Source organism: Durio zibethinus, chromosome 8, assembly GCF_047325235.1.
Source record: "Durio zibethinus cultivar Kanyao isolate XHJ-2024 chromosome 8, ASM4732523v1, whole genome shotgun sequence".
In the NCBI taxonomy this organism is placed as follows: domain Eukaryota; kingdom Viridiplantae; phylum Streptophyta; class Magnoliopsida; order Malvales; family Malvaceae; genus Durio; species Durio zibethinus.
This window is the reverse complement of record NC_143169.1, coordinates 378,176-498,555: the sequence shown is the minus strand read 5'-3', so window position 1 is coordinate 498,555 and position 120,380 is coordinate 378,176. Positions and strand designations below refer to the sequence as shown.

The 120,380-nt window shown below is 31.1% G+C and overlaps 7 protein-coding genes, 1 non-coding gene and 5 pseudogenes across 26 annotated transcripts; 6 read left to right on the top strand and 7 right to left on the bottom strand.

Annotated features, from left to right (window-relative positions):
* Positions 1–2,442: 2,442 nt before the first annotated feature.
* LOC111278852 (uncharacterized) lies at positions 2,443–14,634 on the top strand. 13 transcript variants are annotated; one of them, XM_022865538.2, is made up of 16 exons: positions 2,443–2,517; positions 2,841–3,111; positions 3,560–3,734; positions 4,020–4,103; positions 4,835–5,076; positions 5,485–5,722; positions 6,523–6,602; positions 6,676–6,760; positions 8,656–8,706; positions 8,794–8,925; positions 9,026–9,139; positions 11,946–11,993; positions 12,960–13,044; positions 13,946–14,002; positions 14,106–14,173; positions 14,256–14,634. In XM_022865538.2, the coding sequence occupies exons 2-16, from the start codon at positions 2,882–2,884 to the stop codon at positions 14,268–14,270; spliced, it is 1,704 nt and encodes a 567-aa protein (XP_022721273.2). In that variant the 5' UTR covers positions 2,443–2,517; positions 2,841–2,881; the 3' UTR covers positions 14,271–14,634. The 13 variants fall into 13 exon arrangements, with proteins under 13 accessions (XP_022721273.2, XP_022721272.2, XP_089620573.1 ...); XM_022865537.2 differs by having other exon boundaries at positions 2,853–3,111; positions 14,106–14,634; XM_089764447.1 differs by lacking the exon at positions 8,656–8,706.
* A 4,306-nt stretch (positions 14,635–18,940) lies between these two features.
* On the top strand, positions 18,941–19,692 carry LOC111278850 (non-specific lipid-transfer protein D, cotyledon-specific isoform-like). The gene is made up of 2 exons (XM_022865532.2): positions 18,941–19,403; positions 19,495–19,692. Exons 1-2 carry the CDS (start codon positions 19,072–19,074, stop codon positions 19,502–19,504), a joined length of 342 nt encoding a protein of 113 aa, XP_022721267.2. The 5' UTR covers positions 18,941–19,071; the 3' UTR covers positions 19,505–19,692.
* Positions 19,693–22,962: 3,270 nt separating this feature from the next.
* On the bottom strand, positions 22,963–25,652 carry LOC111278531 (uncharacterized). The gene has a single exon (XM_022865126.2). It carries the CDS (start codon positions 25,318–25,320, stop codon positions 23,947–23,949), a length of 1,374 nt encoding a protein of 457 aa, XP_022720861.1. The 5' UTR covers positions 25,321–25,652; the 3' UTR covers positions 22,963–23,946.
* Positions 25,653–40,357: 14,705 nt separating this feature from the next.
* Positions 40,358–42,212, bottom strand: LOC111278398 (Leucine-rich repeat protein kinase family protein). The gene is made up of 2 exons (XM_022865043.2): positions 40,821–42,212; positions 40,358–40,704 (listed from the first exon to the last, which is right to left on the bottom strand). The coding sequence occupies exons 1-2, from the start codon at positions 42,061–42,063 to the stop codon at positions 40,358–40,360; spliced, it is 1,590 nt and encodes a 529-aa protein (XP_022720778.2). The 5' UTR covers positions 42,064–42,212.
* Positions 42,213–48,389: 6,177 nt separating this feature from the next.
* Positions 48,390–54,670, top strand: LOC111278848 (nucleic acid binding protein). 6 transcript variants are annotated; one of them, XM_022865529.2, is made up of 12 exons: positions 48,390–48,781; positions 48,859–48,914; positions 49,021–49,072; positions 49,201–49,263; positions 50,116–50,196; positions 50,733–50,813; positions 52,174–52,239; positions 52,357–52,473; positions 52,994–53,041; positions 53,200–53,285; positions 53,673–53,733; positions 54,281–54,670. In XM_022865529.2, the coding sequence occupies exons 1-12, from the start codon at positions 48,554–48,556 to the stop codon at positions 54,353–54,355; spliced, it is 1,014 nt and encodes a 337-aa protein (XP_022721264.2). In that variant the 5' UTR covers positions 48,390–48,553; the 3' UTR covers positions 54,356–54,670. The 6 variants fall into 6 exon arrangements, with proteins under 6 accessions (XP_022721264.2, XP_022721263.2, XP_022721266.2 ...); XM_022865528.2 differs by having other exon boundaries at positions 52,351–52,473; XM_089764444.1 differs by having other exon boundaries at positions 48,419–48,781; positions 48,854–48,914.
* A 2,065-nt stretch (positions 54,671–56,735) lies between these two features.
* On the top strand, positions 56,736–58,352 carry LOC111278847 (berberine bridge enzyme-like 3 pseudogene; annotated as a pseudogene).
* Positions 58,353–59,009: 657 nt separating this feature from the next.
* Positions 59,010–61,359, bottom strand: LOC111278397 (berberine bridge enzyme-like 8 pseudogene; annotated as a pseudogene).
* A 5,209-nt stretch (positions 61,360–66,568) lies between these two features.
* LOC111278755 (berberine bridge enzyme-like 4 pseudogene) lies at positions 66,569–68,167 on the bottom strand (annotated as a pseudogene).
* An 11,796-nt stretch (positions 68,168–79,963) lies between these two features.
* On the top strand, positions 79,964–81,836 carry LOC111278846 (berberine bridge enzyme-like 14). The gene has a single exon (XM_022865526.2). The coding sequence runs from the start codon at positions 80,111–80,113 to the stop codon at positions 81,695–81,697; it is 1,587 nt and encodes a 528-aa protein (XP_022721261.2). The 5' UTR covers positions 79,964–80,110; the 3' UTR covers positions 81,698–81,836.
* A 656-nt stretch (positions 81,837–82,492) lies between these two features.
* On the top strand, positions 82,493–84,337 carry LOC111278565 (berberine bridge enzyme-like 8 pseudogene; annotated as a pseudogene). The gene has a single exon (XR_016343901.1). The product of XR_016343901.1 is annotated as a berberine bridge enzyme-like 8 pseudogene (transcript).
* A 311-nt stretch (positions 84,338–84,648) lies between these two features.
* Positions 84,649–87,363, bottom strand: LOC111278845 (putative pre-mRNA-splicing factor ATP-dependent RNA helicase DEAH5). Its single transcript, XM_089764442.1, has 2 exons — positions 85,872–87,363; positions 84,649–85,279 (listed from the first exon to the last, which is right to left on the bottom strand). Exons 1-2 carry the CDS (start codon positions 85,877–85,879, stop codon positions 84,880–84,882), a joined length of 408 nt encoding a protein of 135 aa, XP_089620568.1. The 5' UTR covers positions 85,880–87,363; the 3' UTR covers positions 84,649–84,879.
* LOC149516946 (putative pre-mRNA-splicing factor ATP-dependent RNA helicase DEAH5 pseudogene) lies at positions 86,023–89,050 on the bottom strand (annotated as a pseudogene).
* A 10,474-nt stretch (positions 89,051–99,524) lies between these two features.
* On the bottom strand, positions 99,525–99,631 carry LOC149516945 (small nucleolar RNA R71). The gene has a single exon (XR_016344356.1). It is a non-coding gene; the product is annotated as a small nucleolar RNA R71 (small nucleolar RNA).
* Between the last annotated feature and the right edge of the window lie 20,749 nt (positions 99,632–120,380).

Sequence of the window (120,380 nt, the reverse complement as noted above, 5' to 3'; positions counted from 1 at the left end):
GTTTGTGTGTTTGAATTTTATCAGTACATTTTACCCTAATGTAATAAGGTGGATTTATAAATTTAGAATGAAAATAAAAGCTAAAAATGGAATATTTGATTGTAATAAGTCAACACAGTGTAATTCAAGAATTTGGTGCATTCAAATAACAATCGTATAGAACTGATTTTTAAGGAAAATTGCATTAATAAATCAATCAAGGATGGCATTGAAATCATGTAAAAAATTATCTTAATTAAAGTAAATTAAAGATAGATATGCATTCTATCTTTCCATGTAATTTAGATCTTTTAGTTTATCAGATCAACAGACAAAGACATAAAAGAATTAGAGTCTTTAAATAGACAAACACAATAGGAACATGATGGACAAACCCTAAACACAATACTAACAGGAAATGAGATGGACAATCCTATTTTTAATTTCAACTTCATCTTGAGGCCTTCCATGGTGCCCAATTAACAAATTCCATCAAAACAATAAAGTGAAGATATAGTCACTAAGACATAACAGTATAACACATGAAGATTGCAGGATATAAGCCACTTGCCTTCCTCTTTCACTTTTCTTTTCTCTTCAAATCTCTCCTTATTTCCCCTTATCTGTTGCTGCCTGTTTCGACTTCCATAATCTTTAACATAGCTTGTTTGAGCTATGAAGTTTATCCTTTTCTTTAAATCTTTTTTTATTAAAAGATAATTAAAGTGTGTTCCATGTAGGATTACATCTTCGAATTGGTGGTGGCAAGTTCCATTAGGATTGTTAATGATTACGGCGTGTGTCGTTCACCAATTCATTTTTGTTAAAAAATCCTTATATGTCAAATTTCGAAATATTAAAATACTTATTTGAAGTAAATAATAGATTCGGTATTGATGCGAGTAACAAATCAAAGATTTAATTCCAAATTAAGCATTTAGTCATTTTATAATATAAAGATATGATAAAAAAGACAAAAATGTGAAGGAAACAAACCTAATCTATCCAATTCATTAATCATGTATGATTTTTATAATATTTCATTTAATCCATTACTTTTAAAAAACGAATTTTTTAAAACCTTCTAAATTTATTTATTTTATTCATTAAAAATTTAATAAAAAATATCACATGAAAAATTTAATTAAAAAATAAAATACGACCTATTTTTTTGATCACGTGAGCATTTTTATGGGCGTTCAATTGATGTTAAAATAACAAATTTTGTCAATTTTAATGACATTGAAAGGAGTTGATGATTTCATTAATCATCTATATTGTTTACGATGTTTGATTTAATCCATGACTTTTAAAACTTACATTTTAAATCATGAATTTTTTCGTATTCCAAATTCATTTATTTTATTCATTAAAAATTAAATAAAGTATATCACATGACATAAATTTTAATTAAAAAATCAAATAAAATCTATTTTTTTGTCACATGAGCATTTATATAAGACTAAGATTAATATTTATATTATATTTATATTATTTATATAAAAAATAATTTTTTAATAATTAACAAATGAATATCATAATTAAATGTTTAAAATAAATTTTATATCATATTAAATAGCTAATTAAGTATCATAATTAAAAAATTAAAGATTAAAATAATTTTTATATGTTTATATTAAATTAAAATAAATATAAAAAATATGTTAAATGTATTAAATATATATTAGTATGATAAGATTAAATTAAATATATTATTCATGTTATGTCACATGTTTAAACATATCAACACGAATTTTAACATGATATAAGTGTGTTAAATTTATGTTAACACAAATAAATATAAAATATATTTTTTAAAAATATATATTATTTTTTAATATTATTTTTATATCACATTATCATATTATATATGAAATTATCAAGTCTAAAATTGATTTTGCTTTAAAGATATGTATTTATGATAATATGTTATATTATCGAATTATGTTCTAGATTATGATATCGAATATTTTAGTAGGCTGTAGCTGAAATTCTTTAAAGCATGGTCAAATTTCCAACACGGTTTCTAACCCTTAAAACCGAACCGTGGTTATCCTGAAGCTCGCAATACGTGTACCGTCAAGATTGTTTGGCACTTAAAAACGCGTTAATTCCATTTTGCGCGCCTTTATGTCAACCCGACGTGGCAAATCATTTAATCGTGCTTTCACGTTAGCCGGCTAAGGCCCGTAATCGACTGCCACGTGCCGGTTAATTTCCCCTCTCTGACCTCTTACTGTTTGTCTCGTTGCTTTCAATACCGGTAGTATCACCGGTTTGTGGTCCGCCGTTAAAGCGGCCGCAACTCCATCGTAACCTGCACGATCTTTAAGGGACAATTAAATCTCCTATTGACAATAATGCCCTCCTTGATCCGCTGTTAACACTATTATAGATGGAGACTCTGGTAATTTCAATACATCCAATTAAATAAAATGATTTAATTAGATTTTTACACATCCTGTTTGCAAGGGGGATTTTGACTCCAGTTGAAGTGAAACAGAGAGACGACTCTGTTTTCGTCGTTATACTTCAGAGGTGAGTGGAAAATCTTCTCTTACTTTCTGAGGTAAAATTTTCAATCTAATTGAATTTTTTTTCTCAAAATTTTTTATTGGAATTTTTGAGATATAATTCCGTTATGGGGAAGGCTTTATAGGGAATTCAATAGAGTAATCAATATGTCATTATATGAATCTGAAATATTTATTTTATTTATTTCCGTTTATTGGTTAACCTTTGAAGTATGTAACTGAAAAATGCTAGTATGATTCAAATTTAGAAAATAATTCAATCGTAAAATAAATATTTATTGGGTTTGAAGTTATAGATTTTTTTACTTTTAGTTTATAATTTTTTAGATTTCTGGATAGAGTTGATGTTGTGATTGGGTTTGCTGATAATGGATTCTGCAAGGAGTTGGTTTAAGAAATTTCAACAAAAGAATGACAAAGTACAAAATTCACCAAAGAAAAAGAAAGATATAGAAAATGCAAAGTATGCACATAAGCCTCCCATCGACGGGGCTGGGGCTCCTTCAACTGCCACCAATCAGAAGGTTGCCGCTGCCAAGCAGTATATCGAGAACCACTATAAAGCTCAGATGAAGAATTTGCAAGACAGAAAGGAGAGGTAATTTGCTAAATGCTATCATTAACTTATCACATCTTGTTTGATCAGACTGCCTTGCATATTGATAGTTCATGGCATAACTTGAATTACTTTTGCAAAAGATATGTTGTGCTCTGATATCTGTACTAGTTGCATTGTTTAGATATTTTATGTTTTGATGCAAATGAATTATGGTGGGTTAATCTCATATCATATGTATCTTAAAGGGTTTTAAGCAAGTGGACTTTGTAAGATGTTTCAGTCTCCTTGTGTGTTTCATTTGTTTAAATAATTTCTTTCTATTTATTACTGAAACTAGATTGTTTTTGCACTGTAATACGATAGTGTTATATCGATTTCTATTTTATAAAGAATAACATTTATATTTCATTATTGTTTCTCTTCATATTTTATCATTTATGTTGAACTTCTCATTTTCTTTTCTAACAATTATCTCTATGGAATATAGACGTTGGATGTTAGAGAGGAAACTTGCTGATGCTGACTTTACTGCAGAGGAGCAAATGAATATGCTTAAGTTCTTAGAGAAAAAGGAAACAGAATACATGCGACTTCAAAGACACAAGATGGGTGTTGATGACTTTGAACTTCTGACTATTATAGGGAGGGGTGCATTTGGGGAGGTCTTGCTCTTCTTTTTTTGTTGTTTTTTTATTTGAATTTTACTTTTATTTTGTCAGAAATATTGTTTCTTATAGTAGTTAGTGATTTATTTATGCTTTGCAATGCAATCCATATAATATTCAAATTTCTCCGATATGCATCTCCACCTAGTGGTAAGTATTGTTAGCTCTAGAATCCTTGCATCCACCATTTTCTTCTTTCTTGTTTAATGGCAAAGTACATGATACTTCTTTAAATTATTTTTTCATTTCTGGTTATGGTAGATGTCTTCTGTCATCATGCAGGTAAGACTTTGCAAAGAAAAAGCTACTGGCAATGTGTATGCCATGAAAAAGCTCCAGAAATCAGAGATGCTTCGCAGAGGCCAGGTATTGTTTGGTTCATGATGGTTTTCCTGATTCCTTTACATTTCCTTTGAAGGAGAGAAGTAGAGAGGAGTAAAAGGTTTTACTTTATTCTGTTTGAGAGTTTTCTATTAGTGGAGGGGAGAAACAAAAAACTGCCAGATCCTCTCTCAAATTCACATTTTTAAATTCCGTCAAATTGGGAGGATCAGTTCAGAGTATTTTACTTCAATGATTTCAACTTGTGATCTTCCCCGTACTCTGCAATATTTTTATTTTAGTAATTTCGTCAAATTGGGATACAGTGGTAATAGCACAAAATTGCTGCTAATGTTTTTTGCTCTCATTTTCCAAACAAGATGAGGGATGATTATTTCCTTTGCTGTACTGTTAATATATGAAACTGGCTGCATTGGTAATAAGAAATATTAGCTCAGTAAGGCCAGATAATTTTATGGTTGCCAGTTGGTTACACAAATTGCTATTTATTCTACCTTTCTAAGGATCAATGCGTCCCAGAACCTATTACAAAGTTTTACTAAGATAGAAAAAATTGCTGCATACTTTATCCAACCTTCTTTATTCTGATATTGGAATGTGCTGTAAAATATGCATTTAAAGGTGTCAGAAACTGGTTTAGATTGAGAAGAGAAGGAATATAAAAGCGAGTCTAAAAGATTGGATATTCAGTTAAGTATTGCTTTGAATTATGAAGGCACTTTCTCCTTACATTTGTACTTTTTGCCCCTGTCCAGGTTGAGCATGTTAAAGCAGAAAGGAATCTCCTTGCTGAAGTTGACAGTGAATGCATTGTCAAGCTCTATTGCTCGTTTCAAGATGATGAATATTTGTATCTTGTAATGGAATATCTCCCTGGGGGTGACATGATGACGTTACTGATGCGGAAGGATATCTTAACTGAGGATGAGGCGAGGTTTTATGTTGGCCAAACAGTTCTTGCAATTGAATCCATCCACAAGCACAATTATGTCCACAGGTTTACTATCTTTCTTGAGCATTTTCCCTTGTGATATGTTTCAGCTGTGGGTTAGACAATCTACAGTTCTCCCATGCTTCATGTGTGGTATTTTCCTCATTGTTAGTTTTCTCTGACATTTTTTTTTGACCTTTCATACAGTCGACCCCAGAGTTATGGGATATAAGGCTTAGATTGTTGTTGTATTACTTATAGCATACATAAAAGAAGTAGTTTACTGCACTGTAGACCAATTTTTGCATTTTACTGGTATACCATATGATATTCAAGCATGATAATTATGTATTTCTGGAATGAATATTCTTCATGTCTTCCCTCCTCTCCTGCTGAAGAAATACAAATAAAGAAAAAAGAAGAAAAAGATATGTATTTCATAACATTTTTATATTCTTTGTCTTTTCTTTGTAGGGATATCAAGCCTGATAATTTATTGCTTGACTGTAATGGCCATATGAAGCTCTTGGATTTTGGATTGTGTAAACCCCTTGATAGTAGTAGCTTTCCAGACCTTAGAGAGGATGACCATGGAGGGGTGAGAACCTTTAAACCGTCAATGGAGAGTGGTAAACGGTCTAATCTTCCTTCTGCACCAAGGCGGACACAACAGGAGCAGTTGTTACATTGGCAAAAGAATAGGCGAACATTGGTATGCTTTCTACATCCACAAATGGTGTCTATAGGTTGTAAAGAAGCTTTGGTTGATTGCTAAGATTGGACACTGTTTTGTTCCTTGTTTTCCGATTGAAATACGGAGGTGCAGGACTTGTATTTCCTGCTTTTAGCAGACTGTTGTTGGCATCTTAAGCTAGCAAAATGTGCTTTTATTGGTATAGGAAAATCTTAAATCTGCTTCAATTTGACCTCTGTTTGTGGGCCCCTTTAACCACTCAAAGGCATGCTAGTTATTTTTGGTGTATTGGATCTATGCTCGTGGGTTTCCAAAGAATGAAACCCATGCAGTAAAGGGGCCCTTTGGTTTGTTTCTTTCTCTCTCCCCCTTACAGGATAGCAAACAAGTCCCATGCATAAGATAATTAGGATCCACAATATGTTTTGATTCTATCTATTCTGCAGACTCATAATAGATACTACTCATCCTGGTTCTTTCATTTAATCGTGATCCATGAAGCAATAGAAAACTAGCACGAATAAAAATATTTCTGTTGCATGTGTGTGCTTTGTATTTTTTTTTATTTATTACAACTTGCAGGCATATTTTTCTTTAATAGACTAACACAACTTGTTTGCTGGAAAAAGCTGAACTATTTCGTTTTTACTGAAACTGAAAAAAATACTGCTTAACAGTGCTTCATGGATTAAATGTTTTCTTTCCTAAAAATTAAAGTTCTATATTCCATTTTTGTTATCATATTCATCTTCTTAAGACACTTTTCATGTTTTGACTTTTTTTTTTTTTTTAATAATGGTTTTGCATGTTCCATATAGGCTTATTCAACAGTTGGTACACCTGACTACATTGCCCCAGAAGTGTTGTTGAAGAGAGGATATGGGATGGAGTGTGATTGGTTAGTCAATTGTCTTACCTATTACATTTTTTTAATATTCTTTGTGCTTATATTCTGAAAGATTCTCTCTTAGGTGGTCTCTTGGGGCAATTATGTTTGAGATGCTTGTAGGATATCCACCTTTCTATTCTGAAGAACCTTTGTCGACATGTAGAAAGGTAAGTGAAGTTGTTCACTTCGTGAATATCATTCTGTATGCTTAGATATGCATATTATAAAGTTTTTAGAACAAATGAAAATCAGATATTCTTTAAGATTCAGCTATTACCTCTCTGTTGATGCATAGTGAGCAAGTAAATGAAGTGATGGGCATAATGAATGTATCTGTCAAAACTTTGCTATGTTCTGCATTCAGAGGCACCAAAGATTGTTAAGTACATAACTGATTAGCCTGGAAAAGAACAAGGGAAATATTCTTGCCTTTTTTTCACTAAATATTTATTCTAAGCCTCTTCTGCTTATGACTTTGATGGCATTAAGATGATCTTAAAAGTGACCACCTGGAAAAGACTGACTAGCAAAATGTGTCTGCATTTCTGATAAGTGAACCACATGATGCAATAAATAGAACCATGCATCTGAAAAGGATGAATCGTAATATCCATGTTCTGGCATGAATTATTTCAAACTGAAAGGAATATGATTTTTTTTGTCAATTTCATTTATGAACTTCCAGTCTGGAAGAGTCATGTGATTTATTTTCTCTAAACATAGCTTACTCAGATATATTTTGTTTATTTGCTACATATGAGGAAGTCTATGGAAGGAAATGTAATTTCAACCTTAAGCCTCAACTCTCTTAAATAGAGCCAAGCTTGGCTATTCATTGGGAAAAAGAATTGATGGTAGATTTATATCATTTCATTGAAATTTATCTATAACTGTTTGAGATAGTGTGCTTAAAGTCAGAGATGCTTCTTTTGAACTTAATCACAGAAGATCTACTCTCTTCTCAAGGTCTGTAACATTTGTATGATGAACCTAAATAACTACAATTGTCAAAAGATTAGGCTTTTTAACTCCTGAATGGACGAAGAAACCTTATTGTACTGCATGGGAAATGTGTTAATTTTTATAATGCTAAATTTATTTTGGAAAACTTGTCTCTATGTTTATTACCGCTTAGGAAAGAACCTTGGTCGGGAAGATTTCCTTGAAATTGTGTTAGACATGGTTGATGAATGATGTGCTTCTAGTTCTTGGATGCTATTTGAACCTTGTTCTCTCTTTCTCTCTCTCTCCTTTTTTTCCTTGTTGGGCAGGCTTATTATGTTAATATTTAGTTTTTTTTAATTAATTGTGCTTGTAAGGTTAATTTAGTGTTATGTCCAGACATGAAATTAAAGTTAGTAGTAACACTTGGAACTCAAACATTAAATCTGCCACTATGATCTCGTTCTTGATAATATAGGATTAGAGTTAATTTTGATTTTGGAGATATCTCTGCAAATCTAAGCTCAGTGAACCTGAGTGCAAATTAAAGCGGAGCTGATTGAAAATGTATTGACCCTCTGTACTTTCTTTATGGACTTGAATATTGTCTTTAGAGCAAAGCACTCAAATCCAAAGGTACATTTTCTTTCTGATAATGATGATGTTAAGATGCATCAGGAATTATGACCTTTATTGGTGACAGAATGAAAATTTATGCTCCCGTGTCTTTAAGAAGGGAAGGTTGACACGCTCTAGGCAACAAAGGATGAAAGCTGCTCTGAACACAAGCAATGATTATTCATGGATTTGTTTGCTAAACTAACACTTGAAGCATGTAAAGAGCCTAAAATCTTGTGGTTACTGGAAACTGCTGTCAGCATTTTGATTTGATTCCTAGTGCCCTAGATTTTGTAAGAATATATACAATCACCAAATTTTTTTGATTTGTAATCCTTTGGCAAATACAAGACTACTACAGTTGCCTTTTGCATCAATATAACTGCTCAAAACTTTGTTTTCAATCTAGTGATCTACTCTTTGGTTTTCTGTTTTCTTATATGTGTTTAAAACTTTCCAGTAAACTTGTTGGTTAACCTGTCTCAGTGGTTTTATTGTTTAGATTGACAATGGTGAACAAACTCATGATTTTCCTCTTCTGCTACTTATAATTGTGTGTATGCCTTTCTCAACAGTTTCAAAACTAGTGTTTGATCTTTATATATTATAAATTATACAAAGGGTCAGTTTATCAATGCAGATTGTAAACTGGAGAACCCATTTGAAATTCCCTGAAGAAGCCAAGTTATCTGCTGAAGCTAAAGATCTCATTTGTAAACTCCTTTGCAATGTTGAGCAGAGGCTTGGAACCAAAGGAGCGCATGAAATAAAGGTCAGAATAATTGATTGATCATTTCCCCCCTTTATTATTGAGTGCAAAGGTGATATATGTTTTATTATCGTATATCCTAATCTGGAGTTCATCATTTCAGGCACACCCATGGTTCAAAGACATTGAATGGGACAGGTTATATCACATGGAAGCTGCTTTTATACCAGAGGTTAATAGTGAACTAGATACTCGGAACTTTGAAAAGTTTGAGGAGGTTAGTAGTAAAGGTTTATCTTACTAGGTTACTCTGGTATAATTCAATCCATGCATCTGATCACATGTAGTAGGAAAATGCTTTGGTTATGTTGAAATTGTTCTATGTTAAACCTTTTTTTGAGTGGTTTAGTCTTCACATCTCCTTATGCACTTGAAATTCTATTTATCTTTCAACATGTAGTCAATAATTTGGGTGATATTAAGCTAGAAATTCTTAGTTTTGATTCATTATCAGCATATATGGATTATACTTGAATTGGACTGGCAAACTAGTCTCATGAATCTTATTATTGTTGAGAAATTTTGCTTCACGTTGAGAATTATAGCTTGATGTCTATGCATATAATGTTTTTCCCATTTAGATACTCAAATTAGGATTTAAAGTTTGTGAAAATTTTAAATCAAGGTTCTAACATTTTATTATGATAAATTTATAATTCATTTTGATTAATTAAGGCAAATTGCTAACAGAAATTTGAATGTGCTGTTAATCTAATGAACTGCTGCCATTTAACAAAAAATTACACATGTCATGCATACGTGGTAAGATTTTGATATGTGACAGCTTAGTTGTTTTATCTTCTCGTTTTCCTTCATTTTTTTCTTTCCTTTTCCATTCCACCAGCAGTGTTGCCAGCTGGACATTGGTGATGTTTCTGTGTAGGAGGCTAGTGCCTTCTTGATGAATTAGGGCTAGGTTTAGCCTCTGCTTGCTTCAGCCTGGTGTGACGAGGCCAGATTGGGCACCTGCCAGTGCCATGTGGCACACTAGGGCCCAATCTTACCTCAACTAGTATCTCTTGGCACAGTAACTGGTCCTTGAATTGCTGGTCTGATGCCCTGGGTTCAGATCTAGCCCCAGACACTTTTTAGCCTGGTGCTATGGGTCAGATTCTGCTGGGCCAAATCAGGCCCCCCCCAACACCTATCTGAATCTATTCCTTTAGTGCTAGTAAGCCATGACTGGCATGGTATTCCAATGACCACCATTGGTGGCCGAGAAAAGGGAAAATGAATGAAAGAAAAAGCAAAGGAAAAGCAAAATCTGGCTTAGTTGCGTCATATAAACTTTTAGCCATGTAAATATGCCACATGGCTGCCATTTTTGATATTGACTAAAAAGTTAAATTTCTGTTGTCAATTTCCTAAAATAATCAAAATTGGTAAGTTGAGCTGCTTAATTGATCAAATAATATGATTTATCATCGATCAAAAGATTTGCAAATGTTTGATCCTAATTGGGCATTGAGCCTATTTTTCTATGTGGTGGACAAAATGTACAATACTTTGTGATTTAAATTAGGGTAGACTATAAGAAGCATAATTTAGAGGCAAAAAAAAAAAAAAAAAAAGAAGAAAAATGGTGCATATGATCAGATTTCAACTAGTGTGTGATATCAAATCTTTGACCAAACAATTTTGTTGTAAGAACATTATTACCTTTGCAATTTGAAACATATGACTCTTCTTTCCATGAAGTTATAAATTATAACTACCATTTGAGGTTTTAGAAGTTCTTGTTATTGGGACTCAATGGTTAAGTCTTTCTGCATTACGACTCTGAATGCTTGAAGCCATTGAAGGCATTGCTGTCTGATAATTTCTTTAAAGCAACAATAGCTGTCATTTATGAACAATGATCAACATTTTGATGCCCGATGAGGGATTTGTTATTATAGTTTCTTATGAGTGTAATGATCTGTCCTCTCCAACTTGGATAGTTGGTGAAGGACTGCAGCCTCTTGCACTCTTAAGAATGTTCATTAATTCTTTTATTAACTTCATGGCGTCTGTATCAAAGTTGTTAATTTTGTTTTGTTACTGGCTGTACCGGCCAGTGTATTTTAGTTATGCCTAAATACGGTATTCTTAAGGGTGGCTTTTCGTACAGGACTTGATACCTAGTAATATCGGTTGTTTTTGTTGGTTTCGATTGGTTTCGTTGAATTTCAGTGGAATAGCTTGTTTTGGCTGTTATATAAATCTGAAACATGTTTTATAAATTTTAAATTGTATTTTGTTGTTTAACTATTTTTAACCTAATAAAAATAAAACTGATGAACAAAATAAGCATTGAAAGTTGGGTTTCTCTATTTTTTATGCAATTTATTTTCTTTTACACTTTATTTTTCCAAATAAAAGTTCATAAATATTTCAATCTCTTTCAAGAAAGTAATTGTGCTCTCTTTCTAAAATTTAAAAACGTTAAAGTTAAAATTAATTTCTTTTTCATCTCGTTGTTTCTATCTTAATATCTTAATATCATATGATCAGATTAAGTGTTTAAAAATATCATGATAAATTGATGATATTATTTGTTATATCTATAAACTTATTTATTTGGTTTTGAACAATATTGTATATTTAGTTTGCATCTTATTAGTAGTATTATTATGTACAAATTCATGTATATTTATAAATATATTTGTATTAAACCGAAAATCCAAAATAATATGCTAAAATAATCGGTATCGGTATATATAATTTTTTTAAAGGAAAATAGAAATGTTTTGTGGTACGATATTAACCTTGGTCTATACAAAAAAGACATGAAGCAAATTTTCCATTAAATTTTTGTAAATTGATCATGTTATTTCTGTCTAAAGGTGTGTGAAACTTTGTCAGAGATGCATGACTTGTGTGTTTGTACCCAATTGCTAGCTTCATCAAAGCTGATCGTTCTCTGCTTGATGCATGCCTTAATAGTCCTTTCACGTTTCGTTAATTTCTCTTGCTGTTTCCTTTTTTCGTTTTCCGCCCATTTTTTTTTATAACAATATGTTCATTTATTTTTGCATATACAGTTGGGGGCTCAAGTACAAACTTCGACAAAATCAGGTCCCTGGAGAAAGGTAGCTTAATAATTTTTGCATCAATCTCCCTGTTGACTAGTTTTACTTTGGACTTAATTTTCATTTCACTTATGTACATATTTTTGGTATTTTTCACAATGTCAAAGCTACGTATACTACCATGTTGGTGCTTTTAGAGTACAATTATGAGTAATTCTTTACTGAAAAGATGTTGAGGTGAATGAAAACTGCTGATAAGTGGTAAGCATATGACCAAAATTTAGGCCTTTTATGGTCATTATGCCTACATGCCCTTGTCATTAATTTCTTGAAATTGTTTTGCATTATGAAAATTGCTGCTATGTTTATTTTCGCTCTCCATTTTTTGATCCATTGTATATATCATATTCCGTTTACATTTAGTACATAGAGCTGGATAGGATAAAGATAAAAGAGTGAATAGGAGTAGGTGATCTTATAGTATCTTGTATTTTAGTATAGAAGATTAAAAGATAGGATAATTTCTTAACCAATGCCATTATCTGATGTAGATACAATTGATTGTATAATAAGATGACAATTTTATCATTGGTCAAATTTATCCCACCTATACGTTGCAGGCTAAAAAAATTTGAAGGAAAATGCTGCTTTTGAAGAAAAAATAGGAAATATTGAAATAATATTTAATGATTGGGTATCCATCCTATAATTTTATCCCATAGGATTCAGTAATCTTGTCCATTTTGTTCTAAAAGAATGAGTAATCCTCATACCATCAGATCCTCTTTTCAAGTAAATACCAAATTTTGTATATTACAGTTTTTATCTTATTGTCTCTGTCATCTTTTGTATCAAACTCATCCTATAAGATTTATATTGTGCACCCCTTCCTTTACTTAACATGCATTTGTACTTGATATTTCCTTTTTTAGCAGCAATTGGGCTGTGCACAGCTCAACTTTTCCACCAGTTTATTTATATGTAACAGTTGATGGATCTTTCACTTTTCTTTTCTGTAAACCGCAGATGCTTTCATCGAAGGATGCAAATTTTGTCGGCTATACATACAAGAATGTTGAGATTGTCAATGAGCATCATCTTCCAGGCATTGGTTAGTATCAACAAGAAAATTGACCTTTTTTTTGGTTCATTGCTTGATATGATTCAAAATTATACTAAGGGAGTTAGTATTTGATACACTGTTACTGTAATTTTTTAATTCCATAGGCAGGGTTAGGAGATTGGCAATTGTCTCATTTCTTTTTTTAATGAGTTTTTTAATTTTTTTAATATAGCCAAAGGGGTAAATGACATCCTATTAATTTCGCTTGTGAAATCTAAAAACTCTACTAACAGTGGATAAAATAATTTTTTTAGGATTCAAAATTGTTAATAATATTATTTATTAATAGGTTTAGTATAAATGCAAATTCTATGTGGTATGTACTCTTTTATTTTGCTTTTTATTTATTTATTTTTTTGCACTTTTTGTATGTGTGTTTTAGAAGATCACAGTGTAGTAAATCCAATAGTATTTATTGACTGAAAGATCATATCATATATTGTAACTTAGCGACTGTAGGCTATGTAAATGTGCTTTTCTTATATGCACATGATCTTTATCTCTTTACCAATGTTTTCACAGCAAGATGTATTTAAATAAGGCAAAACAAACCAAAATATAATAATAGTATTATGATGATGATAATGCAGTAATAATGGAGACAAGATGCAAGAAAAAGAAACATTTTTACAACCTTTTTGGGTCATTAAAAGTTATTCCTCCTCCTTTTTGGTCCAGTGAAAAACTTGTTACTATTATTATTAATTTTTGCATTAGCAGTTATAGTAGTTCTATTAGTGGCAATGTTAGTAGTAATATCATGGTTGTAATAACCATGCAATAAAAAATTGCAGAAAGCAGTTGCCACAACCTGCTTTTTAGGTGCCATGTTTTAATACCATCTTTTCTCCGTTGAAAACTGCTGACAGTTGTATGTGTATGATTGCAGTTGAGTTGAAGAAGAAAAGCAATGCACCTAAGAGACCTTCTGTGAAGTCATTGTTTGGTAATTGTGTTCACTTTTACTGTTAACTAATTGTAGTTAGTTTCTCATTTGGAGTCTCTTCTTGAATGCTTGCCTGCCTGCTTGTGTTGTTCCCATTTTGCAGACACACCAGGACCTCCTGATCCCCCGACAAAGGGGAGCTTTCTCAACCTCTTGCCAACTCAATTAGAGGTATCTGAAGATCAATCTACTAGAACCGCACAATATTTTCGGAAACCTTTGCAAAGGTAGCTGAAAATGATGCTTTCTGCAGGTAAATTATTCATAGCAAATTGGAAATGGAAATGCAAATCCTTTCCAATGTTGGAAATTGGCAATAAAACAGGTTGAGTCATCATATAGTTTAAAAGGATTCCTCTTTGTCAAGTATTAATCGCTTTTGAAAATAGCATATATGATCATTCCTAGTGCATCATATATAGATGGAGTTGGCCTTGTTCTTGTAAATCCTTTGAAGCTGTGCTTTTGGGGTAGATTCACTATATTGCACTATTGAAGAAAGACGAAGGCAGAAGTTGAACTGGTTAGTTTAGCCTAGGTTGTTCATTATTAACCTTTTCACATCAGTAGCTGTAGAAACAAATCATAAAAAAAAATATCGTATAAATGTTTCTCTTTTCTTGATTTGATTATTCAACATCTTAATACTAATTGTAGTTGATTCGTGGTGATATATATATGTGACAACAATGGTAGAGTTTGATAGAAATCCCAGATGGTATGATAAGGCGACAAGACAGTTGATGTGAATATGTATCTTTAAACAGATATATGAAGATATAGAATGTCAAATGAAAATTATATTTACCGTTTGAGTAGCTGAATCACTAATACTTTTATAAAGATGGGTGACAACAATTTTATTTTTCAATCTTTTGAATTAATTTACTAATCTTAAAATGTTGGTACGTCAAAAGTATAAAATGCAGAGAGGCAAGTTTTCCATTTCTTTCTTTTCAAAATCATGAGTACAGTATCAGCCCATTGTGATTATCATCATCTGATCGGTGTGTTAAGATGATAGAACTTTGGACTATTCTTTTCCTCTATTAAAGTGATTTCAGTTTAAAGGATATGCGGTTTTCTGAGAGAAAAAAAGCCAGAGCTCCCATAACTACAAAAATTAAGATTTGAGGATTAAGTACATAATTTTAATTTGGAAAATGAAGATAAAAAGATCAAGAAAGAAATTCTTGAAGAACGAAGATACGAAGAATCAAAGTCTCCAAAGCATCTACGAATTCAAGATCAAATATCTTAAAACAAAGTCTCTTGAATTTTAACAAATAAATCCAAGAAGGAAGATATAAAGATCAAAGCTTCAAGATCCCGGAATCCTTAGATAGGAATCAAGTCCTTAAAGGAGAACCAAGATCAAATCATCTCTAAATATGATTCAAGTCCCTCGATGTCAGTCAAGATCAAAGAATCGAACCATAATCCAAGAATTTTTAAATTGAGAGTACATTTCAAAATCTCAAGGAAACCTCAAAATTAGGTTCAAACTTTTCAATTCTAAAACAAGTCATCAAAGACCTTCCAAACATATTATGTATTTAATTTAAAATTAATTGACAATAAATAGAGAATTTAATTTAAATATAAAATTATAAAAAATTTAAATATTTATTATATATAAGATAATAATATTTTAACAGACATCACGTGTAGGTAGAAATAAAAAAATAATATTATATGATAGATTAGAAAAAAATAATAATAAAAAATTATTATTTTAATATCATATTAAATATTTAATTTAAAATTAATTAATAATAAGTGAAAATGTCAAACTTAGAATCTGATCTAGCAGTCACCTTATTTTATTATAGGCTAAATGATCCAGGCTATAACATCAAGCAAAAACTAAAAAGAAGAGTCTCGTCTCTTTTTCTCTGGTTTCTTTCTTCTCAAAATTCTCCGATATCAAGGTCCTGTGTTAAAAATTTCGTATTTTCTTTCCAGCTTGGGTTGATCAGTAGAATGATCATGGCTCTTGGAAATTTGGTGACACCTGTATGACAGAGATGCTTGCCTTAAGTATTGTTTGCCATCACCCTCGTCTTCCTTGGTAAACTTTCAGTTAATGCATGTGCACCTGGTCCTTCCTCAAGGATTTGAGTGTGTTTTCTTCATGGTCGTTTATCTATTGTTTTCTATGCTCTGTTTTTTACTCCACTGTCTTGTTTGGTGAGAGATTCAGGAAGTTAATTTATTTACTAATTGGTTTCTCCTTGTGCTTGTTTTTGGAGGGTGGTTGGTGCTGCCCCTTTCTATGAAACAAAATAATAATAAAAAGAAAAAAAACGAACCCACTATCAAACCTTTCTTTTTGCATTGCTATTAAAAGTGTTCTCAATTTTCCATGTCTCTCTCCCAACAATCCAGTTTGTGCTAGATTTTTACTAATTGAGTTTTTTGTTATATGGATTAAAAGATTTAAGATGGACTTGCTATATATATATATATGTATGTATGTATGTATGTATATATTACTTTTGGATTACTGGACAAAGAAGTTGTTGCGGTCCCAAAAATTCAAGGCTTCAAGTTTTTAATTTTGATAAGAATCTGTATTTTTTTCCTTTACAGAGAAGAGAGAATAAGCATGAGTCTAGAGATAGAAAGGGGAAGCTGAAGTTAGGAGAATCAAAGAATATAGAGAGAAGGAAGGGTGGGTTTTAGATAGATAAAAGGAGCGCAGGAGGCAGACAAGAACTGCCTCCAGGCAAAAAAATTGATTGTTTGCTTATTGTACATGTCAGAATGTTTTGGTCCAGAAAGCAGTTTGTGGGTATATCCAGTTTTCTCATTTCTGTCAAATTCTTTTACAAATGCTAACTGAATGTTCATATTGATTTATATTGCAAATTTAAGCATGTACAAAGTTTTACAGGTTGAAGTTCAGTTATTTAAATGAAATTTAAAGTTCGGTAGGCAGGGGTGGAATTAATCATATTTTGAGCAAAATGGGGATAGAAGCTTTACATGATTTCATGGTGGATAGACTGTTAGCTGCTAACATGAGGAGAGTTATGTGCATCACTTTTTCTGTTAAATATAACTTGGATGTTTTCCTTTGACGCAAGTGGCTCCTTGCACAAGTGTTTTCAAATGCAACGTGCATTATGTTGCAATTGATGCATTATTGGAATATTTTTTGGATGTTATGCTTGAATTGGAGTTATTCATTTTCCTTTGATCTTAATGGGAGTTGATTGACAATATATTGGACATTCCCGTTTGTTATATTGCTGACAGCATATGTGGCCTCTTCTGAAACCTGAAGGAGGTTTTGGCACTGAAAGGGATGTTGCAGTTGTGGCCAACCTAAGTCCAGAGTCGGTTCCATCGGAGACAATCGTGTAGGGGCCTGGCACTCCTATCGTTCATCAAAGGCTACACTTAATCAATGTATGATTTTCTTTCCTCTCAAGTCTCTGTAGGATGACATTTCTTTCTGCCAGGCTTCAACAATGAATATAAACAAACCATCGGAAAAATGGTCATTGTATCTGTTGCTTTCACCATGGAAATCATACACTTGTATACCCTTTCTCCTCTCGTTTCCCACCCTCTTTTTCTTTTTTTTTAATGCAAACTGATAATGTAATGAACAAAGGTTTGAGTCAACTTCCATCATAGTGTAGATCTGAATAGACAAATAAGTTTTGTTGAATTTATGTCTTGCTTCATTGCCAGATAATGCTGTTTGACTTGACGCATGCCGTGACGGAAAGTATTTCAGTTGAATTTGCAGGGAAGAAAGATCTAGCTCATGAACATCATTAAAACAATACAAAACATCAGGGTAATGGCAAGTTCTTTCCGAGGGATGGTCAGGAAATTCCTTGGTGATTGAAAATTTTTTTAAATAAAGTATTAGCGAATGTTAAATTGTCATATTGGTTTATAGCAGCTAACTGTACGATTTCGTTGAACTTTCATCCATTGCTTTGATATTGGTAGACTTCAAGCATCGGCAGATAGTCTTGTTATCATCAACTGATTTGAAAGTTTGAGCAAGCTGCTGCAGATCACAACAGAGGGCTTAGCATCTACAGCTGCCTTCCTAAGGTTGGCAACGAAGAAGAGGAATCTTCATGGTTGCTTGTCTGTCAAACTGTATGGAACGTTGAGTTAAATTGATGAAAATTGGGTAGGGGGTGATGGATTTAAATTGTCATTTTATACGTCATTTTCAAGCATCGGGCTAAGAGAGGTTTGTGTTTCCCAATGAGATTGATCAAATTTGGATTAATCTATCTATATATATATATATATATATATATGTCATGTTATACAAATGTAGGGTAAGTTACTTTCACAAATACTAACACAATGCCTCATCCTAATGGCTCACAAAACAAGGAGTATAATGCCTCGAAGTAAATTCTGTTGTGTATCAATAGAACTGACATATATATAAGCAAGCGCTAAACCAAAATCTAACACCTTTAATTTATTATTTTTTTTTGTTAACTAAATGAAAATATTTAATAAAAAACTTTCTAATAATTCTTATGACACTTCACTTAGAAATGTACATATTTGAAAAAAAATTAAATTTTTAGTGTGTATGGGGAAAATGGATTCGACGGTTTTGATGAGTAAACCCTGGGTTATGATCTCATCCACACCATAGCTATATGCATGCAATAGGAATGGGATTTTAGAATCTTCGCATTGCATGTTGGTAATTCTATATGTGTAAATGACATATTTGGCTTTGACCAAGATTGATAAGATATATATTGTCACATCTCTTTATTTAATTTCCATTATTGAAAATTTTTTTATGAGAATCCCATTTTTTCAAGTTAGGCAAAAAATTGTGAGATGGTTTTGGGTCGTAAGCAACCTGCTAGCTACAAACCTTTTTTTTTTTTTTGGTGTCATAAATTGAGCTTTATCTCATTGGAAATACAAACCTCATCCCGTTCTCCGAAGCAAGAAAATGACTTAACTGATCTTCTCTACTCACTATTTAAATCCATCATGCCCAACCCAATTTCCATCATCCTAAGTGCCTGCAATATCAAACGAGCAAAGTTCACAGACAAGCAAACATGAAGAACCTATTCTTGTCCATGCTCTTTCTGCTCTCATTCCTCTTCTTCCTTGGTGAGGCTGCTGTTCCATGTCCTGCTGTGGATGCCAAGGCAGCGGCATGCGTGGGATTTGCAACAGGCAAGGATGCTAAGCCCTCAGCTAAATGCTGCAGTGGACTGCAGCGGCTTGCTCAAACTGTCAAATCGGTTGATGATAAGAAAGCTATCTGCCGATGCTTGAAGTCTGGCGCCAAATCACTCCGAATTCAGGACAGGTTTTTGAGCAAGATTCCTCAAGCTTGCAACATCAAAGTTGGTTTCCCTGTCTCCATCAACACCAACTGCGAGACGTGAGTAATACTTGCTTGACATTCATCATACGTAGCACGTAAAAACTATGATTAATCAATTTTTTTTCTTCTATTTTGGCTACGCATGCAGGATTAAATAATTAAATTATGATGGAGTCGGGAGAATGATCCATGAAGAAACCCCGTCGCTAGCTAGTTTTGAGTTTTGGGTGAAATAAAACGGATAACATCAATGTCACTGTTGGCTTTGACTTAAAGATGATGATTGATGTATTGAATTCACAAGTTGTTGAACTTGGTTTAGTAGAATGAGATGAGTGCTTCAGTTCATGCATTTTGCCAAATATCACTTCATTCTAATTTCTTGCACTTTGCAAATTAGCTGCTCTTACTTCTAATTTCTCTGTTTACAGCTACAAATTTAGATTTTATTTATCACAAAACCCATAAATAATTTCTTACAAATTTAATTCAACCACTCTTTCTTAATTTAATTTACACGTATCTTTTTTTCTAAATTCCACATCATTTAAACAAAGGCAATTAATTATTTGTGACGGCCTATCAATGATTTTGATAGTTTAAAGTTTTAATTAAGTACTGTTAATTAACTTTTTTAAAAAAAGTATTGTTAATTAAGGTTTAAGTATAAAAAGAGTTCTTGAATTAAAATTAAATAATCATCCAATTTCTTATCATATTATGAGTGCTCAAACATTTATTATCATCTAATTGAGCACTTGAATATTTATTTTCATCCAATTTAATCCTCCATTGGATGTCGGATTGAAATTAGTGATAGTTTTTAAGAAATTTTCTTCTAATAAAAAATTGAATAGAATTAAAATAATTGTTTTAATGTTTAATTAATTGTAATAAAACAATAAAAATTTAAATGATTATTTAATTTTAGTTAAAAAAATTTTTATATTTAAGCCTAAAATTAAATAACTTTTATTTCCAAAGTAAGAATACATTGTAGTTATAAAAATATACAAAGGTCATTCTTGATTATTTCTTTTTGTAATTATCCAGTGTGTTGCCATTAATATTTTCTAGTTCTTTTGAATGATTGAATTTATAAATCATCGGCTCAAATAAAAGTTTGATGGTGTGAAAATTTTAGATATTTATTTTATAACTATTTTAGGATGATAATTATTTTCTTAATAATCATGAATGAATTTTCATAAATTAGAATAATAATTAATCTTTTTATATGGCTTAATACTCAAAATATACCCTTAAATTTTAGCCAAAAATGGAATTAAATCTTAATTTTTTATTACGTGTAAATAAAGATATAATCTTTTATTTTTGTAATTATAATCATGGACTTACAAAATCAATGAAAAGGTCCAATTAAAAGAACTGACGGCTAACATTTGTTTGGCACTACTGACAAACATGTAAAAGTTCATAATTAGCCTTCCATTATTTCAATTACATTTTTGTAAAACAATTTAAGTTATATAACAACTTAAAAGTTGTTCCAATTTTTTTTTTAAAATTTTTTTTAACAATTTATGGTTATAATTATACAAAAAATAAAATATTATAGTCTTATTTATACATATTAAAAGGATGTGGGCTTAATTCCACTTTTTATTAACCTTTTTTTTTTTTTAATAAAAGTTCCATTGTAAACAATAAAAACAAGTAAGGAGATCTGAACGATTCAATAAATTAGTTTTCCATCAGATTCTATCTATCATACATAAATTGAAAGTCAAGAAAAAACTTTCTACAGTGAGGATATGGTTGGGATTTGAAAAATTATAAAGGTTAATTGTGGTATTCCACAAAAGTTAAGAGGCCAGATCAGAAGCTAACTAAAAGTTAGAGCTAATGTGGAATGCTGCATACTTGGTTGCTCAATTCGGTTAATTGTGGTCGGAGTTTCAATTTGGTCCTTCTAGTATCTCAATTCCGTTATTTTAAGTCTTCTATTCCAATTTTAAAGAATTTAATCTGTACGGTTAAAAGTTTATTTAAGGGCACGTACAAACAGTGTCAAATTTTTAATGTGGCATTTTTATGATGACTTGGCATGTTGAATTGGATTAATTTTTTGACCACGTGGTACATATCAGTCCAAAGAAATCATATTTTATTTTAATTAAATGATAATTAATATTTTATTAGACTTTAGAAAGCACTTTTTAGTATTTTAACAATGGAGTTTTTTGGTGCTAATGTGTGGCTTGTGGCCAAAAAAAATCATGGTTAGCATGCCACGCCACCAACAAGAAATACCACGCAGTCAAATTTAACTACAAAATGGGGGTCATGGGAATAAAACTATCGAATTGAAATAGTAATTCAAACGTTGACAAAAACTATTACATTATGATTTGGATATCCTTAACAATTTGTGTTTCTGCTCATAACCTGCATTTTCTCATGGCAATTTGCGTCCTTTGTGATTTTTAATACTTAATAGTTATCCCTTACTTTAGTTTTAATTTCCATGTTAAACATGATAACTGGTTTCTATTTTTTTTTTCTTTCATGGAATTATATGAATCAGTGTCGTAATATTTAGTTGGAGCTATGATATTAATAAAGCTGCATAGAATTTCACTTTGTGATAGCTATGCTTTCTAACCACTCCCTTGTACTATATTCCAGGTTGATTTTCTTGAGCCAGTGTCACATTTCTTAGATGCTGCCCGTGAAAGTTTGTTTCAGGAATATTTTGTAGCTTCTGATATGCACAAGGCAACTAATTTCTACTGTGCCCCCCACAAGCAATGTATATTTACACTATATTCAGTTATTCATACATAGATACATGCTTGTTGATGTGTTGAAGTATTCATAACTATGGTTAAGTCCATGTAAGCTATGTATTTCCAACTTTTCACTTCACCCTAATTGCGGATGTCTGCCATGTAGCAGGCATGGTACTTGGGTACATTCCTAGGAAAAACTTACAAAATTGAAGATAAACATGTTAAATGTGGGCTTGCATCGACACCTGAATCATGATATGAGGAGTCTAGGATAATTGATATAACTGATGGTGTGGGGATGAAGGGGTGGGAAGGAGTTGGGCACATAAAGCTCGATATGATAACTAGATGATTAGACAACCTAGGGATACAAAGTAAAATTTTTGGTAACAATTATATTCTCTCTTTTTTTTTTTTTGGGGGGGGGGGGTGGGTGGGTTTGGGTGGTTTGCTGCTGATCGGGTAGTGAATGAGCCTCGAATTCATACAGTGATCATGTGTATCGTGAATACAAATTGCCGATGCATGTGCTTGTCTTCTTCAATGCTTCTAGCTGTTAAATTTTGCCAATGAAAGAGAAATTTGATAATCATTGTTTTTGTCTTTTGGTTTTTTTAGTTCACCCCTGATGCTGGAAGGTACAATGTTATTTGGATGATGACTTTGTGTCATTTTTTAAGAGACCAAAGGTGAATCAATCTTCTTCTTGAGACAGAACTTTCTTTTTGTTTGGCTTGTTCTGCTGTGTGGAAGTGCATGGAAAGGTCAACAGAATTGACATTTTCTGCCTGTTGTCTTCCGTACATTCAAAGTGCTTTGCTTCTGATTTTTGAATTATCAACTGTCAGATCCTTTCTTTGTTTTAATACCTCAAATTCTCCTTTTCTAAATTTAATGCTTCTGGCTTTTTCTCTTGTACCTTCCCTTAAACCTTCTTACATATGTAGGAATTAAGGTTGTCCAGGAACATACGCAGCAAACACCATAAGGATAATATAGTCAAAACTCTATTAACCTTTTGTCCTTTCTTCATTTTTTTTTGTGTGTATTATATTATGTTGTTGTTCATTTTATTATTTTTCCTGCTAACTAATTAGCAGATTTGATGGGTTAGTTCAGAGTGTTTGTCCCATCCCTAGCACCACAGAAGCAAGGCTTGAGAATACTTTATAACTCGTAAAACCATTCTGCCTTTTGTCACCTCACAAAAGGTTATGGTGAAAATTTGGTAAGCCTTGTGCATTAAAATAAATTTAAGAAATTATCATAGTTTGATTTTTGTCCGTTAGATTTGTAAGTGGCGGGAAATGAAATTAAATCTAGAGGAAGTCATATTCATTCTCACACCACTTAGTCTCCCCACCCTCCAGCTTCCCTGGCTTCGACCTTCTCCCTTTTTTTTTTTAGGTGCTGTTGAGAGCATAACCTTTTACACTGCCTTAAGTTGTTTTTCATCAAAATTAAGCAAAACATATTATTTTTGACAGGCAGCCAATCTCATGACAAGCTTCATTGATGTATCCCCTGTGAATATGCATGCTACACGTTTTTTGAACAGAAGTAGAGTTTCCAAGCAGCACATATCACAAAATCTAGTTTTTTATGCTGGATACACGTATGCAGTGCACCCATTACACAGCAGTTGCAGCTTGATTCAGAGTTGCTAATCTCTGTCTTGGCCTACAGTTTTATCACCCCCAAAAAGCCATTGACCTTACAACAAAAAGAGACATCATATTATTCGGAACAGGACCTATATCCAAAAAGAATGATCCTCAATATTAAATCAGCTGAACTAAAACCAATTCCAACTTCTAACACTAAAATCGAAAATAATGGCTGAATTATCAGTAATTTAATATTCGAGCAATGCGGATCTTAGACTTAAGCTTTTTCGCTTCTCTAGGAAATCCAGAATAGCGAAGACCAAGCAGGACAGCCCGTTGGGCAGACTTCAGTATTTTCATGCCACTTCGCAAACAAGATAGCAGTAGCTTGGCTGCAGAACGGTACCTTCCATCCCTGCAAAGATTGTGTACCAAAGAGGAGTAGGTAAACGAATCTCTTACCTCCATTGATTTATAGACTTTCATTGCATCATCAATCTGACCGACTTTACACAAACCATCAACCAAACAATTAAATGCAACCAAGTTTGAATCAAAGCCCATCATATTCATGTACCTCAAATGTTGTGCAGCCCCCTCAACATTACCTGCCTTGCACAATCCATGAATCATTATTGTGTGCGTATACTTGTCACATTCCAACCCTTTTTTTTCTATCTCATCCAACAATTTATAGGCTTCTTCCAACTTACCATCTTTACAATACATATTAATTAGGGTGTTATAAGACACTATATCAAGCTCAGTACCAGTCCTCCTCAAGTCCACCATGAATTCAGTCGCCTCTTTTACCTTACCTATCTTAATTAGAGCACCAATAACCGTACAATAAGCAAAACCATCAAAGGTATACCCTTTACACTTCATCTCCGACAACAACTCAAGCCCTTCTTCAAACTTCTTCTTCCTAAAAAAGCATTTCAATATAGTAGTGTAAGTTATGGCATTCGGAACATGACCCGATTCCCATATTTCTTTAAGAATCCTCCTCGCCGACTCTAATCTACCAATCTTGCATAATCCATTAACAAGAATATTGTAAGTCACCAACTTTGGCACAAATCCATGACGTTGTAAATTCCTAAACAACATAAAAGCATTCTTGGTATACCCATTCTTGCAAAGACCATTCATCATAATGTTAAAAGTAGCCGCAGAAGGCGAATGTTCACAAAGTATAATATCCCGAAAAACCCTGTTGGCCATATCTGGTTTTCCTAACTTAAAGAAGCCGTGCATCAAAGTATTGTAACTCCAAACATCAGGGGCTATGCCCCTTTGAATCATTTCATCAAACAGATCAAGAGACCTAGCTATTTGGCCATTCCTAGTGGCACCAGCTATCAAAGAGTTGTAAGAAATAATATCTGGGGTAATCCCAGCCTCTCCCATTCTATGAAGAATAGAGTAACCAGAATCAATTCCAACGAAACGACAGTATGCATCAATAAGAGTATTGTAAGTTACAACATCAGGGAGCACTCCCAATCTTACACCATCAATAATAACAGTTTCAGCTGTCTCCAATTTATGGGCTTTACATAATGAAGCTACGCAAACATTCAATAATCTAGTTGATAATCTACGAACCATTCTTTTTCTTTTCTTTTGTTTTTTCCCCTCAAGCAGATTCAACAACAAAAAAAAAAAAAAAATTTCTCTTGGCTTACATGGTACTGGGCAACGGAAGAGAAGAAAAAAACTTCACTTGTGCGCATTAACCGGCGGCGTGTCTGGGTCTCCACTGGCGTACTGGTGAAGCCTCGACACTGGAACTGGCTGGCGTTGGACAGGGTTGAAGGGCATGGGTCATAGGAAATCATTCAATTTGGCTCATTTGCAATCCTTCCCTGGACAATAAACATATTATTAATAATAAAAAAACCTCCAACTATGGCCCTTTTAGCCATGTGTATGTTGTTGAAAATTATTCTTCGTGCATATTTGAGTTGAAGGATTCTTATTTGTATTTTAATTCGATTAGTTCGTGGCACGCGTACGATGTACATGTAATTTTTATTTTTAAAAATTTATTTTAATAAATAAAATTTTATATTATAATAATAATTCAATTTTAATTTTAATATAATATTAGTAAATTTTGATAATTTTTTATATAATTTTAATTTTAATAAATTTTTTATAACTTTCGATTCAATTTTAATAATTTATGATTAATTTTAGTAACTATTAATACAAGTTTGATAAATTTTTTATAAAATTTTAGTAACCTCTTAATGTAATTTTAATAATATTTTGATAACTTATAATATATTTTTACTAATTATTGATAAATTTTGTGTCATTATATATTTAATAATGGACTCCTGTAAAAAAACGTAGATTCAGTTTTAATATAAGATAACTTTTTTTATAAAATAATTTATTATTTCATTAAAATTTAGAAATTTTTTCACTAAAATTTTTTATTAAATAGGTTTATAATAAATTTATCCTAATTTCTCAAGATAACATTTCTAACTCTATTTTTATTAATAACCAAGATTCAATTCTTGACAATTTTAAATATAAAAAAAATTTATCAATGATTATCATTGATTTATTATTATATTATCAACAATTTACTACTAAACTATTAATGATATATTACTAAATTATTAATAATTTATTACTAAATTAGTATTTATTTACTACTAAGTTATGACTAATTTATTACTAAATTGTTACTAATTTACTATTGAATTACTAATGATTTGTTGTAAAGTTATAATTGATTTACTATTAATTTATCAATAATTTACTACAAAGTTATCAATGATTAACTAATTTGCTACTAATTATCACTTATTTACAATAAAATTATTAGTGATTTACTATTACGTTATCAATAATTTATATCAAATTATCAATGATGTACTATTATTATTTTTTATTTACTGCTATATTATTATTGATTTATTACTTAGTTTTTGATTATTTACCACAAAATCATCATAGATTTATTACATAATTAACCATAATTCATTTTCAAATTATCATTGATTTATATTAAATTATCTATGATTTACTATTAAGTTATTATTGATTAATTATTAAGGTAATAATGATTAACTACTACTAAATTATATTAATTTACTTTTAAGTTTCCAATGATTAACTACTCAATTGTCATTGATCTACTTAAGTCATTTATGATTCACTACTAAATTTATCAATTTAACGATAAATTACCATTTAATTAAAATTGATTTACTATTAAGTTATCATTAATCTACTATTAAGTTATTATCGATTTCTTATTAAATTATCAATTATTAACTATTGTCACTTATTTTTTATTAACCTATAATTAATTTACTATTATATTATGTATTTACAATTATGAAACATAAAATTTAAAAATCCACTAATAATATACAAGATAATTTTTTTCTATAATAATGTTTTATTCAAGTTTATAATTTTTTCACTAATTTTTTTATTAAATATGTTCATGGTAGGTTTATCCTAATCCATAAACTAAAAGTTTTGACTTCATTTCTGCTGTACCCAGAGTTCAATCCTTGGCAACTTTAAGTATAATAAAAATTATTAATGATTGATAATTAAGTTATCAGTTATTTACTATTAAGCTAAAAATGATAAACGTACTACTAATTTATGAATGATTTAATATTAATTTATGAAGAATTTGTTGTTAAGTTATTAATGATTTACCAATCATTATTGGTGATTTACCATTAAGTTATTAATGATTTATTATAAAGTTATAGCTGATTTACTACTAATTTACTAATGATTTACAAAAAAGTTATCAATGATTAAATAATTTATTACTAAATTATCATTGATTTACAGCTAAGTTATTAGTAATTTATAATTAAGTTACCAATTTACTACTAAATTATCAATGCTTTACTATTATATTTTTATATATTTATTATTATGTTATCATTGATTTATTATTGAACTTTTAATTGTTTATCACAAAATTATCATTGATTTATTACTAAATTATTTATGATTCATTACCAAGTTATTACTATTTTATATTAAATTATAATTACTTAACTATTATATTATCGATGATTTACTACTAAATTATACTAATTTACTTTTAAGTTTTTAACGAACAAATACGATCAATAAATTATTATTAAACTGAAACTGATTTACTATTGAATTATCATTAATTTACTATTATGTTATCATTAATTTATTATTAAGTTATCAATAGTTAACTACTAAGTTATCATTTATTTTTTGTTAAGTTATCATTGATTTAGTACTATACTTGTTATACATTTATAATTATATTAAAATTGATTTACAATTAAAGTATTATGTATTTATTATTTTATTGTTACTTATTCACTAAAAAGTTATCAACTATTGACTAGTAAATTATCATTTATTTACTATTAGGTTATTACTAATTTATTACTAAGTTATTGATGATTATTATTAAATTATACTGATTATATTTAAGTTTTCAATGATTAATTACGAAGGTATTAATTATCCAATATTATGTTATCATTGATTTATATATATTCAAAAAAAAAATAATCACAATATATGGTAAATGATATAATTCATAAGGTAAAGAAATAAAGAAAGAAGAAAAAGTTCAAATATAAATGAGTTGAAAAACATGAGTAAATGCTTTTACTTTATTATTAGTAGTTTAACACGTAATAATAAATTAAAATAATAACTTTTTTATATTAATGCAAGTATTAAAACTAAATTAAATCAATATATATATAATATACATTAACTCAACATTTCTAAGATATTTTTCAAATTTTTTAGTTCATGACAATATAGTACATATTAAAATAAGTTTTACTAATGATTTGATTGAATTATTAATTTATATATTTTCATACTTGTTATTGAAGTACAATTACATATAAAAAATTAAAAATTTTAAAGTGTTTTATCACTAATGGAAGTAATAAATTTTGCCTTATGTTTCTATATTTAAGTATAAAATTTTGAGCAAAAATTTATATATATATATATATATGTGTGTGTGTGTGTGTGTGTGTGTGTGTGTGTGTGTGTGTGTGTGTGTGTGTGTGTGTGTGAGTGTGATATACGTAATGAAAACAAATTTACTAAATAAAATTTATAAAAATTAAACAAACCATAATTTTAAAAATATTAAATTCACAATAATTACCTTCACATTTTACATAAAATTTTCTTCTACTAAACAAAAAATGGTATATTTTTAATTATTACTTTATTATTGTTACCTTCATTCAAAACGATTTTTTTGATATTTTATGCCAATTAATTCTCCATTTGAAAAGAGTAAAAAATATTGTAAGAAATCATAATAACTCAAATAATATTTAACTTTATATTGTCTTCATAAATAAGTATGAACTATGATATCTCTTTCAAATAAAATGTTTAAATTGTTTCCCTCAATTCATATAATAATAACTTTATCAACAAATGAATGATTATAAACTTGTTGATCTAAATTAATATTCTTACAATATGAATTTTAAAATCCTCGAAAGAAGATTTATCCTTTAGTCTCTGTAAGACTTGGACATAAAAGTTTTTTTCTTTAATTATTATTAGTACCTTTATATTTTTGCACTTAAATTTTCATTGTATTGTATTCTCATTCTATTTTGAAATTTTATATTGGTATCATAAAAGTATAGCTAAAATAATATGGGTTAATAAACTTAAACTTGAAATAATTCAAAATTGAAATTAATTATAAATAAAATTTTTACTCATTTTAAATTTTAATTTAATTAAAAATAATATAATACACATAATTTAAAAAAAATGAGCTAACTTGACTCAATTTCAATTGATTTTAAAAGTCACCTTAATCTTCAATATCTTATTTTTATTATCTTTGTGATTGAATTAGTTAATTAATTTTAATAGTGTTTTTAAAATAAAATTACAATTATAAATAATTGAGTATACTTTTTTATTTGAATTTAGGATGATTTAAATCCAGCTTTTTAAATAAAGAGGAACATACATCAATTATTGAGTCAAATTTGCTTGATTGCATAAGCGAATAATTGAGTATATTATGAATAAAAATAGATAATAAAAATTGACTTAACCTAGTTAGTCGCTGATCCTAAGTCTAAAATCTAACTTAAAATTATGAAAAATCAAAATTTAAAATAATTGAAATACTAAATGCACAATTAAATAAAGATTTATCAAATGAATTTTTTTGATGAATGCCTTTAAATCACTTTTAAGTATAATTAAATTATACTTTATAATAATATTTTTATATTAAATGTAATAGTGATAATTAATTCTATAAATTTTAATTATTTTGAACAAATATTACTTAATATAGCAGTTTTAAAAATTTTGATACAATAGTAAATATTTTTCATCCGTCATAAAAGGAGAAAATGAAAGACTATCAAATGTTTTTATCCAATTTAAAGAGTTTCACATTAATCCTAAAAAAATTTGAAATCATATCCAATTATATATTTGTCATTGAAAATAATATAGTACTAACATTCTTTATTATATGGAAAAAATGAAGTTATGCATAACCAATAAATGCTTATCTTATTTTTTTACTTAGGATAATTTTTGATTGATGCTTTTATCAATTGAACATAATTGTACATTTTATCAATTGAAAGCTTAATTTTCTTTTATTTTAAACAAATTTATTATATATAAAATTTTATTATTTAAAAATATTAAAATACAAAATTTTAAAAAATAAAACAAAATAAATCCTTAATCTTAGTACTTGTCATATTTTATTAAGAAAATTTTCATTCCAAGAATAACAAACTTATTATATCATACTTATATAATTTAAAATGGTTTGATTTTCAGCGTTAACAAATAAATTTTCATGAATGAATATAACTTTGGCGTAGACACATTCAAAAGATAATTTCAATAAATTTTGTCACACCTTAAAAGAATTTTTCAAAAATAATTAATTTTATTGCACTTGATAACTTTTTTACTTAAAATAATTCACGTTAGGTAGATTTGACAATTTAAAACATGATAGGATGATACGATACGAAAATGATACGAATAAAGGACATAGAGATAACACGACTTAAAATTTTAGAAAAACCACAAATAGGTTTAATAAAATAAAATAATTATATTTTATATTTTCGTGTCTACACGAACTGTGACACATGATTTTTGTGTAAAACATAATGCGAATACAATATTTTACACGACATGATGACATGAATTGCCAGGTCTAATGTTAGGTAATTCAACCACCTATATGACTAAAAAAGCAAGCAATTTAATATAATTGAGATTGATTAAATAATCTTGAGATATAAATTAATCATATATAAGCATATTACTATAAAAAGTTTAGAAACAATTAAATCAATTATTATTTCAAACAAGGTGAACAGTTCTTATGATAATTTGATAGGACGTAATCTTGAGCTATTAGTAGCTTTACCATCTTTTGAATTATCTAATTCGTTTATAGTCCTATTAAAGTGTTCAATGAGTCACAATGTGCTAATTGTTGGTGAAGAAGTGTAATTGATTTGCATTTGATTTGATATTAATTTTTGTTCATGGGAATAACAATTATAAATTTTAAAGAAAAACTACAAAAAAGAAATTAATTATAAAGGTCATATTAAAATGTAAAAATAATATATTAAAAATTATTTCAAGGGAGAAAAAATTTGATTTTGTTATTATTAGAATATGTTGTCAATAGTTGTACATTTAGCTATGTATAAATATACTTGTACGTTCTCATGATATAAATATACATGCCATAACCCTAAATGGGATAGGGCAAATTATTTATTCTTTACAGATTCATTTCATGGTATCAGAGTAGTAGCCTTCCTTCTTTCCTCATATTTAATTCTAATCTAAATATTTGTCTTCTTCTCAAATCTAAAAACAATTACTTTTATTATTTTACCCTAACAACTTTTTTTATAATATATTATTTTTTAAACCTTCTAATGGCTTTTAACGATCAATCCTCTTTTATACCGTTTTTTTCCTTCACTAATATTTCTAGCTTTATTTCTATTAAGTTGAACTCAGAAAATTATTTGCTTTGGCATGATCAGATAACACATTTTTTATTATGTAGTGATTGAATGGGGCATGTTGATGGGACCATTGCACTTCCTCCTAAAACAATAACTAATGATAATGAAATCACATGCAATCCTGTATATACAGAGTGGGTGAAGAAGGATCAATTTGTTATTTCTTGTCTGAAGGTAATATTGTCACCAAGTGCACAAGCATAGGTTTTGGATTTGTCATCTTTTCACCAAGTTTGGATAACTTTAGAACTGTTTTTTTATTCATAATGTCAAGTAAAGTTAGATCTATTGCATGATAAGTTACAGAGTTTGAGTAAAGGAACTATGTCTATTGAAGAATATCTTACTAAGATTAAATCTATTTCTGATAATTTACCAACCATAAATCATTCTATCTCTGATTCAGAATTAGTCACTTGTACTTTGAATGGATTGCCAAATATTATTGAATATCAACCGGTTACCTTTGCTATTGAAAATAGAAATAATCCCATTTCTTTTAATGATTTGAAAGCACGGTTATTAGTTCATGAATAACGCTTAAAAAGAATACAAGTATTGTCATCACAACCGATGAATGCCATTGTTAGTTCTCATGAGACAACCATGGTAACTCACCTAGACAGTCGAGGTCAGCGCTTCAATAATTCTCATCATGATTTTAGGCACATTGAACACATTAATCAAATGTATGATCATCATAATTCTTGGTTTTTCTCTCGCATAAATCATACGTCTCAATGAGACTTTTAATTAAATAATCGAGATAACAGGAACTTTCCACTTTCTTAACATTCAAACCGTGCCATAAAGTGTCAAATTTGTCACCAATTCAACCATATTGCTATAACATGTCAATGCCACTATAATAAATTTAATCATAGTTTGAGCAATTCTTTTGCTATCTTTATCTCTCTACCGTTACTTCAAATGTTACTCCACTTAATGCTCTAATGGATATGACAATGATGCCTATTGGTTGGCAGATTTAGGTGCTACTAGTCACATAACTCTTAATCCATCATTGGTACATTAGTCCACTTTTTATGTTGGTAATGAATATGTTTTTATTGGTGATGATAATTCTTTAAATATCACTTGTATTGGTGATTCTGCTTTATGTTTTGGTTTTATTTAGCATTCAAAAATATTATATTTGTTCCAGCATTAAAGGAAAATTTATTATCTATTGCTAAGCTAACTAGAGACAATAACTATGGTTTTTATTGTTTTCCTTGGAGTTTTGTTATTAAGAATCTTCGCATGGGAAAGGTACTTCTGGATGGAATAATTAAAGGCAACCTTTATGTGATTTTTGCAAGAGAAGTGGAACAATTCATTGGTGTAAGGCAATGCAACCAACAAGTTTTATTCAGTGGCAGTTTTTTTTCAGTTTTTGGAATGATTTGGCATCGATGATTTGGACATCCAGTTAGTAAGATTACAGCACATTTAAAATCTAATAAGTTTATATGTCTTAAGGATTCTTCCTTTTGTAACTTAATTTGTGTAGCTTGTCAAGTGGGAAAAAGTAAACATTTGCCTTTTGATTTATCTATTAGGATAACTTTTAATGTTCTTGAATTAATTCATTGTGATATTTGAGGGTCATTGTCCATTGCTATTATTATTGGTTTTCGCTATTATATTATTTTTGTGGATGATTTCAATCGTTATAGTTGGTTTTTATCTATTGAAGCATCATTTTGATAGTGTTACTTGTTTTGAGAATTCTAAGACTATGGCTAAAAATCAATTTGGCAATAAGATCAAATTTTTTCAGTGCGATGGAGCTAATGAGCTTGTTAAAGATGATTTTAAAAATTTTCTTAATCACCATGATATTTTTTTTCAAATTTCTTATCCATATATCCATGAACGAGATGGTTTAGCAGAATAAAAACATAGGTATATTGAAAAAATGGGCTTGACTCTATTGTTTCAAACTTCTTTACCATGATCTCTTTGGTTTGAGATATTTTCTACAACTGTTTATCTTATCAATCAACTTCCTATATTAGTTTTAGTAATTATTCTCCTTTTGAAGTGTCATTTAATTTTGTGCCAAACTATAATCATTTGAGAATTTTTGGATATGCTTGTAATCCTCATTTAGTTTCTTATAAAAAAGATAAACATTTTTCTAAAATCCGCTCATTGTGTTTTTTTGGGTATAGTTCAATCCATAAAGGATATAATTGTTTAGACCCCTCTAATGGTCGGGTTTATATCTCACAGCATGTTACATTTGATAAAAATTGTTTTTTTTTTTATAAAATGTTCTGGTTTTACAGCTTTTGGGATTCGTTCTTATCCCATTGACTCTTCTGCATGTCCTAAAGTTGGTTTCAAGGTAGCTTTACCTATACCTTATACTATAATTTTGTTAAAATCATTACCAAATGCTTCAATCTCAAATATAACTATTTCTGAACTTGATATAACTATGTTAGCACCCTCTACTCAACCATCATCTGAGCCTTCCACTTCTTCTAGTTCTAGAACCATACATTTTATGGTTACATGAAGTCGAGATGGTATTCCAATGCCTAAAGTACCATACTTTTTACATGCTTCAAATTATTCATATATTGAGCCAAGATCCTTTAAAGAAGCCTATCGAGATGAAAAATGAATTTCATATATGAAGGATGAATATTTTGCTTTGATGCAAAATAATACTTGGTCTTTAGTGCCTCGTAATTTGTTCATGAATGTTGTTGGTTGTTGTTGGATCTATAAAATCAAAGAATGAGCTGATGGTATCATTGAATGGTATAAAGCAAGATTAGTGGTCAAAAGCTTTATACAACTAGAAAGTATTGACTTTGACTTCACCTTTAGCCTTGTTGTTAAGGACACCACTATTCGAATTTTTCTCTTTATTACTATTAATAAAGGATAGTCCATCAAGTAATTAGATGTCAAAAATGCATTTTTACTTGGCAAGTTGCATGAAAAAGTTTATATGGCACAACCACTAGGGTTTGTGGACTTTAATCATCCTCATCATGTTTGTAAATTATATCGCTCTCTTTCTAGTTTTCCCCAAGCTCCATGAGCTTGGTTTTAGAGATTTCATTTTGCTTTTCATGCTTTTGGTTTCAAAAGCAGCCAAACAGATCTTTCTATGTTCATATGGCATTCTTCATCTGACATAATGTTACTATGACTTTATGTGGATGATATCATTCTCACTGGTTCTTCATTATGTTTATTCATTCATTCGTTTCACAGCTTTCTTCATAATTTTTAATTAAAGATCTCAATGATCTTCATTATTTTCTTGAATAAAGGCATATCGTATACCTAAACATTTGTTGTTGACATAAACAAAATATGTGTTGTCTCTACTTTCACATTTGGGTATGAAAAACTGCAAACCTAATTTTACTCTAGTAATTACCGATAAGAAGCTTTTTCTATATGATAGAATTTTACTTTCAGACCCATCACAATATCACACAATTGTTAGAGCTTTGTAACATCTTACCTTAACTAGACCTGACATTACTTATGTTATGCATTAAGTCTGTCAATTTATGCTTGCGTCTCGTGATATTCATTTTCAGGCTGTGAAACGAATCTTGAGATATCTTAAAAGAACTATCAATTGTGGTATTCGATTATTTCCTTGCACTACATTGAATCTGGTATGCTATATTAATGCTGATTGGGCTGGTTGTCCATACATTAGACATTCTATAATGGGTCACTGTGTTTTCTTATGTTCCAATTCTGTTTCTTGGTGTACTAAAAAGTAAGTTTCTATTGATCAATCTAATACTGAAGTAGAGTATATGACTCTTTCTATAGCTTTTTGGGATATACTTTAGACTTCTTATATATTGAATGAGGTTGGATTTTCTTTTGCATTACCTTGTTCTGTATATTCTGACATATGGGTGCTATTCAACTTGCTGCCAATCCAATCTTTCATGCTCGCACAAAACATATAGAGACCTCTTATTACTTTGTTTGAGACCTTGTTTGCAAGCATTTTCTTTAAGTGTTTTTTGTTCGTTCTTAATCACAACTAGTTGATATATTTACTAATGGACTTTTTTCCTCAATTTTTCATCCATTTAAGAACAAGCTCTTGTGGAGTTCCCCTTAATTGCTCGAGTGGCATATTAGAATATGTTGTCAATAGTTATATATTTAGATATGTGTAAATATGCTTATCATCTCTCATGATATAAATATACATGCCATAACCCTAAATGGAATAGGGTAGAACAGTTGTTCTTTACAGATTCATTTAATCAATGATCTAATAATTAATTCATAAAACATTTAGATAATAAAATCATTATCATATATATAGTTAATATATTAGAACAAAAAATTTAAAAGTAAAAAATAGAAAAAAGAACAAATATGCTTAAATGACTTAATTATAATTATTTTTAATAAATTTATTTATTAACATAAACTGCATGTACAGTTATTTTTACAATAATTAAAGAAACAAATTTCATATAATTGTTTTATTCCTTTGCATATTAAGATTTTATATCATTTTATTTGTACTTTCATTTGGTGTGAAAAATCATTTCACTTATAAAAAAAAGTTTAATAATAAAAAAAATCATTTAAATTAAAATTTATGAAAAAGTTTCTAATGATACTTTAATCAATTACTTTTGATATTTTCAAAATTAAAATTTTATTAAGGGTTTAGTCAATCACTTTTAGTACTTTTTGAGTTTACTTATAAAAAAAAAAGTCTAATAATAAAAATTCGTTTAAATTAAAATTAATAAAAAAATTTACTAAAAATATTTTAGTCAATCATTGATAACACTTAAAATTAAAATTTTAAGTAGTTTAATTTCTCATAAACTTTATTTTAAATTCTAGTTGATTTAAATTAAATTTAAATAAATTAATAAAAATTATATATTTAAAGATGAATTTATTAATTTAAAAATTCATAGAGATATTTAAGCCGACCATTAACAATTTTAGAATTCATATTTTTATATAGAAAGTATAGATATCCTAATTAATATTTTGATTCCAAGTAAGCCTTAAAGCCTGGTGGTTCTTTGTACTAAAAGAGAACATTGCTAGAAATGGTACCCTATTTATGATTTTTTTTTTTTTTTTGTTTTTTAGTAAGTATGATTGATTCCGACAAGTGCTCAAGTTTTTGTTTTATGCATTCCTCATACTTTCTTGTGTTTTGGTATATTTCATATAGTTGCTTTCTTGAGCTGACATTACTGTTTTACTGTGTGTTCATCTGCCGTCTGCAACTTTTAAGTAAACATAACTGTTAATGTTATAAATAATAGGTGTCTAATAAAAACAACAAAAAGGATAACTGAATATTTAGGCTCCATTATCTAGTGTCTTTGCTTGATAACAAGCGAAAAAACAAAAGTGCTGAAACCCACAACTTGTAGGTGCTGGGATGAGTATCATTCTCTCGAATGGATATGGGCTGTCATTTTATTATGCTACCAATTTGGGACACCTTTTGTCAACAATGTCTATCTACAGCTTTATTGGTGAAATTGATGGTATCTAGAGGTGGAAGAAAGATAACCTAGCCCAACTACTTAAATTAAGAGTAAAGTCTCATAAATTATTTAGATTTGATTCGTAAAATATTTGGATTCGATTAATTTGTTGATAAATTATTCTTAAGCTTAAGTAATCAATTGAGCCAATCAAATCTAGTTTCATTGTATATATTTTATCACTCACGCTATATGGCTCAAGTGCCTAATTAAATTTTGATTTTTTAATGTATTTAATGTTCCGTGTATATAATACTATTATAAAACTAAATAATGTAAAGCTTGGAGATTAAAGACAAACCTCAAAAAATTTTCAAGTTATGTTCCCGGTCTTGAGTCAAGTTCAAGCTTGTCATGATTTCAACTTGACTTGGCTCAATTATCAACCTAACTTTAACCAACTCAAACTGACTAAAATTGTTACCGAAGGTTGAGACTGGAACAATTCAAACTCAAAGTCAGCCAGAATGCTACATATCCAAACCCAACAACTTAGGAGCTCAACAATCTTGAACATAGTCTCCAAAAACTTGAATATCCCATAACTCTATTGACTTTGAACTTCAAACAACCCTAAGAAAACTAAACTTGAATTGGCTTGAAACATAGGACACTTTGGAACTCTATCCAGGCATCATTTTCTTTTTTTTTTTTTTTTTTTCTTTTAATATGTAATTCATTTGTGGAAAAGGCAATAATAATTATTCACCTCTCTGGTATAACCCTATAAAACTATATTAAAATTAAGTGAATAAATTCTATCTTCTTGTTTTGTAGGTTTGTTATTAAGATTCTTAATTTCAAAAAATTTAAAACTTGTCATCCGAAAATATCATGACGCGTAGAACTAAAATTTTGTCCGATACAATGTAATCTCTTCGGAGCTATCCTACAAAATCAGATGCTAAAAGTAAAGTAGCAAAAAAAAAAATTATAATGTTTTTGTATAAATAATCCTAAAATTTCTTCTACACTCTCTTAAGAAAAGAAAAAGAGCCTTTTCTTCCACTCCTTTTATTCTCCCTTGGCGACGAAGTGATGTGCAATTCAAACAAAGTGAACTTAGCACATAAGTGGCTGCTATTCCTGCATAAGTAATGAACCTGAGCTGTTAACTTTATAGTATCTCTAATAATTCCTAAACACCTTAATGCAAAATGAAAAGTGAGCAGCCATATCCCATTTTGCACTGATCATTGCATAAAATCAATTTGAAATGAACTTGCATGATAATTGGTCTTTAAAGATGAGTTTCACTGAGCTATTATTATGCATTTGCAGGATTTGTTTTGGACAAAGAAGACCGAAGCATCACCAGATCTGATTTATACTTGAAGGACCTATTTCCTCAATGTGGATTGCACCTGTATAAAATGAAGGTTATCATCTATTACGTATTGACCAATTAAAAGCAGTTGATAAATGATATTGCTTTTTAAACTGAATAATCTGTTAGTTTTCTCATAAATGCTTTCAGCAATTGCTGCTTCATGAGACCTAATCCTAGCTATATTTTGATATTGAAAAGAATATAAAATCCGTAAAGCTACACAGATCTGCTTTGATTTCTTCAATGTTGCTCAAAACAAAACTCCTCACTGGCTAAACTAAAGTGGGATTCAATTCAGTATAGTACAATTTATAGATATTGTTACATTTATGCCAACATCAATATTTCGCTGCAGAGTTATCTACATCATCTCTTCTTTTCGTATTTTCTATTTTTCATAACTTTTGAAGAGAAATCACGGTCTTCGTTATCCTGTGGTCTAAAACTGGGTATGGGAATAATTAACCTCAAGATTTTTAGTTTGCTGCTGTTATTCTTTGAAATTTAGTTTTAATTGTGATAAAGTTAGATTGTTGTTGTGGGGCTGGGGTTAACTTGGACTTAAAGCATAAAACTCAACCAAATCCAAGATTAGTTCCCATACAGTAGTGTGAATCTTTTATCTCCTCCAACATTAGACTTGCACCCTAAGAATCCCAAGATGACATCTTAAACTGATAAATATCTATAGGTCTTGCGCTATTAACCTGGCTTAACAACTAAGTAGCTTAATAATTTTGAAGTCTCTAAGCAACCATTCGAAACTTTCAAGTACAAAATCCAAGTTAAAAATCTTATGAAAGGAGCAGGGGTATATAGGACAAGAGAGGACTTCTTCGGATAAGCACCAAAATACATAATTTTAATGACGGGTTTTATATGCATGTCTATATAATTTATTGGTTTTAGATATCATATCATCTTTTGTATCCTTTTTTTTTTTTGGCTGAGTTGAACCGAAAAAGGTGGGGTTTCAAGTTGTATGTGCAAAGTTCCAGTTAAAAAAAGGGCAGGTTTTGTTTGCTAACCTTCACTTCAGTGTAGTGTTTCCAAAAGTGTGAAACACTTGATCTTCAAAACCTAATATTTTTGAAGCACCTCCAGTGCATTTCATTATCTCAAGTACAAGAATTTATCCTTTCGTTATTTATTTGTTTATCATTTTGAAAACAGGAGCAGACAGGACTCCCTGAGGAATTGTTTGCTGTGAAGATGTATGCTTTAACAACTGAAGTGCCAAAGAAGTTCATAAAACCAGATCTCAGGCGCAAGCCAACAGACATGGCATCATTAAATGATTTGTTGTTTCCTACTTCTTGTATTCTTGTAGTGCAGGAGTGCTCAATTTTCTGGTTTGGCATATCGTTGTATCTTCTGACATATTTCATTGTTTCTTACATTAACAAGCTCATTGTTGACAATTTTTCCCTTTTGCATTGAAGCCGTATGTATCTCCCTCTCCCCTGTCCTCACACTCAAATATATTTATCCATAGTCGATAGAGAGGATCCTTATAAATCAATTTCCTTAATAAGAAAAAAGAAAAGATGGAAAACCAACGGGGCACGGATGGAAATTATGACTACAAGTTCCTTAAAATGTTGGATAAAAAATTATACGTCACTTGATCTACTACATGAGTTTCTTTTTTCTGATGAATTTTAATTTTAATAATTCTGGAGCTATAATAGCAAATATAATACGTTTTACGTATTTGTATCTTTGACTTATATGCGTTGATGACTTCCTGCCTTAGCACGAGACTTGCTATGATTTTGAGAAGCCAAAACCAGGCAAGACTCATAGATTCTAGTGATCATGTTAGAAATCTGACCCAAGCGAAGATGCCGATTTGTTGAATGATCTGTGCATGTTAATCCAATGCCTATTGCCTGTTTAGCTTGATCAAATGTATTCTCTGTCAGTTTCATTCTCTCATCGATCACCTTCAGCAAATTTCCAGGATACTGTGTTTTAACGTACTCAAAAAACCCTGCTTCACTCCCCTCAAACTCTTTCCCCAGCCTCCCGTTTGTCATCATCTCCAGCAGAAAAACTCCGAACCTGTAAATTTCTGAGATACGAATAAGTCAATGTACTCGGTTTAAACTTTCACAGATACAAAAACTAACCAGAACGCATGCAGCAGAGGACAGGAAATACCGTAAACGGTGAGAATATTAGACTTACTCTTTCTGCTGCTGTTTTCGCCAACTTTAAACCTTGCAATTAAAGGCTCCGTACTTTGATGTATCAAAACACCGCTTGTCCTGAGATCATAATCAACCTCAGGCCATTGCTCCTGAAGATAACACATGCCTTTCAGAACTCCCACCAACACTTTCAACCTGAGCTTCCAGGATGGCGCTGATTCTGATAGCCACATCTCAACACTCTCTTCACCTGTCCATTCAGTAACACGGGCGCTCAAAGTTCGATTACTACACCAACCATATACTTTTACTAAGTTCTTGTGGCACAACTGAACAAGAACTTTACATTCCTGAACAAACTTCCTGCGGTTTTCCCTTGAAATGACGTTATTCAAGTAGATTTCAATCCTCACTTCAGTGCCATCTCTTAAGATTCCTCTATATATAGCAAAACCCTCACTCTTTCCCACCTTATTCTTCTTTGAGAACCCGTTGGTGGCCGCCTTCAACATTGAATTTGTGAATTTGTGCTTATTCTGAAGCGCTTTTGGTAGGAAATCAGGCCTTCGAAAACACAGCCACCACAAGCAACCCACCATCAGAATGACAACGATTGGAAAGCCAAGCAGTAATATTACAGCCTTCACCCGATATTCTTGGTGATTTGGGAGGAGACCTGAATTGAGAAAACTCGAAGAATTAAACCGTTTGAAGAACTGGGAATCTGAGATCTTACTCTCCGAAAATTGATTGTAGGAAAGATTGAGAAGGGTAAGATTGGTAAGAGGAGAGAAGCTTTGTATTGGGACATCCCCTGAAAGATCATTGTGACTCAAATCAAGAGCCTGGATTTGTGTGCACAGAAGGACATCAGTTGGGAAACTTCCCTTTAGAGAATTGTTGGAGAGATTAATGGAGAGGATGGTGATGGGACAATATTTCCAGAAAAAACTGAATGATAAGTAGAGTGGGGTAATCTTGGGACGGCTTCGAAGGTCTATTTTGGGGAATGATTCAACACAATTGGGATTCTTTGATTCGTTACAGAGATGACTAGCAACAATGGTGAATCTAAAGATCTCATTGAGGTCCATAGCCGTTGGAGATGAACTGCAGTACCTGAGAGATGTGTCTTTCATGCAGTTGGAAATAATTGTTGTGTTAAAATCAGAAGGTGGATGCAAATTAGCAAGGTCGTCTACCACTGTTGCAGAAACTGAAGACAAAAGAGTGATAAAGAAGAGAAGAACCGATGCACAAGTACTTGGTGTGGAAGCCATACCCACATAGAATAGGAGAATTGTGTATCTTCCCTTCTCTTAGATATTCAAAATAACTATAACTGTCAAATCTTTCGAGCAGTTTACGGTAGTTACAAGTTTGAATGTGCTAAACACAAGACTAGGTTTTTGCATTCTTAGAGGCCCGAGGGAGGGACAGGACTTTTGACTGTGAAGACATTTTGTCAATCACAAGAGAAAAAACGAAATCTTTTTTCCCTTGTCCATTTGCATGTGAAAATTCATATCTTTATCTCAGCGATTTGTTATATGCTTTTTACGAGGATATAGACATAAAGTCTGAATTCATCTTCCCTACCTCCCATAAGTACAAAATAATAGAAAAGAAAAGCTATTAACTAACTATTGCAACAATATATGTCTACGTTGTTAGATTTGCCCAAAAGCTTACCGATTCATTAACACAAAATTTAACTAAAACTAAAATTGATTTAGATACGGATGAGAGTTTAATCTCACTTAACCGAGGTCCATAAAAGTGATACCTCTGTCCTGTGCTTTCAATGCCATTTCTCAAGCTTTGATGGTAACCTGCATAACAAAAGAAAGAGAAAGAACTGCTCTTACTTTTCAAATTGAAGTTATGAAATCTAATGAACCAACTATATATAAAGGTGAGAGTAGGAACCTTCATTAATATATTAGTCAAAGTTGACCCTTTCCATTATAGATTCAAATACAGAATTAAACCAAGATCACACTTAACTAAAATTATACTACGTAACTAGGTATGTCACAACAATGTACCATTGTAATTACTCATAATTTGACGTTAATTGACCTAAGTCTGAATTAATTGACTGTGTTAGTCCACAATATAAGATAATTGTAATAATCTTTCACTTGAACAACACAAATCAATTTTGAATATTTTAAAGATAATATAATATATATACTTGTATATTTAAAGATCAAATTTAGACTAATAGATTGGTCATAACTAGAATTGTTAAATATGAGTAAATATTCGAATTATCATACAACAAAATGAACATTTATAAGCCCCATAATACATTGTAGCAACATGGTACAAATGTGTAGATTAACATGCTTTCTACAACCAGACAGTATTTATATGTCTCATAATGTACTGTATCGATAGGATAAATGTACATTAACTTATGAATACTTCACCAATAGCAACAAGCATTTATGAGTTCCAGAATGCACCATACTGATATGGTACTGTACATAAACTTGTATACATTTCAGAAGTAGTAGTATGATAGTGTGAAATGGAAATGATACGAAAACATAATTAATATTCATTTTCATTAAGTTCATGCATCTAAATTGAATTATGTATTACTACAATAGAAGCACATTAGACTAATTTAGAATGTCTCATCCAACAAAATGTCATATTCATTGAAATACATGCAAACAACATACATATATGGCAAATAGGAATCCATGAATTATAGTTGCAACTGATTTCATTATATAGAGCTCTCACTAACTCAATTCAGTAAAAGGATTTACAAGCCTTATATAAGTGTCATGTTGTTAATGCACTTTAGCAACCACAATTAGTTAGTGTTTACACCAGAATAAGCTCTGTAGGTTACGTGCTCTATAGTTTACTCCTACAATGGATTCCATTACTTTCTCTCTAATAAACTAAATGTTGATATCTATTTATTTAGAGTGTGAAGAACTTTTAGTATTTGAGAGGGAGCAATTGTTGTAGAGTTACCTGAACACATCTTTAGTGACTTCAGAATTAAAACCATGAAATCCAAACCCTGAGATGAAATTCTACAATCGACAATTTGACATGTACCTCACAACATGCTAAATGTTTTGTCTCCATAATTAATGACACTATAAGTATTCATGTCATACTTTTCAAAAAATAGCTCTTTTAACCAATATTACTGAAATTGGCTAACTACAGCATATCAAAAAGGATCAAAATATATGATTAAATCTATAATGTTGGATTCTTAATATTTGCATAATTGTCTTTGAAATACACCTAAATCATATACAACATTATAATGCATACAAACTTAAATGTACATTAGATTACCCACCGTCAAGGCATATTAAATAATCAATATGAGCTATTTCATTTATCATTATGAGAACATTGAAATTTAACAATATGTCACTTTTTCACAATAGGCACATTATTAGAAAAACTACAGTGCATATCAAATGTACTCAATGCATACTGAATGTAGTTTTTCTAAGACCAAACAAATATGCCTTTATATTTGTCTCAAAAAATCTTAATCCTTGGACTAAAATGAGAGCCTCCTTTAGATTCTTCATTCAAAGTGACCTGACAACATGTTTATGACTCAAATAATAGATTAGTGTCTATGGCTACTAATATGACATTATCAACTTAAAGCACCTGAAATAGGTAGTTACTTACATTAACCTCTACACATATGCACTGATCATGAATGTTTTCCTTAAAATGTCAATCTAATCAACTTTAGATATCACATAATGGATACTTTTTAAGTCCATGAATGGACTTTTCGAGTTTACAAATTGTTTGTTCCATCACAGAAAATTACAAAACCTTTAGGTTACCTCATTTAAACGTCTTCACATCTAAATGATGTAGCTTCAAATTGAATGAGCCACTAATGCTATAAAAACTCTAAAAGAATCAATGACTTTTTACAATCAATTCTTTTTTTTTTTTTTCATTTAAAGCCCTCAATCACAGATTTGGCTTTAAACTTTTCTACTTAGCCTATGGAATCCATTTCAATCTTATAAGTCAATTTATAATCAATTGGACTACAACTATATGGTCATTCATCCAAATTTAACGGATTATTATACAATACAGATGTAATCTCATCTTGTATGTTAAACATCTAACTGAAAAGTTAGACTTACCAAAAGCCTCCTAAAACATAATAGAATCAAAAGAGATATGAATGCCATATTCATGTTCCTTTGTAAGTTCAAGTGCAGGTCCAAAATGAGATTGCTGGGATCTATTGTTGATTTAAATATTTGTGGCATTTTCCATTGATAGCTAAATTACATAATGGATTGGCACAATAACATGTCCTTTAATAAGAATGATGTTGTAGAGTTCAAAACTTAATACTCCTACTATATAAGTCATCTTCTAGATAAATTGTATAGTTAGACTCGATGTTTCTTGTATGACTAATGACTGAATCTAGAATCTCTAAATTGATGCAACAACTAATAGAATGTTGTTGATAGTTTTCTAATCAAGTTTTCTTGATTAAGAATTGTGAGCCTATAAATCTATATTACAATCCTAAACACAAAAAATAATTCAAAAATTAGCTTTTAATCTAACCACAATTTGTAACGACTTTTAAGAAATAATTTCTCTTGGAGTTTGATTTAGCCTAAATGTTGTAGTCTCTAAGGCTTCATTCTACATAAATCCAAAAATGTAGAATGACTCAGCATATATCGCACCATATATAAAAGTGTATAGTTACCCTATTATTGTATCCTTATTCACTTTTAGAATTTCATGTATAAACATCTAGGCGTCAACACCACAATCCTGTAGAACAATTAATTGAATAGTCTAGCATTCCACCTAGTTTAATTATATGAACCATAATATTCATCACCTATGTTTGGTTTTCTTGCCTTAATTTTGTATTTTCGAAAATTTGACAATGAATTAAAAACTTAAGGGTTCCACATAGTCAAACTTCTCACTCTACACGACCAAAACCTGGATGGTCTTTAGTGAAAGTGATGAAACGCTTATATTTACTGAAAGCATTAAGTGAAAATAATATGTAATTTTTTATATGCATCAGTTACAAAATTTCTCTGTATCTGTAATTAAGACCCTATATTAACAACGAGATTTCTTTTAATGCAATCTATATGTGCCAACTTTAGAATGTTCATAATTACCATACCACAACATGGTAGACTTCTCATATGTTCTACCAAAATTAAAACCAACGATCACATCATTTACTATATGCGCAACTTGTAAAGATTCCCTTTATTCATAACTATTTTCTCTTGATTTGGTCTCTAATTGCTTACTAATTTTAGAACTTGGCTTGTCAACAATAGCACCCGTATCCAACTATGAAAAATAGAAGGTATAGTATTTAGATTGAATTCAAATGAAAAAGGCTAATTGAATGCCTTGCTTCACTTTTCAATCAAAAAACTTTCACAGTTTGCCTTTTTGTGCTTGATTTATAATAGAAGTGGCACACATTTTTCAATTCCTCTGATTTTAAAGTTTAGAGGCATTTTTTGAATCAAAATGTGAAGTTGGCTTCACAAAATTCTTTTTTTTCTTTTAGGTAACTTTAATGGGACCTTTCTCAATGATGTTTCATTTGGCAGTAGTACTAACTATATCATCTAGAAAGTAGAATGAGATTTATCAGTGTATAATATCTCTTTTTCTTAGATGGTTATAACACTCATGATATTTAAATCGCATGCTTTCTTCTATACTTATGAGTGAATTTTACATTGACACCCCTAGAAAAAAAATGATTTAAAAATTTGCCATACTAGAAACTGGTCTCAATAGTGGTTGTTTTTCAGAATGTGCTCATGAAAACCATTTATCACATCTAATATAATAGTGGTGAACTATCTATGTAGTTTGATATTTCAACCTTGTGAAACTTTTCAAATTGTCTCTAATTGCATCTTTAATTGTCAGTGTGCAAAACACTCTATCTTATGTGATCACTAATGGTATATCTATTTATCATTAGACAATTCTAATTAGATTATCTTTAAGAAGCACACTATTATTTTGTCTTCAATTGAGCTCCTAAAAGGGAGTGTAGAATGTGGATAAACTTTCCGGCAACATTTAAAATTTATTATGTACAAAACAATAGAAAGTGATATTAAAAAAAAAAAAACTTTAACTTTAATGCATTTAATATTAAAATTAATTTTTTTATAAAATTAAATTTCCATAATTTTTAATGTAAAAAAAATCATAAAAAATGATAATTTTAGATGTTCAAAAAAGGAAAATGATATAATTTTGGAACATCCTTAAAAGGAAAGATGAACAAAAAAAAGAAAAGAGATAACGGGGTAATATTTTTAAAACATTATGAAAGATTTTTAATATATGTTAAGTGTACTTTTCATTGTTTATTAATATTAAATTGTGATTTAGATATTGTTAAAAAAATTTAATCATAAAGTAATCATCTTAAAAGGAATAAAAACAAAATATAACAAATATTTATTAAAATTATTTATGAATATTAAATGAATTTGTTCATGAATATGAGTAACGAAAATATATATTTGTTTGTGTTTAGTTCGTTTATTAAATGAATATTAAAATATTGTATCAAATCACCTATTAAACTTAATAAACAAATATAATCGAATAAAAACTGAATATAATCATAAAAAATTTATAAAAAGTTATATCCATTTACATCTTGCTACCATTCCATGATCAATAATTTCATATACCTTAAAATTTAAAATTTTGCACAGTAGCAAACAACCTTAAAAAAGGGCAATGGTAAAAACTCTTTCTCTACTCATATTTTCAAAGGAAAAAAAAAGTCTTGTTCAGTTCGTCACTCCCTCCTCCTACTTATTAATTTTAATTACTTACTAATAATTAGTCTTAGATTTCGTTAAGTATTGTGTTTGGATTTAAAACGTAGTTTTTGAACATAAATGTAATGCTAAATACACTTTGATTTGCGTTAAAAATAATTTTTAACAATTAAAAGTGAACTAATCATAAAAGTTAATTGAAAGGTACGTTTGCAATTTAAAAGCATTTTTTTTAAGTAAAATTATTTTTTATTTATAATTTTAAACTTCTATTATATATATATATATATATTTTTGGACATATCAATACACAAATAACACTTTTTCTTAGCAATCCTAAATACTTACAATTTTTAAATCACATTTTTTTCAAATCACAATACTAAATTAGACCTTAATTACCACTACTACTAGTAGTGAATTTTTTTTTTTTTTTACTTTCTTAACCTTCTCTTCTCTGTCACCTTTTTATTGTTAACCTTATTTCGTTACCCTTTGCTGTTCCTTTGGAACCAATCATAGAAGAGGCTGCGTTTATGACATCCCCTTTCCCATGAACTATCTCTATTTATGCACCAAAATAAGTAAATAAATAAATAAATTTAAATAATTAAAATTTAAAAAAAAATTATATATATATATATATACACGTTATTAAAATCATTATAAAATATTTTTAATATTTTATGCAAAATTATTCCCGGACTAAGCAGTCTAATTCTAATAGAGTTTTTTTTTTTATAAATTTTCATCAATGGGCTTGGGCTTTTGATGCAGTCCCTTATGCTCGAGCTTTCGCAATGGCATCTTTCCCAAATGAAAAAAATCAGCTGCGGAGGCCAGTAACGAATTGTGTTTGGTATACAGCGAGTGAAAAAAGTTGCAATGCATGAATATCAAATCATATGGAGTATTAAGTGAGTGAGAAGAAGCAATGCCCTTTGCTAACAATATCATTTGTCATCGCCATTTTTTCTTCTTTCTTAACCCTACGAGACTCAGCGTTTGTTCTTCTGGCCGCAAATTCAGTCCCAAAGTCCCAACCACCCCGACCCCCAAACTATCAAAACTCACGGAATCAAAGAAGAAAATCGAACTTCTTGGGATTCAATGCCTCGATTCCTGTCTTCCTGGGCGATACAATTACTTATTCTGTCCCCAGGTGTCTACTCTATCTCTTTTTTTTTCCCTTTTGTTTCTAAATGAACTACTTAGTATAATTTTGGGAACGTAGTGCAGTGCAGAGGTGGCAAGTCAATGGACAGGACTTTATCTCAGCATAATATTCAACATGGGTAATTACTAAGTATATATATATATATTATTATTTTTTTTTTTCATTTTCTCTTTTCCCAAATCTGGGTAATTTACGTTTTAATTTATTAAATCATTTGGTTGTAGATATTTTGCAATGCGGAGATGTTTTCAAACTAATTGCGGTTGGGCAGGCCAGGTTTCCAGTTTTCCTCTTACATGTCTTTGTCTATATTTATATACGAATGAAAAAAGAAAAAAAAAAGAAAGAAAGAAAAACAACAGCTTTTGCAGATAGCAGAATTGATGACGTTGTTTACATTGCAGGCATTTGCGGACAGCTCTAAAATAACGATAAATGGCACAAAGTTAGAACCAATAGGAGATGAAGTAAGTAGATTTGTTATGGGTTTATCCATCATAGTTTTTTAGTCTTTTTATTTGCAAGCCATGTTACTACTAACTTCTGTAAAAAAGGCTAAAAAGTTAATGCTTCTGTTACATCTCTTTGCTGCATTTTCATTTTCTTTCTCATAAATATCGGAAGCAGCCACATCTTTCTTCAAGCGGTAACATTGGGGTTGGTGGGTTAGGTTTGGGTAGAGATCCTACACAGGCATCGATGGTAGCTGGGACCTGAAATTTAGTTTGCACAATATGACGCATGCTTCGTAACAATGTTGAGAAAGTAAATGTTCTGAGCCTATACTTTGAACAAATTTATCCTTAAATTTCTGAACCAATGTTCTGAACCAAAATATCAAATGGTATGCATGTGCTTGTCCTTAAATTTCTAAGAAGAGTTGGTACTGAGTTTACAACTACATTGAAAATTCTGAAGGCAATATTATCTTAAGTTGAATTTCACCTTTGGATTATCTTAGTAAAGTCCCGGCCTCTACGCTGCTTTCATTTGTTTCTATTTTCTTTATCATATATACCACAACCCCGCATTATTAAACTTCTCTGTACTTGCATAATTTTAGTTCATGTAACAGTAGCACCATATCTGCTGAAAGAACAAAGTTGGAATTGCACCTACAGGCTTCTAGCCCTGCCAATTAACCGTTTGCACGAGTTAGATATTACTGGATGATGTTATCTCTATTTAATTAATGACAGTTAGAAGTGTAAGACACAATTTCATAAACATGATAATGTCTCTCTACTGTTTTTTCTTAATAATAAATTCTGACATGTTACTGGAACTGATAATTGATGCTTACTAACTGCTTTGGCTAGTTGGTTGCTTATTTTGCTGAGCGAAGGATATCTAAGGCAACTCTGCAGAGAAATGCTGTTATGCAAAAATCTGGTGACCAGGTCCCCTGAACTATCAATTGCAGCATTTTATTTTTTATTGTTTACCTTATAATGAATCAATGCAAAGTCAAAGCCTTTTCAGCATTGAAACCTTATTTAACTGACTAAAAGTTATGTAGTTCTGTACTCAAAAGAATGATTGGAATTAAAACTTAAAAATTTTTTTGCTTAAAAGCAACTATTGCTGATGTTTAGGTCCTATCTGTGATTATCAGGCTTTATATATTCTTAGTAGTTGTCTGTTGTTGATATAGTAGATGCAGAACCTTGCAACATGTTTTCATCTATCATCAAAAGAGGATTAGGTCATCATTTTATGGGTCTGCTACAATTATTTGTCCTATATTTTCTGATCCAGATGTCATGAAACATCTTGACATTTTCCTGTTCACCTATATATTGATGGAAACATTTTCCCTATTGGATAAAGTTTCTATGTCAAATTCAGTTTTTGGCCATCTTAATACTCCCTTTGATCAACCTTTTAACTGAGAACATTTACTTTTTGATCTAACTATTGATGATATTTTTAGCAGGCTGTCATTGCTTTTACTTACAGAAGGAATGGTGCAGTTGTTGGGTGCAAGTACCGAACCTTGGAGAAAAAATTTTGGCAGGTAAAGTGTTACTTATCTGCTAACATTCATAGAACACAAAAACAGTTGATGTTTTCCAGATGTTATTCTATAACCCAAGGCGCTATATAAGATTAATCCATAAATGTTACCCATAAACAACCAGATTCAAGCTTAAAGGTCAATATGAGTCATATCCTAAGAAATCATAGTAGCAGAGGGAGACATTATTTTTGCAAGAAGTTATAACAATAGAATGATTGATTGTATAAGAAGATTAACCTAGTGCTATTTGATTACGCCATTGCATTGGAAGATCATGCATGCTGACATTCTCATGGTTTTTATTATGCACTGCTGAGGCAGAATTGCGTCTTGGATGCATTCATATCCATTACCAGGCTTGCGGTTTAGTATTGTATGGAGAAGAACTGAATTGAATCCCTTACCTTGCCCCCAACCCTAAAAAAAGCATCTATAGTTGTAGAAATAAAGGCTTGTTAATCTGAGAATTGACATTGTGTAAGCTTTGAACAAAATGTTTTATTCCATCTCTTCATTTGTGTATTTATAACATGTTTGGTTCATGGGTAGCTATTCCATTGTGTATCTATTCAATAGCTGTTCCCATGCTTGGTTCAATTTTGAGGGGCATATAGCTATTCTGGGTCAAAGACAGAATAATTTTTCTGCCCTTCCCATTAGGTAATAACCATTCCTATCTCATGGACGATATAAATATTGTTTATTGGGCTGTTTTCCCTTGCATGTTGCTAAAATATTCTGTCTTATCCTTGGTCCAAGGAGAGAATTATAGAGAATGCCGATAGGCTTCTAGCAAAGCTGCCTCTGATATTGGCAGATAGGCACAATGGCAATAAGATCTTGCCTTGCCAAACCAGCATGCTGGTTATCGGATCCACTTGCATGTAGCAATAGCTTGAGAGGAAGAGATGAATAAGCAAAGGAAAATAGTAAAAAGTGAAAGAGAAAGTGAAAGTAATGTAAACAAAATAATAATAAAAAAAAAAGAAAATGAGAAAATAAAAGGAAAGAAGATAGAGAAATATAAGGGAAAATATGTTGAAAGTTTTATAAATGAATTGTTTTTGTATATTTTCAAGGCAATCAAGGTGTTTTTACAGTAATTCCTTCATATCCTTAGAAACCATACCAACCAAATATTTTAACAATATTTACTACAAACCAAACCATAAAATACTTGTTACATTCCTATTCCCACCATATTCTAGTATTGTGTAATAGGTATTTTGTTTTCTCGTTATTTTATTTTGTGAACTAGATATGACAATAAGGTCCATTTTCACCCTTTTTATATTTCATTTTTATGTTTAAATGGAAATATCATTTCATACAATAAGATCTATTTTTCCAATTACAGGAGAAGGGTACAAAAAAATGGTTATATGGACTTGATGACATCGAGGAGGCTGCTGAAGTCATCATTGTAATTACTCTGGCTGGTTTAACATAGCCCTTCAATAAAATAACTCTTTCTCTGTTTCTCTCATACATGTGTATGTTTTATTACTGTGATGTAATTTATGTTTACAATAAGTTGAAGGTTGAAGGTGAAATAGATAAGCTTGCAGTAGAAGAAGCTGGTTTACATAATTGTGTAAGTGTTCCTTCTGGTGCACCCCAGATGGTTTCTGCCAAGGAATTACCAACATTGGAAAAGGTATGGATTGGGACTGGAATATCTTGACCTATTTATTTGTATTCTTCACATTGACTTAATTTGCCTTGACTGTGCAAATGAATTCTCTTCTTTTCTTGTCAACATAATATTAGAACATTGTTTGATTTATGAAAGAAATTGAATTTTATGCTGCCATATGCATCAGAAAATAGTTATTATTTCGTGCAAGAGGTCGGTAACTTTTGAAGCTCTATAAAATGGACAAACTGTTTAAATAGGATTATTAAGTCAGGTATGCTTTTCTTGGGATCTGTAAAAGAAGAAAAAAATTAATCAAATGCCTAGATATCCGCATATCCATAGATTTCCATATATACATGTACACAATCTCAAACTGCTATTGTACTGCCTAGTTTGGTGTGAATTTTGATTTCCCTTTTTCTCCATAGATTTCCATCTAAATGTGCACCTTATGGATTCCAACTACTGTGCTGCCTTGCATGGTATGAATTTTTATTTCTTTTCCTTTCTTTTTCTGTCCATCCTTTTCGCAAGCTAGGACACTGCATATCAGTATCTATGGAACTGCAAAGAGTACTTGGATAAGGTGAGTAAATGTAGTGCAAGATTTTGCAAATATAGCTTAGGTTTGGCATCGATTAGCATCAAGCTTTTTGCCTCTTTTACATTTCTTTTATCATTTCTTTTATCGTTTCATTTCCCTCCTTTCCTTTATTATTATATTGTTCCACATAAACGTCTTAGGTATCTCGCATTATCTTGGCAACTGATGTTGACAATCCTGGCAATGCCTTGGCTGAGGAGCTAGCTCGCCGCCTTGGAAAAGAAAGGTTACAGTACAAACTAGTCTGTCACATAGTTGAAATCCTTTTAACCTACTAGAGATTAGGTGTACATTATTAGCATATAGCAACTGCAAACCAATGATCATTGATCATTTCATGTTAACTCTTATTCTTCTTTCAGGATGATAAAAGATCTGAGATTAAAAAAAATGGCTCGAAATGCCTTCTGAAGACTTTAATATAAGTCATAAATATTAGCTTTAGTGATGGTAGTTTTCACTATGTTCTTTGTAGCATGGCAAGGATGCTTCAGTTCTTGTGAGGATAGTGTGGTTTCACATTTAAAGGATGTTTTCTGGCTTTTTTTCCTCGAAATCAATGCCCAAATAGCTTAGATTTATCTTCTTAACATATTTAAATTTTGGCTATCAGATGTTGGAGAGTGCATTGGCCAAAGAAAGATGACTTCCGTTATTTCAAAGATGCAAATGAGGTTTGATCATATTTTTTGCTCTAATTTTCTTTTCTTTTCTAACTTCTAAATATAGTTGATATGCTGGCACTGATATGGGAAAAATTGAGCGAACCACCATTTGAACATTTTTGGGGCTACCATTGGAAATGCAAAAGTTAGTGTATACTAAGAGAGACACAATTTATTCAGTTATCTACCTTTGCACATCTCTCTCTCTCTCTTTCTCTCTCACATTGTTGCTTCTCTAGTTGATATTTCTGTTGGAGTGACTTGTATTAGTGTTGGATCTTATGGTATCATGATGATATTTATTCATGTTTAGTAGAAGATTCCACTCTATGTAACTCGGCAGTGTTTTAAATCATGCTACTTGCTGTTGTCCATGTGATTTTATGAGAGTATAATTAGGTGATGATGATGATGTTGATAATCTCCCTGTTACGTTCAGTAAAAGTCTTCTTTATTTAAAGCTTTCAACATCTTGAAAAATCCATTTTGATCAGAATAACTTGGGGTATGATATATAAATATATATGTTATTATGATAGTTGGCTTCTGAATATAGGTTCTCAAGTGCTTGGGAGCTGGAGCTTTGAAGGAAGTGATAGAAAATGCAGAACCATATCAGGAATCTGTATAAAGATGTATTTGTTGCTATTTACATAGGGTAAAGCCTAAAAGTTTTGTGTGGTGAAGAATGGCAGAAAAATGTGGAAGCTTGTGGGGAAGAAATGAGGGGTAGGAACTAATTATTATTGTGCTTGTAGTGGATAATATGCATGGGTTAAAGAGTATATTTTAAAGGCAGGCCAAGTATCATGGTTTAATTAGATGGATGTAAGAATCAAATTTGATTGCACAAAGGGACAGTTTTTGTGCAACGTTGTCCTCTTCGTAAAAGATGAATTTGAAAAATGTTTTTGGGTTTGTTGGTATTGAAAAGATAATTGTTGGGCACTACTATTCTACAATCATATATTGCAAAAGTAGATTGAGGCACATCAAAGGTTATTTAATGCAATTGAAACGTGTACCGTTGAACCTAAAAGATTACTGTCTTAAATGTAAATTAAGAATTGAGTTGCTCATGTCAGGTGTACGTAACATAGAATGCACTAAAGACAATAACAATAATAATATTTCTGTTGTATTCAGCCGGTAGTTCTAACTCAACACACCATTATGACACATTAATTCTTCCATGGTAGTTTCCTTACTAGCAACTTTGCAATCCCATTAATTATTTCTTGTAAGGATTAAATTAATACAAACTATTGTTCCTGCGTTTAATTTGCATGTCAGTCATTCAAACTATGTACTTCTTCCCGTCAAGCACTGGCCATTTTGGACCATCGTCAGCTGCCAATCTCAAACTTACTTCTATCCATCAATGATAACAAAAGCTGAATTGTTCCACAGTCTTTATTTTGTTTCCTTGTCTTCCTTCTATGTCTCATTTTTTTTCGTTTTTGTTAAAAATAATTTCTCTTTTTCTTTTTAATATTACTTATTTTATTTTTTAACAAAATTTATAAATATTAGAGAAATAATATTTAATAAAATAAAATAAAGAAAGATGATAAAATCAAGATAATGCATCCAGAATTGTTACACTTAACTATCACACATGCATTTATTAGAAATGAAATAAAATTTTATAATTATTCCAAGAAAAACAAAGTATCATTTTTGTCTTTATTTTTATATTGAATTTTTAAAATCAAAGTAAAAAAATGATACTTTCGTTTCATTCTTAAAATAGTTAAAGTTTTATTTATTTTATAATAAATATATTTTAGTATGTTAGTAAAGAATAATAATTCTATTTTGGCCAAAAATAAAAGTAATAATTATGGATATATTATTTTAAGTTGTAATTTTCTCTTATTTTGATACAAATTTTGATCAAGAACCATATTGATATTATTTTAAAAAGTTAGAGATTATCATGGAATAATTTAAAAATTAAGAATCAAATTGAAACCTAAATGAAAACTTTGGGACTGCAAAAACACTTTACACTGTCAGCTCTAGATTTTTATATTCACAATTAAAGCTTGGGTTATTTATTGTTGTTATATTGCTCAAACTTGGGGGTTATTTATGGTAATTAAACCTTTTCCTTCATAGCTTAGGTTTTTAACAAATCAATACTTTAGGTATTGTTTCTTAAGTTAAGTTGGTGATTTTTTTTTTTATTAAAAATGTTGAAATAATTTTTTTAAAAAAATTATAATTATAATTAAATATTATATTCATTTAATCCATTGAATAATCAATTAATACATTATAATTAAGTTACAATCACTAAATAATTAATTAAAAAACTAGATGTAACTAGACAACAAACTATAATATAGTTTTAGAAAATTTAAATAGATGTTTTGACTATTAGAAAATAGCATTAACTTTTGATTTTCAAAATAATTTTTTATTTAATCATTTTAACAAGTATTATAAGAGTTTGACTAAAGAATCTTATATGTTCTTTCCTTTTCACAAACTAAATAACTGCGTCTAACTTAACTCTCTATAAAGTTTTTCAATAAATTTTCTATGAAGTTTCATCATCAGATGTTAAAATTTATTAGATAGCACTTGATTTACAAAATTTCCCACTCAAATTGACATTATAAAAGAAAGGAGAAGTCATTTTTTTCTTGACCTAATTAATTTATTGCAGTGGGCATGATAAAAATACTTGGAAGTTGATCGCTTACGTACCATCCACGAGTTTTATAAAGTAAATATGATTTTTAACAAAGTTGTTACGTCAGGGATGACAGTTTAGTTTACCAAAAAGCTTAAAACCAACAGGATCACTCCCATGAAATAGACATGAAATTTTTAAGCTTTTTTCCTAGTACATATTCTCTTTATTTAGAATATTCACAGTAATTTCACAATTCAACCTTGACTTATTCTTTGGACAATGTGATCATCAAGAAATATATAGTTGAAACCAACAAGACATTAGAAGTTACAACAAAATAAGACAACAATTTATCACCAACACAGAAATGAAAGCTTCAAAGTCGATTATATTCACAATAGTTTACATCCTCTTGATCTCAATTTCATTGGTAACATCAGATTCAGCCCTGGATAATTTTCTGCAATGCCTTCCGAAACATTCCAATGCTTCTAAACCAATAACTGATGCCATATACACTCTGAATAATTCCTCCTTTCAATCTGTCTTGGAGTCAAGTGCAAACAACCTTAGATTTTTAACTGCTTCAACTCCGAAACCAATGGCCATTATAGCAGCCCTTGATGAATCCCATATCCAGGCTACCATTATTTGTGCAAAACATTACGGATTTCAAATAAGAACTCGAAGTGGTGGCCATGATCATGAGGGCCTTTCATATGTGTCTTATGTTCCATTTATCATACTTGATCTTTTTAATCTTCGGTCTATCCAGATTGATTTGAAAAGTGAGACGGCATGGGTTCAGACAGGCGCGACCATCGGCGAGCTCTATTATCGGATTGCAGAGAGAAGTCAAGTCCATGGCTTCCCCGCTGGAGTGTGTCCTACTGTTGGCGTTGGTGGGCACGTTAGTGGAGGTGGCTATGGGCCCTTGATGAGAAAATATGGCCTCACCATCGATAACGTCATCGATGTACAATTGATTGATGTCAATGGTAGGATCCTGAACAGAGAATCTATGGGAGAAGATGTGTTCTGGGCCATTAATGGAGGTGGTGGGGCTAGTTTTGGGGTCATCCTTTCATGGAAAATCATACTGGTTCGTGTTCCTACTAAAGTGACTGTTTTCCAAGTGGCAATGACTTTGGAACAAGGGGCAACAGATATTTTTTACGAGTGGCAGCAAGTTGCCCATAAACTATCCACAGATCTCTTTATCAGAGCCACGCCTGTTGGGGTAACTACAAGCGGCAACATGACGGTCCAAGTTGCTTTCATAGGCCAGTTTCTTGGACAAAACCAAAAACTTTTCCAAGTGATGAATGCGAGCTTTCCTGAATTGGGATTGAAGCAAAGCGACTGCATGGAAATGAGTTGGATTCAATCTACAGTTTTTTGGGCCGGTTACAAAAATGGAACACCCCCTGAGGTCTTGCTCAATAGAACCCAGAACAAATTCTTCTACAAAGTCAAGTCAGATTACGTCAAACACACGATACCTAAGACGGGATTAGAAACCTTATGGAAATGGATGATGAAAACTGCCGATAGGAATTTCCTTGAAATGAGCCCTTATGGTGGAAGAATGGCTGAGATATCAGAATCCGAAACGCCATTTCCACATAGAGCTGGAAACCTTTACAAAATTGAGTATGGAGTGTACTGGACCAAAGGTAGCATCCAGGCTACAAAACACTACGTTAAGTGGTCAAGACGTTTGCATGCTGCAATGGCTCCATATGTCTCCAGCAGCCCAAGGGAGGCATTCCTCAACTACAGAGATCTTGACATCGGCAGCAATGGCAGCAATTGTACAGATTTTGAAGTTGCAGAAGTTTATGGAGCAAAGTATTTCAAGGGCAATTTCCTGAGATTGACACGAGTGAAGGCCATGGTTGACCCTCATAATTTCTTCAAAAATGAACAAAGTATTCCACCATTTCCATCTCAAAATTAAGTCCACACTTTATCTCTCAGATTCAAATATCATTATATGTGAGTTTAATCCAACATAATTTGTATGATTTAATTCAGTAAATTTTTATATGAATGGAATATTTATTATGATTATAATTTCTTTATTATTTGTAATTTCCTAAAAAAAATTCTATTAGATTCTAGCAAATTGATACTATCCTATGCATTTGATGATAGATTTGGAAACTCTATAGAGCAAGTACTTTATATTTTTTATAAATTAAAATTATTACTTACTCCAAACTTTTTATCTTATATTCTAATTCGAATTTTGTGCATAGAATGCTGTCAACAACCACCTATTATACACTACTATAATACTTTATGTAATTGAAATAATTATAGAATTTAAATCAATTTTATTTTAATTTTTCAAGTTTCACATACTTATAAAAGCTTTTTTTTTTTTTTTTAAATGCTATGTATACTCAATTGATATACACATTTCACATGCTCTTTTAATGTACACATTTTAAAATTCTACAACGCATAAAGATTTTAATATTTTTCACTTTAAGTTCTTAGAATATAAAAGTAAAATATGAATTCATATTTTAATATTTTCCACTTAAGATTTCAATACTTTAGTAATTGGAAGATTGTTTCTTTTTCTTTTATTTTACATGACTTCTTTTCATCTTCCATTGACCTTTTTGCTCTTTCACCCACACAATGGGTCTCCGAAAACTACCAATATATATATTAGTATACATAACATAATAAGAAATCGATTATACATTGTAATATAGCCTTTATTTGTCAACCGACCGCCACCTATTGTTTGATCTTCTTCTCCTTTCCTAGTACAAGGATGAAGTACCGGTATACTTTGTTCATTTTTGAAGAAGTTATGAGGATCAACCATGGTTTTCACATGCACCAGTCTATCAAAATTAGTCTTGTAATATTTCCTCCCATAAACCATAGCATTTGCAAAGTCTGTGTTGTTACTTGGATTGCTGCCAATGTCAAGATCCCTGTAGTTGACGTATGCCTCCCTCGGAGACTTGGAGACATATGGAGTCATTCCCCTGTAAAAATTTCTCATCAAATTTATGTACTGCTCGGTAGTCTCAGCACTATCTTCATTCCAATTCACATTATACCAGATTTTGAAAAGGTTTCCAACTCTATGCGGGAAGGGAGTTTCCGACTCCGAAATCCCATCCATCCTTCCTCCATATGGATTCCACAACATGAAAATTCTTTCTGATTCAATCATCATCTTCCATATGGATTCTAAACTGCTTCTAGAAATGGCTTCTTTCACGTAGTCAGATTTGCTTTTGAAAAACGTTAGATCATTCTGGGGCCTGCGGAGCAGCACGTCTATAGAAGTTCCATTAGGAAAGCCTGCATAGAAAACAGTGGATTCGATCCAACTCATCTCTATGCAGTCTTTTCCCTGTAGCCACATTCTGGAAAAGTTATCGCCTATTAGTTCAATAAGTCTGCTTGTTTGTCCGAGGAAGAGGCCAATAAAAGAAACTTGAATTGTCTTCTCCTCTCCGTGACTTCCATTAACGACTTGTAGCATCACTCTTATGAAAAGGTCTTCGTGTAACTTATGGGCAACTTGTTGCCACTGATAAACAATATCTGTTGCGCCCTGTTTTAAGGTTCTTGCTACATTGAACACTGTAACTTTGGTAGGAACCGGAACCAGTTTGATCTTCCATGAAAGAATTACCCCAAAACTTGCTCCACCTCCTCTAATGGCCCAAAATAAATCCTCGCCCATGGCTTCTCTGTTGAGGATTGTACCATTGACGTCAACCAATCGCGCATCAATGATATTATCCACTGCGAGGGCGTATTTTCTCACCAGGTTTCCATAGCCACCTCCACAAAAGTGTCCGCCAACTCCAAGAGTAGGATAAACTCCGGCCGGAAATCCATAGGAATCAGTTTTCTCTGCGATTCTGTATTAAAGTTCGCCAATGGTTGCTCCAGCTTGAACCCATGCAGTCTCGTTAGAAACATCTATAGTCACTAAGCGGAGATTGAACATGTCAAGTACAACGAAAGGAACCATTGAAACGTAAGATAGGCCCTCATAATCATGGCCACCACTTCGGATTCTGATTTGCGGTCCTTGGCGTTTGGCACAAATAACAGTTGCTTGGACGTGAGATTCATGCATGGCAGTTATAATAGCTAGCGGCTTAGGTGTCGCTTGTGTTAAAAATCTAAGGTTTTTAGCATATGCTTGCAAAGCAGTTAAAAATGAAGAATTCGAGGGCGTATAAATAGCATCCAAAATTGGGTTTGAAGGCTCAGAATGGTATGGCAGACATTGAAGAAAGCTGCTTTGAACTGAATCACAACTGGCCCAAGAAACTAATACCAAAACAACTGAAATACTAGTAGCACTGTTGAGCATATGAAAACCTGAAGTCTTCATATTTTACTTGGATATGTTTCTTCCAGTGGATGTGCTAAACACTCATATAAATATTTCATGCATCGCGATAGCTGGTGTTATTTTGTAAAATGTGGCAAAGCGCAATGATAGATGATAACAAAAGCTTACCGCATTCGCTGCCGTAGACTTGAAAAAAAGTCATCTTGGATGTTTGAAACTTTCCTTACATATGTTACGCTAACATTTCTCATCATGCTTAAGCCTCAAGGTTTCCAGCGTCAAATCTTGCCTAAAATGCCATTTTTTTTAACAAATCAGTACCAAATAATGTTGGGTCTCAAGTCAAATCTTGCCTTCAATGCCATATTTTTTGCCAAATCAGCACAAAATAATGTTGGGTCTCAAGTCAAATCTTGCCTTAAATGCCATATTTTTTACAAAGCAGTACCAAATGTCGTTGAAAATTTTCCCGTTAAGCAAACCAAGCAAAGCACAGCTAGCTGCTTGAAAATTTTATACTATAAATTAAGATTAATCTCATCAACCTTTTTTTTTTTTCACCTTACTAGATGTTCTCAATTTTGTTTCATTGCTAAAAATGTAAATCATATCCTAAATAAATAAATAAAATGTCAGCCGAAACATCAAATTTCTTGTAAACTGTACAGATGGACAATTATGAGCATGTTGAGAAAACCTTGGAGGGATTATATATATGAATTATATATTAGCAAGTGGCTAGAAGGTTTAATTCTCATGATTTCTTGTATGTTAATGCACTCTAAGTTACAAATGACCTTTCACTAAACCACCCTAATTCGTAGTGTGATGGGTTAGACTTGACCTCTTATAGCGCTAATTCGGCATCGTGAAATGCATTTTTGCCTTTAGTGACGCTAGATTGTCGAAAGGGACCAAATTCTACCCCTTCACTCCACAAACTGATCCCGTTCATGCTTTTCATTCTGTTTGTTTTCTCTCTAAAATTTTTTAAAAATAAAAATAAGCTATACAAAGGGAGCTTTTAATACAGTAGCTGATTTACTTTCCAAGAAGTCAAAGGAATCAGAACTGAAGTTGATGGCTATAACCATCCTAAGTACTGATTTAATAGACAAAATCAAGTAGTCCTGAGAGCAGGACATACAAGTGCAAAGCATCATTTCAGAATTATCGAGTTCTAACAGTGCTAAATCCAAATACACATTACATGGGGCCTTACTCAAAAGGAAGGGCAAGCTGGTGGTGGGAAATGATCACAAGCTTAGAGGGGAATTGATTCATTACTTCCATAATTCTACAACTGGTGGACACTTAAGAGTGTAGGCTACGATGGGGAAAATCATCAGTGTTTTCTATTGGGAAATGCTTAAAAAAGAGGTAACGAGGTATGTTAGAGAATGCATAATCTGCCAATAGCATAAATATGACACTTCTGCTAGCACAGGATTGCTTCAGCCGCTTTTAATTCTAGAAAAAGTTTAGAGTGGTAACTTTAAAAACTTTATAGAAGGATTGCCTAGATCCTATGATAAAGATGTCATATTAGTTGTAGTGGACAGGTTGAGCAAGTAAGTCATTTTATTGCTCTATCACATCTATTTACTTCCTTGTTTGTAGCTCAAGTCTTTATGAACCAAGTCCACAAGCTTTATAGTATACCTAGCAGCATTGTCTCAGATAGAGATAAGATAGTCATGAGTCATTTTTGGCAAAAACTGTTCGAAAGACATAGTACATCCCTTAATCTTACTCCTGCTTACCATCCGTAAATTGATGGATAAACGAAGATAGTTAGCAGATGTTTAGAGTCTTATTTAAGTTGTATGACAAGTGAAAATTTGAGAGACTGGACCAAGTGGTTGTCTTTAGCAGAACGGCGGTACAATAAAAATTGCCACTTTGCTATTCATACTACCCCATGTGAGGTTGTTTACGAGTAACTAGCTTTTGTGCATCTGCCTTATTTGGTGGAGATTATATTGTTGGGACTATCGATAAGAGCTTTCAAGCTAGAGAAGCAATTATTAACATGCTCAAGTTCTATCTTTGAAGAGACTAGGTGATAATGAAAATTTAAACAGACAAAAAAAGGACGAATAGAGAATTTGAACCAAGAGAGTGGGTTTATGTGAAGCTACAAGTATATAGGCTAAGGTCTATTATTAACAGAAGCTGCCTTATATTGTTTGCGAAGTATTTTGGGTCTTTCCAAATTGTTGAAAAGATTGGGAAAGTGACTTACGGGCTATAATTACCTCCTGGTTCGAGAGTTCATACAACATTCTATGCATCCCAACCTAAAAAACACGTGAGAGTTGTTTCCTCACAATCACCAATGCCCTTGATTACAGATGATGCTACTATCAGCAAGAGGCCTCACTTGACCATCGACAGAAGGATGGGAAAAAAATTGAAATAGGTCAGTGACAGAAGTATTGGTGTAGTGGGCTAATTCATTTCCAGAAGACACAACATGGGAGGTCCTTTATAACCTACAACAGAAATTTCTAGCTTTTAATCCTTGAGGACAAGGATTTTTTTATAAGGGTATTGTTACATGCCTAGTTATGAAGATGATAGTTATTTCTATTATTAGCTTGTTATTTCAATTTGTTGCTTACTTTGCTTAGGCTACATGTAAGCCGAGTCAAGTTTGTTACTCTTAGCCCATAAAGTGTCTATTGTCTTCTACTTTTGCAACGGTTATCTCTTACACATCAGTATAAATTTGATGATTGGGGAACGATAATTATGATGGTTGAATTAAAGAAACCGATTACTCCTTTTCATTCATTCTGTCTCCGTTTCCCTCCTCAGGCTTCTACTTACTTTTATTCTCTTCTTGCACATTCCATCATTGGTGATCTCAGTTATTAGAAGTACGCCATATCAGGACTCCATTAAACGGGCTGCATCATATTTCTAATTTTTTTAGTGATTTTCTTTCAGGGTTTTCATTAATATGAATTGTACTTTCCATTTTTAGCTTAGATTATTAAATAAATTAAATTACAAAAGTTGTACTCTTTTATTGAGATCTATTTGTAAGTTTTAACTTTTCAGTTATATCAGTTGATTTTCATTTTGGGTTTTCATGGCTATGATTAAAAAAAAAAAAAAAATTCTATTTTCAACTTGGTTTTGTGAAAAACATTAAAATTTTTCCAGCTAACATGTGGTAGAAATTTCTTTAAAGTGTAAGCATTGGTTAGTCCTTTTGGTTATCCATCCAAGTTTTTCAGTTGATTTTTCTGGGTTCTTATTAGTCTTTGATTTTTAACTGGGGGTTTTTTCTTGATAAAAATATATATATTTTTTTGGGGTTGCTGCTCCCTAATTTAGAAAAATTATTAACCTTAAACAATTTCAAGGGCTTCCAAACACTAAAATTTATATCTATAGATTAAAACTATGCCTTAAGGATGGTGTCGTAACATATGACAAGGTAAGCAACGAGACTTTTGTTTGTTACATGTCATTTTTTTTTTTTTTTGAAAAAAATTGTTTTCACAAAAAGTTTTAATGGTTAATATGTTGACATGTTACGAGCTCTTTGCTCGTCATGTGGCATTTTTAATTTTTAAAAATTTTTTTTCAAAAAAATATTTTCTTTTTTGTTTACTTAATTATAATTGTAATTATAATTAATTATAATAAAAATATAAAATTGAAAAGTAAGAGGTGAGTAGAGAGAGGAGAAAGTTTTGTAGGCAATTATAAAGTCCTTTAATTTTTTTTTTTCAAAAAAAATCAAACCAAACATTAAAAAAATCCCCTAAAATATATTCTAACTCATTAATGAAAAAGTCAACTTCGAAAATCCTAAAATTAACTAACATAATAAATTTCAATCACATATTTAGATATAAAAAAATGCAACTAAAAGAATAATTAATTGAAAAAATAACCTACACAAAAATGAACTAAAAAAACTTACAAAATAACAAAAAGTGTTTTTTAATTACCAAATCTAAAATTTAAATTGGTTTTAAAAATAATATTTCCTAAAAACAAAAAAATTAAATTAAAAGTTAAAAACATTATAATTGAGATTTTTTAATAAATTTAAAAAATAATTACAACCAATCCACACAAACAATCTATAAAAAATTTTAAATATAAAATTTTCAACTCTTTTCTTATAAAAAAAATAAAATATTAAAATTATTTTTATAAAAATTTAAAAAATCCCAAATGAACCAGAGATAGCAGTCTAGTTATATATTAAAACAATAAAACAACCCTCTAAAGGGTCTTAATTTGCCACCTTTCCACTGTCATTCATTTTATTAGTTTGGTCATTACTTTTATACGGGAGATAACTCCACCGTTCTTTTTGTTAAAATAGAAAGTTACTTAAGTAGTGTTTTGTATGGAATGATTACTTTAAAAATTATGGTGATCTAAACATGGTAATTTTATTACTATATTTGATAGCCGTTCAGTGATTTACATAACGATAATCTTGAATCATGAAAAGTGATCATATTATTAGTTTAGAAGATAATCTAATTCTCATATAAAAAATGAGAAGCTTTATTATTGAGGTAAAGTGATATATAAAATTAATAATAGTTAATATTATAGATTTAATATGTAAATTAAAAACTTGCTCTCTCTTAAAATTATAATTATTTTATATTTCAAACTAATATTCATTATAACATGTTAAAAAATAATTTATATGTTTTTTTTAATTTTTTAACATTTTATATAATTTAAAATTTTCTTTTATTATGAATTAATATATTAGATTTATTTTCTAATTCAATTTTTTAATAATTTATATTATAAAAAATAATTTACTATCAATAAATATATTTAATAATTTAATAATATTTTATTATAAAATAAATAAAATATTACTAATATTTTGTCTTTAAACAATATTAAAATTATCAATTTATGTAACTATTATAATATGTATAGTTAATTTTGTACTTTAAACAAAATAATATTTGATTTTTGTAATACTATATACAATAATATTTAATTCTTAAGAATTAATTATTGTTAATTAAAAAAATAATTTCAAATCATAAGTGATAAGATCAACTTGATAATAAAATTACTTCAAAAATTATATTATTCGAATAATCTTACAAATGATACCAAACACTGCATCAGATAACTGTTCCATTATTCCCTTAACTAAAATAAAAAAAATAAAAATCAATATATCTTGATTTAAAATATAAAAAAAATGCAACTGATAGTAATTCAACTTTTAAGGAATCAAATTTTAAAATAAACAAAAAAAAGCAAAATTGAAATCAAAATATTATCAAGAAAAAATCATAACCCATATCACCAAAATTAGCAAAAATAAATAAAATGATAGAAAATATGAACAAGATGACAAAAAATGAAGACAAAAAATCAACAACAAAGGCAAAATAATAAAAATATTGAGAATAAAAAACGAAAAAAAATAAAACGAAATTATGGCCTTGGAAAACGATTTAAATTTATGAAGGTAAAAAAGAAATGGGAAAGCTATCGTCGTTTACAACAACAGTGCTTAGCGGTAAAGAGAGCCTCTATTTGAAAAGATGACGATTACTGATGGCGACAATGAAGACCAGATAGGCAGAGAAAGAAAGACGGATAGCTGTTAAGGTTATTAAAGAGAAAAAGAAAAAGTGCAACTGAACTTGGTTTTTCAAATGCACCTACAACAAAGATGTGAATGCACCTACAACAAAGATGTGTACTGTTTGAGTAGCTATATATAGACCAGGAAGATGGAGGTCATACTGCTGGGATTGACTGAATGATCACTTCCTACCCATTAATTTTTTCTAGGAACACAATTAACCATAAAAATAAAAATACTTCTCTCTGCCGCAGTCCTAAGATAAGCGTGGAGGAATACTTTGTTCATTCTTAAAGAAATTACAAGGATCCACCTCGGCCTTCACCTTTGTCAATCTCTTGAAATTATCCTTAATGTACTTACCCCCGTAGACTTTAGCATCAATGAATTTCGTCCGGTTGCTTGCAGCGCTACCAATGTCAAGGTCTCTGTAATTGAGAAATGCCTCCCTTGGCTCTTTGGAAACATAAGGTGCCATGCCATCATACATGCCTCTCGACCTGTCAATGTTGTTGTTGGTCACATTGTTCCCTTCTTCCAACCATGAAAGAATATACTGAATTAAGAATAGGTTCCCAGCTCTATAAGGAAATGGAATCTCGGATTCAAGGATTGTACTATTTCCTATCTCAATCATCATCTTCCATATCCTCTCCAAACCCTCCTTAGGAATCAAACTTTTGACATAATCAGATTTATTCTTGAAAAAATCTCTTGCCCCTTGTGTCCTATTGAGTAAAACTTCCACCGGCGTTTTGGTCGGGAAATCAGCCCAGAAAAGAGTTGACTCCAGCCAACTCATTTCTTTACTATCCTCTTTTGTAAGATTCAACACAGGGAAGCTTCAAGTCACCAGCGGAACAAGTTTATCAGTTTGTCCAAGGAAGAAACCGATGAAATCAACTAATACCGTCTTCTCTCCAGGGCATCTTCCATTTATAACAGATGGCATTAGCCTTATAAAGAGGTCCTCATGCACTTTAGATGCAACTTGCTGCCACTTATAAACAACGTCAGTTGCACATTGTTACAGAGTGAAAGGCACTTTGAATACTGTCACTTTCTCTGGAACCTGACCAGCTTGATCTTCCAAGAAACAATGACCGCAAAGCTTTCTCCACCTCCTCTAATAGCCCAAAACAGATCCTCAGCCATGGAGGCTCTATCAAGGATATTGCCATTGGTATCAACAACTTGAGCATCGACGATACTATCCTCAACGAGGCCATATTTTCTCATCATGTTCCCATGCCCACCTCCACTGAAGTGACCGCCAGTGCCGACACTAGGGCAGACTGCCGCTGGGAAGGCGACTGCCACTGGGAAGGCATGAACGTTGCTTTTGTTAGTAATGTTATAGTAAAGTTCACCGATTGTTGGCCCAGTCTGAACCCAAGCAATCTCGTTCTCTATATCGATATCGATGGAACGAAGGTTGAACATATCAAGAATGAGAAAAGTTACATTGGATCTATGAGAAAAACCCTCATAATCATCGCCGCCACTTCGGATCCTAATTTGCAAGCCATGATCCTTTGCACAAACAACATTTGCTTGGATATGGGACACATGAGTGGCTGCCACAATAGCAACTGGTTCGGGGGTTTCAAGGGTAAAAAATCTTCGGTTTCTGACACGTGCCTGAAGAACGGATTCGAAAGAGGAATTAGCAGGGCCGTAAATTAATTCAGATACTGTAGCGGATAGGCATTGGGTAAAATTGTCAACTGCAGAAGCGTCTAAAGTTGCCCGCCATGACAATAAAAATAATGTACTTAAAAGGATTGGAAGTAGTGGGAAGTTTGGATCCTTCATTCTGTATATATGTCTGTGATGGCAACATGTTTCGGCTTTGGTGTTTGATTTACCTAATAATCTAGGATTTCTTTCCCAATTTCTCCCTTTCAAAAAAAAAAAAAGAGAAGAAAGTCCAAGTCAAAGAACAATTTCTTCCCTAAATTAATTATATATATATATTTATATTTATGTAATTTCTTTGAACAGAAATTTCTATTTAAGTTGAGAATTCACAAAAATAATGAATTAGATTTTTCATCGGTGTATGCACTACAGGGGTTTAGGTTTTTAGTGATGTTTTTTTTAATATTTAGCGGTGTTTATAAATACTACTAAAAGATTTACGATGTTTGTGAAAAACGTCACTTAAAGTGTCGCCTATGTACGCATCACGAAAAATAACAGTATTTTCAAAAAAATGTCGCTATATTAAGGCGTTTGTATATGAAAAAAGCCTCTAATATAATGGTATTTACATCTAAAAAATGTCGCTATATTAGTGATATTTTTATCATAAAATACCATTAAATTGGTAGCGTTTGTATAAAAAAACGTCGTTAATTTAACGGTGTTTATATTTAAAAACGCCGCTAAATGCTAAAAATAGCGACATTTGTAGTAATAACGTCACTAAATTTAATAGTATTTTTTGATACAAACATCATTAAATTCAGTATTTAGTGATATTTTAAAATACAAACGCTGCTAAATAAAAAATTTTACTTTTTTTTAATTTTCTTTTAATATTTATTATAATTAAATAAAATTGTTAAAAGAAATAAAAATGAATTAAAATTCATAAACTGAATATTATAAATATTTAAATATCTAAATACATAATTTGTTCAAATATACATGTAACACAAAGTTTAATACATAAAAAACATTCCACTTTGCATTTGTTTTCCTCTTGCCCGTTAACGGACTCTATGGAAGGAGTCGCACTTGCTTTGAATGGAGCCTACAACGCCCATTCCTCTTCTTGGCTTCCATTGCTAAAAAGAACATTTCTCCAAGAACCTCAAAATGTGCTGTTAGAAATGCATCATAGTGCATTTCATTTATCTTCTCCACAACTTCATGTTCCATTCTGATTGAAAAATGTCATTAGTTAAGCTATAAAAAGTACCATAAAATTTGTAATGCAAGATAAAATCAAGGAGATATACAAGATCTCATTGTTACATACATGCAGAAATAACAGAGATACAAATTTAACCAAAGTAACAAACTAAGATATATTTATTGGCCAATGATCAAGATAAATGCACAAGGCAAAAGGATGTACACTCCCTCTCTAAGTGCATTTCATGAAAATGCCTTTCATAATCATAGTTCTTCCATTTTGCATATATCATTATGAAATTGCTAGACTTGAAATGCAGTGCCATATAATTTGAGGGAATGAGAATATATGAAAGGCTGAGAGATAGATCTTCAATCAAGTTCATGTTTGATTGCATTAGAAAAATATAAAGATTATTTGATTCCATGAAGTTTATAAGATAAACCATTTCAAATCATATTTTTAGCTCGTAAATATATTCATAAAAATAAATGGATTCAAATGCTTCGAGAGGGAAATAAACTAATCCTTCAAAATAAAATGACTATGCAACAGAGTTTTAAGAAGGAAATACAAATTGTGTAATGGATAAATTAACTATGCTGTACCTTGAACTGATGGTACAGCTGTGTCTATAGAGATCAATTCTTTTTTAGACTTAGCAGCAGCAAAAATTATATCATGAAATCATTAGAAAGTAATTGAAAAAAGTATAGAGGACCAATCCAAATTTATAGGTCTACAGTATGCACCTTTCACCTACTAAAATTCATCAGTCAAGTTTGCTACAAAATTCAACAAGAAAATGATAGCAAAATAAAAAAAAATTAGCTTAATGGACTAGTAACTTAAGTGATACTTAAAACAGAGAAAAATAAAGCATTAACAATTAAATCTATCCAAACACTAAATGAATTCATGAAAATAAATACAATCAATTAAAAATAATGAGTAAACATGTAAAACTAAGAATGTAAAGTATGAGAGAATCAAATCAAACACCTAGAAGGAGAGAGGATCATCATTCATCAAGTTCTCATGCATGGATTGTTTCTACCTTTTAGATTTAGACTTAACTTTGAAGATTTAACTGTACTTGTATAGATGGAATTTGAGGCTAAATTTTTACTAGATTATGGCCTTATGAACTAGGAATCTAGGAAACAATTTTGAAGTAAATAAAGGTAGAATTCATGGAGTTTTGATCAAAACACTGAAGATAGGTTAGGTGTGTGGTTTTGAAACCAGATTTAGTTCAACGTGAATTCTACAGAATTTAAAAAGGAAATCATGAGAATTTGTAAATTTCATTATGAAAATCTTAAAGAACATTAAAAAAAAAAGTATAAGAAACCTAAAATTGTAATAAGATTCAATTAAAAAAACTGAAATTAAAAGCTATTTGCTTGGAGAGAAAATGAAAATGACAGCAGATCAAGTTCTGATAAAAAAAAATGAAAGGTAAATCAGTTTGTGCTCTAAGTTGCATCAGGAAAGATATATGAAAAGCATAAACTTCTTATAAGATAGCTGATTAGTCATAAAATATGGCTTAAACAAGGTTAAAAAAAATACAAACAAGCATCAACAATTATCATACAGATATTCATGTGAAACCATGGCCTTCCACCCTAAAACCCTTTAGCTTCTGACAAATTATTAAAAGAAGTTTTTTTTTTGTAATAAAATAAAAGATTCAAGTACATTCAGTTATCATGAATTTATACTTTTATACAGTTCTCTTGATTCAAAAGATTTTCATTCAAAACAATTATGTTTCTCACTTCCTTTCACACTCACCCAAGCACATTCAACACATTAAATCAAACAGCAGGCAAAGATTTCCATATTAAACCAGCAGAGATAGAGTATGAATCAATGCAAAGCATTCACATGTAGATATGAGATAAGTAAAAGCAACCTTGTGTTAGAGTACTAAAAGCACTTTTCAGCGTCTGAAAAGACTAGAGGAGCTATCTCAGCATCACAAAGAGTGGAAAGCTCATGACCTTTCTTGAAAATTCCTCATCTTCTCTTTGAAAAAGTCATCTGCCTCATTATTATATTGTTAATCTTCTTGATTTAAATTTTCTTTCTTGCCATTCTCTTCCAAGGAAAAAGTTAGGAAAAGAAAGGAAATTACAGGGAATAAGAGGGGTTTAAATTTTGTGAAAAAATTTTAGGCACGTCATTTTTTTCATGATAGCGGCGTTTACTTAAAAAAATGTCACTATTTGTAAAAAGGATTATTGAAGGTGTTTCAGGTAAAAAAAGCCTTCAATAATCCTCTTAAATTTTTTAGAGATGATTATTGAAGGCGTTTTCTACAAAAAAAATGCCTCCAATAATCCTATCCAATTTTTTAGAGAGGATTATTAAATGTATTTTTTGTAAAAAAATGCATTCAATAATCCTCTCAATTTTTTATGAGAGAATTATTGAAGGTGTTTTGTGTAAAAAATATCTTCAATAATCTATTGTAATTTTTTATGAGAGACTATTAAAGGTGTTTCAAGCAAAAAAACACATTGAATAATCTACTCATAAAAAAATAAAGGTGATTATTGAAGGTATTTTTTTACCAAAAACGCTTTCAACAATTTTTTTAAAAAATTATAGAGGATTATTGAAAGCTTTTTTGATAAAAAACGCCTTCAATGAATCTTTTTGTCAATGAATCTACCAAAAATAGAGTAGTATTGTCAGTTAGAACATACGATTGTTAATTATAAGGTTGTAAGTTCGATCATTTTCTTCAGCATTTTAAAAGTTTTTTGAAGGATTATTGAAAGCGTTTCTGGCTAGAAACGCCTTTAATAATCCCTTAAAAAATCCATAAAATGCTAAAGGAAAATATTGAACCTATAACCTTATGGTTAACGACTATATATTCTAACTAACAATGCTATTTCATTTTTTATAAATTTATTGACAAGGAGATTTATTAAAGGCGTTTTTTACTAAAAACACCTTCAATAATCTTTTACAATTTTAAAAAAAAATTATTAAAGGTGTTTTTTTTACAAAAAATACTTTCAATAATCACTTCTATTTTTTATGAGCAGATTATTCAAGATATTTTTTTACTTGAAACACCTTTAATGATCCTTTATAAAAAATTGAAAGGAATTATTAAATGTATTTTTTTGCACAAAATACCTTCAATGATCCCCTCATAAAAAATGAAGGGGATTATTGAAGGCATTTTTTTTTATCAAAAACGCCTTTAATAATCCTCTACAATCTTTTAGGGAAATTATTGAGGGCATTTTCTAAATGCCTTCAATAATTGCTTCTATTTTTTATGAGAGGATTATTCAAGGCGTTTTCTGTAAAAAAAAATACATTTAATAATCACTTCAATTTTTTAGAAAGGATTATTCAAGAAGTTTTAGTCGATAAACGTTGCTAATTTTTATCTTTAGTGGTGTTTATAAGTAACAACGCCACTATTTGAATATTTAATGGCGTTTTGATAATAAACGCTTTAAGTTTTATAAAAACACGAAAGTTAGCGGCGTTTGTAAGTGAAAGGCCGCTACAAAATTGCCGTTAATACACCATTTTCTTGTAGTGATGATTCATTTTAAGAATTTGTTACTATCAAATTTTTATTTGTGAAACCGTTGATTAATTTACTTTTTTCATTTCAAAAATTTAAATTATCTAAATAATGGAATATGAGAAGATATTGATTTATATTTTTTTTTATTTTCAAAAGTTTATCTTGAAATCATTTTTTATATTATTTATATATATATTAATATTAATTTATTAAAAAATTAATTCTTGCATTTTTGTAGAAAAAAAAACTCATTCGCTTATCTTGATGAAAATCATAGTATAAAACATGAGAGACTTTATGTTATGTTTGGATATATATTAATGAAAGAAAAAAAAAGAAAGAAAGTTTTTTAAAGGAAAAAAAGAATATATGCACTCCTTGTTTAGATAGTTAAAATTAATAAAAAAAATGAAAAGAAAAAAAAAAGAATTTTAACAACTATTGTTTAGATAAATAGTGAAAAGAAAATGAAATAATTCATTATAATATTTTTTCAATTATAACCTTTTTTTTAATAAAGTAACATATAATGTAGACACCCCAATTTGTTCGGGGTCTACTTGTGATTTTTGCTAATAAAAAAATAAAAAAATAGGTAGTTGAGTTTGTGTGAAATTATTGGAACTGATTTGTAAAGTTAAAGTTGGGTTTAAGTTGGAATTCAAAGGAAATTATAATTCTTTTCTGGATTAGAGTTCTTAGATTCAAAACCCTATAAATACATGCTCACACAGATCATACAAACATAAAAAAAAAATTAGGGAGAGAGATAAAAATAAGAAAAAGCAGTTAAGAAATTTTTTTGAAGATTTTTAAGGGTTTTAATTTTATTTTTTTGGAAAAATTTTTGAAAAATTCCCAGATTTTGACGACTTTTTCTAGTCTTTGTCTCAAGCTAAGCTAAGTCGAGCTACCTTTTAAGCCATTCCAGCTTTTCTTCCTGTAGTCGAGCTAAGCCTTTTAGCTGTCTTGTTGAGCCATTTCCCTATTTTTGTATTTTTTTAATTTATTTTATTTTTAATGTATTTTTTGCATGAATAAATTTTAAAAAATATAAAATAAATTTTAGGAATAAATATTAATTATTTAATGATGAAATTTATAAAAGCTTCAAATGGTAAATTTTTATAAAATTATTAGGTGAGAAATTATATCTAAATTTGTCCCAAATAGTGAAATAATTTAGATGAAATTTCAATAACAATAGTTAATATTTATTTTCAAACAAAAAAATAAAAAAATAAAAAAAAATTTGGTTGAAAATAGTTGATAATTATCCAAGGATGAGAATCTTAGTAATTTCAAATGGTAAATTTTTTAAGAAATCTCTAAGTGAGAAGTTTTTTTAAATTTATCCCAAATGGTAGAAGAATTTAAATGAAACTTCAATAAAAATAATTGTCATATTATTTTCATTAAAAAAAAGATAAAAAAAATTTTCTAAATAGGCCCAAATAGTGAAAATTTTAAAAATTTTGAAAAAGAAAATATTTTTAAATTGACCAAAATGGTAAAAAATTCAGAAATAAAAAAATAAAAAGAATTTCTAAATAGGCCCAAATGGTGGAGAATTTAAAAATTAAAAAAAAAGAAAATATTTTTAATTTGGCACAAATAGTGGAATAATTAGATATATTTAGACAAAAAAGAATATTAATTAAACTTGTTTTCAACAACGGAGCCTTTTTAAGGAAACAAATGAGATCCTTAATTACTTTTGAGGTGAAAAAATATTTTTAAGAATTCTATCAAATTGATAGAGAAATCTTATAAATTATTTTTGATATTTAGCATAAAAATTTGAAACTATTAGATTCAATACTCTATGATAAATTTAAAATAATATGGTACAATCTTTCGGATGGGCATATAGGGGTGCTATAACTTTTTCTATACGTAATCGAACTCTCAAACCCTGTTCTAGTTTGTAGATCCGAACCTATTCTTTTAGCGACCCTTAGTCAAGCTGAGAAGTTGTTTAAAATGATAGATTCCTTAGGTGGCCAATCACACCTAGTTAAAAAAGATTAGTGGCGACTCCATCCATTTGTTAAGTCTAACTATGGATTTATGGATCTATATGTTATGACATATAATAAACAAATATATCTTTATAGTATCTAACTTATATAAACAATTCTTTCTAAACAAAATTAAGCATGTTTAATACGGTAAGATATATTATCTAATTATTGATTTATTTTTAATTTTGTGTTTAATTCCACCTTTTAATTTATTTTGATAATGATTTGGTTTGTTTTATTGCTAAGACTTGGAAATCATAAATATTTATAAATTATAATATTATATAAAATACTCATAAAAGGAATTCATCTTTATAGAAGGTGTTAGTTATATAATTAAATCTAATATCATAATAAAAATATAGATATAATAGTCTTTTCATAAAAATAAAATTTTTTCAACTTTCCTTTCCTTAGCTTTTCTCTCAAATTAAAGTATTAAAAAAATAAGGATTATAAGAGAAATCAAAAGTTATTAGGTTTCCACATTTTCCTTTTCCTTTAAATTAAAAGTTTATCTAAACATATGAAATGTTTTTTTTTTCATTACTTTTCTTTATTTTCCTTTCCTTTCTTTCTCTTTCCCTTAATCCAAACATAGTGCTAGTGGGACAATCCTCCACCCAATACTCATTCTCCACAATATTTAGGGTATGTTTGGCTAACAAGTGTGAGGCTATATTGTCACATTTTAGCATATGTGACACATGGCAAATTTGAAATTGTCTCATATTTGCCTTTGCTTCCTTTGTATAAACTCTAGAAGCTAACAAATCTGGTTGGACAAACTTCAAGATTGATTATATTTAATGCATCCCTTCAGTGATGATTTTTGTAAATTACATATCTTGTGTTACTTATAATGCTTGCATAGCTGTCTTTGCGTCACCTTTTTTTTTTTTTTTGTAAATCTAATGCTGCATCAAAGTTAACTTTGAGGAGACCATTACTTGGGGGTGTCCACTGTTAAATTGGAGCTATATCACTTGTTTGGTGCACTTGAGCTATCTTATAATGAAAGTCTTAATCTCCTTAGTTCTCTACAATTTTCACCATGTAATTTATTATTTCTGACTCCCCTTATAGCCCATATTGTTGTCATATAAAGCTGTAGTTGTTGCTTATTTAATGACAAACAATTTGGCCATACCTAGCATGTGATATTAGTTTGACTTCTTGGATGTCAATTGCTATATTCATTAACTTCCAGATATTATCAACATAAAGGTAATCTTTTATCGCATGCATGACTGACTAATTGCTACTTTTTAGTTTGCAAGTACATAGATTGAATTCAAGTAATAAAATATGTGAGTAGAGTATCACTCTTTCAAAGATTATAGATTGAATTCAAGTAATAAAATATGTGAGTAGAGTATCATTCTTTCAAAGATTATAGAATGGGTGTTGATCAAAACCAAGTACCAAAATTGATTCTTTCAACTTTATATTTAGACAAATTGAAAATGGTTGGAGATTAAAATGAAAGCAAAACAAAAATGCTGAAAATGTAAAGGCCGATTACAATGCTAAACAAAATGAAAACTTGCTAGCAATTGTGGTGTCCAAATAGAGCAAGAAAAGAAAAAGACAAATTACGATGAAATATAAATGGAAATGAAAATTAAAGAATTGAATGCTTTTAGGAAAAATAAGAGCAGCTAAACCTAAAGTAAATAACAAGTGTAGAAAGTAAATGTAAAAAGCTTAAAGAGAACTTTAAAATTAAACTTGATTGCTCGAAAAGTAAATGAAGAAAAGTTTTAAGTAAAATGTGAACTAAACTTGTATCAAAAGAGAGTTTTGAAAAACAAAAAAATTTTGGCTAGTCTATCACCTTAGTCGAATGAAGTAGAAAAATTACAAGAACTTTAAGTGAAAAATTGAAACTAAAAAAAGAGAAAATAAATGGAATGAAGGATGATGGATGATTTACAAGTGAGCTAGAGTAGGCTATTTATAATACATGGCTTGGGCTAAGGGGATGAACTTAGACACTCTTATTCTAGCTTAAACTCATTTGAATTTAAAATTGTGATCTTTTTAAATTTGAATGAGATAGCTGAAAGGATAAAGCCCTTGCAAGAAGTGGAGTTTGTATGGTCAAATAACACTCTTGGATTGGTCCACTTATGCCTTCCATGCTTAGGTGTCCATGACAAGTCAACTACATTTTGAAATTTGAATGAGGATATGAGAGATTCGGCTTATTTTTGAATTTGCTTGCATATTCTTCTTGATTTGTTTCCTTTAGCTTCAAACTCTTTTAAATTTGAAAGAGTTCTCATGCAATCATTTTTTTTGGCCAAACATGCAAACCTACACTATTGGGCTTCTTAATTCGACTAGAACATGGGCTGTATGTTGTCAACTTTGCATAAATTTTAGCCTTCCTCTTATGTGCATAGTTGAATGGATCTTCAAGCTTTGTTCAAATGGTGCTCGTCACCTTTGCATGCATTGCATGGTTCTCATACATGGCTACCTTCCTTATCACCTTTGCATGGCTTGCATGGTTTTTGCCATTTTCATCCAACTTGTCTAATTTCTTCATGCAAATTTGAAAATAAAAAATTCAATACGTTAATGCATAAAATGAAATGAATTCATAAAAATATTTCAAAATTTGAAGGCAAAATGACCTAAGAAAAGCTATATTTTGTGCAGTCATCACTATCTTATATTTTTTCCCACATCTAAAGCACATTGGGTCAACTTGAAGCATTCTACTCTTGAGTTTTTCCATTATTAGTATAATGCCATTAAGCACTTGCCACACTAGCATTTGATATTTTGTTTTTATTGTACCTATTTACTCGATCAATAATATCAACTCCCTTGATTGCCAAGTTAACACATGCCTGACCACCATGTCACCATAAGTGAGGGTCGACATTTAGACCCCTTGCCATAAAGTGGGCTTACCCTCACCAAGAAGGGACTTGCTTAACTATTTTTACTAACGTCCAATTAAGGCATCATTTCATAATAAACTGATTGGCCTCCAACTTTCTTAGGATCATTAAATGTAGTCACAATCACCCACGTAGCCCTTTCTTAAGCGCTACATGTATTTATCATCAATTGTCAATTATCATGACCATGTCACTACCCTTTTTCACATATATAAGGAAAAAAAAAAAGATCCACATACGATATGAACTAAGAATCTTTCCTCTTTAAGCTTCCTAAGCACTTACAGCACACCTCATTCTTTACCAAAATCTTATATATTTGATTGTATTAAGTGTCAAAGTGTATCCCAAAGAACCAACTCCAATGCACCATAACCATATTTCCTTCATACTACCATCAAGCTACTTCCCTTCCTACCAACACCCTAAAACACAATCAATAATATTTTATTAATAATAGTGCAAAAATTAACTTTACTTAAATATATATATAATATATAGGATAACTTTTGGTATTTTATTTTTTATTAATAAATAATTTTATTGTACTAACTTAAGATCTATCGCTATATCTAAAAAAAAAAAAAAAACACTTAAAAAAGCTATATCTACAAAGGAAAAATAAATATCAGTGAGTAAAATTTTCGTTTAACAAGTTAATTATAACGGTTGCAAAAATCAATAAATAATAAAAAAATGAGTATAACAGTTGCAAAAATCATAAATATTCAATAATAAAATAATAATATTGGACAAAAAAATTAATACAAATAATAATGTTTTGCCATATTTCTCTTTACCATTTTTGTTGAATCTAGTTGTTAATCGATTAAGGAAGATTTTTTTTTATGAAAATAAGTTCTCTTTTGCTAACATTCAACCTTCTAATCCTGCAGTTTCCTTGTTTTTTTTTTTTTAAGTATCCAATCCTATAGTTTCTTGATTTGATTTCTGGAAGAAATCTAGCTCAGGAGTTTCCAATTCATACTCTGAAGTTGGCCAACTCTACTCCCGAACCCTAGTTTACATCATCCACCAATAACATTTCTATTGCCTCCCCTGATGCACACTCAAAACAGCAAGTGATTAGTCTTAATGCACTTTTATATATAGGTAACTTTTTGTTCCATTATTTTTGTCAATTTTGAAAATGTTACCTCATCCCATTGCACTGCTTAAACACATCCCATCATCACCAAAACAATATATTTAAATGCAAACAATTGAATCCACAACCAAATATCCTCTTCCCAACGTTCACTAATAGAAATATGACTTTTAGCAACCACAGTTTGCAATGACAGAAAAAATCGTTGCAAAATATTATTATATTTTACAATAAATTTTCATATTCGTATATATTGATTGGTTTAATTTGTCAAATTAAAAAAAAATTTAGTTTTACCAATTAGTTGAAATTGAAATATTAATAATGGAGAATTAATTAGATATATTATTTTATCATTAACTTAATTGTGATCCCATATTATTGATTTAATTAATTTGAGCAATTAATATATAAGGGATGCACGGCTTATTGATCACAACCCTTATATATAAAATCTAACATTATAATGTATCATTAATCTTATATAAATATATAAAATTATTACATTATATATATTTATACATAAATAACATCTATTACTCAATTGGATATCATATTTAATTAAATATGAATGTATCAAATAATTAATTAAAAAGTCAACTCTGAATTGTAATTATAATGGTTATTAAATTTTTTATAACATTTCTGATTAGATTTTAATAGAAGTTATTTGAATCATTAAAAATATGTATTTAATGACCATAATTATAGTTTTTATTAATTATTTGAATCATTAAAAAATTCTTTAATTATAATGTATCATTGATTTAGCTTTAATCTATAATTTAGAATATTTTATTAAAAATATAAAAGAAAATAAATATAATTAATGTATTAACATATTTTAAAATTTTTTATAAGATCAAATCAATTCATATCAATTTAAAGAGAAACAAATATGAATAAATATAATTAATATAGGACACTTAATGATTGATAAAAATTATCCATATGTCACTATTATAAGTTATCTATATTGAACAATTTTTTTTTTTAAAAAGGTTATTAGTGGATAAAAGCAGGCATTAAGTAACTTCCTAATCTCATATGGATTTACAATTTCCTTAGCTGACACGTATCTTTTTGTCTAAGCTAAAAATGGTATTTAGCCTACATATATGCTCATTTACGTGGATAAATTGACTATAAATTAATCCTAATATCACGGTTTCACAATTCAATTATCTTTCTTTAAATGAAAAGATTAACGCAAGAAATTAATTCAATGCCATATAATTTTTTACCTTGGATTGGATTTTCACGGTAGAATCAATCTTCATAAAAGGAACTTTCATGACTCTGTGCTGAAGCGCAACCCCAAAGATGAAGACCACAGCAGCTGCAATTCAGTCTGCCTTTTCCTTGCTTTTTGTTTCTTTTTCATTGGCAAATTCACACTTATTTCTAGACAACTTTGTTCAATGCCTTTCCAAGCAATCTCAACCCAGTAATCCAATCGCTGGAGCCATCTACACCCCTAAAAACTCTTCATTTTCATCTGTGTTACAGTCATATGTAAGGAATCTCCGATTCATGACACCTGAAACCCCTAAACCTCTTGCTATTGTCACCGCCTTGCATGAATCCCATGTCCAAGCAACTGTTATTTGTTCAAAATCGGTTGGCTTGCAGATTCGAATCCGGAGTGGTGGCCACGATTATGAGGGCCTTTCTTATGTATCCAATGTTCCTTTTGTTATTCTTGATATGTTTAACCTTGCATCTATTGATATAAATGTAACAGATGAAAGTGCGTGGGTTCAGGCTGGGGCCAGCCTCGGAGAAGTTTATTTCAGGATCGCAGAGAAAAGTCCTGTCCATGGATTCCCTGCCGGTATATGTACCACGCTTGGTGTTGGCGGGCACTTCACTGGTGGTGGCTACGGAAACATGATGAGAAAGTATGGCCTTTCGGTTGACAATATAATTGATGCAAATATTGTTGATGTTAACGGTAGAATTCTCGATAGAGCATCTATGGGAGAAGATGTCTTTTGGGCCATAAGAGGTGGGGGTGCTGCTAGCTTTTGTGTTATTCTTTCGTGGAAAATCAAGTTGGTTTCGGTTCCTGAAACAGTGACTGTTTTCGAGGTAGCCAAGACCCTGGAGGAAGGAGCCACTGACCTTGTTGTCAAGTGGCAAAAGGTTGCGGATAAGCTGGATGAACATCTTTTTATAAGATTGAGGTTGAGCCCCGAAAATAGATCAAGTGCTACAGACGAGAAGACGATACAAGCATCTTTTGTTGCCATGTTTTTGGGGCAAACCGAAAGGCTTCTTGAGTTGATGAATGAGAGCTTCCCAGAACTGGGTTTACGGAAAAAAGATTGCATGGAGATGAAGTGGGTGGAATCTGTTCTCTTTTGGATCAACCATCCAAATGTATCAGAAACAGATGTCTTGCTCCAAAGGATTCCTAAGAGTGAAAGCTTTTTGAAGCGTAAATCCGATTATGTCCAACAACCTATCCCCAAGGCAGGTTTGGAAGGCATCTGGAAGGTAATGATAGAAGCAGAGAATGTGGGTATGAACTGGAATCCTTATGGAGGGAAAATGAGTGAGATTTTACCCACAGCCACTCCTTTCCCCCACAGGGCAGGGAATATATTCAAGATTCAATATAGTTCCAACTGGAAAAACCCAGGGAAGGAGATCACAGACAATTTCTTGAATTGGACCATGAAGCTGTATGAAGCCATGACTCCTTACGTGTCCAAGAATCCACGGGAGTCATTTCTCAACTATAGGGATATTGACATTGGCACGAATATAAATGCTACTTTGGAAGAAGGAAAAGTTTACGGAAGCAAATATTTCAAGGATAATTTTGATAGATTGGTGGATGTGAAGACGAGGATTGATCCTGACAATTTCTTCACCTATGAGCAAAGTATTCCAACTTGTTCATAGCTAGTGAAGATTACCTGGGATATTTAGTGAACTCATCATTTGCAATTCCTTATGTATCAATAAATATTTTATTGGCAGTAGTATTGCTGGTTGCATTCTTTTCAATAAAAGTTAGTTTTTCCTAATTTGTTAAGATAAATTACAAATTTGGCACTCTGTGTTTGATAAAATATGTAGGTTGGTGTATGAAAAAAATTACAATTTACACGTCGATATTCAAATAAAATATTATATTAATGCAAATTATAATAATAACGAGAGCATATTCCATGAAAAAGTCTTTTCAGCAATGCTTTGAAAAATATGATCTTTAGGTTCAATTTTCATAAAATATTTAGCATTTTCATATCTTATTATACTGGTTAGGTGTTACATGAATGAGTTAAGTTTTGTTTAATTTAACATGATGTATTATTTGAACGTTGAAAGTACAAATTATCATATTTTTAAATATTAATTTATACATTTTTATCAATTTTTTGGTTTTAATTTCACTCTTTATTTTTACTTAACTTTTTTTAATTGAAAACTTCACCATATATATATATATATTACTTTTTTAATTGAAAACTTCACCATATATAGATGCCGCTTTCGGTTTTCATAATATTAAGTAAAACAAAAACAAAAAGAAGCATAATTTACTTTTATTGGCAAAAAATTATAAAACAAAACAAAAAGACGGTTAAAACAAGGGAATCCCATTTGTTGGAGTCAAATAAATTTAGAGGTGGACATGAGGTTGAGAAAGTCTATTTTATGTTTTTATTGCCACTCCAACTCAACTCCATGTCCAACGCCGATTGTTTGTTGTAAACCTCCAATCCTTAATTTGGGCAATGGAATGTAATGTAATAAGGAATCTAGCAGTCTTCACATATCTATCACTTGTCTGTAATTCAATGTCAATTTCAGATCTTCCCCAAGAATCCAGCGTTCTTCTTCAATGCCTTTCCAACCATTCTGTCGCCTCCATACCCATCTCTTCCGTCACCTACTTCCCCACCCATCCTTCCTACCCGTCAATTTTACAATCATACATCAGAAATCTTAGATTCAGCTCTTCCGCAACCCCTAAGCCTCTATTCCTTGTGCTTCCCTCCCATGTCTCTCACATCCAGGCGTCAATCATTTGCTGCAAAATTCATGGCTTGGAAATGAGAATTCGCAGCGGTGGACACGATTATGATGGCCTTTCTTATGTATCAACAGCTTCTTTTATGATCCTTGACATGTCCAATCTTCGATCTATAAGCGTCAACATAGAGGATCAAAGTGCTTGGGTTGAGTCTGGTGCCACATTGGGTGAACTTTTCTATGCAATTGCTCAAAAGAGTAAGATCCATGGCTTCCCAGCTGGAGTTTGTCCTACAGTAGGTATCGGTGGTCATTTCAGTGGAGGCGGTTATGGTAACATGATGAGAAAATATGGCTTGTCTACTGATAATATTGTTGATGCAAAGCTAGTCGATGCTGCTGGCAGAGTTTTGGATAGAGAGTCAATGGGAGAGGATCTGTTTTGGGCCATCAGAGGAGGTGGTGGAGCTAGCTTTGGAGTCATTCTTTCGTGGAAAATCAAATTAGTTTCTGTCCCAGAAGTTGTTACTGTTTTTAGAGTGGAAAAAACATTAGAACAAGGTGCAACAGATATTGTTGATAAATGGCAATATATTGCAGATAAAATAGATGAGAATCTGTTCATTAGAGTGGTATTGCTACCAGTTACTAAAATGCGTCTGCAGTCCATTAAAGCTAAATTCAACGCGTTGTTTCTTGGAAATGCTGAAAAACTTGTTTCGCTAATGAATGGAAGATTTCCCGAATTGGGTTTATCGCCTGAGATGTGTATTGAAATGAGCTGGATTGAGTCAGTCCTGTTTTGGTCTAATTATCCAAAGGGAACATCCTTGGAGGTTTTGCTCAATCGACAACCTAAACCAGAAAAGTACTTGAAGAAGAAATCAGACTATGTGCAGGAGCCAATTTCCAAGAAGAATCTTGAAGGGATTTGGAAGAAAATGATTGAACTAGGAAGACCAGCGTTGACCTTGAATCCTTATGGTGGGAAAATGAGTGAGATTTCAGAGTCAGAAACTCCATTTCCTCACAGAGCAGGGAACATATACAAAATCCAATACTCAGTGACTTGGAAAGAGGGTGACGTCGAGGCTTTAGATCCGATTGCAAGGCTTTATGATTATATGACACCTTATGTATCAAAATCTCCCAGGAGCTCGTATCTGAACTACAGAGATGTGGACATAGGGATCAATGAAATTGGCAATGCAAGCTACTCAGAGGCTGAGATATGGGGAAGAAAGTATTTCAAGGGAAATTTTGACAGACTGGTACAAGTAAAAAGTATGGTTGATGCAGGCAACTTTTTTAGATATGAGCAAAGCATTCCATCTCTTGCATCCTGGAAGAGTAGTAGAATGGCAGAATAGAAATGAGTTCAAATGGAGTATATGCTAGTTGCTTGAGCATACAAAAGCATTCGGACATGCTCTGGATGGGAGACAAGACGAGTACTGGGTGGGTTGAGGATTGCTCAGACTTTCTACAAGTGATGATAATAATTGATTCTGATTGTACTTCTTTTTAATTAATTAATTAATTAATGAAGCTACTATTTCTCAATATATATATATATATATGTATTTATTTATATATTTATATGCTATTGAAGATGTTTTACCACTCTCAATCTCAAAAGCCCCATATTTTTTTCAAAACTAAGTAAGCCCCATAGTTTTTTCAAAATTAAACCTAGATAACCATTTTAATTGAACAAAAAAAATTTAAATGCCCAAGTAAGATATGTAGGAAACCGCAAGGTTCTACTTAACCAAAAATTCACTTCTTTCTATTTCAACTTTCAAACCAACAAATTACTTGTACAACAACCTAATATACTAAAACTAGAAAAATCTAAGCCACTTGCACATACATTATTTGAATTCAAATCAAACTACCACTTTTTACTTCAAAATTATCAAAGTTCTTAACTTTAGACCTTATCTAAAATTAATTGGTACAATTAATTAATTCCTCTAACAACTTTAATTGAAAAGCAACATATAGGGAGCAACAGGACAATTTTATACAGGGAAAAAATAAATAAAAAGAATTACAAGGTGATTTAGAAGCAAGATAACTCTGTGATCAACCACACAAACATATCAAGCTCGTCGTTTACTCAGACGCCAAGAATTAGACTCATGATATCTATCATAAAGTGGTTCAATACGTTCTTGACGCTTGCGCTTGCGCTTGCTCATTTTTGTGGGATCTGCCACTTTGAAGAATCTAGGTGCCAGTTCAACTAGCCACTTAGGATCTATCGCTGTTACCTCTCGCATGTACTCCTTTGTAGTCATTACCAGCTCATGGTAGATCACCCAGTCCGGTTGTCTCTGGAAAAGGGCACTACTTGGGTGAATATAAACAGGCTGGTTCTCGACCAGTGTTCTATATTTCTCCTGCGGGTCCTTCCTAGCGGCATGGAAAAAGAACCCTGCTGTGATAGCTTTCCTGATCTTTGTAAAGCTCTTTCCAGCGCTGACAACATCCAATTTGTACCTGAAAAAGCATCAGCTTTCGCATTAGAACCTCATTGGAGAAGCAAAACTTTTAAACCATTAAAAGGTATTAATACTCGTACTAGCGAACACAACAGATTCAAACAGATGAATAGAAGAGAAAGTGAGAGAAAGTTTGGCTGGTTGTTAAGATTATTTCTAATAAGAAACTACTAGCAGAATAATACAAAAGCAATAAAACAAGTTCATAGAATCAGAGACATCCACAATCAGCTTTTCATTCTCCTAATGACACATCCACAATCTCTAGTACAGCACCTAAAAGTAAGAAACTTGGAACGCAGGTTGGTGAGAAATTTGCTAGCTAATTAAGCTCAAACAACATCTAGTACAACTTGTCAAAGCGACTGAAGTAAGCGCGCATCATTGTAGTAATAATCAAGTCAAACATTAGTAAATATATGTTCCACTAGCGATGATACATCCCAAATTAACATTGCAAGAAAGTTACCATCAGAGTATAGGACACAGTTAAAATCGTAAACCCATAAATGCATAAACAGGAAGAAAATATGGAGACCAGAGATAATTTGCAAAAACAAGATATTATAAAACCAAAAGCTAGAACATACTTATCCATTATACTGATAAGCTGTTTTCTGACATCCCGTGCCCTCCTCAAGGATCGTGACTGAATAAAATTTTCAAACACTAATGCCCAGAGAAGTTCTTAGCTATCCAAGCCTCATATACAGCAAGTAGAGTCAAATGGTCTCCCTCAGGCTAGAAAATTTTGGCCCTCTTCTGATCAGCTTGAGCTTGCTTTTCCCTTGGCCTGTAAAAAATGTTACCTGTTTGGATCATTGTGATAATTGTCAATAACTCATCACTACACCCAAGGTCCACACTGGCCAGTAACATTTTCGATAGTGGGAGATCAAGAGGAAATTCCGCCATTTTCCTACCCAATTTAGTTAAAAGTCCCTCCTCATCTAGAGCTCCTAGACTGTACAGTTGCTCCATGGCAGAAATGAGAGCTTGGGGTGCAGGCGGATCCATAAAATCAAAAGAAAGTAGATCATTTATGCCCATCACCTTCATTGTTAGTGTTGTCATGCCAAGATTAATCCTTTGGATTTCTGGAATAGAGGTAGGAAACATCTCATTTCTATATGCACTCTCAGTGTACAAGCGGTAGCATTTTCCAGGTCCAGTATGCCCAGCATGCCCAGCATGCCCAGCATTCAGCACGTTGCTTGGCTGATGCTTGTGAAATTGGTGTTATTACCGGGGAATCAAGCCCTTGCTTTGGATTATAGACATTTTGTTTTGCAAAACCAGGATCAACCACATAGAATATTCCATCTATAGTTAAAGAAGCCTCAGCAATATTGGTTGCCACCACCACCTTCCTCTTCCCAGGAGGGGCAGGATCAAATATTCTAGACTGCCTTTCACTAGGAAAGGCACTATAAACTGGTAAAATAATCAACTCAGGAACATTTTTACCTAGCCCTTAGATCCTCTCATAAAGAGACTGGCATGCAAAATCAATTTCCTCCTGACCAGTCAAAAAGAGGAGAATGTCACGTTCAGGTTCAGTCAAGTGTATCTCTAGGACTGTTATCAGAGCAGCATCTAGTTAGTCACTTTCTGGTCGTTTTGTATACAGTATCTCCACAGGGAACGTTCTCCCAGGAATTGTGAAAATATTACAGTTGAAGAAATACCCTGAAAACTTCTCTGCATCCAGTGTAGCAGATGTAACAATCAGACGAAGATCAGTTCTCCGTTTCACAAGCCGCTTCAGCAACCCAAAAAGGACATCAGTGTGAATTGTACGCTTATGAGCTTCATCAAGCATAATGACCGAGTATTGAGAAAGGTTCTCATCAATCAGAATCTCCCTAAGAAGCATACCATCAGTCATGTACTTTATGACAGTATCTGGTCCAGTACAATCTTCAAAACGAATAGCATACCCAACTTCCTCCCCTAAACGACAACCAAATTCCTCAGCAACCCTCTTTGCAACAGACATTGCAGCCACCCTACGAGGTTGAGTACATCCAATCTTACCCCTTGTAGTGTACCCAGCCTCAGCAAGGTACTGGGTTACCTGGGTAGTCTTACGGTCTTACCCGAACCAGTCTCATCAATGACAACCAGAACCTGGTTATCATGCACAGCCTGAATCAGTTCCTTTTTCAGTTTATAAATGGGCAGGCTCTGCCTCTGCTCTTGGATGGAAAGTATAGACCTCTGCCCAAAATTCAAAGCTTTTCCAAAAGCATCCTTCTTCCATTCAGGCATATCATATGCAGACAATGCAACACCTCTAAGCTCCTGTGCAAGATGCCTCTCAACAGTCTCCAGCATAGGGTCTTCCCAAGGACGATTAAGATCCTTTGGAATTGAATCAAGCACTGTCCTCTGCTGCTGCTCCCGTACTTCTCTCCGTTCCTTAATAAGTGCAGACTGGAGAGGAGCAGCACGACTCAAGGACCCTTCTGGATTCTTAAATATCTTTACTGGTGAAATATCCACAGAATACCTACTCTGCACTTGCAAAAAGGCTGGTTCATCCTCATTCATCTCAATCTCAAGCTCTTCTTCAGCTCCCTCTTCTTGATAAGCATTCCATCTCCGTCCTCATCATACATGGGATACTCATCTACTCTCAGAACACCGGAAGCAATCAACTGTTTGGCTTCCCATGTCTCTGGTGAACTCATTCTCTTCAATGGCCTACGCGATGGGACAATATCCTCATCCTCCATAATCCTAATCCCTGAAAGACCAGTTCTCATCACAGGCCCCTCTTTCCCCCCTGAAGGATTAGTCCTGGATGCATAATCATAAGAAATTTTCTTCAAAGGAAGCAAATCCTTACCAGTATTCTGATCAACATCTCTCATAGACAAGCTCAACTTCTCACCCGAAACTGAAATTACCTTCACATAAACCTCCTGATCCCGTTTTAGAACATCTTGAGCATTCGAAATCCTCCTACTAGCCATCTGGGAAACATGACCCAAACCCTCCTTTCCCCTTAACTCATTCAACTGCACAAAACAAGCAGTATACATCACTCTCGAAATTCTCGCCGTGTATACCTTATACAACTCAGGCTCATTATCCCTGTACCTCCCATTACTCCTCTCCCTATCTTCATCAACTTTCACATTATCACGGTCCCTGTTCCTGCCTCTGTTCCTATAATCTCGTCACCGCCTCTACTATCTCGGGTTCGATCCCCATTTCTTCCTACACTGCCATAATCGCTCCTATCCTCTTTATATCTATTCCTCCTATGTTTGTCTCTATCTCTATCCTCTTCTTTTCGTCGGTCTCGCGTCTCCATCTCAATTTCCTTCTCCTGCTCTTTCTCCCTATCTTTATCATCTGCAATCGCTAAAGCTTTAGATTTCGCCTTCTTACCATCACCGGCGTTTTCTTTCTTAGATTCCTTCTCGGCCTTGTGCTTTGGCCGCAGAATCGCGTGGATAATAGTAAGAAGTGTGCGGACAAAGTAATCAGGTAACTCGGCGCCGTTATCTTTCAGCTTGGCATCAAATTCATCAACAGTCTCGGAATGGCGGCCCATGTCGGTGATGAATTCGGCCAAAACCTCGTCGGAAAACCCTACATGGCTCTCGAGTTCGGAGCTGACTTTGGAGACGAGAGAGAGTTATTCAAGTTTCTTCAGCGCATCATCTTGGACAGGAGATGAAACCATTCTTGTTCAAATAGCGTAAGATAATTAAGGTTTCTAAAGGATCTTGATGGTTAGGCTTTCAATATACCAAGTGTGGGATTTGGGAATGGAAAAATCGCAAAAAAAAAAAAAAAAAAAAAAATGGAGGGAGAATGGGTTATTAGTGTTTCGATTTTGGAAGATTTTAAAGTGATGATTTTTTTTTTCTTTTTTACGGATTTCAGTGACTATTGTAACTATTTTAATATAAATTATCATAAAAATCTTCAAGATTAATATTATGATATATGAGATCCAATGTAACTTATTTAATTTCATTTATGTAGATAATGTTTTTCTAAAGTCAATACAAAAATAAAGAATTAAAGGGTCTATTAAATTTTTTTAAAAAAATAAGAAGAATTTATGTAACTTTAAAATTATTTATATAATTGTCGAACTAAAATTTAATTACGATAAAAACATGTAATTTTTGAAAATATATTCATAATATTATAGCAAGATCAACTAATTTCATGTAAAAGGAATATTCAAATAATAAAATATTTTATTTATTCAATGGTCTTGCAACGAATTTAATGAATTATTAACAAAATCAATAAATTTAAATTTATAAAATTAAGCCAAACAAGATACTTAAACAATCAATTTAAAATTCATTTAATTAGGCAAAAAAATATTGATTAAAAATCATTTAATTTTTTGACCAAAATTTATTTTTAATTCCTAACATAAATTTAATTTAAAGCATAATTGGCCCAAGGTAAATATTAAATTCGGCCCCAAAAATTAAAATTCAAAGCATTTAAATGGACAATTTCAATTTCACTAAACAATAAAATCGATGGCCAAGACTATAAGAAATCTAATGGCCCAAAATTAACCAACGACTTAGTGCCCCGTCATAAGTAAAAATTGACCCAACTTAAGACCAAAGGATAGGGCCAAATACAAAAGGTAATGGCCCAACCAAAGGATAAAGGATGGACCAACCAAATAGCCTCAAAAATGGGTCAAAATTCTAAATTTGACTTATTCTTTTAATTTTAGTATGACACTTGTAGCACGCATGTAACCAACATTTTATTAGCGAAATCTTAAATTTTAAAAAAATATATTTTTTTTAAAAATATAAGATTTAAAATTTTTTTATTTTAAAATATTTTATATTTAAATTTACTCATTTGATTAAAAAAAATTTATGTATATTAATTTTTAAATAATTATCAAAATATCTTTGATACATATAATAACAATTTTTCATTAGTTTTTATTAATAATATCCATCCAAATGACAAATGATACTTTTAACAGTAAAAATAAATAAATATTTTATTTTATTTTTATTTTTATTTATAAAATATTATCAATCTCATTTGACACTTTTTTGAAAAATAAAAATTAATAAAGAAAATTGTTTAAAAAAATCATTTAATGTCTTTACCATTTTTTTATATAATAAAAATATAAAAAAATTTATTTTAATTTTTTTATAAAAATATCATTAAAGGTGATTAAAAATATTTTAAATAATTAGTTATATAACTTTAAAGGGAATTATTTAAAAATTTTTTTATATAAACCCTTTAAATAATTATTTTAAAATAAATTGAATAATTATTCAAAATATTCAAAAATTGAAAATCGATTTAAATCATAATGTTCGAATCGATTCGGACAAAGTTCGGATATTATATATATATTAAGTTCAAACAAATTTAGATCGAGACATAAAAAATCGAAAAAATTGAATCAAACCAAATTATATATTTTTTGTCAGTTTTTATGTATTTTAAATTTTTATAAAATAAAATAAAATAATTATTCTATATATAAATTTATTTAAATATATTTAAAATCTTATTAAAAATAATATATAAACCATATTTTAAATAGTAAGAAAGAATTAAATAAAATTTTCATTCTTTTGTAAAAAAATAATCTCATTTTTTGGATTATTTTAATTTTTTCATTTAATTATTAATTTTATTAGAGTTTACGGCACATGTGAGACACGCTTAAATTTTTGTCCAAATATATCTTTAATTGTAAATTTTCCATAACGTTTAGTCATGATCTGTATATAATAATACATTTAATCTTGATATGAATAAAAGTTTAGTCCTAAAATGAACATTTAGCCTTTTTAATATGTTTAGGATAGTTTTTCAAAAAGAAAAAAAAGATATTTTTACCTAACTAAATACCCATCATTTCAATCCCAGTTTTGTCATTTTTCAATGATTTTTTTTTTATCTCAAAGCATCCATAAACATCAAAACATTAATTTCGAGATGAAAAATATGTTAAATCATCAGGGTTTTTATTAGATTTGAAATTAAGAAAAAAAATTATAAAACAGGGGTTAAAAAAACTAAAAAAAATTGAAAATCGATTTAAAATCATAATGTTCGAATCGATTCGGACAAAGTTCGGATATTATATATATATTAAGTTCAAACAGATTTAGATCGAGACATAAAAAATCGAAAAAATTGAATCAAACCAAATTATATATTTTTTGTTAGTTTTTATGTATTTTAAATTTTTATAAAATAAAATAAAATAATTATTCTATATATAAATCTATTTAAATATATTTAAAATCTTATTAAAAATAATATATAAACCATATTTTAAATAGTAAGAAAGAATTAAATAAAATTTTCATTCTTTTGTAAAAAAATAATCTCATTTTTTGGATTATTTTAATTTTTTCATTTAATTATTAATTTTATTAGAGTTTACGGCACATGTGAGACACGCTTAAATTTTTGTCCAAATATATCTCTAATTGTAAATTTTCGATAACTTTTAGTCATGATCTGTATATAATAATACATTTAATCTTGATATGAATAAAAGTTTAGTCCTAAACTAAACATTTAGCCTTTTTAATTTGTTTAGGACAGTTTTTCAAAAAGAAAAAAAAAGATATTTTTACCTGACTAAATACCCATCATTTCAATCCTAGTTTTGTCATTTTTCATTGATTTTTTTTATCTCAAAGCACCCATAAACATCAAAACATTAATTTCGAGATGAAAAATATGTTAAATCATCAGGGTTTTTATTAGATTTGAAATTAAGAAAAAAATTATAAAACAAGGGTTAAAAAAACTAAAAAAAAATTAAAACTCGATTTAAAATCATAATGTTCGAATCGATTCGGACAAAGTTCGGATATTATATATATATTAAGTTCAAACAGATTTAGATCGAGACATAAAAAATTGAAAAAATTGAACCAAACCAAATTATATATTTTTTGTTAGTTTTTATGTATTTTAAATTTTATAAAATAAAATAAAATAATTATTCTATATATAAATTTATTTAAATATATTTAAAATCTTATTAAAAATAATATATAAACCATATTTTAAATAGTAAGAAAGAATTAAATAAATTTTTCATTCTTTTGTAAAAAAATAATCTCATTTTTTGGATTATTTTAATTTTTTCATTTAATTATTAATTTTATTAGAATTTACGGCACATGTGAGACACGCTTAAATTTTTGTCCAAATATATCTTTAATTGTAAATTTTCGATAACATTTAGTCATGATCTGTATATAATAGTACATTTAATCTTGATATGAATAAAAGTTTAGTCCTAAAATGAACATTTAGCCTTTTTAATCTGTTTAGGATAGTTTTCCAAAAAGAAAAAAAAGATATTTTTACCTTACTAAATACCCATCATTTCAATCCCGGTTTTGTCATTTTTCAATGATTTGTTTTTTATCTCAAAGCATCCATAAACATCAAAACATTAATTTCGAGATGAAAAATATGTTAAATCATCAGGGTTTTTATTAGATTTGAAATTAAGAAAAAAAAATTATAAAATAGGGGTTAAAAAAACTAAAAAAAATTAAAAATCGATTTAAAATCATAATGTTCGAATCGATTCGGACAAAGTTTGGATATTATATATATATTAAGTTCAAACAGATTTAGATCGAGACATAAAAAATCGAAAAAATTGAATCAAACCAAATTATATATTTTTTGTTAGTTTTTATGTATTTTAAATTTTTATAAAATAAAATAAAATAATTATTCTATATATAAATCTATTTAAATATATTTAAAATCTTATTAAAAATAATATATAAACCATATTTTAAATAGTAAGAAAGAATTAAATAAAATTTTCATTCTTTTGTAAAAAAATAATCTCATTTTTTGGATTATTTTAATTTTTTCATTTAATTATTAATTTTATTAGAGTTTACGGCACATGTGAGACACGCTTAAATTTTTGTCCAAATATGTCTCTAATTGTAAATTTTCGATAACGTTTAGTCATGATCTGTATATAATAATACATTTAATCTTGATATGAATAAAAGTTTAGTCCTAAAATGAACATTTAGCCTTTTTAATCTCTTTAGGACAGTTTTCCAAAAAGAAAAAAAAAAAGATATTTTTACCTGACTAAATACCCATCATTTCAATCCTAGTTTTGTCATTTTTCAATGATTTTTTTTTATCTCAAAGTACCCATAAACATCAAAACATTAATTTCGAGATGAAAAATATGTTAAATCATCAGGGTTTTTATTAGATTTGAAATTAAGAAAAAAATTATAAAATAGGGGTTAAAAAAACTAAAAAAAATTGAAAATCGATTTAAAATCATAATGTTTGAATCGATTCGGACAAAGTTTGAATATTATATATATTAAGTTCAAACAGATTTAGATCGAGACATAAAAAATCGAAAAAATTGAATCAAACCAAATTATATATTTTTTGTTAGTTTTTATGTATTTTAAATTTTTATAAAATAAAATAAAATAATTATTCTATATATAAATTTATTTAAATATATTTAAAATCTTACTAAAAATAATATATAAACCATATTTTAAATAGTAAGAAAGAATTAAATAAATTTTTCATTCTTTTGTAAAAAAATAATCTCATTTTTTGGATTATTTTAATTTTTTCATTTAATTATTAATTTTATTAGAGTTTACGGCACATGTGAGACACACTTAAATTTTTGTTCAAATATATCTTTAATTGTAAATTTTCGATAACGTTTAGTCATGATCTGTATATAATAATACATTTAATCTGGATATGAATAAAAGTTTAGTCCTAAAATGAACATTTGGCCTTTTTAATCTGTTTAGGATAGTTTTCCAAAAAGAAAAAAAAAGATATTTTTACCTGACTAAATACCCATCATTTCAATCCCAGTTTTGTCATTTTTCAATGATTTTTTTTTATCTCAAAGCATCCATAAACATCAAAACATTAATTTCGAGATGAAAAATATGTTAAATCATCAGGGTTTTTATTAGATTTGAAATTAAGAAAAAAATTATAAAACAGGGGTAAAAAAACTAAAAAAAAATTGAAAATCGATTTAAAATCATAATGTTCGAATCGATTCGGACAAAGTTAAGATATTATATATATATATATTAAGTTCAAACAGATTTAGATTGAGACATAAAAAATCAAAAAAGTTGAATCAAACCAAATTATATATTTTTTGTTAGTTTTTATGTATTTTAAATTTTTATAAAATAAAATAATTATTCTATATATAAATATATTTAAATATATTTAAAATCTTATTAAAAATAATATATAAAAACAAAAAATAAATAAAAACTGATGAATCAAACTAAGCTGAATAGATGTAATTCAGTTCGGATCAAATTAGTTTCAAGAGAAAGGCAGTTCAGATTCGAATAAGATTTTAAAAGTTTATAATGCTATGCATTATCCAAAAGAAGAGTATCGAATCCGATTTGATTCGAATCGTTATTACCCCTAATCATATGCACGTCCTCTATACATAAGATAGACAACTTTTAACAAGATATGAAGTAATTAGTGACTCTTAAGGTGAGTTCAACTCTGATGCCAACTATTAGATTTAACCCAAAGCTTACAAAGTAACTAAAACACAATTAAACCAAAATAAAAACTGATCTGGACATGTGAGAAAGCTCAAACCCACATTATTAAGATTCATAGAATTGAAGCCATTAATGATTTAATAATTTTATAAAATTAGCATATGATTTTATCATATATTTTTGCTTGTTTTTTGAAAATTTTGTGAAAATATACTTATAAAATTGTTGATTGTCTCATGTATTGGTGTTTTTAGCAAAATGAGGAAAAAAAAGAGAAATTAAGGATGTTGGGAAGTGTTTTGAAACACATTTGGGGCTAATTAGAGCAAATGAAAAACAAGCAACAGAATACCTTTAATAAGAGTCGATTGCATCTCTAGTTAGTATGCTTAAATTAAACTTTACAAGCACTTTGAGTTGGAATTAAGAAAATTATTGATGAAAGAAAGCTTGTCTATACGAATTCAAGTCAGAACATAAGTGATCAAAGGTTTAAAAAACTTTATTAAGCTCAAGGGAACATGATTACAAGTTCAAATGAAGTAAGCTTGATTTGTAGTTTTTTAAGTTTGTGTGAGCTAGAAAAAAACAATAATTGGCTGAAAATTAGTCACTTGGATCACCCTAAAAAAGGCATATTTTCTTCTTGCAAATGATGAAAACTATAGCTAACAGCGATGTGATTTTTGAATAAAGCTGAGGAGTTTTGCAATTTTGAATTGGATGAAAAAGAGTTGAGTTGGAAAATGTTGAACACTTAAGAGTTAACTGTTAGGAATAATGACTCAAATTCTATAAGAGATATATTAGAAATTGGTTAGATATTACTTAATGGATAAGAAGATTTGCAAAAGAAGAATTCTAAAAGAAAAAATTTTTTTAATAAGCAAGTTTGACTTACAAAAGAAGAATTCTAAGGAGAAAAAAGATTCTTAATAGGCAAGTTTGACTTACAGGAGAAGAATTTTCAAAGGAAAGGATTCTTAATAGGCAAGTTTGTATAGTTATAAATAGATGAAGTCTCTACAAGGTTAGGTATGAGAAAAACATGTAAGAGAGTTGTAGAATTTTGTGAGATAGATACTCTATAGGAGTACTAGAGATTTGCGTCTTATGGGTGTATATGTTTGAATGTTTGCAAGTAAACTGAAGAAGATTGAGAGGGTTTACATAGGTATGATGAATGGGTACTATAGGTATGTGTTTGTTTGTATTGAAAGGGGTACACATGGATATATGTTTATTTGGGTTGAGAATACTTCATAGGACTAGAGAAGATTGAGAGTGTCTTATGAGTCTTGATTATTAAGTGGTTGATATATTTTAATGCATGTTTGTAATTCTCTACAACTAGTAGATCTTATTTTTCATCCGTGGACATAGGTCAGTTAGATCAAACCACGTTAAATTATTATCTCTTATATGATTAATTGATTGTTTGATTATGCTTCCGCTAGAATGATTAGATTGGGGCTTTTTTTGTTTAACATTAACTTCATGTTAGAAGGATTTATAAAGAAATTAGCGGACTTTAATGTGCTAAAAGTCCAAACACTGCTGGCTAAGATAGTTGAAGATAGTTTGGAGGTTGTTAACTTCTCCAATTGAATTAGTTGACTCAACAGTTGACATAGTGTATTGGAGATCTCCCATTGGCCAAATCTTATCACCATTTGCCTATAAATAGGAGGACATTATGCGGATTTAAGAGGCTTTTACTCATTTTTGCAATTTTTTTTCATTTTGAAATTAAGGCAATTTCTTTCTAGTTCATAAATAATGGACTGTCTAGATAGCCTTTTCTTGCATTTTTTTTTTTTTTGCAATTTACTTTTCTTAAACACTTTAATTTCATGTTCTTTAAGTTCTCTTTACAATTTATAGCAATTTACTTCATTGTAATTCTAAATTTAAGTTTTTTTATTATTCTATTGATTTTTAATTTGATATTGTGTTTAACTGAGTTTGATTTTTTCAATACTTTTTCTTTACTTCTTTACCTTGATTCACACTTCAAATTTGAGGTAAAACACTTTAGATTTGAGTGAGAAAAGAGGCGGAGATCATTCGATTTTAACTATTAATTCCAAATTATGGTTCTGTTCAGCTCTTTAATTTACTGTTGTAATTTATGATTCTGATGCTAGTTGTTGCTATTTTCTTGTTGATCTTCACTTAGTTTTCATGTTTTGGTAATGTGTAGTTACTTTCTTGCAATTTTACTTTGATTTATTTTTGCAAATAGAGTTTAAGAGTTGTTCGGTTTAATTGATACACTGTTTTACTCTACATTTTGGTTTGGCTTTGTTTCCTTTAATGCAATGCTTTTTTATGTTGTTTTGATCATTCATAAGTTTTGATATTTCAATATTCAATTGCTTTTTAATACTCATTTTACTTTTAAGCTCATTTTCATTGATTAGCATGCAATTTAGATTGATAGAAGTTAAAGTATGTTCTATTTTCAACTCAATATTCGATTCTATTTTAGACCTTAGATCTTGACCTATTCATTCAATATCTTTTTAATTTACAAGCTTAGTTAGATGTTCAATGCTTTGTTAAGTTTGATTTTGTTCATATCTTGCCATGTAATGTTGTTTTAGGTATTAAGTAGTCTTTAATATTTGTTTTTATTCAAGTTTGATACATACTATTTAGCTTTCTCAGTTTTGATAGTTAGTTCATTTGTAAGTTTGTTGATCTTGTTTCTTTTAAATAATTGTGAGCGATTGTGTGTTTTTAATCCCTTAGGTAATGAGTTACAAGTTTAGTTGTTTAATAGTTGATTTGTTACTTATAATTTGACTTCATTTCTTTCGATTTTTGTTTTCATGCAAGATTAGTTGGTTAAAATTCTGTTTTGTTAGTTATATTCAGTTTCGTTGTTACTTAATGTTACTTTCATACAACCTTAGTTTACGTTCTCATTAATTTACATACTTTCTCATAGTTGATCAAGCTAACTTAACTTCAGCTAAAATGTGTATCTTTGGTACCTAGAACTTGGTTACCCAATCCTCAGGGGAGTAACATCTTACTCATTATTTTATTACTTAATCTTGGCCAGTGCTCTTATAGTGTATCAAGTTTTTTACACTGTTGTCTGAGATTAACAGCTAATCAAATACTAATATCAATTCAAAGCATCACTAGTTATAGATTAGTTCACCCTTTTAGTGTAAATAATGTACATAGTTCCTCTAGTCCTTTGTTTAGTTTCAGGTTCTTATTTCAAGTCTCTCTAGCCAGTGTATGCACAAGGTGAGGAGTCATGAGTTCATCTTGATTGACCTTGAGATTTAACAAACCTTTATAAGATTAAGGAGGAAGAGACTAGAACCTTAACCTAACACCATGGTTGAGCATCTAGAGAATTTGACTTTTAAAGATAATGCTATGCTGCAATTTAATAGATTCTAAACAAGTATTAATTGGCCAGTGATTTAAGTAAACAATTTTAAGATTAACCTCAATACAATTTGGTGGTCTAGCTAGTAAGGATCCAAATGCTCACCTACGAAACTTCTTAAGATTTATGAAATGTTCAAACATAATGGCATGTTTGAACATGCTATTAGACTAAGGTTGTTTCCTTTTCAATTAACGATAGATCAAAAAGTTGGCTCACTTCTATGCCATCGGGTTTTATCACAATTTGAGATGATTGACTCAAATATTGTGGAAACCCACACCCAACTTGTAAGGTATTGTCCACTTTAACTCGAATGTCTTATAATTTTTTTTCACAAAAAACACCTTCGGGATTAAATCTCTCTCTCTATATATATCATAGTAAAACCTCAAATTATCCTGATGTAAGACTGAGGTGTTACAAACTTCTTTCATTAAAGCTTGATATCTCTGTCAAGTTGAACACAAAGCACATAGATCCACCAAATCACACCAAATGTTGGCCAAATCAAACACAAAGCACACACAGATCATAGGATCACACCAGATGTTAAGATTAAAAGGTGACTCCTACTGTGTAGCACTTAACTCTTGCTAGATATGGCACCCATGGCATAGTACTTAGTTCTCATTTGACTAGTGATTGCATGATATCATTTGTGGAGACCCGTACCCAACCGACAAGGTATTATCTATTTTGACCCAAAACTTTCATGGATTTATCTCACAAAAGGTACCTTACAAGTTTGAGTTTAGATCTCTACATATATATATCATAAAAAACTTTAGATTATCCTGATGTAGGATTAGGGCATCACAAACTTTTCCCATTAAAGCTTGACGTCCCGGTTAAACCCAGCATAAAGCACACAAATCCACTAAATCACGCCAAACATTGGGCAATCATAACATAAAGTACACAAAGATCATAGGATCATACTAGACATTAGGATTCTAGAGATGGTTTCCATTGTATAATACTTAGCTCTTATAAGATTCTAGAGGCGGCTTTCATAGAGTAGCACTTAGTTTCTATTCGATTGGTGAATGTTCTGATATCATTTATGAAGATTTACGCTCAATCTGTGAGGTATTATCTATTTTGACTCGAAGTTCTCATAATTTTGTATCATAAAAAGGTGCTTCATAAGTTTGGTTATAAATATATATATATATATATTATAATAGAACTTCAGATTATTTCGATGTAAGATTGCGGCATTATAAAAATTCTTAGCTAAATTCTTTCCATTTACAAAGATAGCCAAGTTGAGGAGTGAAATCACAAGTTTCTTGCAGTATGACTCAGAAATCTTGTATGAGACTTGGAAAAGTTACAAGGATTTTCTGAGGAAATGTCCACATAATGTAATTCTTTTATGGCTAGAAATTTAAATTTTTTATAATTATTGAGTGAGCAAATTAGGACAATCATAAATGATGTTACAAGAAGGACATTGATGAGTAAATCCATTAATAAAGCCTATGAGTTGATTGAAGATATGGCGGTTAATAACTATCAAAGGCCAAATGATAGGTAAAACCCTAAGAAATCCTCGAGTGTTTATAAATTAGATGCCTTTTTGTCCACAAACTCTTAGTTAGCATTTTTAACTAAGAAGGTGGATGCTTTAAGCACTATTTCGATACCTAGTCAACACCAACCTATTCATAGCCAATTCATTTGTTGTGGGGTATGTGAATGTAATCATTCAACTAATAAAAGTCCTATTAAGACTAAGTAGCTCAATACATTACTCAGTCTGCAAGGTAACAATCAAACCCTTATTCTAATAGCTACAATCTCGAATGGTAAAACAACCTTATTTTTTCATGGGCAAATGTTCAAGGTTAGCCATTAGGTCCAAAACCAAATAACCTTTTAGGTTTTTCATTACACTCAATACCTTAACACTAGCCTATGATGCCTCAATATCAACCATTACCTCATTTTGAAAAGAAAAATTCCTTTAAAGATATATTTTACTCCATGCTACAACCCAAACAAACCTTATTTAAAGTCAAGGGACAACCATAAAGAATCTTAAATTGTATATGAGTCAACTAGCTAGTTTAGGTACTATTCATCCTCAAAGTACCCTATCTAACAATACTGAGATAATTCTAGGAAAAAAGGAAAAGAGCATTGCAAAGCGATAACCTTTAGAAATGGATGAGAATTGGCTAATGATCCAGTTTAGGTTTCATCTATAGTTACAGTTAGACAATTTAAAGACAAGGAGAAAAAAAAATAAAAAAATAAAAAGGGAAGTGATGGTAGTGAAATGCCAGAGGTCGATAACATTTGTGCTGGCACTTCCTCTAGGCTTATTCCTTGTAAAGTTGAACCATTTAGGCCACCTATTCCTTTTTCATAGAGATTTAGGCCAAAAGAAGAGAAATAATGTTTCACATTTCGTGAGGTGTTTAAAAAGCTTCACATTAATATCTTTTTTGTAGATGTATTGGAACAAATGCCTATATATGGAAAGTTTATGAAAGATATAATCTCTAAAAAAAAGAGATAGAGGATTATGAAATAGTTACACTTACTAAAAAGTGCGGTGCTCTTATTCAAAAAAACCTACCATCAAAGTTAAAAGATCCATTGAGCTTTACCATTCTATGCACCATAGGTAACCTATCTTTTAACAAGACATTATGTGACGTTGGTGCAAGTATTAATTTGATACCTTTGTCAATATTTAAAAAGCTAGGCATTGAGGAAGTGAAACAAACCTTAGTGATATTACAGCTTGCTAATAGGTTTTGAAATATCTTAAGAGAATTATAAAGGATGTGCTTATAAAAGTAGACAAATTCATTTTTCCTGCTAATTTTATGGTGTTGGATGTAGAAGTAGATAGAAAATGCCTATTTTAGAAAGACTTTTTCTAGCTACAAGTAGAGCTCTTATTGATGTTCAAAAATAAAAGGGAACAATGCACGTCTAAGATTAAAAAAATAATATTCAATGTTTTCAAAGCTTTCAAGTTTTTTAGAGACTCAAATGATTGCTTGAGAGTAGAAGTGCTTGATAGTTTAATAGGTGATGTATTTGATGATGAGCACTCCATGAGTACTTTAAATAATTTTTTTGATAATAAAAGTGTAAATGAGAATTAGAGACTGTTGAGATAGTTAGTATAGTGCAAACATCTATATCTTCATTAGGGCCTAAAAATAATTATAATATAGTAGATGTGTCTCTATTTCCCTCTAAAGTGCTTAAACCTTCCATTAAAGAACCACTTGTGAAGGAATGTTACCTGTCGTAACGATTTTGGGACCTCCAGACGTAAAAATGAGTTTAAAATCGAGAAAAGTAAAAAAGAGGGAGTCGCCACCAATCTTTGTTAGGGTGTGATTGGCCACCCAAAAGTTTATCTTTTTAATAAAACTATAAAAACGAGTTTAAAGTCTTATCAAAAAGATAAATTTTGATCTGCAAAAAATCAGGTTGGGTCCGGGAGTCGGTTGCGCTTGGGGAATGATTAACACCCCCACAACGCCTATAAATTGGTACCATTTAACTATACGCTATTTTCGACGTTGGATAAAAATGGCTTTAATTTAAAATTTAACATTAATTCCCTTCATTTAAAAATATTTTTGCTAAAATTTTTATTTAGGAATATTGAGAAAATCTTTAAGTTAAAGAATTATCCTGAAATTCTCCAACATCTAGGCAGAATTTGAAATAACTCTTTTCGCTTAAGATTTAACACAACAATCCTTCAAATGAAATAACGCTCTTTATAGAAAATTGTTGGTTACTCTCCAACATCTAGGCAGAGTACCAAGAATTATTTTTTTTTAGAATGTTATTTTTATTTTATTTTGTAATATCACAAAAATTTTTTTTTTTTTAAGTATTATTCTTTTTTATTATAAGATATTTTATCACTAAGTAGTAAACAAAAAAAATTAAAGACAGAATAGTACAAGTAAATACTGATAATAACATGCTAACGTATATCATGCTAATGAATGTCATGTAAAATGAGATGCAATTTAAGAGTTGGATTCTTAAATATAATGAGACCACCCTGACTCTCCACCATCTAGACAGAGCTTAGGTGCGACTGTTTATATTTAAGATCTCAATTTACCGTTATGCTTTTTTTATTTATTAATCTTATCATTAATGCGATTTAAGAAATCATGTGAAAAGATTTCACGAAGTAAAATTTTCTAAATACCCCATCATCTAGGTGGTATTCAGGAACAAATTGCTTCAAATAGAATTTTCATACGTGTCCTTAGGATTTTTTTAGGACTTTGGATTTCGAGGATTTTGGACTTTTGGGGGCTTTGGGTTTTAGGGATTTTGAATTTTATAGAGTTTGGATTTAAGAGATTTTGGATTTTTAGGGGTTTTAGAAACCTATGATTTTGAAAATTAAGAATTAGTGTTTAAGGTTTCATTTTAAAAAAAAATACGAACATCTCTAAAAATTTCCAACATCTAGGCGGATTTTCGAAGCAAGTTCGATTTTAATAATTTTTGAAAATTAATTTAAAAATTTCTTATATTTATTTTTTATGAAAATTTATTAATAATAAATTTTCAGCATCTAGGTGGAATTATTTCTTTTAAAAAAATATTTTTATTCCCTCTAACATCTAGGCAAGAAAAATAATAAAAATTATTTTTTTGAGCATTTTAATATATTTTAATTATTATTTGTTTTCAATTTTATTATTATTAAAACAATTAAACATTTATTCTAACAATTTTATCATGCATAAATATAAAAAAAATAACAAAAATAATAATATAAAAAATTCAAAAATTCAAAAAAAATTTTTTTTTACCTAAACGGGATCGGTCAACGGTCCGGTCAAAGTTGGTCCGGGCGGTCTAACCGGTTCAGTAGTTGGATCGGCAGTTCAGGCGATCTGACCGGTTCAGTTCGATCCACTGGTGGTTCGTATGAACCGATTCAAGGCTGGCTGGAACGGGTCATCGGGTCGGGTTACGCGGATCTCGAGTCAACGCGCGGATCCTTCTTTGGTTAAAACGACGTCATTTTGGGCTTTTATTGAAACGACATCGTTTTGGCTAGTGACAGTTTATATAAAAGTTAAAATTTTTTTTCGTCATTTTTTTCAGTCTTCAGAAAAAAAATAGCTTTTTTTTTTTTCTTCTTCAGCCGCACGCTGGCCGACCGTCGGTACTACCGTCGTTCGCCAGTCATCGGTGGTCGAAAAATCCTAAAATTCTCCCATAAACTCTTCTCGACCTCCTGAGCACAGATCTGGCCTCCTTTCACCAAAAACGACCTTGATTCACGTAGATCGGGTTTTGAAGTTTTCGGTATTTTTTTTTGTGTCGAAAGCTAACCGGTACCCTTCTTTATTGGTGCAGGTGGCTTGGCGCTGAGGTTCCTCCCTACGGGGAGGACTGTGATTTCATTTTGGTTTTTGTTTCTATTTTTGTGTTTCTATTTTTTTTTTACGTTTCTTTTTTTTTTTTTCGGCTAGATGGTGCTCGTGTATTTTGAAAGGGGTAGCTGAGTGTTTGAAAATGGATTTTTTTCTTTTTTTTTTTCGAGAGCTGACCGATCCCCCAATGAGGAAGATGGCTGAGGATTTTAAAGGGTTTCTATTTAGGGGAATCTAGGTGGCTATAGGGTGGCTATAAGTAGGCTGAGAGAGCTAGTCAGGGGATTGGTTGGGTTGGTCGGAGAGTTGATTGGGTGGCTGACAGGGAGTTGGTCGGGGCAGTTCGGCATCGTACCAACCCCTTGACTTCTGTCTTATTTTTGTTTTGTTTTTTGTTTTTTATTTGTTTTGTTAAATATTATTATTATTATTATAAAAATAAAACAGTAAACCCGGACAAAATCGGTGTCTACAGCTGCCCCTCTTTGCACATTACTGAGAATCAAGAATAGGGCAAAGACAAAGACAACGATTTTGTTTGAAAATAAATTCTCTTGGAAAAGCTCATCTTAGCAGAGGCTCAACAATTTTAAAATCTCATCTGGAAAAGCTCCTCTCAACAGAGGCTCCACAACTTTAAAATTCTCATCTTGGAAAAGCTCCTCTCAACAGAGGTTCAACAACTTTAAAATCTCATCTGGAAAAGCTCCTCTCAACAAAGGCTCCACAACTTTAAAATTCTCATCTTGGAAAAGCTCCTCTTAACAGAGGTTCAACAATTTTAAAATCTCATCTGGAAAAGCTCCTCTTAACAGAGGCTCTACAACTTTAAAATTTCCATCTTGGAAAAGCTCATCTCAACAGAGGTTCAATAACTTTAAAATCTCATCTGGAAAAGCTCATCTCAACAGAGGTTCAACAACTTTAAAATCTCATCTGGAAAAGCTCCTCTCAACAGAGGCTCCATAACTTTAAAATTCCCATCTTGGAAAAGCTCATCTCAACAGAGGCTCCACAATTTTAAAATTCTCATCTTGAAAAAGCTCCTCTCAATAGAGGCTCCACAACTTTAAAATTCTTATTTGTTTTTAAATTTGAGTTCTCATCTTTGAACAAGTAAATTTCTCTCTTTTGAATTCCTTTGTTTGATCATCGTTTTTACCAAAATCTTGTTTTTCATTAAAAAAATGAAAATTTTCTATTTTTGTTACAACTTCTCATGAATGCATGTACTGAGTGCTCATAATGCAATGCATGTAATGCAATTAAAATCGCTCATTGTAGTAAAAAGGTTCTCGAAATCTCTTGCTTTCAGTTTCTTTTATCTGAATTCTTATATGACCAATCTGTTCTCAACATTTGACCACAATATTTTTTTCTTCAAAAGTCTGTAACATCAATGTCTTGTCATGCTTTTCTCATCCTTTTTCATTTGCCTTTGTCAACTTTAAAAGTAATGCTGAGATCTTTCATGTTTGTTTTTCTTTTCATCATTTTAAGTTCAAGACAAATAAAATGCAATCACACATTTCTCTTATTCACTTGTACAATGAACAAAAATATCAGATAAGGATAAAAGAAAGAATAGGCATTATTTTCAAAAGAAAGATAATGTATTTCATATGGCTGGCAACAAGTGCATGTCAAAGTTTTTGAGTTGAAACAAAGGTACCCAAATAATGATCACAAGATAATCATGGATAAAATAATCTCAGATTCTTTCTTTAAAACTAAATTAGATGACTTCTTTGATCATTCAGAGTTCGTCAAACTACACTTGCCCCTGCATTATGGGATCTTTTCTTGATGATGCTTCTGCTTCACATCCAAGCTACCTTTTCAGGTTTTCAGCTTAGATAAGTCATCATTTTTTTTCTTTTTTTCTTTTTTTACTCTTTTTTTAAGCAAAATATTTCTTCACAACATCTGAATTTATTGGGGTAGGCAAATCACCTCCGTCCATTTCTGCCAAAATCAATGCCCCATCAGAAAAGGCCTTTTTCACCACATATGGGCCTTCCGAATTTGGTGTCCATTTTTCTCGATTATCATGTTGATTTGGAAGGATTCTTTTTAGCACTAAGTCTCATTCCCTAAAGCAACGGGGATGAGTTTTCTTGTCATGTGCTCTCATCATCCTCTTTTGATATAATTGACCATGACAAAGTGCTAACAATCTTTTCTCTTCGATGAGGTTTAACTGCTCGTAGTGATTTCGAACCCATTCTGCTTCCTCTAACTCTACCTCTATCAAGACTCTAAGTGAGGGAATTTCCACTTCGACCGGTAGCATAACTTTCATTCTATATACCAAAAAGAACGGTGTGGCCCCAGTAGATGTTTTGACTGATGTTTTATAAGCATGCAAGGCAAAAGGTAACTTCTCATGTCAATTTTTGTAATTTTCAGTCATTTTCTCTAGGATTTTTTTGATATTCTTATTTGTAGCCTCCACTGTCCCATTCATTTTCAGACGATATGGTGTCGAATTATGATGACGAATCTTGAACTGAGTGCATACTTCATTCATCATTTTGTTGTTCAAGTTTTTGGCATTATCAAAAATAATTATCTTTGGAGGCCCATATCTGCATATTATCTCTCTTTTTATGAACTTACATACCACAGATCGGGTCATGCTAGCATATGATGCAGCTTCTACCCATTTGGTGAAGTAATCAATCATCACAAAAATGAATCTATGCCCATTCAAAGCTTTTGGAGTGATGGGACCAATGACATCCATACTCCACATAGAGAATGGCCACGGAGGAGCCAGAACGTGTAATGTTGATGGTGAGGCATGAATCTTGTCAGCATAAATCTGACATTTATGACATCTCTTAGCATAATCAATACAGTCACTCTCCATTGTCAACCAATAATAGCCAGCCCTCATAATTTGTCTAGCCATCATATGACTATTTGCATGTGCCTCACAAACTCTATCATGCACTTCTTCAATAATCTTTTTTGCTTCAACTGCATTTACACATCTTAAGAGCACTTGATCTCGATCTCTTTTGTAAAAGATATCTCCATCAATGAAGAAACTCATGGCCAATCTTTTGATAGTCCTTTTATCATTTTCTGTTGTATGTTCTGGGTACTACTGGCTTTTAATGTATTGCATGATATCATGATATCATGGCTTTTCATCAATTTCTTTTTCAACACTTGAGCAATGTGCTGGTACATCTTTCACATCCAACTTGATGGGTTGGATTTCAGTTTTTACATCTATTTTGATCATTATAGCTAGAGTCGCCAGTACATCAACAATTTGGTTTTCCTCTCTAGGTAGATGCTTAAACTGAACTTCTTTAAATTGCTTAACCAACTTAGAGATGTATTTATGATACTGAATCAACTTAGAGTCTCTTGTTTCCCATTCACCTCGTAACTGATAGGTGACTAGAGCTGAATCTCCAAACATATCTAACACTTTGATCTTTTTTTCAATTGCTGCTTGTAGACCCATAACACAGGCCTCATATTCAGCCACATTGTTTGTGCAATTAAAATTTAATCTGACTGTGATGGGGTAATAACATCCATCAGGAGATATCAAAATTACCCCAATACCATGACCCAAAGCATTAGCAGCTCCATCAAAATACATCCTCCATGATTTTTCAATAGGTTCATTTTCTTCAATGGCCATCACATCTTCATCAGAAAAATCTAATTTCATTGGCTCATAATCTTCGACTGCACGATCAGCAAGGAATTCAACTATTGCACTTCCTTTAATAGCCTTTTGAGTCATATATATGATATCATATTCTGAAAGCATAACTTGCCACTGTGCTATTCTTCCTGTTAATGAGGGCTTTTCGAAGATATACTTAATAGGATCCAACTTTGCTATGAGCCAAGTTGTGTGATAAAGCATGTATTGTCTAAGCCTTCGAGCTGTCCAGGTTAATGCACAACAGATCTTCTCTAATGGTGAATACTTTGACTCATAATCAGTGAACTTCTTGCTTAAGTAGTAAATTGCTCGTTCTTTCTTATCAGTTTCATCTCTTTGCCCCAACACACATCCCATTGAATTTTCATGCACTGTTAAGTACAAAATCAAAGGTTTTTCTGGCATTGGTGGCACCAACACAGGTGGATTTGATAAGTATTCTTTGATCTTATCAAAAGGTTCTTGGCATTCATCATTCCATTCTCCAGGATCATGTTTTCTAAGAAGCTTAAAAATAGGATCACACTTATAAGTGAGTTGAGAGATGAAACGAGCAATATAATTTAATCTCCCTAAGAAGCCTCGCACTTTTTTTAAGGTATGAAGAGGAGATAAGTTTTGGATGGCTTGTATCTTATCTAGATCGACTTCAATTCCTTTTTCACTGACTACAAAGCCCAATAGTTTTCTCGATTTGGCTCCAAATGTACATTTGGTAGGATTCATCTTCAATTGAAATCTTCTCAACCTGTCGAATAGCTTTTTAAGATTGACTATATGATCCTCTTCTTTACGATATTTTACGATCATATCATCCACATACACTTCTATCTCTTTATGCATCATGTCATGAAAAATAGTCACCATTACTCGTTGATAAGTAGCACCAACATTTTTCAACCCAAAAGGCATAACTTTGTAACAGAATGTCCCTCACATGGTCACAAATATGGTTTTCTCCATATCATCTTGAGCCATCTTGATCTGATTATAGCCTGAGAAACCATCCATAAAGGAAAACATGGAATGCCTAGTAGTATTATCCACTAGAGTATCAATATGAGGTAAAAAAAAGTTATCCTTAGGGCTTGCTCTATTTAAATCTTGATAATTGACACACATTCTCACTTTTCCATCCTTCTTAGAAACTGGCACTATGTTGGCAACCCATTTCGGATATTTTGCCACTTCCAAAAATCCAGTATCGAATTATTTCTTCACTTTCTCTTTAATTTTTAGCAACATCTCTGGTTTCATGCGTCTTAGCTTTTACTGCATCGACTTACATCTTGGTTTTAAAGATAGCTTGTGCTCTACAATATCAGCGCTGAGTCCTGGCATATCCTGGTAAGTCCACGCGATCACATCTACATATTCTCAGAGCAGCTATTTTAGCTTCTGTCTTTCAGCTGGTAAAAGAGATGTACCAACTTTGACTTCTCTTTTGTTCTCACCATCTCTTAAATTTACTGATTCAGTAATTTCTTGGTGGGGTTCAATTGGCTTATCTTCATGTTCTATTAATTTTAACAAATCAAGAGGCAATGTGTAGTTGTCTGAATCTTCCTCATTATCAAGTTCATCAACATGAATTAAGTTTTTGAAATCAAATCCGAGATTATTACCATGATTATCTTTATGTTCATTGTTTGGGACCCTGCGATGGAGAGAATATTGGCACACAAAAATGGAATGGTAAGAAAATGATGGAAAGAAAAGAATGAAAGGTAAAATGAAGATAAAAACAATAAAAAAAATATGGATGCATCTTCTAAGTCTTTTATTAAAATAACAAACATAAACACACCATAAAAGATCTCCTAATACTCGTAGAAAGTAATTAGGGATTTAAAGTTTCACATTATTTTTCCAAAGTTTTAAAAACAATAGGCAACTCCGTAACTTTTCAATTATCTAGCTCAAAATCTAAAGGATAAGGGTACACGAACAGCTCTTCACTTTGACTTTTCTTTTCTCCATCATCCATCATTTGAATAGCCAGCTCTGAAAATTTTTTAGGAATCCTGCATTTGGGGCTCTCGGTAAATCTGGATAAATATATCTTTTCGAGTGAAAAGAATTATAGAGGTATGAAATGACTATCGGCTCTGACTCCAGCTCATATCCCTTAAGATTAACTATCTTCTTATCTCTTTTCTCATTCATCATTCTTACTCTGTCCCTTCTTATTGGCTTATATCCTAAGCCAAACCTGTCTCTCTTTTCATATATGGCTGATGGCTTCGTGATTCCTTGCAGGTTCTTCCCAAGTCCGACTTCAGGTCATCATCCCATCTTGGTAAGCTGTTTGACTACCATTTTAGTAGTCGTATATAAGTGTGGCGAATATAATTTAGATCTTTCAGCTATATATGTTGTATTGGCAATCTCGAAAGATCTATAAGAGCATTCTAGAGCTTTATCTGTCTATTCCACATAAGGAGTATTTATCGGTTGAGTTACCAATAAATCTTTTTCTTCTGCCACATATGTTAGCTTCCCTTCAACAATGAATTTGACTTTTTGATGTAATAAGGATGGAACAGCACCTGCCATATGGATCCACGACCTACCCAATAAACAACTGTATGAAAGAGAGATGTCTATGACTTAAAATTTCATGTTGAAAGTACATGGGCCAATCTGCAATGGCACTTATATATCTTTCAGCACTTCTTTTCTAGTTTCATTAAAGGCTCTCACTATCATATGACTAGGTTTCATATAAGATCCATCAACAGAGAGTTTTGCCAGAGTAGTCGCAGGTATAACATTGATGGATGAGCCATTATCAATCAAAACTTTAGCCATTATATGACTTTTACATTTCATAGTAATGTGAAAAGCCCTGGTACTTCTTTTACCCTCATCATCATTGAAAGAGATATAGTTTGAAATCGTCAGATTGCCAACAAGCTGTTCCACATATTCAACAGAAGCATTGTGAGACACATATGCTTGATTTAGCACCTTCAGCAAAGCATTACAGTGTGACTCTGAATTGAGCAATAATGACAATAACAAAATTTTAGCTGGCATCTTGTTAAGCTGTTCTACCACGCTATACTCACTATGTTTTATTAACTTCAAAAATTCACCTGCTTCATTCTCAGATACTGACTTCTGATATTTTTTTTTGGTGCTGCATCAAGATCACTCTGACTTTCATTTTTTTCCCCTACCTTGGCTTTCTCTTTTTTAACTTTTTCTAGAGCCTCTGGGGTATAGCACCTGCCACTTTGAGTTATGCCTCCTACACCCGTTATGTTGGCAGTATCTGAGTTGACTACGACATCATAATCATACTTTCAAGGTACTGCTTTATCATTCTGATATGAAAAAGGCCCAGGAACTTTAATTGTCACCACTGGTCGAGAGATGAATTTTTCTAGCTTCGATGTTGGCTTCTCATCATAATAGATAGTTACTGGTCTACGCCCAAACTTATTCTTTCAATCAATGGTAGACACTTTCACCAACTCTTCTCTCTCTTGGTAAAACTCTATTCGACCTTCATCCATCAATTTTTGCACCTTCTGACGAAATTGGTGACAATTCTCGATAGAATGCCCCATAACACCTCTGTGATAATTACAGCTTTCATTTGAGTTAATTACTTCAGAGGAATTTTGAGGTTCTATTGGCTTCAACATGTCAGCTTTGACCAATACTTTGAACACCTTAGCCATTGGAGTCTTAACTTTATTTATTTTCTCCTTCACGTGGCTTCTTTGCCCATCAATTAAAGTATTTATTGATGGTCTGGTATGATTTGATAGGAGGTTCCCATTGACATTTGGAGTCCCTTGTTGGTTGGTATCAAAATTTAATACTCCTTCATTGATTAACCCTTGCACTTTATGTTTCAAAGTAGTACAATGCTCAGTAAAATGACCTAGATTCCCTTAATGATAATCATAATTTGCATTGGGGTCATACCATTTGGGAAATAGAGATTTCAAAGGTTTAATAATAACAGGAACAAGCAGATGTTTCTCAACAAGTTGAGGATATAAATCTGTGTATGTTATGAGAATTGGGTCAAAATGAGGTCTTTCTCGATTGTTATTATTCTGTGAGTTTTTTTGATTGCTGTTTGAGTAGGTTGGTCGAGTAAATGGTCGAGCTAGAGGTACCGAGGTGTAATTGGATGGTTGAAGGCTAAAACTTGATCTGGGTAGCGGTTGTTGAGGTGCTTGATAATGGTATGGTTGTTGAGAGATTTGGTTTATGGTAGGGTAGTAATGGGGGTGTGGGTTATATGAAACAAAAGGATGGTGTGGGGGATTTGTGTGAGTGACAACATGTGTCTCCTGCTCTTTCTTTCTTAAGGTAGCTATCTTCTTTTTAGACCCTTCAATTTTACCACTTTTGATAGCGTTTTCTATCATCTCCCCTGAAATTACCATGTCAGAGAAGTTTTTCGTGGCATTTCCCACCAATCTGTCATAATACGGGGCCTTCAAAGTATTGACGAATAGCACGATTATCTTTTTTTCAGTTAGTGGTGGTTGTACTTAGGCTGCTGCATCCCTTCACCGATGTGCGTATTCTTTAAAGGTTTTCGTCAACTTTTTCTCCATATTTTGTAATGATAGTCTATTAGGGGCTGTATCCAAGACGTGCTTATACTGAGCAAGAAACACTTTGGCCAAGGTTTTTCATGAACTGATCTTATTTCGATCTAATTACACGTACCATTTAGCTGCTGAACTAGTCAAACTATCCTAAAAATAGTGTATCAATAGTTTGTCGTTATGGGTATGAGCCATTATCTTTCTACAAAATATGGTGATATGAGTAGATGGACACTTTATCCCATCGTATTTCTCAAAATCTGGGGTCTTAAATTTTGGTGGGATAACCAAGTCAGGCACTAGGCTGAGCTCGTTGGCATCAATAACCCCATAAGTGTCATTACCTTCAACCGCTTTAAGCCTCTCTTCAAGCTGGTCATACTTGTCTTGAATTTTTGAATTTATAACAGGTTCTGACATTTTGTGAGACTTTTCTTGCTCAACAGGGTCATCAAGATTTGGTACCATGATGGGATCGACTGGGATGGGTCTCGAATTGACATTCAAGTGGGTCGGTTGCTGATTTACAGAATGATTAACATAGGGGTATGGCTGCGCACTTGGTAGTTGTATGTGTATACCGTGAAGAACTTGAACATGAACTTGAGGTGGAGTGAATCCAAGAGGGTATAATGGCTCTTTCACATTAACCTCATCTCCTGTCCTTAATACACCAGTGACTCATTTTCCTTTCATTGATCCAATCAACAGTTGCCTTAATTTATTCATTTGTGTTTCAATTCTTTATTGTATTTCCATCGCTCTTTCTTGTATCTCTTCTTGTACCTTTTCGACCACTTCAAACCTAGCTCTATTCTCTTATTCCATGGCTCGAGTCTGGGAATGAGTATTATATCTATGTGAAATTGACGGGTTGTGGTTCCTTGGCTTTGTTATCCTTGAACCTTAGTTTATTAACCATGAATTAGATCGGATGATATAATGTTGTTGATATTATTGTTAGTATGAAAATGCATGCATGAAATGAATGAAATGCAAATTAGGGTATTGTTTTGGATCGATCGAAACAAAAAGAAACTTTCATTAACCATGGGAGTCTTTACACATCATCAAATCATTCTCGCATTAAAGCCATAAAAACATTTGATTTGAGCATATTGCTCCCTAGCTTCATGCAAAAAGTGCAATAATCTTTGACTGTGGCCTTGGGTTGGTACAATCTCTCGTTCCAATGCTTTCACCTTTTCAACCATGTTGCTTGCTTTTCGGACAGCCTTGTAGATTTGAGCAGTCAGGTGTTCAATGTATTACTGCCTCCCTAAACTTTTCGCTCTCCACATATCTCGAGCATCTACCTCCATATTGCAAGTGCGAGCCCAATAATCTTCTCTATCTTGTCACTCAGTCAAAATCTCATTTATGTGCCTCTGATTGCTTGTCAATTGAAGCTCCAAGCTCATTAATTCATGCTCTAAGGCTTTTTTCTCACTTTGTAAATCGAAGTTCTTGTTTTGTTCGCTCTTTAGTTTGACTTTTAGCTTTTCACTTTGTCTTTGAGGCCTTGCTACCTTTTCAAAAGCTCCTTAAAGTTTTTCTTTCCATTCATGCTATTCTTTAGTGAGTGTGAAGATCATTTCTTTGTTCTCTCGAGCTTTGTTCTTCCAATATTCCACCATGTCCCGTAGTTCTTCCACATTTTTCTTGGATCCCTTCAAAGGTCTACTATCCAACCTTAATTTCTTATTTTTTTGATGCAGATTTTACAGATCTTTTTTCAATATTTTTCATTCTTTAGTCAACTTCTGTACTACATCATCTCTCATCATCAAATCATATCTTAGTTGGTTAACCTGATCCATCATAGCCATATTTTCTTTCTCTAACCTTTTCTTTTCAATTTCAAACTCTCGTTGAACGATCTTAAAAGTCGATAATACTGGTACTGAAATAGGAGGCGATAATTTTTTTGAAACATCAGCTGGTAGAGGCCTAATTTCGTTAACCCTTTTCATCCTTCATGCAAGGTAACCTTCAGCAACATTATCTGTGAATCTAGCTGGGCTCATTCGATTGACTTGCTTCCATGCTTTGATGATTTCATGAACCCTTTTCACATAACCGGGTGTTTCATAATCAAACTCAAGTGAACCAAGCCTATGAGTCATAGGGATGAACTACCGTGAATCATATTGTTTTTGAACCATAAGGGGTGCATAACTCACTGCCCCCCATATTCCTAGCAGAGGTACCCATGACTCGTCTCCACAACTATATAAGATAGCCATCGAAAGCATCCATGGTACCCTCCATGTTACATCTTCGCTAGTGAGCTCCAAAAAGAATGCCAACCACTGACCTTTTGTCTAATATTTTCTCCATTTTTTAGTCATAAACTCCTCGATAAGATTGAAATGCACGGAGAATGGTCGAAATGATGTCTTCTCTTTTCCCCAAAAATGGCTTCTAAGCCAAACAAAAAGTAACTGAGCACACCCCATAAATTATCTTTCACCCTTTTTTCGATAAAAATTAAGTGATCTAATAGTTTCTACCAAAATAGTTGGTGAAGGGTTTATACATTTATCTAATTACTCAAAGAAATTAACCATTGATGCTTCTATATATCCTAAAACCTTAGGGAATATCATTAATCCATAGATGGCCAAAGCAAACACATCCAACCTCTGATCAGTATCAATATACTTTCTTATGTACTCGAGTAGAAAAGCTGATGGAATGGTCTCGACCCTATTTTTTTCTTTCTTGTGCTTGTCTATCTCTTCAACCTCCACTTGCATGATCTTGGCTAATTTTTTTTTATATCCGGTGGTCTTATGCTCTTTCCAATAGATCTTGTCTTGATTGGTAGACTCTATCCGGAGTAAAGAAAAATATTCTTCGATTGTGAGAGCTAAGTCTTCTTGGTTGAATACAAAGCATCGATAAGATGGATCCCAAAATTGTATTACGGCTCTCATTAGCTGTTCATCAACCGTCACAGACATAAGCAGTGCCACATCCCCGTATTTCTTGGAAAAAGATTCTTTTTTCTCTGTTCTCCACTATTTCCAAATGGCTTCCAATTCTGATATATTATTTTGACTGAGATCCATATACACTGACTGTGGTAGCACCGATATATGACCATCTACTAAGCAATCTCCTTCTTTCCCCTGAGTACCTTCTGAATGGCTCATGAACTCTAAGTAGCTCTTACACACAGACGACATCTTTTAGGTTTTTTGAAAGTTTTTTTGTTTTGTTGAAGATTAGTCCAAAACAATACCCTCTAAAAATATGGTACCTATATGATGCATGCAACAAAATTGAAGACAATAAAACAAATCAAGAATGTAAATAAAACAAATAAATAAAACTGAGTAAATGAATGAGCAAGCATATCAGAATATACGTAGTGTCCTAATTTAGATAATTTTCTCGTAAAAGGGATAGTATGGCTCTATCCTAAAGTTGGACTTTAGGGTTCACTATATGTCGGGTTAAGATTTACATGTTTAAAGGTTCCCAGACTATTCTTCACATTATCGTCCATTATAGACTAGTAAGGCTCTCCGATCCTCACCAATTACAGGCTACTAACAGAACGGGTTCAATCTGAGTGGAAGTGTTTCGCTAGCAAATACGGAGGTTATCACCTCACGAGAGCGTAGCTATTTCACTTCCTCCTAAAAGGATGGAGCCCGGGTATAGAGCTCATGTATGCGAGTGAATATGCAAAGTGTGTGCAAGGTAATGTATTAATCAAAATAAATCAAAAACAAAATCAAAATGAAGTAATAACTAGCACATAATTTATTTCATTTATTAACATGACTATTTTCAGAAAAATAAAATAAAAGAAATTAAATTAAATATCAAATAAAATCAATTAAATCCAACCGTTGTCAATAGCACATAATTAAAATTTTGGCCTGACTCTTAAATAAATTCCCAGTGGAGTCGCCAAGCTGTCGTAACGATTTTGGAACCGTCAGACGTAAAAATGAGTTTAAAATTGAGAAAAGTAAAAAAGAAAGAGTCGCCACCAATCTTTGTTAGGGTGTAATTGGCCACCCAAAAGTTTATCTTTTTAATAAAACTATAAAAACGAGTTTAAAGTCTTATCAAAAAGATAAATTTTGGTCTGCAAAAAATCAGGTTGGGTCCGGGAGTCGGTTATGCGTGGGGAAGGATTAGCACCCCCACAACGCCCATAATTGGTACCATTTAATTATGCGCTATTTTCAACGTTGGATAAAAATGGTTTTAATTTGAAATTTAACATTAATTCCCTTCATTTAAAAATATTTTTGCTAAAATTTTTATTTAGGAATATTGAGAAAATCTTTAAGTTAAAAATTATCCTGAAATTCTCCAACATCTAGGCAGAATTTGAAATAACTCTTTTCGCTTAAGATTTAACACAACAATCCTTAAAATGAAATAACGCTCTTTATAGAAAATTGTTGGTGACTCTCCAACATCTAGACAGAGTACCAATAATTATTTTTTTTAGAATGTTATTTTTATTTTATTTTGTAATATCACAAAAAGATTTTTTTTAGTATTATTCTTTTTTATTATAAGATATTTTATCACTAAGTAGTAAATAAAAAAAATTAAAGACAGAATAGTACAAGTAAATACTGATAATAACATGCTAAGGTATATCATGCTAATGAATGTCATGTAAAATGAGATGCAATTTAAGAGTTAGATTCTTAAATATAATGAGACCACCCCGACTCTCCAACATCTAGGCAGAGCTTAGGTGTGACTGTTTGTATTTAAGATCCTAATTTACTGTTATGCTTTTTTTATTTATTAATCTTATCATTAATGCGATTTAAGAAATCGTGTGAAAAGACTTCATGAAGTAAAATTTTTTAAATACCCCATCATCTAGGCGGTATTCAGGAACAAATTGCTTCAAATAGAATTTTCATACGTGTCCTTAGGATTTTTTTAGGACTTTGGATTTTGAGGATTTTGGACTTTTGGGGGTTTTCAGTCCGGTCCACTGGTGGTTCGTATGAACCGATTCAAGGCTGGCTGGAACGGGTCGTCGGGTCGGGTTGCATGGATCTCGAGTCAGGTTCGGGTCAACGCGCAGATCCTTCTTTGGTTAAAACGGCGTCGTTTTGGGCTTTTATTGAAACGACGCATTTTGGCTAGTGACAGTTTATATAAAAGTTAAAATTTTTTTTTGTCATTTTTTTCAGTCTTAAAAAAAAAATAGCTTTTTTTTTTCTTCTTCTTCAGTCGCACGCCAGCCGACCGTCAGTACTGCCGTCGTTCACAGGTCACCGGTGGTCAAAAAATCCCAAAATTCTCCCATAAACTCTTCTCGACCTCCTGAGCGCAGATCTGGCCTCTTTTTCACCAAAAACGGCTTGATTCACGTAGATCGAGTTTTGAAGTTTTTGATTTTTTTTTTGTGTTGAAAGCTAACTGGTACCCTTCTTTGTTGGTACAGGTGGCTCGGCGCTGAGGTTCCTCCCTACGGGGAGGATTGTGATTTCGTTTTGGTTTTTGTTTCTGTTTTTGTGTTTCTATTTTTTTTTGTGTTTCTTTTTTTTCTTTTTCAGTTAGATGGTGCTCGAGTATTTTGAGGGGGGTAGCTGAGTGTTTGAAAATGGATTTTTTTTTTCGAGAGCTGACCGATCCCCCAATGAGGAAGATGGCTGGGGATTTTAAAAGGTTTCTATTTAGGAGAATCTAGGTGGCTATAGGGTGGCTGTAAGTAGGCTGAGAGAGCTAGTCAGGGGATTGGTTGGGTTGGTCGAGGAGTTGGTTGGGTGGCTGACAGGGAGTTGGTCGAGGCAGTTCGGCATCGTACCAACCCCTTGACTTCTGTCTTATTTTCGTTTTATTTTTTTATTTTTTGTTTGTTTTGTTAAATATTATTATTATTATTATAAAAATAAAACAGTAGACCCGGACAAAATCGGTGTCTACATTACCTTTTACCCTCTTACACTCAAGAGGTTTACATAAAATAAGAGTCTACTATGCAAGACATGATCTCTTCCTCTTTAGAGGAGGAACTAATGGAAAAAGAAATTTTCAAAGGAGTTTTTAAACGCTTTAATGAAGCAATTGATAGGAAAATTGTATTAGATAGAGAGTAAATCATTAGGATAAAAGTTGTAGCATATTTAAAATCAAAAACTTTATCTAGTGCACTTCTGACTATTGACATGGCTTTGGATATAATTGTCACAGTAAAACTTCAACCTAAACCTACCTACCTAAGTCCATATAGGAATAAGGGTAATGGTTTGTTGAAAAAATATAGTATTTCTATTATTTTGGAGTCATAGGTAACCCCGAATATGAAACTTATACCTAAACTTAAGTCCTTCTAGGAACGAGGGTAAGGGTTTGATGAAAAAGGAAAGTACTGCAAATGATGTTGATGTATCAATTACTTGGAATTTAAAACCTACACTTATTTACCTAAGTCTTTTAAGGTGTGATGTTATGTGTTTGTTAAAAGAAGGAAACACCCTTGCTATTTAACACCATCCACTGTTAGATCAAGTTGTGGAAGATTTGGTCAATATAGAGGCCTTAAATGGTTAGATGTTACGATCAAATATGGAGTGATTACTATGAACATGTGATTTGAAATTAAGTAGCTAAGCTGTTGACTATAACTAAGCGTTGCTTAAAAGGCAACCTAAGTTTTACATTTCATGTTGGTTATTGTGAATATTGCTCAATTTGGTTTAATGTTTTGTTGTTTGTTTTGTAGGGTTTTACTTTCTTTTGTAAGTATAATAAAATGGCAAAGAAGGAAAAGTTTCCAAGTTATGGTCATTTAGCATTCATGGAGATAGATGAGTTTCTTTTTTCATTTATACTATTTAATTCTTGATATCTACATATTGAGGACAATGTGTCTTTCAAGTTTGGGGATATGAAAATTTTTGTTCAAATTATTTTCAAAATTTTTCAAAAATTTTTCATGAATATGTGCAAAATGTTTTTGCTTAAATCATTACCATGCTTCTTTTCATTAGTTCTTCATAAATCCAATGATACGTAGAGATTGAAAATGAATATAGCTCTAGAAAAAGATTGAATATTGTGTTGATTATGAGTTGAATACTTGAATTAATGACTTTTTTTATTAGTAATTTTCATTTATTATGATTATGTGAGCATGAAATATTTTTATTCATTGCTATTTAAAGTAGTATTTAATATTCTAAAATTTGTTTAAATCATCTCATAAGGTAGAATCTTAGAGGATATATAATTATGGAAATGATATAGGCTATCTTTGAATCGATTGAACCTTTCAATCTTACCTTGATTTAATATTTCCATAATCACCCCTTTTGAGGCTAATTATATCTTTTCTTTGTTATGAGTCAACATTGTGAACCTAAGCCTCTATTTCTATATTTCCTATCTTTTGGTCCCTTACCTTATATGCATAAGGAAATTCATGCATCGTTTTAGAGATATGCATTATTTAGGGAATTGTGGAGCTTGGAAAAAGAATGAAAAAAAAAAAAGAAAAAAGAAAAAAGAAAGAAAAAGAAGCAAACTAAAAATAGCTTGTATTCCAAAAAAGGAAAGAAAAATAAATGAAAAATGAAAAGAAAATAAATTGGTACTAAAGCAAAGAAGAAAGCAAAGGGATATGCAACATGCAAAATTTCAGGGTGATTCTTTTGACAAGATCTTAACTTTCTTTACCTTGAAAGCTTTTCTTTGAATGATTTTAGACAAGAAATGCATTGGTAATTAAGGCTAAAATGTCTTTTATCATACCTTAACCGTTGGCTTACATTACAAGTTTATAAATACCTAATCGATTGTGTGTCTATCTACAATAATGGAGAGAGATGGAAAAAGCAAATCTATGAAACATATTCACACTTTAATGATACTTAGTTCAAAATTTCATATTTTGCATAATCATCATTAAAGTCCATGCAATGATATGAGAGAGATATTGTTTAAATGAAACTCTAATTAAAAGGAAACTTGTCCTAGGATGATTCTTGTATATTTGTCATTTGCTTATGATTTTCTTCTAGTTATATTTGTTATGTAATCTATGGGAAATTTTGTTGAAAGAGTAATTGGAAGTAGGTATTGAGTCTTGCATGGTCTTGTTTTTCTTGAGGACAAGCAAAAATCTTAAGTTTTGGAGTGTGACAATTCTATAATTTAAAAGAATTATCATATGATTTTACGATGTATTTTTACTTGTTTCTTGAGAATTTCATGAAAGTATACTCCTAAATTGTTGATTTTCTCATGTGTAGGTATTTTTAGCAAAATGAAGGAAAAGGGAGAAATTGAGAATGATGGGAAGTGTTTTGAACCACATTTAGGGCTAATTTGAGCAATTGAAAAACAAGCAATCGAATACCTCAAATAGGAGTCGAAAGCCTTTCTAGTTAGTATGCTTAGATCGATATTTCAAAGGATTTTGAGCTGGAATGAAGAAAACTATTGATGAATGGAAGCTTGTCTATGCAA

Coding starts and splice junctions, on each gene's coding strand:
- LOC111278852 (XM_022865537.2), top strand. CDS start 2,882: ATGGATTCTGCAAGGAGTTGGTTTAAGAAATTTCAACAAAAGAATGAC. Junction 6,603..6,675: donor TATGGGATGGAGTGTGATTG/GTTAGTCAATTG, acceptor ATTCTCTCTTAG/GTGGTCTCTTGGGGCAATTA. Junction 9,140..11,945: donor ACTTTGAAAAGTTTGAGGAG/GTTAGTAGTAAA, acceptor TTGCATATACAG/TTGGGGGCTCAAGTACAAAC.
- LOC111278850 (XM_022865532.2), top strand. CDS start 19,072: ATGAAGAACCTATTCTTGTCCATGCTCTTTCTGCTCTCATTCCTCTTC.
- LOC111278848 (XM_022865528.2), top strand. CDS start 48,554: ATGCCCTTTGCTAACAATATCATTTGTCATCGCCATTTTTTCTTCTTT. Junction 48,915..49,020: donor CAGCATAATATTCAACATGG/GTAATTACTAAG, acceptor ATTTGGTTGTAG/ATATTTTGCAATGCGGAGAT. Junction 52,240..52,350: donor AGGCTGCTGAAGTCATCATT/GTAATTACTCTG, acceptor GTTTACAATAAG/TTGAAGGTTGAAGGTGAAAT.
- LOC111278398 (XM_022865043.2), bottom strand. CDS start 42,063: ATGGCTTCCACACCAAGTACTTGTGCATCGGTTCTTCTCTTCTTTATC. Junction 40,705..40,820: donor CGAAAACAGCAGCAGAAAGA/GTAAGTCTAATA, acceptor TTCGTATCTCAG/AAATTTACAGGTTCGGAGTT.
- LOC111278846 (XM_022865526.2), top strand. CDS start 80,111: ATGAAGACCACAGCAGCTGCAATTCAGTCTGCCTTTTCCTTGCTTTTT.
- LOC111278531 (XM_022865126.2), bottom strand. CDS start 25,320: ATGGTTCGTAGATTATCAACTAGATTATTGAATGTTTGCGTAGCTTCA.